A 121,410-nucleotide genomic window follows, 5' to 3' on the forward strand; every position below is an offset into this window, starting at 1 on the left:
ATAAAGCGTACCAGCGTACCAAATAAATATTGTGATAGCAAAATTATTCTGGAATTAATTTTATAGACTTTAATAGTCACGCAAAGAAATAGTAGGTAATTTAAAAATAAATTATAATTTTGGGATTAAAATATTGATATGTAACCCAATGTTTTACTAAAATTTTAGATTAGTATACATAGCAATGTGGTATTATGTATTAGGCATGGCTGATACTGGAAGTTCATGGGGTCAGATCCCGGTCAATACACGATTTATAATAATTCAGATTTAAAGTTAAGTATGTTTCATTGTTATAAGTTGTATGATCTGTCTTTATGTTCAAAGTTAGGTCATTTTTCATTATCGTTAAATCAACATATTTTTGTAGATTACGAAAATTTGTTTTGATTATGAATACACTGTTTTCATACAAATACATGGAGTGTAAATTCATTACTGCACAACAAGATTTCAAACGGCGCGAGAAAACTTTTGTCGAGATTGCCCGTTGTAAGACAAGGGAATTTGAATTTCGCGAGCGTTCTTCGGGCTGAGCCACTAGGATCGCTGCAGTCAGGTGTCACCAGCGTTTGTCTTGTTTAAAGGCCTGAATTTCCTACATTGTCCTACTACAATACATATTTGGTACTACTAACAACGACGAGTTCCTTTTGAAAAAACAAGGCCACTTACAAAAAAAATAAAGTATATTGTAAATTTACACTCGGAAGCAAAAACAAAAATACATACTTGCTCTCATTGCTATAATACTGCACTTCAAACCTGGGCTTAAGAGGGTTTTCAAAAAGCAAGCTGAATGATTTAGCTACACCATAAATCAATTATGCCAAAAACCAAAGTTACGCGACTTGCTCTCATAAAAGGTTATTTTTTTCTCAAAATAATTACAATGACACTTCAAAGATCTCCCACACCACGGACCAGCTAACAGTCAATGTTACAATACGTATCAAAGTCGAAGAAACGTGTACATAAAGCACTCTAAAAACACATTTGTTCCACTTAGTTCCTGGACACCGCCGTGCAAAAGTCAGCATTCACCCACCGGAACAGCAATATTCTATGTACAACATTTTAACAGTATAAACAATCTCTCATCATCAATTATTATTTTTTTTACAGTGTGGATAATGAGTGGATACGCACGAGGTGTCTGGCAGTCCGGGAATGCATGCTCGTACATTCGTAACATTATCGTAACATACACAAACCATTGCAGAGTAATATTTTCCAACACAAGTCGTCTTCCAGCCTCCCGCCTGAAATAAACCCAACCTTGCATTACCACAGACGCACAATGCACTTCAAGACATTCAAAAACGCAATCCTAGTTTCTGATTTTCACTATCTGTGCCGATTCGTAACATTTGATCTCGTTACGATGATGGGAACCAGAAATATAACATAACATTTCCAGTTCGTTCATATTAAAGGAGGATCAGATAGCAAGCAGGTGGAGCTGTGATATACCACAAGATTTAAAAAAAAGATTCGAAAGAATTTCTAAAATATTGAGTTTCCATTTGATTGTTTTCTCCATTAATCTACCGTTTTTTCTCCAAGGAAGGTCACTGTCTAGGTGATTTCGAGAGAAACCACCCCTAAAGGCAGAATTCAATTTACTCTTGATGAAATCTCGCCATTTCATTGTTGATGCCTTCTGCGTATCCATGGCAACGGCTCGTGCAACGACAGGGGCGTGCATGATGGAAAGTGCGAGTGTGTTGTGTCTGTACACTGCCACAGCGAAGCACGGGTGCTCTAGCTAGTTCAAACAGCCCAGGCCTCAGGGATATTACACTCCATGGCCCTGGTTTTAACTCATTTTTAAGAGTGGGTACAAAAGTTTAAATAAATACACTACAATAGCAGTAAATGTAAATAATACATTAAAAAAAGCTAAACCAATATCACAAGTCAGGTAAAAACTAGAGAAGATTTTCTTTTTTTTTCATTCCCCCTTTTTTAAAGTTTATGGGGGGAAAAGGGGGGGGGGGGGGGTCGATGCGTGCTCACCCGCCGGTCTTCATTATGACGTCTGCCAGGCGATGATGCCGACAATCACCGCCAACACGACGAGCAGACATGCCCCCAGGATGAACTTCTTCCTGCGGACCTTGTTCTGCAACGCAACACACATCCTCGCAGGGTTGCCACCCTGTCAAGACTATCATTCCCGACTCTTGCCGACCACGGCACACAACAAAGCACCTGAGGAAACCTGGCCGCTCACACAAAGTAATAACTACAGAACAAACTACAAGACACAAGTTAACATGAAAGGGATTCGGCAGCAGCAAATTGCTTTCTTAATGAGACTCAAACATCTTCATACCAAAATCGAAAAATGGCTTTTATTTAAGAGAAGAAAAAAAAAAACACAAAATACTACTGCTGTCTGGTTCTGATTTTTATTGGTGTGTTTGGTTCCAGTTCAGTTTTACATCAAAAACCTCATTTCACAGTTCCAGTTTCGGAAAAAAAAATAAAACCTAACTTTGGGCTGCACGAAATACGAACGAGGTTAACTGGTCATTATTTGGTTATTAAAAAACCTTAAGAAACATAGAAATTAGGATTACACTCTTTGCATTCGCCTACAACTTTATTTGTTTATAAGTAATTTAAAATCAACCTCAAACCTTAGAATAGATAGGCCAATGGTTGCTGGCATAAAAATCCTGACAGCAAAGATAAATTCTACCTTTTATCATCCATAATTCTTAGCACTCATTTATATATTATATTTTTCTTATAATTCAAATGCAGTATGTTCTTTATAACCGACAGTCAAAATTTACTTTATAACATAATATTTCACTTCCATAGTTTTTTTTACATGGTATTGGTAGGCCTGTGTGAATATCAGATTTTTTGTTGAATTGAAATAGGAATGATTTTTTTTTTAGGGGAAATAAGGTAAATTAAAAAAAATTTTACACTGATAACCCCTGAAGTACAAAAGGTGAATAATTTTCATCATACTCATCCTGTTACCATTCCCCAAGATATTGCACTTTTAACACATATATTATTTAAATAAATTAATAAAACTGTAAACTTAGTTTGTGAAACGAAACGTTTAAAGTGTGGAATGTTTGTAATCCGTTGTTAACATTTTTAATTTCTTGTAGCTTTATTTTATTTTGGACCGCCGTGACCTGGACTCTGATTCGAGGGGGTAGAGACGAAGGTACTCTCCGGGGATCGTCGTGGGAGCGCTAGACGCTTGTGCACCGGCACGGCGCGGCGCGGCGCACCTTGTAGTTGCTGGCCTGGCGCAGCTGGCTGGTGCCCTCGCCCACGAACACCTCCGTCTTCTCCACGCTCGCCTCGATGCTGTCCACCACCTCCCCCTGCTCGTGCACCATCGCGCCCAGCTCCTTGAAGATCTGGTTCACGTCGTAGATGTCGCTCTGCGGCACACACACGCGCCCTCACTCGCTGTCATATAGCTACTTGGAAACAAATGGACAAAAAAAATTGTTCAGTTAAAAAAAATTCGCAACTTTGACTTCAAGGAAACACTATCCGTTTAGAACATATAAAAGAGTGGTGTTGTTATTTTTAGGAAGAGGAAAAGATGGTCCTATGATCTTGATTATTCTAATACTAATATATGCAGCTAGCAATCCTTGAATGGTTCATGCACCGGGGAACAGTTGGAGATGAGAACTAACGCACACCCACAGAAGAAGAAGTCTACATCGGCCGATGAACCTGAACAGGTATCACGGACAACGCGACGACGACGGCACGGACGAACACGTTCCAAATCAAATACCAGACGGCACAAGAGATCCACGGAAGGAACTCTCGTCATGAAAAAAAAAAATTAACAACAGTCGACTGGACAAGTTTCAAAACTAAATATAAATGCCGACCAGAAATACCCGTGCAAAGTAAAAACATGCGACATCATAATATATTAATTTATTTCACATGAATTGTATCACTCTTATCAGAAGTATTAAGAAATGAATTTTTAATTTATTTCTTTAACAGCACAATGTTTTTCCTTGGTAGTTCAGGGGGACAACGGCATGGCCCTCATCGTAAGCAGTTCCTCGCGGAGAGGACGAGGGACGCACCTCCAGCTGGCGGATGGCCTGCTCCTGCTCCTCCAGCATCTGCAGGTTCAGCTCGTCGTCCAGCTGCGACTGGGCCTGCGCCGGGCCGCGGCTGTCCTGCAGCTCTATCAGCTGGTCGCTGAACCTCGGCCCTGCGCACAGCACCCCGCCCGCTCCGTCCCTGCCCGACACCCGACCCGCTCTTCCTTCGGCGCGACGAGACCAGCTTCAATGCAACCTTCACGTGACACATCCTTGTGAAACGTTTCAGAGAATAGCTACTCGGCCAGACAGACGTGAAGAGAGCGTTATGCTATCTACGTTGCTGGGCTCGTTTTCGTTTCTCCTCTTTGTGCGAGATTTCGTTACCCCGGCCCAAAAAAGAAATACAACCAATCAGGGGCGCAACAACTAAATTTCCAAAGGGAAGGGGGGGGGCAATATACCTTTTTAAAAAGAATCATCGATCCCCCCTATTGAAGCAGGGGGTCCGGGGATCCTCCTTCGGGAAAATTTGTGTATTTCAAGGTGGAAAATGGTGCTATTTAAGCAGTTTTATTATCTAAAAATTTATTACACAGCACTTTATTTGCCCCCGTTTGCCCCCACTTCAAGGTTTCAGAGAGGGGGGGGGGGGGGGGCAAAATACCTTTGCCCCCCCCCCCCCCCCCCCTGTTGCGCCCCTGCAACCGATACAGACAGACATGAACGAAATGATAAGACAAGAGAGTGTGCGCATGCGCTTGTTTCAGAAAATAGTTATAGGTGTCCTATACAGTCAGCTGTGAGTGCCTTGAATTTTATATTTGCCACCAGCGTGCTTTGCGTTCCTTGTTCAACCAGTGGCGTGGAGAGCGCTGTTGAGACAGTCCCTGCATTTCCCGCATAGGTAGCTCTACCTGTTATGAATTTCATATTTCTTTCCAAGATTTGGCATGTTCCAAATGGAAGAATTGTTTGAAGAAACGGTAACATGCACCGTTTTTCTGGTCCTGAGCAGTTATTATGAAGTGAGAAATAATCTTGTTCATTAATGTTTATTAATTTATTTATATTTTAATCAAATTTCTAATAATACAAAAAAAGGTTAGGATTCTTAAATACTTAAAAAAGAAATGGAAAGCCAAGCAACCTTGCACTGTGTTATTAAGAAATATACTTCATGCCGACTAACATTAATTAAATTTAATACATTAAAATTTAATTTTTTTTATTTAAGTAAAGTTCTTATAAAACTCTGAATTATTTCATAATTTTAGTTGCATTTCGGTACCTAATGGTATTTTTCGTTAATATTTCGGTTTCATCGCAATTCACCATGTAATCTAGTCCCTGACGATGACTAAATCAACGCTTGTACCGAAATATCTAATGCTGATGAATCTTCAGTTATGAATGAAAATAATTTCTCGTGTTTGTCGTACAGCGTCGACAAGGCGACAAACAAAGGGACATCCGTCTACTTGACAACGTCCCGCTTGCTCGACAAGCTTCAGGTTCAACACAAGACGGGCCGACAAGCGCCCGCACCTCGGGAGCCCGCGAAGGGGTCGTCCAGACCGGAGTTGGCGCGCACGCGCTGCATCTTCTCCTTCTCCTTCTGCGCGGCGCGGCGCTGCGTCGCCTGGAACGTGTTGAGCGCGGACGTGAACTCGTCCGCCAGCCGCTCCTTCTGCATCTTCCACTGCCTCTGCGGGCGAGCGACACTTCCTTTAACACCTGATACACCTGGACACCGTCGTTCATCAACTACTGCACCATTTCAAACAAATAACAAGTCATCACCATCGAGTTCGTTATAATTTACTGTAAAATTCCTAAACTTTATTCAAAACCTTTGACTGAAACAATTTTTGATGAAATGAACTATTACCGCAAAAACAGGGGTAAATATTTATAAAAAAAAATTAAAAACTTCATAGTAGGTATCAAATTTTTTGGAATTCATTTAAAACCATCTCAATACTATGTTAAACCTTGGTCCAAATTTTTATATGACCACATATCAGTGCAAAGGATGAACAATAGTGTCTGAAATTAAAAAAAAGTACATCTACCTTAGAAAGCATAATATGAGACGATATGAATAAACAAATTAATTTATTAATAAATGAGCAGATGGGCTCAAAACTCATCGAAATATAGGTCATTAAAGACAATGCGGGGTGATGAGATAAGAATTGATAATTGACGGTAACGGGTGGGGAAACCCATCAGCTCATGAACCCGGATGTGACCGTGCTGCTCATGAAACCCAGATATCCTCCTTCTTAGTGGAAGAGTGAACTGACCACTTTATCAACGCAGTCCTAGCATCAGACACGAAGCTGTCAAGCAAAGCACATCCGCGTTGGCGGCAGTCCTAGCATCAGACACGTACAAAGGTAGCACAGATCCGCGAGGACTGCTGCGTTGGCGTACCTGCTCGGAGCTGGAGGCGGGGGCCGGCAGGCTGGACAGGTCCTTGAGGTTGGCACTCGTGTCCTTGGCTAGCTGCTGTGTGTAGTGCTGTATCTGGTGGCTGCCAAACACAGTGCATCGTGAACCTCCAAACTGCTAGAGCAAATAACAAACGCACCCCTGAACACAGAGCACTCGGTTGTTCCACACGCCCACGATGGCACCGACACGGCAAGGCTGTTCGTAGACTCACGCGAGCTACAACTGGCCTGCGCACTTCCAAGGCAGCAGTATTTGTTTGCCATAATCTTTAGACATTAATGTTCAATAATAAACCAAACTGAGTGGTGCTGGACATTCGTAAATATCCCACATCAGCATGGCCGTGGAACGAGAAAAAATCATCAAAAGCACAAAAAAAAAATTGGTTGTCTGTAAAGTCGGTTTACGGACGACAGTTTAACGTGAGGTCATAACAAAACTGATGAAATGATTAATCCAGAAGAAAAGGAAATATCATATCCAGCCTGAGACAGCCGTAATAGATTTTTGCAATCAAACCATTTAGGCATTAAAAATATTATATTCTTTGAGGAAGAAATTTTTTTTTTAATTTTTCTATCTTTTGTATGATAAAATCTACCTCTGCATACTTTTATGAATAAAATTAAATCAATTTTATTGAATTATCACTATTTTGTATGGATACAAAGGAGTGAAATGAAATCTACAATTTAATTAATAAATTTACTTTTATTTGCATTCATTAATTAAAATATATTTATTACTTTTGAAGTGTCGTGCACGCCGTATTTATTTTTACAAGTACAAAAAAAATTCACAGTTGCCGAGTTTTGAACCGATAACTTTTGAATTGGAAGTCATTCACGCTAACCACACGACCACGAGACCATATTAAAACAATTGTTTCAGATGGTATAAATTAATAATATTCCACGCACGATATTTGTTTGAATTTCTTTTAATTAGCATATTCTCTGTTGGACTGAAAATATTTACACGCTCGTGGGCTTATAACTATAATACGGTGTGTGATTTAGTTGATCAAATAATAACTCATGACAAATAATTACCAATGTCAAACTAAAGTGTGAAAAGTATCATACCAGCAATAAATATTTAGTTACACAGCTAAAATAATACTCATACAACACTGTTTAAATATACTGATTTACACTAGTAATTAAAATAATACGTACTTGTAAGAACGCCATTTCCTTGCGAATATACTCCCGTGGCGTGGTGCACAACAATAACCTCGAACCCCGGACGAGTTCTCTGTACTGTCCGCAACATACCAGAGAGATGCCACGCATGCGTATTTTAGTGGGACATCCGTAGTGGGACAATTACGTGCGTGCAGCCAGCGTTCATCGATTTATTAGACGTCACGTCAAAAAAGAAAATGATTGACCAGCTAGAGGTAAAATACGGCTGTGTTTTAGTGATGTGTACTGCAACTTTATCTGTACGTCAGTCTCACACTAGTGTTGCGACAGTGCTGCGATTGGCTCACGACATCCACCGACGAGGTTGAAAACATTCTTCTAGGAATTTGAAGGGTCATATTTATACTCGCTCGGCATGCGTCCGTGCAGATGCAACCAGACTTTCGCACGTCACCATAGCGTGACTGCCGGAAACTGCGGACGATACTTCCTTGTCAAACGGCCGCCCAACTGGTGGATAGGGTGTAATTGCCAGACGAAGGATGAAACACTGTCCGTTGTGAACAGAAAAGCTATACGAGATCACGGCCGGTGACATTATGTGCCGGACACGGCAATGTCACGTCACCGGTGTGTGTAAATCTGCCTTCATTAATGTTTGTCTATTAGGGACACTGCTTCAACCGTGCTTTTCGGTAATCCATGATCTCCTTGTCAGTCACTGCCCTGGATGACTGGGAGTCTCCAACTATTTGTATTTGATCTACAACTATAAAGAGAAGTGCATCAAAAAAACAAAACGCTTGTCAGCAAAGGTTAGCTGGAAGTTAAAACTCCATTACTTCCATCAGAGTTGCTGTGTGTGTCGGGACCGGCAGACGCCCCGACTGAGCCGCTCCGTCGGGAGCCGTACTCACAGCTGGTTCCTGAGCTCCTGGGAGTCCTGTGGCGTGTCCAGCTGGTTCACCATCTTCTGCATCGACGACACTGCAAGCAACATTCCCGGCACTCGCCGCTGCCCTCGCATTGGCAACACTGGCCCAAGCCACCAGACAAGCGCCACAAGCATTCAAACAATGTTCAGTGAAAAAAGCAGGCCTTACAAAACAACTCAACACTAAAGTAACAGACAATGGATGGTAGATGGAGAAAAAAAAATTGATGAACAATGTTAGAGAAATTAATGAAAATTATAAAATTTCACACCGATAACCTCTTAAGTTTACAAAGTCAATTTTTTTCTTCATACCTATTCGGTTACCATTCCCCAAGATATCATACTTTTAACATGTAATATATATAAAAAAATTACAATAAATATTGATTCTGGAAATTTAGTTTGAGAAACAAACATTTAAAGGGTTGAATGTTTCAACACCATATTTTTTTTTATTTTTTTTTTATATATATATATTCTTGAATGGTATTTAATTTTTGAAACTTGAGACACAGATTCAGATTCAAGAGGTATATTCAAGGTACCTTTCAGGATTTGAATTCGAGAAAATTGGGATTCAACCCATCACTACTGTTTATTTAGGGACTCTTCCATAACTTTCCTGATCAGTCCTTCAGTTTCCTTCATTTTCCATGACTTTTGTGACCCGTCGACAAAGTGAAATACTTTACAGGTACCTACCATTTTGAGATATTTTCTGAATACTGGTGCCGACCGTTTGGGCCAGTTTCTGGAAGTCCTTCTCCCGGCCCGGACCGCCGTTGTGGTACGACGAGAAGCTGTAGTTGTTGTCCATGTTCGCTCGCGAGTCCTGTGGCTGCCTGCTGGGGAACTGCGGACATCAACAAACAGACCGTCATTTCTTTCCTTCGACGCTTTATTTCAATACGTGCGTCGAATCACACATACATCTCAGAGTTACTCTTAAAGGTTTGTGCAAAAAGTGAAAAGAAATAGGCCATAAGGTAAAAATGGGGATGGCTACTAAAATTATTTGAGCAGTAACAGAAATTGGTCCTGTCTAGTCAAGGGTGTATCTGCGTTGGTGAGGCGGGATGGTAATTGCTTCTAGCGTGATGTTTCCTCTGGACTGGCGCGCAGTAGTTATTTCGTCATGCACAGGACAACTATGAGATTACATGGCGGGGAAATGAAGATAAAGGTGTAATGCAAGTCCCTCAAGTGCTTTCCTGAATCTATACCAAGTGGTTTCATGGCAAAAAAATTATTCTGAAAACACAGTTTTAGCTATTTTCACTCTCCTAACAATACAGTTTAAAAATTAAAACAGAAACACAACTACTTAACTTCCCTCGGCTTATCATTTTCATGAACAGACCCAACTCTGATAGCGAGAGAAGTTATTTAACGGTGTGGTTTATTCTGAATCTCTGCTGCCAGATTGTTGATTCCGTAGAGAACTTCGTTTTACTAACCTAACAAGGTCCTGCCTTCACCTAAGGTGTTTTTGTATGCATGCTAACAGGGCATATAAAGAAAGGTCATCAAGCACAGATACTGGAAAAACCATATTAATTTCACAAACAGCTTTTTAGGAAACCTACAGACAAAATGTATACTTAAGTGATAACGGAAAGTACATCCGCCCGATATCAAAGCCAACTTATTAACGTAGATTTTGGTACGACCGGTAGAGTTTTATCGGTTTAAGTCATTCACGCTGTTGCTCTCGGATATCTAAATTATTACTAAAGCCGTGGCCTACAACTGCTTAATATTTCCTCACATACACATAAAACTCTAAAACAATCTACGCACTGACAGAAAAGCCCATTTGCAACAATTGACATTGAGACAGACGCATAGAAAATATTAAACCAAATATTGGTTCAATGATAATTTTTTTATTATTTCCTACTAGCTAAATCTACGAAACTAACTACATCTACAGCATTTATAAAACTGATAATTTTAAAATCCTTACCTCAGTATGGCTTAGCAGTACAATAACACTGTCACCTGATCTTGACAACTCATGATATCGATCCTATCACATTAGCCAGAGAACAGCTGTGGGAAAGAAAGAGCACTTCACTAAAGTATGCTCCTTCTCAAGTTGACAGACTAGCCAATAGATAGCAGTAAAAGGCTATTACAACTAAAATTACTTTAGGGCCGTATTCCAAAACACAAAAATAAGGGTTTAGGTGTTGAATATGCGATATATTTACACTAACCATATTCCAAGTACACGATAGGGCACGGCCAGTCTCTTATATTTAGGGCACTTGCCGATCTGATACCTTACAGGGGTTCAGTTAGGACACGTTTTGGAATATGATCCGAGAGTTAGGGTACGTCAGTTGCCCAACAAGGCAGTGCATATTCGCTTCCTTACTCAAACGTCTTGGAATACCGCCTTAAGTCTCCCTCTCTTACCCGGAACCCCCCCCCCCCCCTCTCCACAAACACTTGGTTTTAATTTCGGTTAGAAAAGGTGATATTTTTTCACAAGTGTATCTAATAATTTCAATTTATAAAGTAAAATAGGTTGTAGAATAAATCTCCGTCTACCGTATTATTATTCTACGTTGCCATAACATGACCTTTGAATGAGTAGACTGACCCCGATGCATCGAGCCCCCGATGATTGCCATAGACAATCCATCACTTTAATCTGTGTTGCATGTATGTGACTGTTGATTGGGAGAGTGCTTCGGTGTGGTTGTGGGAGTGAATGTAGATATTTTGAATGCGAGAAATAATTTAGTGAGCATGATGTTACGGTTCGCAGCATCAAAATGTTCGCGCGTGTCTTTGAAGTATTTAGGTAATTTAACCTTTACGTATCATTAAATATATTTTCTTAAAATATTTTACTTTAAATGTTGTTCCATTTACAATAATTTATTTTAATGCTTTTATTTATTTATTTATTTATTTATATTCTTGGGTTTGAAAGTCAGGAAAATCATTTTATATTTAATTTTTGGTTTTTGGTGTAATGAGGTTATGTTTAAGTGCACTTTGGACTGTTGGCTATAAGGTTCGGCCAGTGGTTTTTATTTCGCTGGATAATTAACCTGTCATGAAAAAATATAAATATTTTTTATCAAAAATTATTCATTGTTTGCCCCTCTCTCCCCCCTTCTCCATATTTTTTTATTAAAAAAAAATAAATCTTAAATGTACTTAATTCTGAAGTTTAAGGTTTTTCTGAAAAAAAATGAAAATACAAGATAATGGTCTGCGAGATGGACCATGGGTATGTGGAGGAGAAGGGCAAGAGGCCATCTAAGATAGTTAGGTAACTGGGGTGGGAAATGCTGCATGGAGAAGAAGAGTAGAGAGGTTTGTAGGACGTAACTGCAATAAAGAGATGAGGGAAGGGAGGCTGGAGAAAGAAGTGGGTACAGAGGAAGGAAAGATCGTAAGTTGGAAGCTACGGGTGGAGTGGTGATGCTGACGGAGGGAGTGGTAGCGGATGAGGGATGCAAGTGAGACATGCAAAGGACCTAAGGGAAATGCTGAAGTGAGAAGTAAGGGGAGCACTACTTGCCACTGATTGGAAAATTTTAAGTTCTAGGTAGTTCCTACCTGATCCATAAAATTGTTTTTGTCTAAGCTTCCCTCATCTCATTTTTAATCACAATTCTGTACCGTTCTGCTCCTTGGAGAGTAAGTAGAGCACAGATCAGAAGGCACTCCTGCTTATTTACAGCTTTTTATTCCTTATTTTCAATAATTAATTTTTTTTTAAAGTAACTAGAGGACATGTATGACCTTCCCTCTCTCTCGCTCTGTTCCTGTTCAAAAGTTTCTGTAAAAGAGCAGAGTCGCAGCTTTTCCGTAAAATAAAATTGGAAAATGCTCATTTTCATTATTTCAGATGACTCTTGACTATCCCCAGAAATGACGTTATGAAAGTCCCTATACGCCATGAATATCTCTTTAGCAAATCATGATACTATATATATTAATGCTGTCGTACATGAGTAGCTGCTTCTGGGGAAAAAAAAGGTGAAATCAACAAACTTGAAAGTTTGGTTAAGTTAGGTAAGCTATATTTATGATATGTAAAAGAATTTTAAAAGTATTTTATTTTTATAATTTTACTGCTACTAATGTAACTGACCTTACATAACCAATCCATCACTTTTTTTTATTATTACCCTTTTTCCCATAATCCTCTGTTATGTGTAGAATATTTCTACATAGCTGCTAAATTAAAACCGGAAGCATCATGTACCACAGGATCAATGTATGTACAGGATCATGCCATAAGAATCAAGTGAACAGGAAATTTTTTAATGCTTGGATGTGTTTTATGGATCATTTCACATCAACATAAAACACAGAAAGAAAAACTCAGTTGTGGTAAAAACACTCACTATTTGGGAGGTTCTTAAATAGCTTTCGCTCACGCTGCTTTTGACATACCTAGCGCTCTTCAATTTAATGACAAACATTCACGTCTGGATGCACTTTACTGCAAGGTAACAAAATAAGATTTAATCACAGTCGTAAACAGTTGTAGCGTAGTAAAATAACGTTAAAAATAACTTGTTATAATTATTATTATTGTTCACAAAAGCCTCAACTCTGCACTATTTGTGTTATGTACCTTCAGGAGGAGTTAACCATTTTACCAGGGCCGGATTCAGAGGTCTGGAGGCCTCGGGGCAACAGAGGAGCGGAGGCCCCCTGGCCCCAAATTATTTTACAAATAAAATGAACAATTTTTTTCAGTCGAGTTTCCCATAAATAATTTATTGTGAAATCAAGTAGATTCTCTTAGTATTTAAAAAACATACATAAATATAATCGGAGACAATAATTATATGAAATTAAATTTTAGTGTTAATGAACGGAACCTTCTGAGCATTTTTCGCAGAAAAAATCATTGATGATTTCGCTGAAATCCAATTCCCTGAGTAAATCGCTTTCAATGCTCAGGAGAGAAAGCTTCGATAAACGGTTTTGTCCCATCGTGGTTCGGAGCCTATTTTTTATAATTTTCATTTTTGTAAATGAGCGCTCTCCAGTGCAATTTGAAATCATCAAAACCAATTACATTCCCAATGCAATTTCAAGGTTTGGAAATGTAGCTCTGAAATTTTGAGCTGCGAGAATTTGGTAGTAAAATAGTTCCGGAGATTGGTCTTTTCCATAGTCCTTTTTGTATGAGTCTGTTTGTGGGGGCCCTCTGTTTGTGGAGGCCCCGGGGCTTTCGCCCCGGTTGCCCTCCCCTAAATCCGGCCCTGCATTTTATACATTGTGAGAACTCTAATTAGGAGTGTGTGACAGTCGTAGCTGATGTACGTCTCAGCACTCTTGTGCTTCATGTTCAGGTTCGGTGCAGAGAAGCACGCGACTGTACGCTACGACCTCCGCGGGATCGCAGCAGCACCTGCAATGCAAGAAGGTGGACAACGTGTGTGTCATCACCCTCGACTCTCCGGGATCTAAGGTACGTTAGCTTCTTGTTTGTAACATCTTTGAGTATCCCCTTTGACAGCGTCCAGGAGCGCCCGCAGGTGGGGAGATGGGATGTATTACCCTGCTCCCCAAAAAAAAAAAAAAAATTTGTATCATTGCCACCAGTATAAGGAAAGAATTTGAAAGCAAACAGCAGGCAAAGTGTTTCTATTCTCTCCCTTCCCCCCACCCCACAATAATTATCAAAATAAAATAAATGTTATTTTCTTCTTAATAGTTGGTATTCACTGAGCCTCATGGTGTTTTTTTTTAGCCCATACTTTGTTTATTTGAACAGGAGCCGCAGTGTAGCAGTCCTACACATTATCACCAGGTGTCTGTGGGCTACGACAGTCTCGTAGAGGTCATTAAAGAAACAACAAGAAACAATAGTCGTTTTGTATCATAGTGCCACCATGTAGAAACTACAATCACTATAAGTCAAACATATTGAATCCTAAGATTATCAGGTACAAGCATGTGCGATAAACAAACTAAAATAAAAAATAATCTTTTCCTGCAGTGCTTCTTTGAAATCCGAATTCATTACAAAAACAGAAATAATCTTGAAAGTTTCCTGTGGAATGTACAGAAATCACAGCACATTTGTTTACATCATCGACTAAGTGGCTCTCTTAAAATGCACCCTTTTTGTAATGGTTTGAGCTCATGAAGAACTTATTAAAATGAGTAACTGCATTAAGAAAACTGTATTTACTGTGTTCAGCTGTTCTCTAATGGAAGAGGTGTTTCATTATGTTGGGTATGCGTTGAATGTCGCTGCATGTTGGAACTGAGAGATGAATAAATCGTCGGCTTACTTCTAAAACCTCATAACTACATTTCAGTCAATTTTACAGGAGAACTTATGAGCTTTTGGAGCACGGTTTCTTACTGACAAAGATACGAGGTTTTTATAATTTGTGAATATAAAAGAGACTTAAGTAGAGTTGACTCACCAGGTTTTAACAGCATATGCACTGTGAAAAAAAAGGAAAAAAAAAAAAAAATACACCAAACACATCCGGAATATAAAAGTGGGAAAATCTGGACTTACGAGGTTTCAGAAGTAAGCAGACGAAATGAACCGGTCTTCAGACGTGTTGCCGTGGTGGTGTCTCGCGGAGGGTAGCACGGACGTGCGCGCGCCTGTGGCAGGTGAACACGCTGGACCGGGTGGTCATGGAGGAGATGCGCGCCGCGCTGCGCCAGGTGGAGGCGGACGCCAGCGTGCAGGCCGCCGTGCTCGTCTCGGGCAAGCCCGGCTGCTTCATCGCGGGCGCCGACGTCAACATGCTGCAGGCGTGCCGCACGGCGGAGGAGGTGGCGGCCGTGTCCCGCGCGGGCCAGGAGATCCTCGCCGGCGTCGAGGCCTCCAAGAAGCCGGTGGTGGCGGCCATCCAGGGCTCCTGCCTGGGCGGCGGGCTGGAGGTGGGTCCCCGCCCTCGCCACTCCACACGCCCGCTCCGACATGTGCTGGGGTTACTCTGTTGCCTACCCAGGGCTCCTGCCTGGAGGTGGGTCCCCGCCCTCGCCACTCCGCCGCCCGCCCGCTCCGACATTCCAGCATTCGCGATGCCTCACATTCAGGGCCGGCGCGTCCACACAGGCGAACCAGGCGACCGCCCAGGGCGCCAAGTAGCTGGGAGCGGCGCAGCACGACACATAACAGCTCGTATAATATGTTTAACAATTATTGAAACTATATGAAAATGGATTTTTGTAACAGTTTCGAATGTTTATATTGATATAAGTAATTATTTAAAAGTCCACGGTGACCTGTTTATGATTTGTAATAAGTAAAAAAGTAAAAAAAAAAGCCTGCTTACATTTGATTGTTGACAAAATCGTAGGCTTAGGTGATGTATTTTGAGGCAAGGAAAAATTTTTTTGGGGTGTCCGGCAGGGGGAGGGCATTAAGGTTTTTCGCCTAGGGCGCCAATTTACCTTGCACCGGCCCTGCTCACAATTTCTGTGTTTACTCTGTTGCAAGGCAAGGCCCCCCCTACCCGGGCACACACGCGGTGCGCAGAGCTTCAGGGAAAACAGCGCAATTTGAAAACTTGAGAAGATATCAGAGTGGGGGGCCTGTTCGCGAAAAGCATTTAAGAATCAACTTAGAGCCGATAAGCAGTTTTGTTTCCGGATTAAGTTTTTGAACTGTATTTTTTAGAAGGGTTAAAATGTTTGAAAGGCGTGTTTTCAGAGTAATTTTGAGCCATAAAACAACCGGTACAGATTCTTAAAAGACTTGAATTAAAACTTTATCTTCATTTCTCTGCCATATAATGCAATCGTTACCACTACACTATACACGACAAAAGAGCTGCGCTATTTCCGAGCGTTGTGCTTAGAGGTGATACCGCATTACAAACACCAGCAAGCATCATGCTTATCATCCCGCCTCACTGACACACACCCTTGACTAGGTAGGCCTCTTGAGATGCACCCTTTTAGTGAAAGTTTGAGCTAATGAAAAACTTATTAAAATGAGTAACTGCATTAAGAAAACTGTATTTAGTGTGTTCAGCTATTATTTAATGGATGGTATATGTTGAAAGTCACTGCTCATTGGAACTAAAAGATAAATAAATAAACAAACAAAAAATATTTTCCACTAATCACTCATAGTACTTTGGCTTATAGAAGTTAAGGCTAATAGTAACTTGGGTGAAATGTTGGTTTAGTTAGGTCAGTTTCAAGAATATCACTTAAAATTACAATTTAAAAAAAAATTTAAATGTTATCAACATAGCTAACCTAACTTAACCAGTCTTTCATGTTGATAATATCCTGATTACCTCCAGAAGCAGTGATATGGAACCTTTACTCCAGAAGCAGTGATAAAGAACCTTTACATGTAAAGAAACAACTTTTAATGTTTCAAGAAACAATGTGGTGTTTATTCTACATGCTTAGACCCCTTATTGTACATCCATCCCACCTAGCTTCAATAAGCCATCCTTCCACCAAGCCTGCGTGAAGCTTTGAGTAAGTGAATCAAACAAAGCTCTCTTTAATATTTAATTTCATTTGGCCAGGATATTTGCTCTTCGTTTAATTTTTAACTTCAAATGTGATGCAAAGGTGCGTCTGATGTGAAGCTTCAAGTTAGTTGCAAATCTTTAAAATATTGGGAGCCTAAAATTCACTTATGAAAATATTTTTTTTTATTTTTTTTTATTTTTGCTGTAATAGTCGTTACTTTTTAAAAAAAAATTAAGATCTGCCAATCAGTTTGTTTGTGTGAATGCTCAGTATTTAATATCATGGCATGTTAATTTCATAAAATTTATTGAATGAGGTTATCCGTAAGGCCCAATCGATTAATCACTTATCCAGTTCAAAATTTAGGAGTGTTAACCAATTTTTTTTTTTTTTACTTCAACCCTGTATTTTATGAAATAAGTGTAAATACAGGTTTGCAGAGAGCGACATTCCCGATTCGATGCGATGCGACTGCGAAAAATTTAAAAACGTTTGAAGTGAGGTTAGGTTGACAGCTACCGGGCTGTGGCAGGTGGCGCTGGCGTGCCACTACCGCGTGGCGGTGCGGGACCGCCGCACGGGCCTCGGCCTGCCCGAGGTGATGCTGGGGCTGCTGCCCGGGGGCGGGGGCACCCAGCGCCTGCCCCGCCTGGTGTCGCTGCCCGACGCGCTGGACCTGGCCCTCACCGGCCGCACCGTGCCGGCCGAGCGCGCCCGGCGCCTGGGGCTGGTGGACCTGCTGGTGGACCCGCTGGGGCCCGGCCTGGCCCCGCCCGGCGACAAGTGAGTCCGCTTCTACGCTGTGCACGCAGGGGCGGGGGACGAGCGGGACCAGACACCCCCCCCCCCTTCCCCCCCAGGGTTAAAGATATTTTAATATTAAATTCATAAAATGAAAAAAAATAAATATTTAGTATGATATTAAAAAAAATTCAATGACAATGTTGGAGTAAACTGACTCCATAAAACTGACTTTTATGAAGTTACGGCCAGTATTTTTAGATAGCCTAAAATCAGCAATATTGAACACATATTTTTCAACATTTTCCCGGAGGAGGACCCCCGGACCCCCCGCCTAGCTGGGGGGTATTCCATACCCCCCAGGCCCCCCCAGAGAGGCCCTAGCCTTCTGCCTGACCCCCCCCCCCTCCCCCCCCCCCTCCTCCGAGCAAAATCCAGGGCACGCCACTGTGTGCACGAGCACCTTCAGGGGGGTTTCGGGAGGAGGTGGGGGGAGATGAAACCTCTTTGTCTGCTGCTTGCTTTGAAATTCTTTCGTCTTGTTGGTGGGGATTATGTAATTTATTTTTTAGGATTTCCAACAATTAGGATGAAAAACAAGTTTTGGCCCCGGCCGTAACGTACTGACAAACTATTTCGAATTATTATCTTTGAAAAATTTGTGCAACGGGAGCGCATGACTTGATGTAAGCTTTTGGACACACGCCATTGCTATGCACCATATTCCCGTTGCGGAGTATTGTATGGTGTTTATATCCTGACAGCGGCAATTTTTTTTTGCTTAATTTGTGTTTTTTCGTAGTTTTCTTCTGCAGACGTAAATGTGCATAGCAATAATGGCGTATGTCCGAAAGCTTGCATCAAGTTATTTAAAATTAAATAAAAATTATATTCTTCGGTTCTTCCATTTTATTTTCTGAACCGTTTTAAATTCCATAACTTTTCTGTTTTTCCTATTTTTAAACTAACAGCAAAAAAAAAAATTTCTAGTGTAAAACAATTCATAGAAAAAATGAAAAATTCAGTTCCTGTGGTCAGCGAAAACATGAAAATCTGTAGGCATGCATGCATACAGCGTGGTCACCACATGCGCTAAAATTGAAACTTTATAATTTCATTATCCACAAAAATATATATTTAAAAATTTGCTTGAAATATGAAACTAAGCAATTAAGTACACAACGTAGGTTATCACTGGAGGACCAACATGAGGACAAGAAACTTGTGATGAACTGATGAGTTACAAAGAAGTGTAAAAAAATTATACAATCAGCATTATTTTAATTTACTGTATGAACATACTTTAGCTTTGAATGTGGCACGTGTTGCAGGATCTAACTTCGGTAATAAAAATAATAAAAGTTAAAAAATTGAACAGAAAAACCAAATAATTTTTATTTGGTCTTTAGGTTAAGTTCATGTCATTGTGATTATGTGATTAAATAGAAAAGTAGTGGCTCGAGATAAGATAATTTTTTTTTTACATCTAGAATACTAGTGCAATTGGGTGAATGGAAAAGGAAATATTATATTTTTTTAACAGTTCTACTGACATTTTTTTCGCTATCTCTGTCCTTCCTCGTGGTCATTTCCCAAACGGGCAAAACCCTTGCCGCAAAATGAAAACCGTCTGCAAAGCTGGTTCTGGGAGTGGTCAGCTGACAAAAAAAAAAATCATCCCTGGTTTTCTGTTCCCATCCCCATCATTGAGCACGCTACTTTGTTGTGTTAAACGGTTCATTTAGCTCTGGTCTCAACACCCTACAACTCTCCCTCCTCTTACAACTCCCCTCCTCCTTCAACTCCCCTCCACCTACAACTCCCCTCCACCTACAACTCCCCTCCACCTACAACTCCCCTCCACCTACAACCTGCTCTCTCCCCCTACAACTTGCTCTCTCCCTACAAACCCCTGCCCCTAGAACCCCCTTTTCTGCAACTCCCCACCCCAAACAACCCTCCTATAACTTTCCTTGCCTACCCCTTCTTCTACAATACTCCCTTCTGCTGCAACTCCCCTTCCCCCTACAACCCCACCCCTTACAACCCCCCTTCCCCCTACAAACCCCCCCTTCCCCCTACAACCCCCCTCCCTTACACCCCCCTTCCCCCTACAACCCCCTCCCTTACACCCCCTTCCCCCTACAACCCCCCCTTCCACCTACAAACCCACCCCCTTACAACTCCCCCTCCCCTTAAAAACATTACCCTCCTGCTACAACTCCCGCTCCCCCTACAACGCCGGGCTGACGGGCGACGGGCGGGTGTGTCGCCAGCACGCGGCGCTACCTGGAGGAGGTGGCCGTGCTGGTGGCGAAGCAGCTCGCCGCGGGCCAGCTGAAGGTGAACCGCGGCGCCAAGCCGGTCACCGCCTGGCTGCTGAGCAAGACCATGGAGATCGGCTGGGTGCGCAACAAGGTCTTCGAGAAGGCCCGGGCGCAGGTGCTGAAGACCACGGGCGGACTCTACCCGGCGCCTCTCAAGGCGAGTGTGCACGAGGGCCTTATTGCAAACACAGTGCTTCACCTCCAAGTTTGAGATGCAGAGTGTTCAATACGAATAATGTTGACATACATGGCATGTTACATGCAAGTGATTAAATTTTTTCTAACATTGAAACTACATTATATTATTTAGAATATACATATTAGTAATTATTTAATCTCCCCTACACTTTTCTAAACCAAGTTTCTCCGTGATAAGCAGGCAATTTGTCCGGTGTTGAGTTCTGTAGTATTGTATTTGATTTAACAGTTAACTACTGGCTGTGAAAACATTGGTCTTATGTACAGAGTGAAATTTGGTTGCATCTAACAACTTGTAAAATACATACATAATGCCTTTCAGCAAGATATTTCTGTAACAGACTGTTTTACCAAGCCTCGTGTGAGGATTTCCGTGGTAAGGAAAAGACAGGAAATTTTCTCAAAATTTATTGTTCTAATCAGAAATATCCCTGGATGCTCATCATGTCACAAAGAAGTGATGAGCGTGCCGGCGTGGAGGGACGAGCGTGCCGGCGTGGAGGGACGAGCGCGCCGGCCTGGAGGGACGAGCGCGCCGGCGTGGAGTGACGAGCGCGCCGGCGTGGGGTGACGAGCGCGCCGGCGTGGGGTGACGAGCGCGCCGGCGTGGGGTGACGAGCGCGCCGGCGTGGGGTGACGAGCGCGCCGGCGTGGGGTGACGAGCGTGCCGGCGTGGGGTGACGAGCGCGCCGGCGTGGAGGGACGAGCGCGCCGGCGTGGAGGGACGAGCGTGCCGGCGTGGAGGGACGAGCGCGCCGGCGTGGAGGGACGAGCGCGCCGGCGTGGAGTGACGAGCGCGCCGGCGTGGAGTGACGAGCGCGCCGGCGTGGAGGGACGAGCGCGCCGGCGTGGAGGGACGAGCGCGCCGGCGTGGGGTGACGAGCGTGCCGGCGTGGGGTGACGAGCGTGCCGGCGTTGGGTGACGAGCGTGCCGGCGTGGGGTGACGAGCGTGCCGGCATGGGGTGACGAGCGTGCCGGCGTGTTTCCCGCAGATCCTTGAGGTGATCCGCACGGGCGTGGAGAAGGGGGCCCGGGCAGGCTACGAGGCGGAGAGCCAAGCCTTCGGGGAGCTGGCCATGACGCCCGAGAGCCGGGGCCTCATGACGCTCTTCAAGGGCCAGACCGAGTGCAAGAAGAACCGCTTCGGCGAGCCCAACACACAAGTCAAGTAACTCTCGTTTGTTTACCTGCGGCTGGTAGCTTTAGATGGTTGGCAAAATATTTATTATTATTATTATTATTTAAAAAAATAAACACGAATACATAAAAACAAAAAGAGGTGAAAAAAATAAATTTTAAAATGTTACTTCCTTACATAAACAATTACAAGGACACAACAATTTGACAACACCTAACTACTAGGTAACAAAATGCACAACTTAACCAATTAATTTTTTTTTTATCTGGTCCTTTTAATTAATTGTAATTTAAACAAGAGATCGTAAAATTATTTTAACATCTTTATTAACTGATAAAGAAAAATAACTTACGTACTTGTTGAAATTTGTGATGATTCAGCATAAAATATAATTAGTTTTGGCTAGAAGGCCTGTGCGTATATCAATTTTTTTAGTTTGAATCGAATATGAATATCAAATTATTTGCGAATAAAAATGTCAAATTTGAACAGTAAGAATGGTAGTTAGAATCCCGCAAAATTTTTTTTTCCACGTCATTTAACAACTTCAGGAAAATTTGGCAAATATTATAAAGTAAAAGGTTGGTTAGGTTAAGTCAGCTACAATAATTATATTTAAAATGTTTATTAAAATATTTAAATTATGAAATAAAATATTCACATTTTAAATTATGCAGCTAACCTAAAACAACCAACTAACCTTTAATTTCAGTTCCTATTCGCCTTATTTTCCAGAACATGCTACTCTTATATGTGTTGATTCAGAAAATTTTAGAGATTAGCAAAATACAGTCAAATTCAATGTAATACATTTCACAAAAAAAAATGGTTTCTTTTTCTTTTTATTTTTTTAGTAAAAAAAATTACTGCATTACCAAATTAGTGATAAATGATCTTATATGTACATATTTAAAGTCTAGATATTCAGGGGTGTTTGTTTGTCCTTCTTTCGCGCAGCAACGGAGCAATGGATCGACAATGATTTTTTGCTTACAGATAGTTCACGGGCCGGAGAGTGACAAAATAGTTTCATAATGGTAAATCATAGGAGGTAGTTGACAGTCTCGCAGATTTGCGTCCCGGTTTCGCTGATGCGTAGCCTTGCACCGAGATTGTGGAATCAAAACGGACTTCATAATCAAAATTTTCAGTTTTTCGATTGTATATCGTACAGACTTGAAAATCAAAATTTTCCATTTTTCGATTGTATGTCATACAGACTTGAAAATCAAAATTTTCCTTTTTTGTATTGTTTGTCGTACAAACTTGAAAATCAAAATTTTCAGTTTTTCGATTGTATGTCGTACAGACTTGAATTCAAAATTTTCCTTTTTTCGATTGTATGTCGTACATACTTGAAAATCAAAATTTTTCCGTTTTTCGATTGTATGTCGTACAGACTTGAAAATCGAAATTTTCCTTTTTTTGATTGTATGTCGCACAGACTTGAAAGTCGGTACTGATGTTCCTTACATGGTGATGTGTGTAGCCCGGGCCACGGGTACTCCGACGCCCCGGCCCGACGTGCGTGACGGGTGGAGGGGGCGGGGGTGTTCCAGGAAGGTGGCGGTGGTGGGGGCGGGCCTGATGGGCGCCGGCATCGTGCAGGTGAGCATCGACAAGGGCTACGAGGTGCTGCTCAAGGACGTGAGCGCGGACGGCATCGCCCGCGGCCTGGAGCAGATCCACGCCGGCCTCGACACGGCCGTCAAGAGGAAGAAGCTCAGCGCGTAAGCCAGCTCCGTGAGGCCGATTCCCTTGGATACCAACATCCTAGCGTTTTCTCCACCTGAACTGGGATGAATAGCTGATTAAATTGTTTCTGGCTATTCTAGAAAGTTCTTCACGCAAAAAAAAACTAGAGGTGGGACGATACCACACTTTCAATACTCGATTCTGTATTGTTTTTTCAGTTCGATACTTCGATACTTTCGATACTCCAGGGAAAAATATTTTCCCATTAAGTAACAATTATTACAAATAACATAAATTAGTTTTAAACTATATAAATTCCCTCTTTATTACAAAAATACAAACTGCAAACAACTTTAAATACTTGAGTATAAAAAATAGAAGCGAAATACAAACTATCTTCAAGAGAGTTAGCCCTTTATTTTCCAGTACACTTTTTTTTACCGCGAACAAATGTAAATAAAAAGAAAATCAGAAATGTTTTCTTGTTTGTTTCATTTTACAAACATCTTAATGCAACAGAACAATTTTAAATAAAATATTAACGTGATAAACGTAAAAAACAAAACAATCCGATCGTAACAAAACAATAACAAACAGGTTTATTCAGTTCAAAGATTAATGAATGCACAATATATGAGATCCGTGCCTTGGTAAAGCGCGTGCACCATTTTCATAATCATTGCTAGTTTGCGCCACTAGTCTCGCTTGGTGCTGGCCATAGATGCTACTATCGAAGTGCACAGTCTTCTTGATACTATCCGTATCTATGGTGCGATAAAGTTATTTTTCTACTTTTGCAAAGGTAAACAATAAACTTTTTCAAAATAAAAGCATTAAAACGTAGTTTATCAGGAGGAATATAACAAAAAAATTTGTGAATTTTAGGACTTTTCCGCTTCGTAAAAACGTATGAAACGGGAAATTAATTATTTTATAAGTGTATGTTCCGGGAAAGTAAACCATTGTAAATATAGTACTTTCGGCAGGACCAAAATTAATCAGCGTGTGACACGGGAAAATGTATGAAACGCGAACGTATCATCGAGGTACTACTGTAGTTGAATTTTTTACAATGGCGACTCAAAACTTAATTCAATACAAATGAACAAGCATTCCGGTATCGAAAAAATGTATCGAACTTACAGTTTCGATACTCAATACTTTGCGATACCGTCAAGTATCGAAGGTATCAAGGTATCGAAGTATCGAAAATCCCATCACTAAAAAAAACCAATGAAATAACGTTTATTTAATCAATGTATCGCAGTTTAATTGTAACTGGGCATGACCAAAGCTCTAGGTTCCTGTAGGCATGGTCACCTTCGGCCGAAAAACACCAAGGCTTGAGATCAAAAAAAAAAATTCTAGTTTGAAATGTTTAAAACCAAACAGGCGTGACAACAAGCCGCCCCACATGAACTGCATTGAGCGACATCAGCTAAGCAGCGACTAACGTAACGCCGTAGAGTTGCGCTGTAGGCATATCCTTCAAAGAAACGCTAAAAGGCTTCTGTTGTGCCAGATGTCAAATCTCTGCTTGTCATGCTATTATTTGCCATCTATAATGTTAAATACTAATATTCCATTTTATAAGCATCACATTCTTTTTTTTTTGTAGCAAATTTTGCACCAGGAAGATAAAATTGCCACTTGTTATCTGCTATTTGGAACAATGGCCAAATATTCTAAAATTAAATTTTTGTCTGACTAGTTGTGTTGTAGTCACTGACTTGATGTTTATTAGCTGAGTTTTCACAGCTGCGTTAGGCTTACTAACGAGGGAGTGATGGAAAAACTTGGCTGGCCAGCACTGGAGGAATGAGAGAGACAGTGTGAAGTACCGTCTTGTGGCCTTGAAGGCTTTTAGAGCGAGGGCCAGTGGACAGAACAACGGAAGTTTTTTGTTTTAACTGTGCTGAAAGACAACTTAAATCATGTTAGTTTATTTTTCGATAAGTTGTAAAAGTATATTGAGCCAGTTGTTATTTTTCTGTAGGTCTACTTTTAGTTGAAATGGTCATACCTGTCTGCTAGTGAAAAGAGGGACAAAAAAAGGGTCAGAATCTTGGCACATAAACTTGTGTTTAAATTGGGACACTTCCTGCGGGCATTTTGGGCGGGTGAGCGGCAGCGCAAGGGGGGGGAAAACTGCCCTTTGTCGTGTTGCCTGCAATTTTCAAATATTTACCAGTTGTGCACACTTGTCATGTGGAGTTTGAAGCAAAGTTGAAAGACATGTGTATGTTGGTTGCCGGCAATATACCATTGCGTTTTACTGGGGAAAATATTAACAGTTATGCTTTCTCTAGTGCCAGCACCGGTACCAACATTGTATTTACGGTTCTCGGTGCCGGTTAATTTGCTTAAGAACCAGCCGAACCAAGAACCAGGGACTACCCATCCCTACTCCTAACATATTCATTAAAAACCAATGCAGGCTAGTTATTTAAGCACGTATTTAATCTCACAGTGTAATCCTAGTTTAATTTTTTTTCCCAAAATGAAAAACTTGCATAAGTGTTGCACCACATTTTATCAAACAAAAAAAAAAAAATCAGCATAAAGTCTGACCCATACACTGGTAAATATGATGTTAAGTGTTCATAGTTGTCTGAAGGTAAATTAGTTTAATTTACTACGTTTCTTCCCATACATATTTGTGTTCACGTCTTTATTCCTGAATGAAGTAGCTTGGCTTCTGGGTTGTAGCAGCGTCCTTGGCGAACAATTCACCGAAGTTTCGGTCGGCATTGCAGTCGCCATCATCAGGGAGCAGTTCAGTAGGTAACCGCTGCCGGATGATGGCGACTGCAATGCCGACCGGAACGTCGGTTGAATTGTTCGCCGAGGCCGCGGCTACGACCCAGAAGATCCCGGGTGCGGAGCGGGGAGGGCAAGGCGGCGGCCGCGGTGGGCGCAGGCTGGAGAGGGACCGCCACCTGGCGCGCCTGCACACGGGCCTGGACTACAGCGGGTTCCGGGACGCCGACCTGGTGGTGGAGGCGGTGTTCGAGGACCTCAACCTGAAGCACAAGGTGATCCAGGAGCTGGAGCGCGAGGTGCCGGAGCACTGCGTGGTGGCCAGCAACACCAGCGCGCTGCCCATCGCCCGCATCGCCTCCGCCAGCCGGCGCCCCGACAAGGTGCGCTCTCCCGCCCCCTTATCTCTGCCGAGCTCGGCTCCCGATGATACTGGTGCGCGTCCGGTTACCGAGCTGCTGTGTCTTCTTTACAGCCGCGACGTTGCTGGTGAATTGCGATGGAAACCTAAAATAACACCGAAAAGCATGCCTATACGCTATGCATCACAGAAATTTGAGTTAATGCACCGCAAAGAACTGAAAATAAATCGAAATAATGAAACTAAATCAGCATTTTCAGTCGAAACTTAACTCTAATGACAAATGCCTAATCTTTTAAATAATGAATTCAATTAAATAATTTATTTAGCATGATGTTTGTAGTACAATTTAATTTAAAAAAAAAAAAAAGGAAAAAGTTTACTGGGTCAATCTTGCAAGTGTTATTAATTTCTCGTTTTTACATTACAGCCTAGAACATTTTTCAAATTCAGAAATAACTTTCCAATTGATTTTTAGTGTTCCAAATAGTTGGACAAGACCTGGTTTATAAACTATGCATGAATGCAAAATGTTCAGTAACCACAATTTAGTGATTCGTTTTTTAAACTAAACAGTGCGCAGTAGCACAGTACAGGTATTCTACAACTTCTAACTTTTCTTGCATTTAGGCTTGCATTCCAGATGGCCATACTAAAAGGAAGTGTTCCAAAAACTTTTAAGACGCAGATGTTACTAAGTTCTTTTTAATGTGTAGGTATTTCATGTTCACACTTCTTATACTTTACACAGTGAAGTAAATATCATTTTTAAATTAAATTATTGAGTATTTATTTTGTTTTCACGATAATTATGACTTATCAAAAGAAGCCCGTGTTGGAATTTTGTTTTCTGCTGTTACAATTAGAAAGTTAATGGGTTGGTGACTTCTGGTGACTTGTGAGCTTTATAGGCCTGGGCAAACATTCGAATTTTCGAATACGAATAATGAACTGTTTGTATTCAGTTGGATTTGAGGTGTTGGTGTGGTTGGTTTGGGGCTATGAAGGGAGGGGTCGCCAAGACAAGTTCTCGCCCCGGGTGGAAACAAGTCTAGTTGCATTAAGAGTTTCTCGTAAACACACACCTCTGGGGGATATCTTGAGCAGTTCTGAAGGGCAGCACCTGTAACGGTGGAGCGCAGAGAGAGTGGGGGTGCAGAGAGCAGGGGGCGTAGCCAGAATTTCTTTTTGGGGTGTGTTTACTTACACCCTGCCCCCGTACCAGGGAGGGGTCCGGGGGCCCTCCCCAGGAAAAATATGATTTTAATGTGCAATTTGGTGCAATTTAAGCACTTTCGTTATTAAAATATTGGATTTGAATAACATAAATATGTGTCCCGACTTAATGATATTTTTAACAAGACACTGTTGAAAAACTCATTGCTGAATATTAAGGGTTATCGGATCTGAGTGCATTTGCAACAGCTAGACAAGTGTAAGTACACACACACAGATATATAATATTTGGGGGGGTGTTTGGACACCCAGAACACCCCCCCCTGGCCACGCCCCTGCAGAGAGGGATTGTGTCGCAGGTGATCGGCATGAGAGATGGTGTCGCAGGTGATCGGCATGAGAGATGGTGTCGCAGGTGATCGGCACGAGGGATTGTGTCGCAGGTGATCGGCATGAGAGAGTGTGTCGCAGGTGATCGGCACGAGGGATTGTGTCGCAGGTGATCGGCACGAGGGATTGTGTCGCAGGTGATCGGCACGAGGGATTGTGTCGCAGGTGATCGGCATGAGAGATGGTGTCGCAGGTGATCGGCACGAGGGATTGTGTCGCAGGTGGTCGGCACGAGGGATTGTGTCGCAGGTGATCGGCACGAGGGATTGTGTCGCAGGTGATCGGCACGAGGGATTGTGTCGCAGGTGATCGGCACGAGGGATTGTGTCGCAGGTGATCGGCATGAGAGATGGTGTCGCAAGTGATCGGCACGAGGGATTGTGTCGCAGGTGGTCGGCACGAGGGATTGTGTCGCAGGTGGTCGGCACGAGGGATTGTGTCGCAGGTGATCGGCATGAGAGATGTTGTCGCAGGTGATCGGCATGAGAGATGTTGTCGCAGGTGATCGGCATGAGAGATGTTGTCGCAGGTGATCGGCATGAGAGATGTTGTCGCAGGTGATCGGCATGAGAGATGTTGTCGCAGGTGATCGGCATGAGAGATGTTGTCGCAGGTGATCGGCATGAGAGATGGTGTCGCAGGTGATCGGCACGAGGGATTGTGTCGCAGGTGATCGGCACGAGGGATTGTGTCGCAGGTGGTCGGCACGAGGGATTGTGTCGCAGGTGGTCGGCACGAGGGATTGTGTCGCAGGTGATCGGCACGAGGGATTGTGTCGCAGGTGATCGGCACGAGGGATGTTGTCGCAGGTGATCGGCATGAGGGATGTTGTCGCAGGTGATCGGCATGAGAGATGTTGTCGCAGGTGATCGGCATGAGAGATGGTGTCGCAGGTGATCGGCACGAGGGATTGTGTCGCAGGTGATCGGCACGAGGGATTGTGTCGCAGGTGGTCGGCACGAGGGATTGTGTCGCAGGTGGTCGGCACGAGGGATTGTGTCGCAGGTGATCGGCACGAGGGATTGTGTCGCAGGTGGTCGGCACGAGGGATTGTGTCGCAGGTGGTCGGCACGAGGGATTGTGTCGCAGGTGGGATTGTGTCGCAGGTGGTCGGCACGAGGGATTGTGTCGCAGGTGATCGGCACGAGGGATGTTGTCGCAGGTGATCGGCATGAGGGATGTTGTCGCAGGTGATCGGCATGAGGGATGTTGTCGCAGGTGATCGGCATGAGAGATGGTGTCGCAGGTGATCGGCACGAGGGATTGTGTCGCAGGTGATCGGCATGCACTACTTCTCGCCGGTGGACAAGATGCAGCTGCTGGAGGTCATCACGACGGACAAGACCTCGAAGGAGACGGCGGCGGCGGCCGTGGCGCTGGGGCTGCGCCAGGGCAAGGTGGTGATCACCGTGGGGGACGGCCCCGGCTTCTACACCACGCGCATCCTGGCGGCCATGCAGTCCGAGGCCCTGCGCCTGATGCAGGTCGGCGTCCCGGCGATCCACAACGATTCAACATCACAGGACACATTTCAGATAGGAACCTTAAGAGGCCACTCCAGTGTTTCAGGGGCACTACGCAACCCGCGCTAACCTCGCAAGATTCAATGCTATTTTCATTTTGCTTATAACTAATTAACTAATACAGATTTAGAAATGATGCTTCCTTGGTATGTAAGACAACGATGCTCTTATCAAAGCCCCTTTCTTCATAAACGTACATAAATTATGGTTTTATACTAATCTTTACTAATATGCATAAAAGTATTGTCTAGGTTTGAACAATAATTTATGCACGTTTTTGAAAAAAAGGGGCTTTGATAAGAGCATCGTTGTCTTACATATCAAGAAAGCATCATTTCGAAATCTATGTTAGTTAACTAGTTATAAGCAAAATGAAAATAGCATTGAATCTTAAGAGGTTAACGCGGGTTGCGTAGTGCCCCTGAAACACTGGAGTGGCCTCTTAAAGGAACTAAAGTAAATTTTAAAAAATTCAACACTGATAAGGGGTCTTCCATTAATCACGTGATTTTTTATTTAGCAAAATTTTCAAACCTCCCCCCCCCCCCTCCCCCCTAGTGATTTGTGGTGAGGTTTTAGACTAACACCCCCCCCCCCCCCCCCCCCCATCTCTCACATGTATTTTTTTGGTACAAAATATATTTTTAAAATTTTCAGAATATTATCTTTAAATATAGGTATGATCTAATTTAGTTCTGGAAAAATTAAAGCACAGTGATAAAAATGTCCGGACGCACATTAAGGTTGCAGGTTATTCCTCACTGGCATAAAAAATAATAAAGGAAAGGCTAAATATGTGATTTACGCATGTATTCGGCGCCAAAATCGCAGACTTACTGGCGACCGGCAATGCCGAGCCGGGCGGTTCATGTTGCGGCGGGCGGGGATATTGTTGCCTGGCTACGGCGAGTCAAGGTCACGCGCCGCTTTTCGGTTTAGTAGAAATCACGCGAAAAAATTAATACGTGTGATATCTCTCTACTCACCCTCCCCCTTGTGATATTTCGTGATTTTTCCCAACCCCCTCCCCCCCGCCCTTTCGAGCCTCACGTGATTAATGGACGATCTCTAACGTCTGAAGTCAATATATTTTTCTTCATACCTATCCTGTTACTGTTCCTCAAGATATTGTACCTTTAACATGTAATTATACAATTAAAATTCCAATATGTATTGATTCTGAAAAATTAGTTCATGAATAAAACACATAAAGGGTAAAATGTTTCAACACCATGGTTAATATTTTTTTTATACATTATTTTATTTTGGACCCTTGAGACCTTGATTCGGTTTAGTGGGGGGGTGTATATGAGGTACTCTTTACGATTCGAATTCGAGATTTGGGTTTGAGAAAATTTGGATTTGACTCATTACTGTATGAAACAAAACAAAAAAAAACTCATGGGTGCATGCTTACCACGTGTGTTGGGCGTGCTTTTAAGGTAGAGTTATGTGAATTTATAAGAATGTGTGCAAGTATGCGAATGAGTAAGTTATTATTCGTGTGTGCAAGTATTCTTGTGTACCAATCAGCATTCATATTCAATTGCACTAAAATGGAATTGTGCTGTAATGGAAACGTGTTATCGAACGTATCACTCTTTCCACACTTTTCATTACCCTCAAACTACCCTACCAGCCAAAAATTAATTTTGCTTAAAAAAAACTGATCTATGTATCACTTGGGCCTGAATAACTTGGTCATGTTGAACACATGTCGAATCTTAAAACGACCGATCCAGCTTGCAGAACAATTGAAGTCGAGAATACCAAAACGCGTGGAAAAAATATTTGCCTTTTCCTGTAGCATAGGGCCGCTGACAGGTATTCCCTTGTTTCTCGTGATTTTAAACCACTGACCTAATGCTTGATCAACATTTTCTTGTCGCTATTTTCGAAGCCTCTTCGGTTTCAAAACATTTGAATTGAACAATTGTTTAATCCGGTTCTTGTTTTTTAAAATCATTGAGATTGTCGAATGACCCAAGCCAAATTCCTTTGCGAGAGAAGAGTTTGATTCTCCATTTTCTAATCTGCATATAATTGCACCTTTCTCCTCAATCGTAAATGGTTTACGGCGTTCAAATGACATTTTTTCCACAGGATATCACAAACAAAAATGTGTGACCTTCAAGTGTCAATTACTCACTGAGGTTCAAAACAAAAACGAGCCATGTTCCACTTCATCGGGAATTAACGAACATTGCCGAAGGTGTAAAGAATCATGTCGGTCATTATAACCGGAAATAATTTATTATAAATGGGTCACAATAAGCGACATGTCACTGTAAGCAAGTCATTATATCCGACTTATTTACAAAAAAATGCATATGAGAACCAAATTTCGTTGTGTTATTACGTCATAATAGGCGGAGTCATGATAAACTGATTCTACTGTATTTACATTAATTTTTTTATTTATTTAAAGTAGTAACAAGCTAATCAACAGTGTTTAGACCTTTATGGTGGGCATTACCTGCAAATATATAGGATCTCAACTCATTGGTACATTATATTTGCAGTGACAACCTTGTATTTATTTGTCTATAGTATGTGTCGTGCCCACCATAAAAGTCTGAAGGCTGTTGATTAGCTTGTTACTACTTTAAAATAAATAAAAGAATTAATATGAATAAAGAAAAATCCGTTTATTAAGACTCCGCCTATATTGACGAACCGCCTATTATGACGTAATAACTCAACGGAAATTTTTACGTTTCTTTGGCCAAGTATTTGTCGTCTGCCCCTTTTCGTGTCAGAACCGTTTCACAACAATTCGACCTTGAAATTTTGCCCCCGTCGCACCGGAAGATCACACTGCCGAGAACAAAGCCACGCACCCTGTGCTGAGTGGCTATGGCGTGGCGTGCGCAGGAGGGCGTGGGCCCCAAGGACCTGGACAAGCTGTCCAAGGGCTTCGGCTTCCCGGTGGGCGCGGCGACGCTGCTGGACGAGGTGGGCGTGGACGTGGCCGCCCACATCGGCGCGGACCTGGCCCAGGCGTTCGGCCCGCGCTTCGGCGGCGGAGACAACAGCATCCTCAAGGACTTCGTGCAGAGGGGCTTCCTCGGTGCGTGCATCCCCGTGGTCGTCTCCGTTTCTGGATTGACAGATGGGGGGGGAGATAGGAACGGATGTAAAATCAAAAGACACCATTTTGACGTGACAACGTCTAATAAATCGATGAACGCCGGCTGCACGCACGAAAAAATGTCCCGTTACGCACATTGTCCCGTTACGCTAATTGTACGCTTACGCCGCATCTATCCCTCTTCCACTTCGATTGGAACAACCATCGATTTGACTTTTTCGAGGCACATTAAACTTGAAACACTCCCATTCGTTTCCTTCTTTTCCTATCATCGTCCTATCCCTAACAGAATGACACAGATTGGAAGAAGTTAAATAGCAAACATGTATAAAAGTTATAGTTAAAAATAATCTCTTTGTTTAAAGTAATAAACATATTTGAATTAATGAGTGCAAATAAAAGTTAATTTATCAATTAAATTGTAGATTTCATTTCACTCCTTCTTTGTATCCATACAAAATAGTGATAATTCAATAAAAATGATTCAATTTTATTCATAAAAGTATGCAATCATTACATCAATGTTCTGTTATGACGTCACGTTGAACTATCGTCCGTAAACCAACCTTACAGACAACAAATTTTTTTTTCAGTTGTATCACGATTAGTTAATCCTGTGTAGATAGAGACAGGAAAAAATTTGCGAATTAATTTCGCGATGGGCTAAAATACAAATATTTTCACCTCGGTGCTGCCTCTGCCATTGGCTCCACAACTCGCCTGGATGACTCTGGGCCAGTGAGAAACGCCCCCGACCAAAGCTTTATACGAATCACAGGCTGCTACGTTGGGAAGTATCACAAGAAAACAGCCAATGAGTGGGTGACATTTGACAAGAGTGCACGTAGAACTATGGAGTCCATCCTGCAGGTCATTTAACCCGCAAATTTTTCCGGTCCCTATGTACAGAGTGCGCGCATGCGGCCAGACATCAGTGTCGATGGCTCGCTGATTGCAAGCAGCACAGAGGGTGTGCACTTTGTCTTGTGCTGAGTAATAGTCCACAGGTAAAGGTGTTTTGCTTCAACTGTATTAGGTTTGCGATCTTGTTAGGGGTGATCTTAAGGTTATCAAGCATTATAAACGTTCAGTGCTTTGAAAAACAGTGCATGATGGCTTCTACAAGTATAGTAAGACAACCCATTAAATGGAAGGTGTCATCATTTAAAAAAAAAAATGTAAATAATTTCGGAAGTTGAGTGGTCGGATCACTCGCCTCTTGCCAAGGATATCCGGGTTCAATTCCCGACGGATTAGACCCGGGAAGGAAAGAGCAGGAGTACTTGCTTACTCCTATTTTGCCCCCAGAAATTCATTTCTTGGATGCTCCATCCTCATATCGTTACCCTCGTCTCTAGGGACCTTGATGTTCACGAGACGTGAAGCCATAGTTTAATTATTAATTTTGTTCTGTTAGTACTGTTTTTATCCAAATATAATGCTATGATTTTTTTACCAAAACTGCAAAAACTGAAATTGGGGATCCTATTATAATTGCAAACTTGTATCTTGCCGGTTGAATAATGTAAAGTAACAGTGATTGGAACAGCTTAGTTGAAAAATTACACACACTGCCTGTAAACTTCTTTGTTTATGCCACTTTAGTCTTATTCCTTGTTTACGTCCACCTGTTTCTTTCGGGGTATGGAAGTCGGCAGACGACAGATGGACGAGAAAACATTTAAGAATGTGTGAAGGAGAGGGGGAGAGAGTATTGTAGTTTGTCTTTTTCCTTCTGCTTCTCTTCTGATACTGTGTTAGCTTTTCCCCCCCCCCCCTTTTCTACATCCTCCCAAGCAACTACTGTACATCCACAGTATTCATGCTTCCTGACTGTCGAACTACAGTAGAACCCCGATTTAACGAAGTGCTATGGTTACCGAAAATGTTTACTCTAAATCGATGTTTCGTTAAATCCGATTTACCGATTTTCAATGACCCCCGCACTCATAATCGCGTCCCTACGTTTCCATATCGTAGACAGGGTCGACGCTGATATCTTGTGCTGCCGTGCTATCTCAGACTTCGTCAACTTTGCATCTTCAACGTATTTTAATCTCGCTCGTACGACCCCCGGTTCGTACGTACACCTCGGTCGTACATACAGATTTTCAGAAACCGTGAAAACTGAGGCATAAAATAAAAGTTTAAAAATATGTAAAGTGTAAGAAATACGTTAAAGTGTATTAAAATACAGTCGCAACCTGCAGCGTTTATAACAAATACGAGCTACATACACATTGCGTCACAGTAAAAAATCAAAAATTAAAAAATTGGCTGCAAATTGATGGAAAATTTCCGTTAATAGCGCGCCGTACGCGAAGAAAGGTCATTGTACTCGGTCAGCTGCTATTACGGCGCGGCGTAGCCGCCGGCTGGCTCTCTTTGTTCGCTGAGCTGCGCAGCACTTATAAAAAACGTATTCCAAAAACTAAACACCGCGCACAAAGCTCTTACTGAGAATAATAAAGCTGTAGCAAACCGTATGTATTCGGTACTGAGTAACGGGTGCGCTATCTAGTAACGAGTAACGAAACGTTACACACGGCTGCATCTCGTTACTCGCATTTATTGTATGTTTTACGCATGCGCGCGCATATTCAATGAATTTGCGTTACAAAGAACGATGTTTGTTTATTAAGTAAAGTATAATTTGGAAATTCGTCGTCAAAGTTTTTTACTGTTTATTAAAAGTATTGTGTGTGTAGACAAAGTTTGAGATTGGAACAGAAACAACGTAAGAAAGTATTGTTTACAAATTAGAAATATGTTTTTATTATCGCGTATTTTCACGTTTTTTTTTGTTCTTATCTTAAAAGACAGTATAAAAAAGCCGCTTTAATGAGATTTAATTGTTTCTTGGTTAACAAAAACTTTTAATTATCAAATATTGTTCATTGTTTATATTCTATTTATTATTATTTACGCGATGTCATACTGTACGCGTACGCAATACGACTCGATTCGTTGCTGCAACATAACATAGCATGTTATGCGGTATCAGAAGTAACGAGTAATGTAACGTGATACGATAGTAACGAGTACTAATTGTTATAGTAACGAATACATACGGGGACGCTTTTTTTCGTTACTTTTACACCTCTAGAGAATAATGATAATAGCGTATTGGTGTGACGTGGTCACAAGTTGAAAAAACCTGGAGGATGGGAAAGGGAATATTTGGAAACGTGTGATTATTGGCTGGCACTGTTACTATGCGGGCGTATTTGGAAGATAACGTGGTGAGTCAAGCCAGGTATGGAGAAGGTGGAGGGGGATGCGGACAAAGAAACCCTTCATGACGTCATGTGTCGCGGACAGTCTATCTATCCAGGCGCGCGCAATGACACGCACCTACGCAATTCAGTTACAGCGCCCGCAGTTTTTAAGCAATTTGAACAATTTTTTTAATTTTTTTCGTATTTGGACAGATGATGCAAAGACACATATTAATATATAGTACCTCCATTCTATTACTGACACCACCAAGTGTAATTTTTAATAAGATTCCATTACTATTTACTTCCATTTTTTGGAAATCTATATTATTATTTTAATAAATTGGTGTTTTTTGATGGTTCCTGAAAACCTTTACGTTAAATCGCTGTTTTCGTTAAATCCGTGTTCGCAAAATCGGGGTTCTACTGTACTTGAACCGTAACCCTCAAAATATTGTTTTCTAACTGCCACTCGCTATTTCAAAAACGTGCCGTGGTAAAACACTACTGCTGAAAGTGGCACCAGAAAAGTTCAATGTAGATTAACTAGTTTATATAAATAAATTTATTTCTGTGTGTTTTGATTATTCCCGTATTTTTCATAACCTCATAATCAAAAAACTTGGGGGTGGCGTTATTTCCAGGTAAACACAGTACAGTGTGTGGTTGCTGGATGCCGCAGCAGTTTCTTGCCCTGTGTTGTGTTGTGTTGTGTTGTGTTGTGTTGTGTTGTGCTGTGCTGTGCTGTGCTGTGCTGTGTTGTATTGTTGGACTGGGTGCGGCAGGGCGCAAGTCGGGCAAGGGCTGCTACGTGTACGAGAAGGGCTCCAAGAACAGGGACGTGAACGACGCGGTGCTGGACCTCATGAAGAAGTACTCGCTGGAGCCCAAGGGCTTCCAGGACACTGAGGACATGCGGATGCGGCTGGTGTCGCGCTTCGTCAACGAGGCCGTGCTGTGCCTGCAGGAGGGCATCTTGGCCAGCCCCGTGAGTGCCTCCCTCCCTCCCTCCCTCCCTTCAGTACATTAGGGATCGTCCATTAATCACGTGAGGCCTGAAAAGTGGGGGGGGGGGGGGAAATCACGAAATATCACAATGGGGAAGGGGGGATGTAAAGTGATATCACGTGTGTTTATTTTTTCGCCCGATTTCTACCAAACCGAAAAGCGACGCGTGACCTTGACTCGTCGCAGACCAGGCGGCGACATCCCCGCCCCGCCGCAACGTGAACCGCCCGGCTCGGCATTTCCGGTCGCCGGTGAGACTGCGATTTTGGCGCCGAATACGTGCGTGAATCAAATACAAGCCACTCCTTTATTATTTTTATGCCAGTGAGAATAAACCTGTGACCTTAATGTGTGTCTGGACATTTTTATCACTGTGCTTAATTTTCCAGAATTAAATTAGATTATGCCTATATTTAAGGATAATATTCTGAAATTTTTAAAAATAATTTGTACCAAAAAAATACACATGATTTATTTTTTGGGGGGGGGGGGGGGAGGAGGAGTCTAAAACCTCACCACAAATCACTATGTGAGAGGGGGGGTTAAAAATTGGCTAAAAAAAAACATCACGTGATTAATGGACGACCCCTAACCTCCTTTCCTTGCTACTGTGAGTCCCCAATTTATGTCCTGCATTGCCGTTCATTTTGAAATGCTGACTTCTTTTCATTTATAGTTGTCAGATACTATTTAGAATGTCGTTTTTACAGTTTCCATAAATAATGTATCTTGTGTGTGCCATTTTCTGCATAGTTTTCAATGATTTCAAAATGAAAAACTTTTCTCTTTTCTAGTAAACATTCACATCTTTACTATCCACGGTAATGCTCGCCAGTGAAAATTCATTAAAACATAGAATTAACAGTTTGGTTTTTTCATGATTTCCTAGAAACATCCACACAGACATTGAGAAAAAATGCTTACCGAATCCAAAGCAATTTTTTTATTTTACAATCTCTAAATATGTGGTCTAGCCTCTCAATGGCCTCACAAACAAGGCTTGGTGTCAGTTATGTACAGGGTTGGCTGATGTTTTTAAATAGAATATCTTAATAAATGAAAGTTCTAATTCTGCTCTAATGACAACAATAGTTTGCTCATTATTTTTTCTTATGATTAACGGGAACAAATAATCATATACTAATCAATATCATATCATTTAAATTATCATAATAATTTGCAAATTATACCCAGCTAGATACTCCCATAAAATTAGTAAACTGTAGTCAAAAGTATATAAAAAGGGGAAATAAATAAATTTAATCAAAAATATTCCTTTTTTGTGTGAAATCCCTGACTGTACTGTAAATTACCATTCTGTGGGAAACACCTGTTGTATGTAGAATCCTCCTCCTGTGGGGAAATACCCTTTCTGTGGTTAAGTCCCAGTCAGATGTGCAGATTTGCCGGACTTCAGTTCTTCGATGTTATAACTTTTCTGGTTCAACGTGAGAGCAGGATGTCGTAGAGCTTTCATTTGAACATGCTGAGAACCGAAATAATTAATGTAATTTAAAAAACCTGGTTTGAAACCAGATTGTTTAAAAAAAAAAATTAAAAAAAAATCCCCGACCTTGGTTCTGTGTGACGTGTGATGTGAGACGTGAGACAGCGACCCGGGGGGTGGTGGGGATTGCAGCTGGAAGGTGACGTGGGCGCCGTGTTCGGCCTGGGGTTCCCGCCCTTCACGGGCGGTCCCTTCCGCTGGGTGGACGTGTTCGGGGCACGCCGCCTCGTGGGCAAGATGGAGGCGTACCAGGGGGCGTACGGGGAGCCCTTCCAGCCGTGCGAGCTGCTGCGCGCCCACGCCGGCGACCCATCCAAGAGGTTCTACCCCCAGTAGCGACGGGGCTTCGCCCTGGCCCCAACTCTCCAAGCATCGCAGCGCCAGTCTTGTCGTCCGTCGCGAGGCTGCAGTTCCACACACAACTGAAACCTGTTCATGTAGCTTCATGATTTTATGTTCTACTATCATTTTTTTATTTACATATTGTACAAACAACAAATACAGTTTTAATGCCAGTATCATGTTGGCAAGCCACTGTAATGTTGCACGTTTGTGAAAGCTGACACATCAAATAATATTTTTTTTTTTTTTTTTTTTTTTTTTTTACACAAGCAAAGAAATAATTCCGGTTGTAAATTATCGATTTGCATTTGATCCATCCACCAGCTGTTAAAGTGGTAGGTATTTTGCGACATTCACCCTAGAATGTAGCGCAATATCTGGCAACACTGGTTGTTCGCCGGATCAGGGAAAATCCTCGGCTCTAACTTTCTGTACTTTTTTTTTTTAACTCCTATTGCTTACCATCATAATACGTATTTGTATGAATTCAGTTTTTTTTGCACCAAATTTCATGTCCCAGCAAGTAGCACCGTCACTCAGAAGTGGAAATATTGCTGCATGCACAGAATACCGATTTTTCCCCAATTATTTTAGTTGAATTTTCGGAAATGTGTCACTTTAAAAATAAAATATTTGTTACAATGACGTGGTCTGTTGGAACACCATATGTGTACAAGCACTTGAATCATTATTTACGCTACGAGATTGTGACATTTTTTTTCATTTCCAGTGACGAATACATTCATTGGTTCACAACCTTTACTATCTTTGTTTTTGTGTATAACTCTTTGTTGTTAAGCATGCACAATAAATTAACTTTATTGTCCCAGTCTTCACGATGCAGGCTTGAATTCAGGTACATACATTCTTGTCGTATTGTTTGCAGAGGGTTGCGATTACTGGTGTCCCAGGCGTGTACTGTAAAATATTTATATAGGCATATTTATATGTTAAGAGAATTTCATGTCATCCTCAGAGCAAAGACTGTATTTTTTTATTCCACGAGTGCTAAGTGTGGTTTCTACTGAACTGTTGTTACAGCATTTTGTACATATGAAATAAAAGTTTTTCTCTTTTAATAATATTTGCTTACGTGTGTGTGTTATTTTCCTTTTAATTTTGTATTTTTGACAATTTCGAGAAAATATAAATTAGCTGTGCATGTACATATATTTGTTCGTTTCAAATTTTGAATAACTTTTTTTCATACTTGTATGTGATTGCCAAGTACAATTGCTTTTTTTTTTTTCCCCAAGATCCTATCTGTCGCGAAATTAAAAACCACAGTGTAAATCAAAACTGTGTTATTTGTCACGTTTATCAACATGTGCTTTTGTCGTAGCATGGTACCAACTTTCCAATACCCTCGTCACAGAAAACGACCGCCTGTGCTTTCAGCCAATTCTCTTCACTGTTCTGTAACCTGCTGTCTGGGCCAAACTAGAATCCTATTCATTTTATAACATAAAAAATATTCTGATTTTAATATTGCTAATTCATCTTTATGTTACGATTTTTGTACTTTTCACATACATAATATATTAGCAATGCTGTAATAAAAATTAAGGTTATTTGTTGGCTAAAGAACGTTCATTGAAAGATGGTTTTTTTTTTTTTTTTCCGGTACCCCTTTTTTCTGTAGGGGTGTTTTAACCTCCAGCCCCTGTCCTCTAGGTAGTCCCTGGCCACCACTGCGGGGAGCAGCCGCAGCAACGAGGTGGCTCCGTGGGGACGTCTGCGGGAACCCGGCTCTTGTGTTCGGAGCCTCCGGCATCCCCAACGTCGCCAGTACACCCATACTCCCGTAGTCGGGAAAGGTAGAAGGAAACGACTGGGGTTGAAAAACAGAACTCACAATTCAGGTTATGAATGGCTGAGCTAATGTGCAGCTACAATGCCATCTTCCAACAATAACATATTTTTATTTGGAGTCTTACCTTGCACTTGCCTTCGGTCTGAAATGATGGTATTTTCTGTGTGTGTCCTTAACTGATGGAAATTTAGGGCAACAGTGGAAAAAGAAAAAAAACATAATATACTTAAAATAAACGCATGTAATCTGAAATATGAGAACATGAAAAATGACTAACATACTTAAACACAAGAGAAAAAATATCCAAAGAGGTAGTTCATATAAGTACACTCCAACAGTAACTGAAAAGCACACTGGAGACTGCTGGTCCCGTACACAGCGCCTGCCTGCACGCCAGGTGGTGCTTGAAGAAGTGTAAAGGAGGGGGAATTAAGGCCCCTCTCCCACACCGGTCAAACAAAAAACCTGCTTAGGTTCAGAGAGAGCTCCGAAAGAGAAATGTTATTTTAGTTAAAACTATTGGTGTTAAATCTGTGAAAAAATATATTGGAGCCAGTTGCAGATACAGGACCATTTTCTGGGGGTGTGGAGGGAAGGGCAGAATTTTGAAAAATATATACATGTGTATTAAAAAAAAACATTGACACTGTGAGCAGCTTTTACACAATAACATACTGTCCTCACTGATATTACGCAAATATTTTCAAATTTGTTGGGGGAAAAGGTGTATGCACAACGCCTTTTCAAAATGCCTGAATTTAAAATTAAATAAAATTCTTTTACATTAGCCTGTGCAGTAACGTAGGCGCTGCCATGCAATGACAGTAAAGATACTTGATGCAATTTTCAAATTTTTTTCTCGTTTTTAAGGCAATTATTTTTGTTTCATCGCAACTTTTAATCCAAGTTTTTTTTTCAACTCGAAAACAAAAGTTAAACGAATGCAAGTATTCGGGCGACTTGAAAAAAACTTTGGTCATAGTAGGCTTCCCCACTTTTGTAAGCACAGAGCGGCATAGCCCTCACAAAGGTGTTTCGCTTGTGCACTAACATACCCTATTGTTCCCTAACCCTGCTTAAATAATTATAATAAGTTTGTCCACTTGCGACTATCGCGCAGGTTTTTTCCAACACACTCTCTGTCACGGTTGGTTTTCCTGTGTCCAAAGTGTGTCTTACCCAGGACCACAACTACAGCTGTGGCACCAGATAACCCTGCTACAACGGCGATGCATGCAGGGCTTGCCCTGAAACGCAACCATACACCAACCGAACTTGGCTACTAACATGCATTAAGGCATGCAAGAGGGCCACAGAACTGAGAAGGACTCGCATTGGAGTAGAAAATATGGGGGCTCGCCAGGAGAAAAGTGACTTGAACAACAACTATTAAAAAATGTTATTGTTACCAGTATGTCTCTCACACTCTGGAAAGAAACTACACCGAATCAAATATCGTAATACGACAATATGGGAAACCCTGGTCAATTATTATTAGGCGAAACGCGAGGCAATTTACTGAACTTTTAAACTATTTTCACTCCACGTCGCTAGAGTCCATTACTCTTGCGCATTAAAAACACACAATAAAAATTGTAGTTACACTCCATGCCGCTAGGTTCACTGACATCACTTATCACGCGTATTTATTACAAGTTTCATATATTGCTTCCATTTAAATATTTTAACTATGAGTTCCATCCGGTTTCCTTCAAGGTCATTAGATACCAGGTCGTCTCAACAGAAGAAAAACGAGTTTGGTCGTTCGGGTGTTTCCGTGATATGACGTATCCGCTAGACCTTCAAAGTAAACAAAACTGTGAAATTGCGTGCTTGTTTTGATTTTGTTTTCGTGCTGTGGTTTAGTAATGTAAAAATGCCTGCTGTTGAGAAGAAATTGGTTGCTTCATTTGTAAGAATAAGGACTTTTTAAAGATTAAATCATCTCAATCGACAGCTAAGTAAAAAACGTGTTGGAAGAAGCAGCAACAAAGTGTGCAAGAAAAGGAAAAAAATTGTAACATAAATAGTAGGCTTATAGATTTTTTGAAGGAAGTGTCATTTAATTTAGATTTAGCAAAAAAAAAAAATTGTGGGGTGTGTTTGGAGTGATAGTAATCTTTTGTATTTCATATGAAATAATTTACTTGTAAATTGCAGTCATGGATAATTTCAGAATGTGTGTTTGCTACAGAATTGTTTAACAAAAACTTATGACTTCGCAAGATAAAACTTCTAAAACTGTTTGACAGGACTAAATGTTATTGGATGTATTATGTTTGTAGGAAAACAATAAGGCTCCTGATATTGCTCATCGTTTATTGAATAAAAGCATGTTTGATGTGAACCACACCTAATGAACTTCATTTTCTGGTTTAATGAATTTGTCATTGCTTTGTTTATCTTTAAATAGCAAACATTCCATAGCTTGTCAGATCACTCATTCTTTCATTGTATTGTTTTCTTTCTCTGGTTTTTCACTAAATTGAAACTAAATAAATAACTCTGGTCATATTGCAAAGAGTTGTCCCTTGTTACATTCACAAGTAATTGTCTATGTTTTTATTATATTTACATATTTGTGCATTTTATAATTTTTAATATGTTTTGTGGTCATAATTGGGTCACAGTGATTTAATGCAGTTTAACAAAAAAAAACCTGAACCTAACCACAGTTGTTTTCAACATGAATAGAAAATATGTAGCATATCAAACTAAGTAATTCAGATGCATGGAAAAGTTACAAATGTGTTTGTATACTTATGTAACAAGCAAGTGCACCCATGTGATATTTTGAGGGGGGGGGGGGGGGAAGTGAGATCTGGAGGTATATGGTGTTTTAAATATTTTGGAAGACAAATGGTGATTTGTAAGTAGGTACATATATTTAAAATCTTCTACGTGAAAATATTTCAGTGTTGGACGACTTATACGTAACTACATTTTTGTCTTTCTCTATCAAGGGGGGGGGGGGGGGGGTGCTTTGCCCCAGGTATGGGTGCCCATGGTAACAAGTAATAATCTAGTGATGTAAAATATGTCTTGTTAGCTCCAAATGAAGTATTTAGGGAGTCATGCTTAGTTTTACCTCAATTTATAACCCGTATTTGTCTACCACACACCAAAATTTATACTAAGCATCATCATCCACTGTTTCCAGCCTGTGGCTGGGTCAGCCAAGTGGGTCTTGTGACTTTGTCCATTTAACAATCACATTAAAGTGTGATGATATTGAAAGCCATGCAGTTTATATTTTATTCGTACAAATATATAGTAATGTATGTGTGTGTGTATGTATATATATACACACACACATACATATGCCATATAAATTTCAGAGATAAAGAAAATATGGTATTAATTTTCATGGCTAGCTGCCACACTAATTCTTTTTATCCAGGATTTTGTGCGAAATGACTTTTATAAAAAAAAACTAATGGCAACAGTATAATAAATAAATTTAACATTTAATAGAGGTGGTATTAACCAACATGTAAATAATGTTATATCATTTACATAAATATCTTGGTAACAAAATTTATTTATGTACATATTTCATTAAGGAGACTTAACGCTAAACCATTTGAAACTTCGCAAATATGTAAAATTACAGAAAAAAATATTAAATTACTTTTTATGTAAATTAATGTAATAAATGATCAGCTACAAGTTGAAAAAACAATTCCTACACATTTGCATTGAAAAAAGCAATTAAAGCAAAATAGTAATGAGATAATGCCTGTAGTAAAAAATAAAGTTTTGTGTATTTTTTGTCAGCTTTTTATTTAGCTTTCAAATATGTGTTCATTATAAAACATACTTGAAGTGCCTATTTATGTTGATGAAATATTTAGAGAAAAAAATCATGTCAATTGATGTAGTTTGTATGACAGAACATAGTGACTAATTGTATTTGTTTTATAGCTTCTTACTCACCACAATTTATAATAGGCATAAGTAAATGTAGATTATTATGAATTACCTATATATTTTGTTAAATACTGAATTTTGATGTAATGAAATATGTTCTGGGATCAGATTTGGAGTGTTGAAATATTTCTGATGAATTATTTGAGAAAAATTACCTTGTTACTGTTTCTAGCAGTAAAGAATTATGATGAGAGTATACAGACTGCATCTAATAAAATGAAAACAATTTAAGATATGGAGAAATGTGTTATGTGCATGAAAAATAATGAAAATCTGTTAAATTAATGGTGACTTCGAAATGCAAATCATCAATGTAATCACGAGTACATTTAGTAATAAATTTAATAGTCACAAAAATAAATATTGCAAGTTTTAAAAGATGTTACACTCCTAGGATACAAACACTTACCTACAATGAAATATTTTTCACAGTAAATTATTATGTTTATTTGGCTCAGTGGTTTGTACGTAGTTATGGATTACAAGTTTCCAGGTTTAAATCCTGTCACTTAAGAATTATTTTAAGTAGGTACATAAATTTTTACTACATTTTAACACACTAGAGTTATAGTGGATTATATTATTGATGGTTATTTGTTCACATAATTGTTGTAATTACTATTAGCTTGGTCATTTTTCACTAGGTGGTCTTACAACATTTATATATTTTTTACTTGTAACAAAAAATTAATCTTGCAAACACAATCAAGGAGATTAATTACGAACATGTAAATAAAAATTTATATTGATACAAATTAAGTGTATATGTTTGTTTGCATGCTGTTTTTTTTTATATACAAATGTACAATTTTATTCTACACAAATAAAGTTTTGCACATTTAACCTTTGAAACTAGAGGAATGTTACTGTCTACACATTTAAAAAACCTGCCTCTTTTTCTACCTCTTACAGCAGAAGTTTGGCATTTTGTGGTGAAATTTTTTGTAACTAACAGTTCAAAATATGATTACTACTGTGAACATCTGATCACAAAATAAAAAAAACTATTCTCATGCTCCATCTTCTACCAGTAGTTTAATTTTCTGACAAATTAAAAAAAAATATATTTTTTTATTCTAGTTACTCTCGTTCAAAAAAAAATTATGTTTGTCTAAACTGCAAATGATGTTTATGTGATACTGTTTCTCATTAACGGCTTAGTACAATTTTACGTTCCAATGTTAAGAGATGAAATAAAATTACCCAGCGATGTATCATGTAATAAAGACTTTGAACAATGGTCTGTGATATTTGTGTTTTAAGCCACATATTTGCGGACCACTTGTTGGAAAGTATCACAAGGTAGGAATAAAGTGTTTCAGTGTTTTAGGCATGTTTTCTTCCAGAAGAAGTGTTCAGGTAAATCAGAAACTGAGTATGCCTTACTGCCTGCACTATGGTGCGTAAGTAGTGGCCGTAGTGGGAAAGGAGCATATTTAGGAATACCAGCTTGGAAACATGTACCTGCCAAGAATGCCAAAATACCAAAATATTTTTATCATGGTAAATGATCTGGGAGTTTGTTTTGCAATTTTAATTTGAGATTTTATATCAAAATTTAATAGTATATGTGGTAATTTTGGAGACTATTAGTTTTTGGTAAATAAGTTGAGTAAGGATTAAAATGAAAGAATTTAAGCAGGGAAATACATATCTTTTAAAGAATTAATTACTTTAAAAAAATAATTGTGTTATTATTGTACACTAATAAATCTTTCACTTAGAGCTACCATTTTCAGAATTACAGATCCTAGTTAACCTAGCAAACCTTTCACATAGTGATCATTTACCATGTTACTCAGGAGTTACCATTCTTAAGAATTACAGCTGATGTAAATGGACATGGTTAATAGTAGGCCAGACAGCTTTAGAGTGCAGTTTAATTTTTTTTACTTAAATTAATAATTATAAATGACAGGTCTGTAATAAAATTTTCTATGCAAAATTACTAGCTCACTTAATATTAAATTAATGGTAGGAAGAGGGAGTGGTGACATGGAGTACGTACCACAGGGGAGTGCCATGGGGCCCTTGCTTTTCATGATGAAAGATGTCTGGGAAAGCATGATGAGTAGATTAAAAAAAAAAAAAAAGTGGACGGTGAAGAAGGGAGTAGGGGTCTGGGGTTAACTGCTATGACACTAAAGGAGAGAAATAAAAGTCAATAAAAAGGCATCTTCCATGCTGGTGATAACCAGATATGGAATACGCCACAGGAATTTGGGACTCGTACCTAGCGATGGACATTTAAGAGTTATAAAGGTACAATGCAATGTAGTGAGATAAGTGACAAATATCGGAGGAGAAACGATGACGGAAGAAGGAAGATGCATAGACCATCAGTGATGATGATGGAGCTTGTATGGGACACACTGTAAAGGAGGAGAAAGAAAGAATGGTGAAATAGGTTAAGGTAAGTAAAGGGAGGGGATTTTGGAAAGCTCAGAGATAGGTAAAGGGCAGAGGGATCACATGTGGAAGATCCACAAGTTAGAATGCAATGGATTAGACAAAATCATATTACTGCACACAAATATGAAATTTGGTAGTTAAAGGGCCATTAAATATTCTTAGAATATTTTTTGGAGGATAGTCATTACCATAAAACTTGTTACATTGTATGATATTTAATACACTTACAAAGTTTGTTTACTACTGCAAATGAACATAACATGTTGACACTTAAACATCTAGCAAGGAAGCTAAATGTAATATTGAATATAATTACTTATCAATGGTAACAAGCATAAACAAACTAGCATTAAATAACACAATGTTGTGAATATTGCAAGAACAGCACGCATCACAATGTTTACCAACAACACCAGTTTAGATTTTAAAATACACATTTGAGCCTAATTTACGATTAAATAACTGACAACATAACAAAGATTAAATATATTACTAGCGGCAACACGTGATACATTTAACCTATACATAAATTACATCAGTCTATGTGAATCGGAAAATTTAAGAAAGTGCCATTTAGACACGTGATTAATTTGAATTCCCGCGGCAATATGGTCTAGCATGTACGTCAGACGCGATTGACCAATAACAGTAAAATAGCGGGATGAGACGACCTGGTATCTAATGACCTTGGGTTTCCTTCCTTTGTAAGATGAAAACAAGGACGACACTGTCTGACGCTGTTGTCGGCGGGCGCTTTCCGCTATCTTGGCACGCGGTGGGTAGTATGGAGAAGACTGGCGCCCGGGCTTTAATTAACTCAGCGAGGTACGATTTCGACTCCATAAAACGATGAATATACAGGTAGAGTGCTGAAAAATTCAGAGAAATAGCAAATTTTACATTCGTTTGATGAATCACAATCAATAAGGTACCTAGAAAAGTGAATAAAAAATTAACAATATTTATAGAAACACAAATAACTCACTCTTTTGTCACATATTCTCATTTAAATGCCTGAAAACATATCTTAAAACACCCTTAATAAATCATAACAGCTTAAGAAACATTGTACCTACTTTTACTTCATTCGAAGGTAAACTATTTGTCTTTTTCTTCACATAGACCAAAATATTTCATCATGGTGTGCAGTATTTCAAATTGGGTCTATATTTGCTCAATAAATATAAATTAACATATAGAAAAAATATGTTCTTTCTATAACACGATTTCCCTTATTTGTTAAAAGAACATTAATGGATTTTGATTGAGATTAGGAAAGACTACAGATAATGCATTAGCCATCAGAAGTAAATCCATTTATTTATATTTGTATCAGCTGTTTTAACCTACTCTTATACGACTGCGGTTAATTAAGCTAATCGTAAGAAAATTAAATCAAAATACCTATGGTTAGTATTTTTTTATATAAGAAGTTCAAAAATAGTTTTTATCAATGCGAATGTAATTATATAAGTTGAAAGTTTTCTCCAATTTATCCTCTAATAAAGATATGGGTATTATATTTGTTAATAAAAAAGCCGCCATATTGGTACGTGTAGTACATTGAAGTCCCCTTATAATTTTGATTCTACTCCACCCTCCTTTTAGAATTGAACCTTATGCCAACCTGAAAGTTAAAACACTGTAGCATCGTCTGTGTTTCGTGATTGGGTGAATTTCTTCCAGGTGGGTGTCCACTGTTACATCACCAATCACAGTTGTCCAGTGCGGAAGCAAACGCGTGTTGAGTGGCTATGGGCAGACAAGGCAACGACTTCTATCGCAAACGGCCACCATTCATATGGTTTGGGTATACCTTGTTGCAGTCTAGTAGGCCTTTAGATTTTTTTTTTTCGGGAAAAAGTTCCTGTCTCTACGCGGCATCAGCATTGGTTTCGATTGGTGGCAACTGTTGGTGACCCTGAAGACTTGAAGAAATGGCGTCTGCATGTTTACTATCAAACGTCATATTCGGGTCTTTGTGAAAGCTCCATATGTTTTTAGTATTTTATGAATGTTGATTTAGACTTTCATAAATTCTTTTAATCACTAACCTAATTTTATCTTTGTTTCAGTTTCTCTATCTTACTTCCTTTGTTATTTTAGCATCTTTAAAGGGCTGGGGTCATGTGTAAATAGATTACATTGTGAGATTACCGGGCTGTTTTTGATAAGGGACTGAGGCGTGGTTGCCTTGTTCTTGAACATGTTTTTATGGTAAGTTTTTGCAATTTTTTGTAAATCTATTTTTTTTTTTTTTTCGAAATCAGCGACTCTTAAAATTAAATTTTTATTTTACATTTCTTGCACTTCAATATTTATTGAGTATCTGGAAGAATTTTTTTTAGCAACTGTACAGATATATGCTAATCACCTGATACTCACTATACAATGAGGGTAGAATCAGAAATATTCTCCGACTTGTGGGTTTCAACTTTGAATCACTGTCATTCCTAAGTCTCCCAAAAAAACAGATCATTACTATGTATCAATGAATATATTTGATATGAATGCAGTTAATGGATTTGTAGTATCAAAAGCTGGCTCTTATGGACAGAAAATAAATTAATGAAAGAGTTTGTAAAGTTTAGGATATAAATCAGATATTTTGCAGTGTATGGAGAATTGTAAATATTCCAAGAACATGTACATTTTTCTAGACATAACTTTATCAACTTTTTGGTTTGACAGTTGAATATTTGCCGTCATATTTGAGAAAATTTGGTAAGTGTTTGGCTAGCCTAGTTCTTTGGTAAATAACATTAATTTGATTAATTAAATTTAGGTAACAGAATAAATTTGTTTGGATTTACATATATAATAGAAACAAACTAAGAGGTAAGTACAAACACAGATATGTATACGTGTACTTGAAACCGTATATACATGGTCCATGACTGTGCGTGCCGTTGCAGGGTGTCCATGTTCTGGAAAGTCAGGGAAGTTGAAATTGGTCAGGCAAAGTCAGGGAATTTACTTTGCAGCAAGAAAAAAATTTATATGGAAATTCCTCAGTGATAGAGTAATTTTAGGTGTAAATGTCATGCTCCGGTATGCCGTCACCCAGACTATGAAACACATTATTTTTCCAGATGGTCTTTAAGTGTAGAGTCACACGCACTGTAAACTGGTGTAATCAAGGTTCTGTTTGAACTAGTGCAGATCTAGGGATGGTGGAGACTGAATCGTCTTTATTTTATTTTTTCGGAAAACTTCAAATTATTTTAAAAACCTTGCCAGGGGAACTCCCTTGCATGTTCGCGTGGCACCGTGCGTGCAGGTGAGCGGGCCACGGGAGTCATGTCGAAGCTGGTCCTGAACGGCGACCCCGACGCGCGGGAGACGGGCCGCGCCAAGCCGTGCAGCGCCCCCTGCGTGAGGTTCGTGCTGCGCAGCGTGGCGCTCATCCTGCTGTACTTCTCGCTGTCCGTCGGCCTCACCTTCTACCAGCGGCTCTTCCTCAAGGTGCGTGCGCTCCGTCGGCTCGCGTTGGCAACGTCGGTAGGGAACATGTAAGGTCATCAGTGGCGTAGCCAGGATTTGTGTAGGGGGGTGTTAAGAAGCATGCCCCCCCCCCCCCCCCGTATTAAAGCGGGGGGTCCGGGGTCCTCCCCCAGGAAAATTTGGATTTTAAGGTGTAAAATAGTGCTATTTTAGCAGTTTTCGGTACTTAAATTTAAATATTGTAATGGTAAATTTTTTTATTAATTTTTAATATGAAATTTGTTTGAGTGATGAACAAGAAATTTAAATAAACATTTGTAGCTAAGGGGGGGGGGGGGTGTTTGAACCCCTAACCCCCCCCCCCTCCCGGCTACGCCCCTGCAAGTCATACATATGTATGAACATGCATTGCTTTTTTCATAAATTTAAAAAAAAAAAAATCAATATTATTACTTCCGTAAAACACGTACAGTAGGTAGCACATGTCTAGTAAAATTACTGTGTAATCCACTTAATAAAACTCTATAACACTGGCTGACTGAAAGACATGGCACAGCTTAAACCGTTGGGTCTGGAAAGCGTGAAATTTTGCATAGGAGTTCCTCGTATAACGTAGGTAAGCACTAACGAGAGCGTGTTGAAAATTCATACCCTAAGGGAGTGAAAGTTCGTTTGGGATCTTGTCATTTTTGCAGTTAGAAATTTATGGAATTTGTTATTTAGGCTCCTGTTTATAAATAAAAGTCAGTTGCATTAGCATTTTTGGTGATTCATCAGGAATGAGGATCAAATACTTTCCCATCAGGCAAACTGCTAGTGTATTTTCACAATAATGGTAAGATTAAGTAGGTATATTCATAACTTTTGAAATAACGTGTAATAGGCACTGTATCATAAGATGTAAAGTCAACTGAACAACAGTTCTGTTTCTCTATTTCCTACCACATGGAGTTCCTCTTCCGTGCACCGTTCACGTTCTCACGGCCGTGCTTGGCGACGCAACATTGTCTGTGCGACGCGTCAGCATCCGCGATCATCCTGCAACCAAGTTTTCTTTTCATCAGCAAATGTCATGCACGTATTTAAAATTGTGTGTAGCTCTCTGTTTTAAATTTAGATTTCTACTCCCAAATTTTTAATATACCTAGCAACTTACATCATAAATAAATAATAATAAATTATGGGTCCAATGCTGTCGCTGTAACTAGGTAACTGAAAATTTGGTTTTTATTTTGTGATAGAAGGTTTAAGATCCTTACTAATATTATAAATGCGAATGTGAGTTTGTTTGTATGTTTGTATGTTTTTTACTCAATCACGCAAAAACGGTTAAATGGATTTGAATGAAATTTGGCCTACAGCTAGCTCCTAACCTGGATTAACACATGAGTGTCATTTCTCTATGTCTGCCATATTATCATACACATAGTAAGGTCTGGCAAATTAATATTCTTCTCCTTGGTGAGACGCGTCCGCTTAGTGGCAGCAGACAAGGCTTTGTGCATGCCCAGTACGGTTTGCAAATTTCAGGCCACGTGAATATATTATTTTAATTGATTAATTAATTAAATTTATTTAATTTGTTATTCACAGTTTGTATCTCACCTTTAAACTAAAAATGTGTGTTTTATTGTCTTCCTTTGAACTTTTAAAGTAAATATAATTATTGATAATAGTAAATGGTTGTGGTATAAAATTCAGATAAACTGCTCGGGTTAGATGTATTCCAGAGATAATTCTGGACAGTAGAGGCTTATCTGTAAGAATTGAACCAACAGAATTATTTTTTGTGCGTTAACTATTGAACATTGTTATTTTCTCGAAGTACATTTGTGATGTTGCAAATGGTTTTCTACCTCTTGATAGTAATAAAGGTGATGAAGAAAAGGGTCTTTAAAAACTCCTTAGTTTTTGATTGCTCAAGAGGGTACGAACTATGGAGTCACCTGTTGTGTGTGGTTGAAATGAGTTTGGATATTATTTGTTTTTTAGTTCAAAGTATTTTATTTGTTTTACGAGATTATTGGATGAGACAGGAAGAAATGTTTCATTGGACAAGGGAAACAGGAAAAACTCAGGGATATTTTCTAGAGGCGGTAACCCTGACACTTTCAAGCCAGCCTTTGTTTAGGAAAGAAATTGTTGTGTGGACCTCCACAAGTTGTTTTATGACTTAATGGTTCATTGACATTTTTAAAGAAGAAAGAACTGTTTATAATGACATCACAAATGTATGTCCGAAGGATCATGTTGACAGACAGCCTGACTTCACGTTTTTACCTTCCCATCGCCATATTCGCCCGGGGCCTCGCGGAAGTGTTTGCTCGACCCCGTGTGTGTGACGGCGGTCAGTAAGTAAGAACGGAGTCTCCGTCCATCCCATGTAAAAGAAGTCATTTGAAACTTGTTTTCCCGATGCAGCCGATGTTTTCGGGCGTCAGACCAACACGGCGCGGACCGTTACCGGGGGGGGGAAACAGTGGCTTCGCGGCCGTGCAGGCGGGGCAGAGCAGGTGCCCCGGGAGCGGTGGCGCCGACACGCTCGCGTTGCAGGACTTCCACTTCCCGCTGTCGGTGGTGCTGGTGCACCTGGTGCTGAAGCTGCTGCTGGCGTGGCTGTACCGCGTGGCGTGGGCCTGCTACTCGGGCCAGAGCCGCGTGGCCCTCTCCTGGGACAACTTCCTGGCCCGGCTGGGCCCCGCGGGCGTCGCCAGCGGCCTGGACGTCGCCTTCTCCAACTGGGGGCTGGAGCTCAACCAGATATCCCTGTGAGCGCATACTGCGTTGCTTCTCTCCCAGGGGTGCCCACAAGGGGGGGGGGGGGGTGGTTAAAAGACGAGAAAAATGTATATATTATTTACATAATTATAGCTTCTAATGTGAAAATACGTTTTCCGGTGCTTTGATAATCAAAAGGGATCTTGTAAATCAAATCGGCGACCCCGCACTTTCCTCATCAAAAGCAGTTATCTGTTGGTTCAGGATGGAAGTGTTACCTGATATGACCAAAATTATTATTAGAAAATCAGTTTAAATTAATGCAAAATGTGATAAAATATAATACTAAAAAAGGAATAATATTATAAAATAATTGAGTAAATCATTGATAAAATGGCATAAAAAATTTCGGGGGGGGGGGGGGGGGGGGGCCGTCGGTTCAAACTAGCAATGGCCTACGTATGATTTTTCTAACCGAAAGTCAATGAATGAGTATGAATTGAGGTTGTGCTGTTCTAATCAAGGGTGAATATAATTATTTTTTTTTTTGCTGAGTAGAGGAAAAGATTATTTAACCTTCAACTTATTTTGCTTACAGGCTGTGGTTTGTACACTTCACAATAATAACAATAAATAATATATACAGCCAAATGAACAAATTCCAACAACCTAGATAAATATGATTATCTCCTTGGCCTTCAAAAGGTATGAAAAGTCATGTGCTACCTTTCAAAAGTAGTAATTATTATCAGGCTTGAAGTAAATATAAACAAATATATTTTTTATAAATAGTAATGCTTTACTTTCATTTCTATATTAAATATAACCACGTCTTGTCCATAAACATTTAATGTCATATGAATACGTATATCGTCGCTTAGCTAACAATAGTGCCTAATTAACATTTCAGTAACTGTATATGAGGGTCAAAAAACTGCTCTTTTTCAAATAAGTATAGTATGTATGTAATTAATGTAATGCTATTTTATTTTAAAACAACATTTAAAATACTTTTATTTTTCTTTTGCTATAAAGCAAGGGTAATTAACTACACTCCTACACTGCAAGCATGGGACCTACTGCAGTTAGTAATTCTGCTTTGTGTATTTAAGCTGTTCCATTTCTGTGCTCTGGTGCTGCTATCTCTAGGATTTTTGCCGTAAAAAAATAGTATCAGTGAATGCAAAAGTCAGCTAGAATGTGTTGGAACCAAAAAGTCAATTTCGTTAGAAATGTGAGTTAAGGCGGTATCGTTTGCCAAGCGACGATGTGAGATTTGTGTCAAGTATTATTTGTTTGTATGGTCTGCCCTTGTTTTTTCAATGCCTTTATGTATGTACTTCTGTATTTGTCTTGTGCCTTGTGCCTTTGTCTGTTGTAGTCCCTGCAGGTATGTAGCGCCTGTCCGAGAGTGGTGCCTACACATCATGTTGTTAGTTGCCCGACTGTTCATGGGCATTTTACAAACATTCAAGAAATAGAATTTTAAAAAAAATATAAAAAATAGAATGGGGTCTGGAGTGATTATAAGGAAACCAGATATATTATACTATGAATAGTATTTCGCAACAAATAAATAATATGTCAGCCCTGTGTCATTTAATATGAAACCTTGATTTCAGTGCATCTTGGATATTCAAAAAAAGATTTTATAAGTAAACTATAAGTGAGATCAAACAATGATTTAAGTGATATGTCAGCCCTGTGCTATTTAATGTGAAACCTTGAATTTACTACAGCTTAATATTTTTATGTCAGATTTTCTAGTGCACAACAAAATATTATAAACGAACTTTGTAACGAATCACCTCTAATGCCAATAACTTGGAACATTTTTTTTTTATGTTTGTTTGTTCCAGGTACACCATGACAAAATCCACGTCTGTGATCTTCATTCTTGGATTCTCCATTCTCTTCAAGCTAGAGAAAAAGGTAGTATCTTCAGGACTTTCGCCTCTATCAAATCATATTGAGTGATTTTTAAAAATTGACACAATGCATAAGTAGTTAATGATCAAAACTCTGAATATTAAATGCACAACTTTGTAGAAATAATCTATGAACCAAGTTGATAAGAAAGAAAAAAATAGGGTATGTCTCGTTTGATCACGGACATGTCATTTACTCATGTTATGTTAACAATAATGGTGAATACTTAAAATACATGATTCTTTACAATTATTTTTTTTTTGCTCAGGGACTAATAAAAAAACTTAAGTTGTATTCTGAAGTACAGTTTCAATTTTCAATCAATGCTTATTTGTGGAAATAAGTGGCCTTTAAAAATAATATTATTGTTTTAAATGATAAAATTTGATCTTTTCTTTTTATCAATTCCTAAACTGTATTACGATTAAGTTAATGACTTCAAAATTTTGAATTTAAAGATGAGCTAGATATGGATATTCAGTTAAACCTCAGTAGAAACCTTGATATTACAAAACTTTCATCAATAGAAAGTGTTTTCTGTGCATAGGTTTTACATATAAGTTATAGTGATAATTAATACAAAAGTATGGTTATTGTGTGATGTAAAGTTAGTTTTGTTCCAAGGGTTAACAATGACATGTAATAAAGAATGGTTGATACAAATATCTCAGAATAATGTAAAGAAACAATGTGAAGTTTCATCTGAAATAATACTGATGCCATAGTTTTTGGTTCATTTTAAGTTGGGGAAAAATCTGAGAAATTTTATTTTTCCAAAAAAATATGGTAGTGAGTTTTCTTGTATGTAGAAGTTTCTAAAACTTTGCTTTATTCTTATGTCTTGAATCCTTTTAAGTATGTTACAGTAGAAAATATTCTTTTGAGCGACAGGTGTAGCCTTCCTGAGATTGTATTTTACAATCCCCGAAAAAATATTTGGTGCAGTATAAAAATGTGTGCATTTAGATTTAGAAATTATATAAAAATTTTGATTGAATTCTGTAACAAACCTTAGTATTAAAAGGTGACCATATTATGGTCCCATGAATATTGAACTGCATGGCCATAAAACGTGGTGTCCACGCGCGGCGTGGAACCTGCGATGTGTGCGATGGTGTTGCTCGTGACGCCTCGACGCCCGCCTGTTGCAGTCGTGGTCCCTGGTGCTGATTGTCCTGATGATCGCCGCGGGGCTGTTCCTGTTCACGTACAAGGCCACGCAGTTCGACACCGTGGGGTTCATCCTGGTCCTGATGGCGTCGCTCATGAGGTACGTCGAGCCGTGCCGGGCACTCTCACGCGCGTGTCTGTCCGCCGTGCCGAGCAGGGCTGAGCACTCTCACGCGCGTGTATTTTTAAATTGTTGTAAAATTAATTTTTATTGATGTGTTCTAGTTTTATATGGATATGTCTTATTTGTTGATGTACTCGACGGTGTGCGTGTCGCAGCGGCGTGCGGTGGACCCTGGCCCAGCTCGTCATGCAGAAGTCGAAGCTGGGACTGCACAACCCCCTCGACATGATCTTCTTCGTGCAGCCGTGGATGATCGTGGGCGTGCTGCCCTTCGCCGTGGCGTTCGAAGGTTGGTAGCTCGTGTCGGCAGGGAGGCCCGGGCTGCAGACGTTTATTTTTCTAAACTTTTACCTGCTGGATCTAGAGATGAGGTTTTATGGTTTTATTTCCAGACCAATTTTGTTTTAAAAACGGGAGATTTCGGTGTTATTGGTATTTATTTTTTATGAACTCTGGTTATTAAAAAAGATAACGTATTACTGAACAAATGTGACACCTAAATGTTCCATGGTACTAATTTCTCCCAAACAGTGCTGTTTTACATGATGTTTTTTTAATAAGCATGTCTAACTATTCAGAACGAATATAGTATTTTTGTGTTTGAAAAATGTACTAACATCGTAATGTAATGTCAGTTGCAAGATCAAAACAAAGTAAACTTTTTAAATTTTTTTTTCTTCATTAAATGTGGTACAAACTTCATGCTAAATAGATTACTTAAATTGTGTTTGATATTTAAAAGATTATGTTTTCGTCATTAGACTATGTTTTGATTAATAATGCTGATTTGTTTCATGATTTTAATTACATTTCTGTGTTATATGGTGTATTTATATGCTTTCTAGTGTTATTGCGGTTTTATCATCATTTCACCACAAAATATTTTCCCTAGCCATGACTTAAGGCCTAACAAACTTTTCAATAAAATTTTAACTTGTTAAAAATATTTTTTTCATATAAAGTTGAACTGTATGGTTCCATTAGCATGGTTGCATTGCTGAGTCCAAACACTGGTATGACATGTTGAAGAGCGAGAGACTGTCCGTGCTGGATGAAGTCTCCAGCGACGCTGCAACATGATCGTCTGTGATCAAGGCTGCTCGAACATACGCTCAATCTGCTGTGTCGAGAGAAAAAAAACAATTTGACTATTTGCTAAAATATGACACATCTAACACACAACACAAATTTTCAAACTTTTTAAAAAAAAAAAAATTTACAGTGAGTTTTTGTTTGGTGTTCTCGACTCGGAAGTTACGAGTTATTGGCACGTTAGTGGTACGTTACTGTCCGTCTTTACATCGTCACTGAAGATGGAAAACTCTCTTATGTGAAAAATGTTTGGTTTCTGGAGGTTGAGAAGACAGTATCCAAAATATATCTTTTTGCATTAAAGATTCAAAATTTTGCGTTAGTTGGCAGTCTTCCAATTTTTTAGTTACTGTATCTGGTGCATGTACGTACAATTGTCCATAAAATAATGTCCCAGTTATCAATTTCAATAGTATCAACCGTGAGCGTTGTAGAGGTTTTGGTTCAACCAAAGAGTAACTCAAACAGTCTTAGATAAGCGCATGCACGAGTAGGCCTACTGCTTTGTTGTTTTCTCGCTTGCAGCGCCACCTGCACAAAGTGTGGTGGGGGAACCAGTGGAGGAGGGGACGGCAGGGGAGGTAGAAATGAAGCAGCACACTTGCACACTTGCATACTGGCATACTTGCATACTTGGACACTCGCACACTGGCATACTTGCATACTTGGACACTCGCACACTGGCATACTTGCATACTTGGACACTCGCACACTGGCATACTTGCATACTTGGACACTCGCACACTGGCATACTTGCATACTTAGACACTCGCACACTGGCACACTTGCACACTCGCACACTTGCATGTATACATGTTTGTCTGACGTGCGACCTGGGCCAGAGAAGTGTCGGAAGTGCCGGAAGTGCGACGCGCTCGTCTGAGCTGCGTGCCCGCCGGGTGGTCGCAGGGCGCAGCGTGGTGGACAACCTGTTCCTGTACCGCGCGGAGAGCTCGTCGCTGGCCGCGCACATCGTGCTGACGACGGTGGGCGGGGCGCTGCTGGCCTTCGCCATGGAGGTGTCGGAGTTCCTGGTGGTGGGGCAGACCTCCAGCCTCACGCTGTCCATCGCCTGCGTCTTCAAGGTGCTGCCTTCAAGCCTGCCGTCGTCACTTTCAATACTTATGATGTTGCCGTTTGTCGATTTTTGAATGAACGTAAAATAGTGTCTATTGGCAATATTATTACAAGCTTTTATTCAACTTCACATGTTTGTTTGTTATTCTGTTTAACTCTAATCTTGCAAGTTGAATTCAAACCACTTCCGCTTGAACCAGAGAGCTGAAATTTTACATGCTTGTTCAGGTTTTTGATACATAAAGATTATGCCATTTATAATTTTGGCCGCCACGCCATCTTGAAAATCAGTTATTATTATCCAAACAAATCTGGAAAAAATTTACTTCATTATATTTTGATGAAATTTTAAATATAAAAACACATAGAGTCCTAGTTTAAAACATAGTTTATTGCTAGAGACCCGTGAATTTCGCGGATTCATTTCGTGTTATGCTAAAATTCAAATAATTATACCTTAGTGCTGCTTCTGTCATTGGTTCTCTGTTAATCTGGAGGACTGAGGGCCAATTAGAGACCCTCCCTCATAGAAATGTCGAATCACAGGCCACCCAGTCGAGACGACTCACAAGTCAGCAGCCAATGAACAGTTGGCATTTGCCCGAGTGTGTAGAGGATATTGGAGTCTTTCCTGGAGGTCATTGAACCTGCGAAATTCACGGTTCTCTATTTATTGCACACTTAACGTGTCTAATATTTGTAAAAAGTGAACTCGGCAGTTGGAGCCTTCGTCTCAGGGATCAGAGCCTTGCCCAAACAGTTCCAAAGTTCTCCGAATTTTACCTATGGCTCGTGGGGACATAACCATATTGCAAGAATTTATATATATTTTATGGTCATATTGTATTTTAATAAATAACGCTATTTTACTTCCTAGTACATTTTAAAAAGCTTCATTTTCTAAAAACTTTTTTTTTTAATTAAAATTTATTGCAGTTATAGTCATTCTGAAAGAAATAAAAATTCCATGCTAAAAAAACTATTATTATCTCAGAAGAATCTATTTGTCGTAGTTGGTCACTATTATGTGTTTCGCTTAAACACAACCAAAATTTGTAATATTAATATATATTTATATAAACACATGTTGACAAAAACTAATAAAACAAAAATGGCATCTTTCAGTTACAGTTCCATAGAAGTAAAAATTGAATATTGTAAGATGATGATCTTGAACAAATACAGGAAAATTAATTTCCAAAATTCCACTCTATATTCTCTTTTAAGAGATAATTTTTTGAAGTGAAACTTCTTTGAATGTGATGAGAGTAAAATTTCAAGGCTGAATTTTAATGCAACGTTTTCATGAAACATTGTGAATAGTTTCTGATTAGAAAAAAACAGATAATAGGTACTTGGCCAAAGCGATATAAAGAGAGCACTATGCTATATAAGTTGCTGGGCTTGTTTTCATTCTCCTGTTTGGACAATGATTTGTCCCCCACCCAAAAAAAATATATAACCGAGACAGATATATGAACAAAAGAATAAGACAAAATGTGCGCATGCGCTTGTTTCAGAAAATAGTTACAGGTATCCTGTACAGTCAGCTGTGAATGCCAAGAATTTCATATTTGCTGCCAGCGTGCTCACATTCCACCTTATTCAACCAGCAGAGTAGAGAGCGCTGTTGAGACAGTCAGATTTTTGGCATGTTCCAAATTGTATAATTGTTTGAAGAAACAGTAACATGCACCGTTTTTCTTTATGGTGTATTTCATTTTCATTGTTTATTAATCATTCTTTTTTTTTCTCTCTCTCTCTCTTGTTCTCTCTCATTCACTCTCGTTCTCTCTCTTTCTCTCTGTCGTTTTACCCCTTACAATATACTTAATGAGTCGAGGTTTCTTTCTCTATCTCTTTCTCTCTTGTTGTCTCAATCTCTCTCTCTTTCTATCTGTCGTTTTATCCCTTACAATATACTATACTTAACGAGTCGAGGTTTGACTCCCCAAAGATGTTTCAGTTCCATCACTTGTGCAAGCTTGTACGAGCCCTCCTGTGTCTCGAAGCGAGAGCGGCGAGCGTCGACGTGACGGGGCGTGTCCGGGGTGTCGGCAGGAGGCGGTGACGGTGGTGCTGGCCGTGGAGTGGACGGGCGACCGCCTGAGCCCCGTCAACGTGCTGGGCCTGCTGGTGTGCCTGGGAGGCATCCTGGTGCACGCGCGCCAGAAGGTGGTTCACGCGCGGGAGGCGGCGCGGCCCGGCGCGGTGATGCGCGGCTCCGGCTCCGAGCTGAAGGCCCCGCTGCTCAGCGAGGAGGGGGGCCCGCCCTCGGAGCCCAGCGACGCGGACAGCGACGGGGACAGCTCGGCCGTGCTGCTCAGCGTGCTGCAGCACTGGGACAACGTGCGGTAGTCCCTCCCTCCCGACCTCCCGACCTCCCGGCACCACCATCCAAACTGAACAGCGATCTTTTGTTTTTAACACGTTCGTGATAACATAAATTTTTTGGGAAAAATATTTCGAGACTAGCCGACGGTTAAAACACTGCACCAACTGCCCGCCTGCGTTCCGCGATTGGGGATGCTAGAACGCCACGAACCAGTAAGTCGTCACTGCGGAAGCAAAAAACGCAGACGGCCAGCGATCAAATCGAAAGGATCAGCTTGCGTGTCCGGAACCTTGTTGCAGTCAGAAGGGCGGTTCGGATTTCTCCACAAAAATTGCTGCTCCTACCTAAAGGTCGTGTTTTTTTTTTTTTTTTTTTTTTTTACAAATACTTGTTTGTGCTTTCATGCAACCGGAATAATTTTTTTCATTTTTAATGGTTATCATTGTTAAAAAAACAAAATTATGAAGGAGGGATGCTTTTAAATTTTAAGAAAAAAATTTTTGCAGTTAAGTCAATTGTTTGCAGTTTGTCCCATTATCTTACTTCAGCCATTCCGCTGTTCCCTTTGCTCTTGTTTAAATAAAGTCCTTTTGTGCATACATATTTTATTGTACAATCATGTATTTTAAGATAAATGTGAATAGTTACACAATGTGATTTGCAACAGGTTTACTTCTCTTAGATTACAATGAAATATTTGTTATTTCGTTGAGTATTTGCTGGAAAGCTATGTGTTTGTATCCGCGTCAAGTTTGAAGAAATAATCTCAGACTTGGTGGTCTACGTTGCATTCGACATTGATAAAGTTACATTTAATTAATTTAGATGTCTGTAGATGCATTATGTTACCAGGGTTAGTTAGTCTCTGAAACATTTTTCTCATGCAGTTGCAACACTCTCACGAACTCAAAAAGAGTTGCAATAGACAGGAAAGACCAAATTTGTATATTCTCATCTGCGTCGACAATGCGCAGGAGTAGATAGATACACACAAATGTTGCAATTGCTGTACTTAACGTAATAAACCAATTAGTAATTGAATCTGTGGATGGTAAAGTTGTGTTGGTGCGCCTCTAGCAATCAGTATTTTAAAACTGAAGTTGAATGCTTGCATGGAACTTTTTCTACAAACACTTAAAAAAGGAATGATAATGCTGGTTTCCTTTTGGAATTTTTAAATGTGACGATACCAGTATTTTTTGACACTCAATACTTCACCGTTGTTTAAGAAAAGAATTACATGAAATGTAATGTCTCGCAATTGGCAATAGTGATGATAAATTTCACTAGTTATTTTTATTGTGAGTGCAAACTCCCTAAACAAACTGTGACACTAAAATAATTTGCTGAAATTTTTTTTTGTACATGAAAGTGTAGGTATTTGTTGTGTACATTCTCGAAACAATTTCTTTGACGGTAGTTGAATACTGAGGTGTTGGTATCAGTGCTTGCCTGTAGTTGTATATGTGTGTACAAAATGCCACACCACTTGTGACCATGTTATTTTCCAAAACACCAGTTTCGGTGGAAAAGAGTTTTATATTAATATTTGGAATTGTGTTTATGTTGTTTGAATTATGTTTAAATTGCTAATTTATTGTTATGTAAATATAAATGTTTACATGGCTGTTTTAATAGAAGTAGGTCTTTGCGAATCCAGTTTGAATGCAAATATCAAATTTAAGTAGTAAGAGAAGGAAAATTTTTTCATCCAATTTTTTTTTTTGTGACAGTTTAAAAACCTTTAGGGGTGTTCGAAGTTCACTTTTCTAGGGTCGAAGTAGAAGTTCAATTCTGAATCTTCAAACTTCCGAAGTCCAAAGTAAAAGTTATAACTTTTCACAAGAATAATTGTAGTTTTTTCTCAGTCTGATAGCTGTAATTTAATAAAAAAAGTTTTTAAACAAACATCTTTATATTAGTACACAATGGTTAAGTAAAAATGTATGTAACTGGATTATTTTGATTAAAATGTTAAGAGTATTTACAAGAAATCAAACACAAGAGGTTGATATTTCTAACTGGAAGGTGCTGATTATTTACAGTTTAGTTTAAGATGTAGGCATACTTCTGGAGTCATCCCTGGCATATCAGAAATTTCTTACTGAATTTACTACCAGTGAAATATTAAAGAAATGTTTTGAAATCAGTTTTACAAACATTTTTAAGAGTTCTGATAATATATAGAACATTGTGTCTGAATTATTAGGTACCTGATTAAAATAGTGCCTTTTAATATTAAATTATTTTGAAGAATAAACATAACTCGCATGAGAGAGTTTTCAGAACCTTTTTGTAAGTTTTGCAGATAAAAAGTTTTTTTTTATCTTCACTTCTGTCAAAGAATAAATATATTACATTCGCTGGAGTACTTTGAGACGGTTTGCTTGTAGTACTGGCAATAGGATAGCCTTCCTCATGGTCACGCTTGTGGTAACCGATATCACGTCCGTTAATTCTAGTTATTCACATGAACATAATCAGATTAATACTGCGGGAAGTATGGATCAATATTTCACTTATCAGGTGCAAAACTATCAATGCCATGTCTCGTGTACAATGTATGTACATATGACAAAAAAAACTCCTGTCATCCCGTGAGTTTCGATGCTGAACAAATATTGTGTTTGAACTGTTCATTGGTGCAAACAGAAATTCTGTGACATTGTTTACTTGCCAAAAACCAACATCAGCGGCAGAAATATGTACGTTAATACGTCAAAAAAACACATTTTAAAGGATTTAGCATAATGTTTCATTGTGCAAAGAAACAACAAGGGAACAGGAAATAGCAGAGTTGTTAAAGCTAAACCGGTGGATAAACTGTAATCCAATTGTTTTTTTTTTTTTTTCAAAGTTGAAAACAAGCAAACAATAAGCAGTTTGCAACCACTGAAATAAAAAAAAAAACATTTGTAAGAAAAACTAAGTTAGTTTACCTTCAATTTTGTGTTTGATTTGTTGTAAATATTCTAAATAAACTGTTATGAAATACAGTTTTATGGACATTCTGTATTATGAAAATGATGAAAAAAAGGTTTTTGCTTCTTAATGAATTTCACAATGGAGAATATAATTATAAGTATTTGTATTAAAATTTGTAAATATATATATATTTTTTTTATTTGTTGTAACGTGCCCACTGACAGACATGTCTTTTACCGTGGGCATGACACATGGATAATTACAAGGTTGTCACCCGTTGAAGCGGGAAAGCTGCACACGGCCACACATCATCTGAACAAAAGATAGTGCGTGGAGTCGCTCCGTGTGGAAGAAGTGAAACTTCGTAATGTGGAAATGAAAATAGGAATGGGTAGAAATTGATTTTTAGTGAAATCATATTGTATCAAATCAAACTAAAATAAATCATGAAATCATTCAACGATAAAAGCCGCTTACTTAATCAAGCGGACGGGTTCGCCCCAAGGAGAAAATTGACGCGGCGAGACCTCGTGGACATAGAGAAATGACACACACTCACTATTTATGTGTCTATGAAACACACATTCACTCTCTTCTCTGTCTGTTTCTATTCCCCCTCCCCAGGAGCGTTAAACGTTTAACGCAACCTTGTTGGAAGTCGCATTAGAAGTTTCACTTAAAAAAAAAACGGATATTCGCACAGACCTAGCAGATAGCTCATCATCCCGGGGACGCAGTATGGGACGTGCAGAGATGTTAGCGTCCCGAGAGCTCTTATTCACTAGTCCGTGTCACTAGATGCTTAAAGGAGTGCCGTTCAAGCTACAGAATCGAGTGTTCGCAGTTTGCAACTAAAAGGCTAACTATAGTACAAAGTAGACACCTGCGAGTACTCGAAATTCGAGTTTCGAGTCGAGTTTTTTAGTAATACTCGAACTCGAGCTCGTGGCTTTTCAACAACTCGAAATTCGAGCGAGCTTTTCTTGCACTGTAGCTATAAAAAAAAAAGACTCTCATTATATCGGAATAAAAGTCTTACAACACTATTATCCTTTACTTTATAATGTAACATGATCGACCGTTTACATGAACACATCATTTTTACGTACCCGGGATTTACGAATTTCCGTGATTAATTTTTTTTACTTCTTTAATTTTCCGCATAGCATTAATGTATCACTTTCCTGCTTTATGCGGAAGTATTTCCCGCTTTATGCGGAAACATTTCCCGCATTTTACTGTAAAAAGCGTTTAAATTGTCCGGGGTCTCATCATTTACGCCATTAAATGTGTGATATAAAGTCCCGTTTAAAATTTTTATGAAAGTTCCTGCCAGTTATGGCGCACGTAAATATAAATATGAAGAAAAGACAAATGAACAACAACTTACGAAGAAATATGGATGATGTACCATAACTACAGTACAATTCCAATAGTTATCTTAAGATAATTACCATAAAAAGAACAAGATTCTTTGTAGATACCATAACTACTGCAGAAGCATGATAGTTACCACATTTGCACTATAGTTACCGTAATAACCGAGATGTGTATTTACCGTGATGGTAATGTATTTATTTAGGACATATTAAAATTAAAGAACATTATTGAAAAAAAAAAGATGTTAAATCTTGATTTGTACGGTTGGCACATGTTGCTAAGAAATAATGTGATCTGAAAGAATGCAGTACTACTACGAAAAGTGAAAGGGGTACTCGTGGATTTTTAGGTTATGGCAGTCTCTTTCGTTTTTCAGTAATATCGGCCGAAAATTAACAAGAGTATTGGAAGTTGGCAGAAATGCCGATTCAACTAAATATTGGCAAAATCGGCTTCTTCAGTACAGCTCTACATTTGATGATATGAGTAAACATATTTCAGACTACAGGACATTGAAAAAGACTTTAATTTCCATGTAGGTTTATTGTGCGTAAGTTTTTTTTGCATGTGTAAATTGAATTAAGTAAAATGCTTCTATTTTTATTACTTTAAATTGATTAAACTTAATGACAAGTTACAGATATTTGACACTAATTTTGAGGTTAAACAATTTGGTAAATATGTAGAGTAACGGTATATGCGAAAAAAAAAATGCTAAAAATCCGAAAATACTTTTATTCTATGCTCTTTCACTTCCTCTTTTCAAATCAACCGGCGGAGATAAGAAATTCCAAATACTTTAGGAGATATCCAATTTTTTAATTTTGAACATGTAGAGTAGCAGTATTTGCGAAAAAAAAATTCTAAAAATCCGAAATTACTTTTATTATATGCTATTTCACTTCCTCTTTTCATTAAAACCGGCGGAGATAAGAAATTCCAAATACTTTAGGAGATATAGAATTTTTTAATTTTGCAATACAACACCTGTACAACCATTAGACTGACGCCATTTTTGTTAATTTGCCGTGTGTTCGTGAATGCGTAATAAATAAAATTGTCGATTAGGTCAGGTCAGTTACATTATTAATACTTTCAAACTAAGCAGACATAAAAAATAATGTGAATTAATTTCAATGGTTCTTTAGTTTTAAAGTATTTATAATGTAACTGACCTGACCTAACAAACCCGGACAAATGATGAACATTAACAACTCACGTAAAATATTTTTGTTACTTATTACTTGCGCAACAATATCCAAATAAATAAGACTTTAAAATTAGAAACGTTAAAAACCCACCTAAGTTGGAGGCGGGTACATTTCCTTTGCCATTAGAAGGAAATGATGTAGTCGTTCACCTACGTTGCGATACCTCCGACGGAACATTAATAAATAAATAAATAATCACGTATTGGTTCATTTGAATACTGGCCAATCACGGAACTGTCACGTGACAAAATTGTCCAATAAGAAACATAATAGATACTCGTAAACCAGAAACAATGTTGATCGCCGCATGAATACCCAGGTATTGTGATGAAAATTAAAAAATTCAATATTCCTAAAGTATTTGGAATTTCTTATCTCCGCCGGTTGATTTGAAAAGAGGAAGTGAAAGAGCATAGAATAAAAGTATTTTCGGAATTTTAGCATTTTTTTCCCGCTTATACCGCGACTCTACATATTTACCAAGAATTTTACTAAAGCATTCCAGCCACACAGGTTGCCAGCGAGAGACGCTTCTCTTCTGCTGTAAACACCATCTCTAATCGTAGAGCTAATTTAACTCCTGAACGTGCAGAACAAATTATTTTTCTGCATGATAGATTGAAGAACAGAATTTAATACTCTATGACAATCTCTCTCAGAATTTTTGTGCCGAAAAGTGGAAATGTTGAAACAATGTGAATGTACTTTTCAAACAACATGATTTTTGGTGCTCAGTTAGTTGAAGCTCAGTAAGGACTCCAGAAAAATTGACAAGGATGAAATTATTCCAAAGATATGTTACATTTACACAAACATATACGTACTTGTAAACTGTGGTTATGTTAGTTGGATGATATCAGTTACTAATGAACCAATGGAAACAGGTTAGATTCAATGGAAAACATGTTTTTTTTTCCTAGCAGTGCAAATTATAAAAGCACTCTGTAAATAGTTACCCAAAATTAATAAGCCCACTTCATTTTAATACTTTATTCAAACATTATACCTACTAAGTTTAAGGTAAAAATAATTTCCCAAAAGTGTAACTGTATCACAAAAGCTCAAGCTTCGAGAACTTTCAAGTAGGCTCGCTCGAGCTTGGCTCAAAGTAAAATTCTTAGGCTCGCAGACCTTTAATGTAGGTCTATCTATTTAGTAGGCTAACAATGATAATGGTTTCTTTTTTTATTTCCATATTTTTCTCAAAAGTTCTCACATTTTATTACTTCATCACAGTAAATTTATGTGCAATAAACTTAAAAAAAAAACTCGAACTCGACTCGATACTCGCGAGTATTTTAGCAAACTCGCTCGAGCTCGACTTGAAGTGAAAATCTTCTGCTCGCAGACGCCTAGTACAAAGTGTAGCTCGAAATGTGGCACATTTAGGGGAAGAATGTGTATTATTTGTTGTGTAACATCTTTGAATATTTAAAGAGAATGTTTTAATTTAGTGATTTAGAAGTAGCTTTTATCTTCATTACATGTGCAAGTTTTTTTTTTAGATAGTTTTAATATGGTTATGGTAATAATTCAAGTACATGCAACCTGACAGATAGATAACCTCAGGTCTGCATGTTTATAACCATAACACAAGCTGTAGTTTTTCAATGTTTTTCTTTTGTGCCTGAGTTTGTGAATATTTACACCTGCTTTCATATATTATTGTTCCTAGCTTAATTTAATGAAATAATGGTGATAAAAAAAATCATTGTGATATATTTATATGCATTGTAAACAACTTGTGCATTTTCATGTGTTTTTATTCATGACATTCTAAACAAAGGAGAAAATGTCACGTATACGTATACCAGATACACATTCCTGTAGTGAACGTGTTGTGAAATGTTTTAACATCACAATTTTACTACTGTTTGTACTGAATACTGCATTTACGTTCATGGAAATACTAAATGTCGTACCTGTGTCTGTACGAATGCCACACAGAAAGGTTTCAGCATTGTTCAGTTCCAAATAATGGTGGGCATTTACCTAATTAGAAAAATACTTGGTTTGTGAAGTTGATTTTATGGTTTTTCTTTGGTATTGTTTTATGGGTAGAAACATGATTTTACGGTGAATTGCAGTGAAACCAAAGTAACACCGACACCTCATAACAATGAAATGCAAGTTAGCACACCTTACAATACCAAAACCATGAAACCAACTAAAACCGTGAAAAAATAAGCATTTTAACAGAATGTAAATTGCAACACACAAAATAAAATTGTATAAAAAAAATTACTGAATGGATATAAAACAATTTTACTTAAACATATCTCTTGCTAACTTACTTTTACATTTTTGACATATTTTTCAAACTTACCAAAAATACTTGCCCAATAATTTTTCATTTTTGAGTTACTCTGTTCCACACGTTCTTATTGCGAATTATTTTATTGTATAATGCATCATGTATCATTGTGAAAAGGGCAATTGTTTTGTGAAATAAGTTTTAAGAAACATTAGTGTTATGCTTAAATAATACACTATCTTTATGAATTTATAAACACAAATAATAACAATGACACCAAACACCTACCATTTTTTTAAATTGGCCTTACAATAAAACCATAGATGGGAAACAACTTCACGTTCCCACACTACGTAAACTGTTCACACCAGAGCTTGAAGAGCGTAAATAAGCATACCTTGCTGTTCACTACTGTGAAGCTAGTCCCAGGTGTTTTAGCGACGCACATTCAGTATTTCCGTGTACCTGCAGTGTTTTATATTTTAGAAGCTGTGATGTGGCGTATGTACCTGTTGTGTGTTCATCTGAACCAAATAAATATGACGTACTAGTTGCATGCGAGGTGTTGTTTATTGACGTGTGTGTCGTCACCTCTGTGTCGACACTGCCCGGTAGTTCACTCGGCCACTTACACCTCGTTCCATCTCTTGCATGTATTGTAATGTTACTGACGTAAGAGTTTTAACCACTTCAAGGATAATGTGAATATCTCGCTTATCGGTAATTGTTCCGCCTATCCGCCATGTTGGAAAGCGAACAGCCAATCGTGCAGCAGTCTGGTGCTTGTCGGTGGCTGGATGAGAATCGGATGTCACACGTAACACAGAATTGCGCTAAGTTTCAGTGACGAATCTCTCACAGTGGACCTGGCGGGGGGTAAAGTTAGTGGGCGCCACCGTGTCTAGGGGACACGGATCCGGCGGAGGCCGTCCTGAAGGCGTGACGTCGCCTGTGCGGGCGACCTTGCGCTCTGATGGGACTACTAGGACCTGGCCCGCTGTAGCAGTCAAGACCGAGACAAATACTTTAAGAATCTACGAGTCCCAACTCAGTTAAAACACTGTATGCATACTTACCAAGTATGTATGTTTAAAGCTAATTATGGACTACTGGCACGTTGGCATCTAGCAATGTGTTGGTGATGTACACAAGTGCTTGTTTAATTTCCGTGCCGCTCCGCCTGTGTTCAGTCGCACTGACAACGCTGTGATGGTGTGTGTGATACCGGGCGTGTTAAGTTTTATAATCTGTTGTTGCTTGATGACTTGCTATTATTTAAAAACAGCAAAAAAATTCAAATTGTAAGTTGCAATATGCATGAATTTGTTTCATTCACTTAATATTACAATGATTAAATTTGAATGAAAAAGAAATGAGATAAAGTTAAAATTATTTCATACTACACATTCCCAACTTACAAAGTTCCTGCTGTACACACACGAATGAAGCTGTAGTAAAATGTGTGGAAAACATTTTTTTTTTTTTTGCTACTGAATTATCTAGTGTATGAAGAACAAAACTTTTACTCTGCACAGGAAATTAAATCCATTACATGTAGTAATAAAAATTAAAAATTTATATTTCATATTTATTTCCAGGAGCCTGAACATTGTTCATCCTCCCTATCCAATAGTTCGCCCGCCGAATCAGGGCTCCTACGTCATCTGTGGCAGCCAATCAGGTGGCCCGCCAAGCACGGCTACAACCCTGACCACGCGGCAGGTTGTGACAGCGAGTGTGCCCAAAAGATAGTTATTCCTGCCAATATAATAAAAAATTTGAAAACAGAGGGGAAAGTGGTTCTATTCCTCTCTCCCGCCTGGGCGAGGACTACCAGTGGAGTCCGGCTGCGTGCATGGACATCAGCGATAGTCGAAGCTGAACCTTAACGACGCGCTGGTAAGAGTCTAGGCTGCTTGTGAGATTCACTCCCCGAGACGTCAGAGGGGTCTCTGCCTTGTCGCAGCGCCCAGGACCTCGTTGTTAAACCCAGGAGGCACGGCAGTCTTGTTCTGCCCATGTTTAAAAACAGTGGAAGACTGCAGGGCTGAGAACATAATTGTTGATTTAAGTTAAAACAAACTGGCTGGCATCCCTAAATGTGTACAGCATTATTTTATAGCAAACTAATTGGTAATCCACTTAACTTATGACTCCTGGTAGAATGAGAATGAAATGGCTTAGTTATCTGCTCTGGTTTTAGCAAGTGCTGCCATCTATTGAGCGCTAATGGAACTAACAGCCACCTCTTTCTTGATCATAACTCCCTGGTAGAACAGGGGAAAAAATGGCTGAATTAGTGGCTCGGTTTTTAGCAAGTGCTGCCATCTATTGAGCACTATTGCAACTAACAACTACCTCTTCCTTGGTCATAACTCCCTGGTAGAACAGGGGAAAAAATGGCTGAATAAGTGGCTCGGTTTTTAGCAGGTGCTGCCATCTATTGAGCACTATTGCAACTAACAACTACCTCTTCCTTGGTCATAACTCCCTGGTAGAACAGGGGAAAAAATGGCTGAATTAGTGGCTCGGTTTTTAGCAGGTGCTGCCATCTATTGAGCACTATTGGAACTAACAGCCACCTCTTCCTTGGTCATAACTCCCTGGTAGAACAGGGGAAAAAATGGCTGAATTAGTGGCTCGGTTTTTAGCAAGTGCTGCCATCTATTGAGCACTATTGCAACTAACAACTACCTCTTCCTTGGTCATAACTCCCTGGTAGAACAGGGGAAAAAATGGCTGAATTAGTGGCTCGGTTTTTAGCAGGTGCTGCCATCTATTGAGCACTATTGGAACTAACAACCACCTCTTCCTTGGTCATAACTCCCTGGTAGAATGAGGCGAAAATGGCGGACATTCAATTCTGTCTCTCTCTGGCAGAAGCTTCTGTCTCTCTCAGGATAGTGCTGCCATCTATTGAGCACTATTGCAACTAACAGCCACCTCTTACATGCTCATAACTCCCTGGTAGAACAGGGGAAAAAATGGCTGAATTAGTGGCTCGGTTTTTAGCAAGTGCTGCCATCTATTGAGCACAATGTAACTAACATTACCTATTCCTTTATTCAGACTCCCTGGTACAATGAAAATGAAATGGCTGAATGCTTATTTTTTATTGCATGTGCTGGCATTTAATTCTGAGTCTGTTGAAATAATGTTTTCTCTCGCTTGTTTCCGACTCCACACAAGGGCTTTAGACACAATCCTTGGACTCATCGGAAACCAAATGTATTCGGGTCGTTCAGGAGTATCCGTGAAACAATGTATTTGCTATGTAAACGATCAGTCCAGCTCCCAGTTCGACAGCAATTTGGTCTGAATTGAAGATTTCCCCACACATGAGCCGTCTTGGTGACGCTGTTGCTGTTGGATGTATCTTTTTATCATAGAATATGGAAGAAACTGCATGCTCTGTTGCAGTTGCTCTTTTAGTTTGAGAAAGGAAAATAAACACTGAGTATAACAAAATAGTCTGCCACTACACTCAGCTGACGGACAAATGGACAGTTTGGACTGGCGAGACGCTATCCACCGTCCTCGCTCACACACGACAGCTACAACTGTCTCGCAACTTAAATCATTGGCTTAAAGGTTTGGAAGATGTTTCGAAATAAAAGTATTTTTATAATTGCTGGTTCCACGAAGTTCTTTGTTAGTCATGTCATACATGCAATTATTCAGTTTCTGTTATCCCCGTGGATAATTTTCTGGAGTAGGCACTTGTTTAGAAATAATATTAAAACAAAATTCTGCTTAAAATTGTATTTTTGAATTTCTTTCTCAATACTTGATTATGTTGTAAAATAACATATCAAATAGTTTATGAAGTTGGAACAATTGCTTTGGTTAGGTTAGGTACAATTAAAAAGTTCTAAAATCATTTTAATAGTAAGATCTAAAATTCTTCTAATAGTTAGATTTTGTTAGATTCATTTAAAATACTGCAAATTAAAGTGAGTGGTTACACTGAAAATACCAACTGTAAAATGATGTCAAGAATTGGGTACGTTTGTGGCTTTTCAAATATTAAATGATGTTTTTTGGGATGAATAGTACTCCAAAAACCATTTTTAAAATATTTCTTTCATACAGAAGTCACTTTCCTAGGAAATTACATTAGCATGACAATATGTAACAATGAAAAAGACCATTCTTAAGTAGTGGTACTTTCCATAAAAAATAATAATAATTTAATTTTCTTAGTGACATGTTTACTAAATCTTTAATGAGTGGTGAGGTAGGCTACTACTGAAATACTGAAAAATTGTGAATATGTTTGGTCTGGTTAACAACATTTAAAATACTTTAGAATAGTACAGACATTTATTTAGGCTAGTTACATTAAAACTACATTTGAAATTATTTGAATGCTGGTTAGAAATGTCCCTCACCTAATCTAACACATCCACCCACTGATACATGTGCCATGGTGCCTGCACTATGCACTCCAACAGAAGATAACTTACACAATCTAGCAAATATAATTACGTATACATATATTTAGATTAAAAAAAAAACTTGTAATATCATAAACATAATGCTACACAGTAAAATAACAGAATTCATTTTAGATGCCAGTTATTTGTTAGTTTGTATTTGTTCCAAAAAGCCTAGATCATACACAATTGCCATTACATTATGAAAATAATATTTATAAAAAATGTGGTTTTGGGGGTTCTCACTGTTTTTCATTCCCGCCAAAAGCAGAATTTTTAGAAATTGAAACTTTCTTCTCCATTTCACGTCAATCCATGCCATTCTGCAAGACTCACCCATCAACCACTGGGTTTGTTTGGTAGGTGGGTGTCTGTATTCTATCATTGGCCTGTCCCGTGGCAGACGCATTCCTTACCCTTAGCATGTCCTAACACCCCCTACGTTGAAATTAGAGTTACAAAATACTTTCTTTCCCATGCTTTACATAACTTTCTCTATAAATGACAAAAACTTCAATATGGACAATAGGTACTTTGTTAGCATTAGGTCCCCACAGAACACAATTAATTTATAACAACTTTGTGTACAAGTGCGTAATATTTTTCAAAACAACAGTCTTAAATTGTGCTAATCATTCTGTTCTTCTTCCAGGAGCTGAAGAAAGACGCAGTCCCCACGCTGCAGCGGACGATTTCAGTGATCTTGAAACATGAACAGCAACCTTGAAACTTGAGCAGCATGCACATTTCTTTGGCAGCAAAGCATGAAAGAAAACAAACTGTAGAATGCTTACTACAACGATGCCAGACATAGACAAATGTTAACTGTATTACCTAATTTAAAATTCACTGATGTACCATCTCATTTTGTCTGGTGTCACATTTGGAGTGTTATTTTTTTTTTTTTTGTAAACTAGCATTGTTTCTGTCCTTAGTATTAAATAACATGATGAGTACGTACAAAATGCTCCTACTAAGATGAAAACTTTCTGGGACTTGACATAATATGATATAAGGTCCTACTGACAAAAAAATAAAACTGATTAATTAATGATTTTTAAATTGCTCATGTAATCACTAAAATAAGACATTGCAAAGACTGCTAATGACTACTATTTTTAAATTTTGACATCAATAAATGTGTTTATAGCAGTTATTTGTGGCTATTATCATATGGATGATTTTCCATAATCTCTAAACAATGGTGTTAGCATTGATTCTTCTATAACAATAGCATTATGGTTTGGCTTGGTAGATTTTTGATAGTTTTTAATTTTTTATGGGGTTTAAAGTTGAAAGTTTAAACTTTTCTTGATTTTTCCTGTCGGTTACAGAACAGGATCTACGTATGAACTAAGTTTTGAGTTTCTAGCTCATCTGGAAGTGGGTTAGAATTTGTACAGAAGAGTGAGTCAGTGAGTGAGTTGCACGTATACTGTTTAGACTCAACTGATTCAGGGTTGAATAAGTTTTCGAATCCGTTCATAGGACTCTCCCTGAGCAAGCTTCTTGCAGCCACTCCACCTGACTGTCACAATAGTTGCACATCATTATTTTACTTCCTTCATCAAAAATAAAAAATCCATTACTTTTAATTCCTTCACATTTTCATGTAATATTAGAAATTTAAGCATGTTGAAATAACCAACAATCATTACTCATATTACCTTAGTTATACATATGTATCTATTTGTGTCACAATAGAATTTATCAAAGTTTTTTAATAAACTGACATAACTTACTCATTTACAATTTAATCGTAGAAATTAATCCTGTTTACATGATACAAATTTTTCCAGCTATGGATAAACTACTTTATGCAGTAAAGGGTTGGGATAGGAATCCGACATCACCATCTTGGTTCCAAATGTCTCCAAGTCATAGATTTTCTTTAAATTATGAGTTACAAATTATGAATCACACATAATATTCCCTCTTATAAAGCACTTTACACTAGGTTTGTTGTGTCTTCACAGAAAATGCTAATTACAGAAATATTACTTACGGTTTTGATCATAGAGAATTTGATTTTTTTTTCTATTGTAATTCCGAACTGTTTGAGATGTTGCACATCTAAGATGTTGGTAGACATGTTATTTATAGTTTTCTGAAGGTAACCTTACTGTAACTAAACAACAATTCCCACTTTTATATAGTTTTGTAAAAATAAATTTGATTTTGCAAAAAAAAAAAAAAAAAAAAAAAATGAATAAAAATTGCATATAGTTGCACCTATGCTTTTTATACATTGCGATTATCATTACTAACAGTGCCACAAAACATCACTCTTAAAACTGTCGAAACTTGCAAGACGTTAGATGTGGCACAAAATTTATATTGCTCCGACGAAACCGTTGGAAATTATATAAAGAATAGAGGAAAAAATTGAGAAAATGCATCAAAATTACATTGGTAAAGGAAAAACGTTCTCTGAAATTATTGTACTCTTTTAACTTTTCCATATTTTCGTGAAGTTTCCAACGTGATTGTCCGAGCTTGTTGGTTTGCCCCAGGGTCGTCAGTTGTAGAAGGGGTTGTAGGTGACCCAGTGGGCGCGGGTCTGGGTGCGCGCCGACTGGTGCGACGTGAACAGCGACTTGAACACGGCCGTGGCGTGGGGGTCGCCCGCCACGCTGTACGAGCCCTTGGTGCGCTTGAACTGGGGGTCCACCAGGCCCTGGTCGGCGGGCCGCTTGGCCGGGGCGTCCCCCGGGCCCCCCGGGCCGCCTGCAACACGCACCAGTCCCACTTGCTCCCAGCCACACAACAACCAACGTTTAAATACGTAATTATGTTGAATGAGAGATGCAGCGACACTCTGAAACTCGAGTCGAGCGAGTAACTTCAGATCGACTCGGCTTGAAAGTCAAGTTCACTGTGCTCGACCAGATAAGACTATAAAGTTTCTTTTTATATTCCATACAAGAGAAACATACAATCATTTAGCAAATATTTTACTGTGGAACTTTGCATTTACTGTTCCCTGCCATTTATGCAGTTTTAATGAAGTATGGTGCATTTTACACACGTACAATACCCGTAAAATTATATATATATGCTGTTTTTTTAAGTTTCAAAACACTTGAAACTGACTCCATTTTGGAATGAAATACAAGCGGTATGCCATATATTTGTTAACACGGCAAACTTCATTAAAAAAATATTTTAATGTTGCCCATGTGTTTGTTTTTTCTTCCTACTACTGTCAATCTAGTGTCAATCTTTGACACAAACAAAGCAAAATCAAAAATGATAAGACTTGTAGTTGTATGTTTTTCTTAGGTAGGTATACAAAATGTTCATACACAAGGCTATAATGCAACTTGCATTTAGTTAATGCAATTATTATAAAATGAGTGATGTGACATTTGAAAATATCTACATATTGTCATATTTCAAGTGAAATAAATTGTTTGTTAATTAGAAAATTGCAGAAAAAATTATACTGCCATTCCCCTTGGTGTTGGTTGTTTTCACTTTTTGTTTTAGTAATTTTATTGTTTACGCACAGTTTCGAGTGCTTAGCGTAGATACCAAATGTGACTGGACAAAACACCACGCAACAGCAATCGGTCAGGCAGTTTGGTAGTTATAACGGGAAGTACAGTAATTACAATAAAAATATGTACCCACATAATATGATTTCCTGGCCCATTTGGTCAAATGTTTCGGTCTCACCATCTTCTCAATAAGATATACATTTTTTTTTCCATGTAAGATATTGCCATATACATCTTTTCCCATATAAATGATGTGGACAAGTTGAAATCTATTATTTTGTCTGAATATTACCACCTTATTTAATTAACAGAAATACAAAGTTGTCAGATGTGTGAACATTTATCTGTTCGTCTGCGTTTCCGTGGTGCACCACTAATAAAAATTGAGCCCGCGCTAGTTGGCATCATTCATGTTTGATGCACGCACACATTCGAATATCAATATCGATAGCTTGCCGATTGCATTTGATAGCCCGCACTCTTCTGTGGTTAGTGTGCACTACGACGATAGTTATGCATTAGTCCCGGGATGCGTTCGGGTCATGGTTTTGGTTTTTCTACTTAAAACGAACAAAATATGTATTTTCTGCACGCTTTTGTGAACCAAACTTTTTTAATTAAATGTACTTTCCATAAATAGATTTTTGTTTTTACAAATAACTTTACCTCGACAAAAATGCTTTTTTTTCACGTAAGTCGCACTTCTACTTTAAAAACTTGATTTTAGTAAAAAAATGTGCGACGATTATGCCGAAAAACACACATTACATTTTCAGTAAACGAGCAAGAAAATACTTTACTGACGATCGCTACAGCAGCACAACTCGAGGGCGACGTGATGCGGACACGGGGCATGAGACTCACTGGGCTTCCCGCCGGGCCGGGACGAGGAGGCGCCGGCCAATGAGGGCGGGGCGTCGCTGGCGGGCGTCGTCGCTGCTGCTTCCTTGGCGCTGCCCTCCGCCCGCCTGGCCTTCTTGTGGGCGCGCGCCCGCTCGCGCCGCGCCTCTGCGTTGGCCTCCATCCGCCCGAGGTCCTCGCCGGCGGCGTTCAGCACAACCACGTCCTCCGCTGTGAACGCCTGCTGGCACTGCGCAACACGACTCTAAGTGAACTCATAGTACACCCATGTTTTTTTATTCGTTTTGACAATTTTTTTATAATGCACATATTTAGCACGTGTATGTAGTTTGTACCACATTTTATGCAAAAAAAAAAATTGAAAAAAGTTTACTTTGTTTGGATCTTGCGAATGACATTGGTGACTCATTTTTACATTACGATTTTAGTACATTTTTCTAACACAAAAATACTCAACAGTTTTATTCTGAATAGTTACAACATGCTTATTTAAAAAAAAATTGATTTTTGATATTTTAAAAGATTATGTTTTCGTCATTAGAGTATGTTTTGATTGAAAATACAGTAAAACCTTTTTGTTGCGACCACCTCTCTATTACAACCCGATGCTTTTTCTACTCAAATATTCCTTATTTAATGGTTTTTTTTTTTTTTTTTTTAGCTTGAAGTAAAGTAAAATTTCCATGTAATACCTAGCAGGTACTTAAAGCATGAAATCATGTGGTATACAGTTTTGAAATAACTGTTAGTGTATAGCCTTTATTTTAAAACTTTATTTTTAGTACAGCAATATTTTATCAAATTAATAAAAATAAGATTTTCTCAAAAAACATTGAAACCTGTAGTTTTTCAGGGTTTTGGAAAAAAACATAATTTTTATCGATTGAATGAATGATATACTAAAAATAAAGAACATCAAGAAGGCTACATACAAACTGTTTATTCCTAACTGTGTACATGCTGGGAATCGCATGGAAATTTTACTTCAAACTAAAAAAACCATTAGATAAGGAATATTTTAGTAGAAAAAAACATTTTATGAACAATTGAATATGGGTGTACTTGAAGTTATTATAATCATGTACCGAAACATGAGATATAAGAAGCAAAAATAATATAGAATACCTTCCTCTAAACAGGAAATGAAACGAAAATATTACAAGTAAAATGGATAATTCAGTGCATGATAAATGTTATTTAGTTTCAATGAAATTATTGAACCTATAATGTGAGGATAGTATTTCTTGCACAACATATAAACACAGCAGCATGCATGCACAAACCCGCACGGAGACGGACACTCACGTTGTGGCACGCCTCCGTCTTCACAGCCCTGAGCGCCCGCTCCGACACCACACAGCCGCAGCCCCAGGCGAACACGAACTTGAACTTGCCGTTCATCTCGAGGCCGATGACGGGGCAGATGTAGGGGGCCGTCTGGTGGTCCACGTAGCCGTCGCCCTTCTCCGGGCCGGCCTGGTAGGCGGGGTTGGGCGTCAGCCTCAGATCCCTCACGTCCTGCAACCCACCCTCGCGCTGCTTCACCCGCTGCAGCTCCCTCTGCTGGTTTCACATACATGTGCATACCAATCACTAAATATGTGATTATTCTGAATAAGCCAAAACAAGTTTTAACATACGTACGCTAACAATGCCTCTCATTAAAATAACCACGCTACCTACTGACACCTGTGGGATTTGTTGTTTTTGCAGTCAGATAGTTTCAGAGGTAAGACTCTGTCCCACTCACCCCGGTCCGTTATTTAATTTTCTAGTCATTACTACAATTCAATACTTTTTCTCGTAGATTCATTATGAATGCTCTCTTGTACTTAATGTTACGTCACAACTTTTGTCACCAAATAATTTTCCAAGTGTTCTAACAACGACAAAAAAGTCACTGAACGTTCAAAATTAAGATAACGTGCGAAGCCTTTTTACACTGCTCAAATAACTAATATCCAGGGACAAAATTGGTGGCCCAAAGAGCTACTGTGATGAATTACAGAAACAACCCTTAAATAATAATAATGATTAGAAACCAAAATTACCAACATGGCTAGTGAAACTCAGCCTTGATAATTTTAGTTAGCTATTGCTATGTGAGTGACTGCTAGACCCTGGCTAAAGAATAGCATGTGTGTTCTTGTCTGCAGCTGTCTCCCACTCGCTCCAGACAGAGCGAAGCCGTGATCTACGACAAGGGTCTAACTGTAGTAGTACCGGTATGTACATTTCCAGGAGAGCTTTTTATTTAAATATAAACATTTTCCTTTAAATTTGAAACCACTTGTACACTGAAAGGTTTTTCATCCGACATTCTATGGATCTGCACGTTCTCATGGTTGCTGCAAGCTTGGAATTTCAAAAACTCCCCGACTTTTCCCAGTCCTGCAGCAACCATGGTTCTGTGATCTGGAACCAATCAAGCGCCTCATTCTGCCACCAAGGTCACATGACCGGCTGCCGGCGTTCGTTCATTTCAGGACAGTGTTCTACCGTCTAGCAGGCAACATTTCTGTCATGATTTTCAGAACAACAGATTTGAAACACAGACACGCGATATCACAAATTTTTTTTTTGTACAGCAACGGGTCTTTTATAGACCAGCTTATAACATGTTTTAAATACCAATGTACTTGCATGAATGCAATGGTGTTCACTGGTGCTGACCTTGAGGCTGCGGATGTGGCGCGCTGCCTCGGGGGCGACCGTGCGGTCCAGGATGGCCTCGATGACGGCATCCTTGTTGTAGAGTCGGCCTAGCCCGCACGCCACCACGGGCTGGCGCAGTGGCTCCTGCGAGATGGCGCAGTGCTGCCACCTGAACGACAGCTCCGCGTCCTTGTCTTTCTGGAACAGCCGCGCGGGCCACGTCCTACAGTGCCTGGGATCCCCTCAGGACTGGGCCGGCCACACAGGCACACGCCACTTTTAACTGAACACTATTCAGTTTCAGGCCCAATACGTTTCTCGCAAGTTATACTGCAGAAACCTTGCTTCACCACACTATTCCACACAAGATTCACATAGAACAGAAAACGAAAAGGTGACATCAAAATTTTGTGGTTTTTTTTAGAATGTAAGGGGGAAAAAATTTGGAAGACATGGTTTTCACAAGCTACACACGTCCCTACATTTTTACTCCGAAGGGATTGCTTCGTAATTCCTACTAGTTTGTAAAAAAAAAAAAAAATTATTAGATATTACATTGCAATACCTGTGCTTTTACGCTGCGCCGCCATTCATTGTTTACCTGCGATAAATAGGAATGTATGTTTCCACATACCTGAGATGTTCCTGAATTAACCCTTAAAGAAGGTTTCTTAATTCGTACTGGTTTCTGAACAAATGACAGTTTACAGCATACATTACAATACCTATGTATGTATTCAAGCAATCGCAGAAGGCAGTCTTTTTTTTTAATTATTTTTATTTTTATTTTTAGTCAATGTAGATGTTGTTATAATAATGAAGTATGTTTAACTAATGACTGTATTGCAGTTGTAAGGAATTTTTAATGCTTATATTTCATGTCTGTTGTTTTACTGTATTCTGTGTCTGATATGGCCGGTGGTACAAGTATCCTAGATCCTGAAGGCTTGATCCTGTGGTACATGACGCGTGCTGTTTTAGATCAGTACGTTGGAAGATCCTGCACAGGAACGAAATTGAGAAATAACAAATAATTATGATTTAATAGGTCGAAAAAGAATCCTTTTTATTCGACTTACGATCATATTTCATTATTACGTAACAAAAATATTTTTTTTTATGTACAGGATCTTCCGACATACTGAATTACAACAGCAAGCACCTTGTACCACTGAATAAAGCCAAAAGGATCATGTCATCAGGATCAAGCCTTCAGGATCCAGGGATAAAGAATTGGCATATATTTTATCCTCCATATTTGGATACAGTTGTGCTAAACAAAGAGATACACGATCGCAGATAAACAATGAATGGCGGTGGCAGTGTGAAAACACAGGTATTGTAATGTAAGCTTTAAACTGTTATTTTTCACGAACCAGAAGGATTAAGAAACCATCCCTTCAGGGTAAATTTAGGGACGTGTGTAGTATGTGAAAACCATGTTATCTGAATAAAAATCTTAATTTTCTTTCCGTTCTGAAAAGCTGCAATGTCCGATAATTCGATAATTACCCATCTGTCACGTGCGTGCAGAGGTTCAGAAAACTCTACACTAAAGTGGCATACAGTTTAACAGGTGAAATATGGTTATTCAACTAAACTGTTTCCAATGGCAAGATCCAAGTTTGAGTTTATAATGCGACCCTTGCTTTCAGTTTTAACAGTTTTGGTAAAAATCATTGTCTTATATTCAGGTAAATACGCTACTTGAAATAATAAAGTTAAACAGAATCAATGACTAGAATGAGAACTCACAATAGGTACCTTTTTCATAACTTATTTTCATTTTTTTAGAAGAGCACCATTCTAGAAAACTACCATGATATTTTTAAAACTTCAAAATAACTTTGTTAGATTTTTAATTCATAGGTTCTACTATTATCAGGATTCACCCACATAAAATATTTCTCATGATATCACAATTTGCTAAAGTTAACTACAAAATAAATATATTTCAATTCATTTAACTTACTAAAGAACAGCTTCACAACTACTAATAGTGGGAGTGGTTACACCTGCAACTGGGCTTTCACCCGTGACAAGTAGTCAGGAACAAGTGCTTCTCCCTTTGTCCTCCACTCTCTCTTCCACCCTATGTACTACCCCGCAAACATCATTTACTTTAGACTGTACCATCTAAAATAAACAAACTATTAAGAACACTAAAAGAGTACGTAATTTTCTTATAGATTATACAAGGGTTATTTATTGAGTGATAGTGCCTAAAAAAAATTGCATGAGAAATGTGTAAAGACAATTGACCAAATAAGTAACTTATTTATTAGTTTCACAGCTGCATTTCTCCAACTTACTTGCTCAGGTTTCTTCTTCTTGCGAACTAACTCATCTCTTTTTGGTATCGTACCACCATCGCAACCCATCTCTGAATCCTATTTAAGAATAGTAAACAATTTTTAACACTAAATATTGCTAAAAGCAAAACACGGCCATATTGCTAGTGATGTAGTGATGGCTTCAATCGATTTAAAACTATCGACTAAATCGATAGTACCAAATTATCGTGTCACGACAAATTTGAGAATAAATCTATTAAATAAATCTTAATAGTCGAATTTAAATGTTCCAAACCAAATTCTATGTTTTGTTTGATAATTTTAAGTTGAATAGTAATTGGAGCAGTTTTCAGTCCTTCAGACATATTCAATTTTCACCAATAACTCTATGTTCCAGTGACTGAAAAGTTTTTCGACTGAACTATCGAAAAATATTTCGATAGTATGGTACGAATAATTGATTGATCGATAGTAGAAAGTTTTCTGAAAACAAAAGAAAAACAAAAAACAATAGGTACCAACTGTTTCACAAGAAAATATCTGATAAAATTATAAATTTTTAAATACTTATAAATATATGAAATAAAAATTGCAAAAGGTTATAAATCAAAGCAAAATAGAAAAACATTAGACTGAAACAAGGAATAGATGTATTAAACTTATGCATTTTAAGAATTGTGTATTTGACACTAAAGAATTGTTTTTCCAAGTGTAAAATATTCTGACTTAGAAAACTAAAAAAAATTATTTACTGTGAGTATATTGATTATTATAGAATACAATTATCTAACATCAAATAACACTTACCAAATTATTTAATTAAATACATTAATTTTTACTGACAAATCCTTAGACAGTTATGCATCGCATTATATTTTGCCTCAGTAGGGCGTATGCGACGAGGAGCACGTGTTAGAAAATAACCAAAGCAATGTATTGTAGTGTGAAGAACGCATTTCTCTACTAACACCCCCCCACTCCCCTCCAAAAAAAAACCCCGCGTGCTACTAGGTAATTTCGTAGAAAAAATAACTCTAAAAAACATTGTTTTTTTTGTACACGCGATATTAGACTTTTTTTTCGGTTAAAACTCTGTAAATAGTGACATGATAACAAATATTTCTTATTAATTAATATAATTATTGTTTTTAATTTTTTTTATAAAACTAAAAAAAAACCGCTTGAATTGAGTTTACAATCGATTTTTTCGATACTTTTTTTTTTACTTCATTTGTCATTTAAGGATCACACAGCCAGAAAACAAGTGTTTACGGTCTTTCATTTATGTGGACGTTCTAAGCACGTGTCGTTCGTAGCAATGGCTAAATGTTCGATTATGAAACAGGTATAGAAGGTTTGACACACAAAGGGTCGATAAAAGACGTTTGTGATAATATTATATGTAGATAAAAACAATAATTTTAACGTAAATATCATTACCGGTACATCCTTTACTGTCAAATCTTTGGTGCATGTTAGTCTCGGCCTGTTTCCCGTGCCGAGACGTCACCTCAAATGGCTTAACCGGTGGATTCAAATTGTCGTACAGAATAATGCCAAATCCATACACATAACGGGGCTAAATTTCCTTAAATTTTGGGGAAAGTTTCAATTAAAGGAAAAAATGTGGACTATAAATTTGTTTTGACAACTTTTTTTTAATTATTTTTTTCTACAAAATCTGTTAGGGGGCTTAACAGCCTGGGACCAATTTCCCACTTTGTCCAATTTAAAAATATACAAAACTTACTAAAGGTATTTAATTTTTTTTAAAATAAAACTTCCTTTTTATTGATATTGGTACAAATAATGAATAAATATAAATGAAAATTCAGACAAAAAAAAATTGTGCATGAAATTTCAGAACTTTTGAAGAACTAATCTACAATAATTTTTATTCTATCTAATTACTGTAGTATTTCATGAAACAACACACACTCAAAAAGAATATTTCATTTAAAACATCAATAACTATAAAGTTTTTTTTTTTAATTCAGTTATATAATGGCCAAAATTAAATGTGTGTGTGTATAGCAAACAAAGTGATGATTTGAACTTTATCATCAAAACTTAATTATTTTTTTCCAGTAATAGTCCTTTCTGCCTGATTCAATGATGCACAATGTTTCAAGTGCAGAATGAGTCACAGCCTCTATCGCGGCACGCCTTGTGACCAGCTGCCGCTCTGACACGACTGCTCTGCTTGCAGATAGAAAGGGCGGACGACAGGATACAGGCGTGCTTCTACCAGGTGGACACGCTGGAGCGTCGACTGAGGTCCCAGGATCTGACCGACGAAGCTCGGTAAGACGCCCGTGGCACACCTTCAGGAGTACAGTTCCTCCAGTTGGAGATAGTACATGTTCACCACTAACACAGGAGGTTACATTTATTTGGAATTTTCACAGATCCTATAAAAAATATTAAATTTACTATAATAATCTTCAGTATAGCTTTGCACTAATAACCCAAAGAATTTTAGAAAAAAAAAATTTAAAAAAAATGCTTTTTGTACTATTAAATAATAAATTCATAAAAAAATACTAAGGGAAAGAAAAAACTACCAATATAAATGATTTCCTTGGAAATCACTCATTATCTTGTTTAGATGGGACAGAGATAATACAAGGGTTTTTTTTTTTTTTTTTTTTGAAAAATCTTAATTGTAGCATCAACATATTAAAATTCCATGTTAATAGGGTGAACAATATTTGTGACTTTAAAAGAGCGGACACAAAAAAATATCAGTTTTCAACCAAGTTGTCTATTTCAGGAGTAGAGGAGACACTATGTACATACTCTGCCTTTTGAATTCTGTTCCATTTCCATACTATATAATTGCATTAGCTTATTGGTAATTTTAATAACCGCGGGCGAGAAAGGAATTATACTTATTTCGGAAAATCCTTTTTTGAACCAAATGGGTGGCGAGATCCCTCACAGGGGTCAAACCTGGATGTTGCGTTGCAACAGGTAAACGCCCAGCCAGGGGCGTATCTGTGCTGGCGAGGTGGGATAAGGCTGATGCTGGATGGTGCTTCCAGCGCAAGGCTATGGACTGGCACGCAGTCTAATCACTGTACATGGGGCAACTATGAATTGAGTTTTAACCATAACATTATATGGCAGAGAAATTAAGATAAAACATGTAACAAGTCCCTTGAGAGCTTGAAGGATCTCTTAACAGATGTTTCATGTCTAAAAATACAGTTTAAAAACGAACAACAGAAACAGAACTACTCATCCGCCCTCAGGGTATTCTTAAATGCTTTTCGTAAACCAATCCGACTCGGATGTCTCGAGCAGTTTTATGATCTCTTGCACACTGTATCCATCTTCATTCAGAGGTGACTATCACACAGCACAAACATGAACTTGCAACAACAGGATACAAACTGAACAAGTAGCTTGTTTATTACTCAACTCATACATTCTTGCAGTTACAATGTTCTATCTTAGTTGCTTCAAAATTAAAACAACCTTCGTAAGTAATGCCATATGTCACTTCATGTTTGCAAAATATAAAAACTGTATTATAATCAAATCATTATCTAATGAACATACACACAAAATGCTTGCTTCGAAGAAAAATCGAAACCAACTAGGAGTGCTCATACTGGACAAAATTCTCGCATTTGCAGGAATGTTGGAAATGTTAAATCTGCAGTGTCAAGTGAGTTTACTATAAATTTGTACCAATGATGTATTCCTAGCTTGATAGTCATAATTCTGGACACACACAAGCTAGTGATGATTGTGCCATTAGTAAAAAAAAAAAAAAAGGGTTTCCCAAAACTCTGAAAAAAAAATTCCAAATTGAATTTTTTAACAATTTAAATGTTTCAATGAATTAAACAAAGTTTAAAAATACAGTAATTATCAATGAAACGTAAATTACAGCATGACATTTAAATTTTGCGCACCTCTACTTGTAGGACAAGTACACTTGTGTTTGTTAAACAATGTAAAAGCGGCAATCGTGAAGACTAGAAATCACAGGTTTTAAGAAATGTGTGTGGATATTCTATATATTTTTTATTGGGTGTAGCTTATATATATTGAGTTAGCTCCACTGGAACATATTACTGTATTTCCCTGCAGAATGGGTCATAAAAATCCAACATCTTCACCGGGGTCACATCGTATACTTGTCTGTAGTAGGGTTCCGTGCATACAAGTGAAGTCTTCGTTCTGTGTCTCAGATTATTAGTGCATAAGAAATATGGCACTGGTGTTGAACCTGTTCTATTTTTGTTTGCTCTCTCTGCTACTTTATTACCGTAGGATGGAGTGAGGCAGCATTCTTGTGCCAACTTTCCTCCCCCCCCCCTCCTTTTATTACTACCGTATTGGTCCGAATATAAGGCGACCATTTTTACATAAACGAGAGATGCAAAAATTGGAAGTCGCCTTATTTTCGCACCCAAGACGTCAGAACCGCAAACATTAGTTCCAAGCTGAAAGCTACAGTAGAAACATTGTTTAACAAAACGTTCACAATTTTTTATATTAACTAAAACTTTGTTACCTCACACGGGGAAAAACCATAAATCCACCTAATATTGCAGTAATTGACAATTGTTTGAAGTTGAAAATTAAAATATTTGTTCTTGAGTAAAAACGTGAATGTTGAAGCATCTCAAAATGGCAACCTTTTATTTCACAATTCATATTTGTACTTTGTGTACAATCGCGTGTTAACATTTACGGTAATTTTTCTTCAGATTTTTAACGGAAATATTTGTACTAAAACATCACAGTTATTTTCAGAACGATTGTTTACGTTTACAAACATTTCGGATGTAATGTTTGGAAATTCACGGCTGCCAACTGTCTTTCCACAATATTTCTTTGTTGTAAAACGAACATTGCCGAACACGCACGAAGACGCCATATTAATAGGAATTTGGTACGTTGCTTCAAAAGCTATTTTAATAATCCACTCTTTATTTATGTAAAAACCTTTCATAATTATAATAGATTATTCTTTCAAATTCATAGAACAGACTCTCTCTGTCAGAGAGTAATATGGACAAATATACGCGGTCACGTAACCGAAGTTATTCATGGCCGTATGCTTCATCATGTCAGCTAGCCACTTGTTTTGTTCCGGCAAGATGCATTCTTTGTTTGCTTTTTTTACGTTTAACACACTACTAAATAGTAATACGCCTTGTTCTGTGGTAATATGTAGCTTAAGTCAAACGGAAAGTTAAATGCTGTATTTTAAGAGGGATTAATAGCCATTGTAAAAATTTTAAATTCGTAGATACAGTAAACTGTGAAAAATGAACAATCACACATTGGTGGAACGGCGGGGAACGAGCCCTAGACAAATAAACAGCTCTGAAGATGACAATTATGCAGCTTCATTAGAGTAAACATACGAAAAGATTTCTAGTGTAATACTTAAAAATGTAAATATTTTCTAATTGTTTTCTTTTGACTTTTAGGGTAGGCCATTCAAACTTATTTTAAATAAGTAATGTGATAAATATAAATTAATTGTTATACATAAATGCAAAAACAATTTATCAACACAAAATGTATGTCTAATGAATTTTCACATTAATTTATACCAAAAATTATTTTTACATTTGTTTGGCCTCCTGAAACTGCAGGTCGCCTTATATTCGGGGTCGCCTTATATTCGGGCCAATACCTTACGATTCTCCTACCAACAAAAAGACAAAGAAGAAGACTACTATGTTTTATACCAGTGCATCCCTTCCCAGCTTTTCTAAACCACCACATGGGCATTATTTACACTCATGACCAATATCATATTAGATTATTATTTTTACCAAAACTAGAATAACGACCACACTAATTTTTTTTTTAAACTAAAAATGGGCATAAAATGTGCAACCCATGCACAGGTATATACGGTAGCTTATTTTATTAATAGTAAACTAATTATTATAAATAAAAATGACTTCCCTGAGATTTTAGCTTGTGGATTTATTAAAAAAAAAAAGTTTAAATGTGTTGAATTAACTAGATAACTTGAAAATGCCTTCCTCGTAGAACCCTACTAAAACAGAGCACAGAAACAACAGGACTGCCCTGTGCTTGCAGGGAGGCCGTGCAGCGCGAGCTGGCGGCCGTGAGGGGCACGCTGGCGCGGCACGAGGCCACGCTGCGCACCCTGCACAGGGAGAACGGCAAGACCTTCATGATAACAGCGATACTCGTCTTCTTCGCGTTCCTGGCGTACGGCGTCTACGTCATGTGGACCAGGGGTTGAAACATTCCAGCCGCTCGCACCGGCGACAAGAGGTTATCCCAACTTGTTATTTTTGTAAGAAAAAAAAAAAGTTTGTAAAAGAACTGTTAAATCATTATTTTCCTATGCAAGTATAAATTGTCAAAAGTAGTTCATGTGTTCTTATTCTCATGTATAAAAGACACTTGCGTCGCGCGCACACAGACGACAGCACGTGGCTCGTCGGCGCGGCGTCGGCCGTGAGGACTCTCAGCGCCGGCCTCTGCCGCGGCCGCGTCCCCGCCCGCGAGCTCTTCCGCGCCCGCGCCCCCGGCTCGCTCCTGCACACGGACAAACACACGCACGGCCGTCACCACACGGCAACGCTCTCCGCTCGAGGGTTCATCGGTGCTTACTGCTAGGGGGCGAGAGAGCTCACTCTTCATTTTCATTTTCAACTCAATTGTTCCAGTACAGAAATGTCTTTAGGTTTACGTTTGTGGATATAATTTATTTAAAACATTAAATATTTAAAAATTAAACAGATATATCGCACTGTCAAAGCAATACGGCCACATGTCAAAAGTAAAAGCTTTTCAGGATAGCATTTTAAAAGTTTAAACAATGTTGTTTAATATTTAACCCTTATATAAGATAAAAGTTGACCCAATTATAATATAATATATTTGGGTCAACTTTTATCTTATATAAGGGTAAATATTAAATAACATTTTTGTAAACCTTTAAATTGCTCTCCTGAAAAGTTACAACTTTTGAGATGTGGCCGTATTGCTTTGACAGTGCGATATGTCCAAACAATTTATATACGATATTTAATGTTTAACTGTCCAAACAGTATTTCTGAAATAAAATAATTATTCCAAACTTGCATGCCAGAGGCATGTTTTATTTCAGAACAATAAAAAAAAAGTTTCATGAATTATTTTTACAATGTACTAGAAAGAAGACTTAGTTTGGTTACAATATTAAAAGGTGTTTCAAAATTTATCTCTAGCGTGACTAAATAATCAACATGGTGTTGCGCCGTGTGTCACGTGACAGCGCTACACGGCATATCGATAACAACACACCAGACAGAATAAAGCTAATATGAGCTCCACAACCGTGTATTCTCTTCCAAAAGTCACGAAACACTCGAGCACACAGACATTCCACACACGCTGAAACATATTTAAACATAGCACCATGTTTGCTAAATCTTAATACCAACTGTAAAACAGCCAAAGGGCTTTATGTGGCCGTGAGTAAATAAATAAACAAATTTTGGACTGCTGCATTTTTGTTTATAAAACACTACTATACAATTTATAAGTAGTTATTGCCATTTTTTTTTAAATATATACCTGACATGATTGGGTGTTGTCATTTCTGAAATGGAGCAAATCGTTGCTGGTGCCAGAAAATAAAGGAATTAAGGAAGAAATGGGTAAATAGAGCAAATCGTTGCTAGAGCCAGAAAATAAAGGAAGAAATGGGTAGCACAGTAGTTTTTTTAAAGCATCCATGGGAGGGGGAGGGGGAAGACGCACCTCGCGCGGCCTCCTTCTTGCGGGCCTTGGCCTTGGGCGTGTCGTCGATGAGCAGCGTCTCCAAGGGCAGCGAGTCAGGCAGGATGTAGTAGCGGATGTTGTTGCCGCGGATGCTCAGCGACTCCAGCTGGATGGGCTCGCGGTTCTTGATGGTCATCTTCACCGCCTTCAGGTGCGTGTTCATCGCCACGTCGACACCTGCACACAGACACAGACACCGACACCTCACAGGCTTCCCGGTCGTAGCGGCGTCCAAGGCGGATAATTCACCGAAGTTACGGTCGACATCGCAGTCGCCATCATCAGCGTTACTTCACCTATTTATATTTTTGGTATTACACTAGGTGTCTGATAATACCCGTTGAACCAATTCAAGGACTATTTCAGGACACTATAATAAAATTTTCTAAAAAAGGTTTTTACATCAGAGGGTATTTTTCATTAATAATAAGCATAATTAAAGATAATACAAAACTGATAAAACTATTCCAAGGAACATGCTGGTTATTATGTAAAAAAAAGCTAAAATATTTTCAGAGTTAATTTACACGTGATTCACGTGGACAGTCTCCATCCAGGTATGTTTAATGTGCGACTACAGTGAGGCGATGTGAGGTGATGAATCGAAAGCAAGTTAGCAAAAGGCTACCTGAAATTAAAGTTGTGTGACTTTTAACACCATTGCTTCAATGTCACGACCCGTGCACACCGATACGTCTCGTTGGAAACAATGTTGGTAGGGACGGACACTCCAGGACACAGGTGGCCTCCCAGCATTGGCTCAGAGTGATTTAAAAATAAAACAACATAAAACCAAAATAAGGATGGACTGGGGAGTTAAACTCGTAACAACATCGCACGGCAGACACTGACGCGAGCAAGACTGCTGGTCTCTGCAGTGCACAACGCTGACTTCAGATCAGTATGAGATCAGTCATCTGTACGACCCCTGTGATGGCTGTTTGTTACTGCATGTCACAGCCCGTCCACACAAATCTATAACATTTCCATGACTAATAGTTCACATTATTAAAAACAATTTTTTTCCCCTAATAATTTCATTATTTTGCTATTTCCTAAAAAAAAAGAAGTAAAAAAATCAAGCTTCTACCACCCCCAGCTGGCTTAGTTCTCAGTCCATTGTATATAGTGTGTATGACTATGCATAACACCAATATCTGAAAAAAGAAATGCTTTCACAGTCTAGACGAGGCAGAATAGAGCAGGACATTTTCCACAAAAATTACTATCAATGAAGAATTTCCAGTATTTTTCTTGGATTTACAACTTCCCTGACTTCCATAGTATGGATGCCCCAGAACAGGCAGCTCCACAGAAGCAAACAACACTTGACAAAAAAAATTGAGGAAGAAACTCGTAATTATGTGGCAATAAAATATAGAATCAATGGCACTTCGTAAGTCCAAGGATTCAATGCAGTGAGCATTTACTATTTTTGACTACATTCTGCATAGCCGGAATCATAATTTGGCGCATCTGGTACCTGTAGTGCCAGTTTTCTCAGCCAGGGAGCTGTTGAAGGACTCAGTCTGAAAGGTGGCATCACTGGTAAACGAGTGTGGTTTCTCTGGCAGTTCTGTGTATGTTCTGTCTTTAGTGGACTCATGACACGAAAAATGGATTTTTTTTTCTTACCAATAACAGTTCCCGAGAATCAACTTTTTTTTTTCGATTCACAAGTGCACTAGACACACACACAGACCTGCCAAGACATACCACTCATCGTTTTCGGGTGACACCACTTGGCAGACTGGCAACAGCTACCTGTGGCCTATTTCATAAAACTACAAGTCTACAAGTTACTAGTTACAAGTTACAAGGGAATTTCTTACAAGTGTGAATCTGAAGTGTTTCACAAAGAAAGTTGCTTGACTTGTAGAAGTTGGTGCACTTGTAACACATACCTACAAGTTTATGAGTCAGTTGTTTATTGTTCGTGTTTTGATTATGTAACGAATTTGTAGGTTATAATTGCGAAGTGTATGCTGATAAAAATGAGTTCACGGCAAATGCAGATGCACGACAAAATATGTGTGCTCAAAAAAATTAATGAACATAAAAACATTTTGTTTGGAGCATTTTCGGACAAACTGACGAAAAAAGATAAGCTGTTAGCTTGGACTGATATAATGACATTTGCTCAGTCACTAGGAGTTGTGCCCCACAAATGTTATGATACATCTGTGTACTGTTGCTTTGGAAATACCATGCATATCTCCAACTGCATGGTACTGTCCGCCATTTCCCAACCAATGTAGAGAGACAAATATTTGTTACCTTGCAGATAACGATTAATTTCTTCGTGTAGGGTGATCCAATAGATGACCTATATCTTGCACTAGCTCCTCCAGTTTAACAGCACTCATGCGGAACCTTTCGTTATACTCAAGTACTGTGCAAGTCCCATGTTCACTCTCTCTCTAAAATTGCGTGGTCGCCTCATAACCTCAATATCTATATCATCTTCATAAGAATCGGTAAATATAATAATATCCATTGTATTCTAAGATGTTATAATATCATTCTATACACAAGCATATACTTATTAATGATTAACAACTAATATAACTGACTTACACAATATTCTACTTATGTATTGACACTAGTAGCAATTTCTCACAAGTTACATAAGCTTGCAAGCTACAAGTTTATTTATGAAACAAAAACATTTATTTACTTGTAAAATTAACTTGTAACTTGTAGCATTTCACTTGTAACTACAAGTAATCACTTGTAGCTTTATGAAACAATATTATCAAAGTTTTTACAAGTTACTAGCAAAGTTACTTGTAACTTGTAGACTTGTAGTTTTATGAAATAGGCCACTGGTGGCGAAAACTGGTGCTACAAGTATATGATGCTCAACATTACTATTACAGTCTTTATTTTTGACCCCCTTCCCATATATTAAAATATGTACCTACCGCAATAAATTACAATTTTATATTTGGTATTTTAAAGATTAGAAAACCAGCTGAAAACAAATGCCTGAGAGTCTGCCAGTACCACCACCACCACCATCAGCGGAGTTCCTGCGTACCTATGATGGTCCCGTGGACTTGCGTGCCATTCTTCAGCTCAATGGTGACAGTCTCATGACTCAGCTTCATCAAGAACCTGCAACACACGTCTGCTCCTGGAAGAACAACATCCCGGGCCACAACCACCAACACGACAACAACTGTCCCGACAGTTCCGCGAAGGTACAAGGATCAGGAGCGTTCAGGAAGATGGATTGCATCTTCAAAATGAACCACAGACTGAGTAAATAAAACATTTAATAGGTATCGTCTTAGAGTAGCAACAAAAAATTTTTAAACCAGTTTTTTTAAAAAAAAAACCAAACAACTTGGCTTTTTTGGATTGAACATAATAAAAAAATATGGTCAAAACAAAAACCTGGTTCAGGATTGGTGTGAACTAAGGGGTGATACGTGAATAAGCACTTTAATTTTGAACTACATTACCACCTATCTCCCGTTATGTGGTGTCGTATTTGTTATACAAAGGATTCAATGGTGTGATGTATTTATCATTGAGTGTTATTCTACGCATTTATATACCTAACATGAAAAATATTTCCCTACACATTTGGAACACACTAAGAAAATTAACCTTGCTATTTATGGAGACCAATGCTTTGGAATACACAATTTCAAATAACACGAACATTTTTTGGAACGCATTAATCGTGCTAAGTAAGAGATTGGTGTATTTTGGTTCTCAGCATGTTCAAATGAAAGCCATACAAAACCCCGATTTTTGCCACTCATGTTGAATCAGAAAAGTTATATCATCAAAGAACTTAACTCCAGAAAATTGCACATCAGCCTGGGACTTAACCACAGAAGGGTATTTCCCCACAGGAGGAGTTTTCTCCAAAGACACTTAAGTAAATCAAGTTAAATTATGTTCAAAGTAAAAATAATTCTTGGGAATAAAGAAGAACTGGAAAGCAGTCCTGACATAACTAAATTAAAAAATATGGGTAATTTATTTTACTAATTAATTTACTTTTATCAATACACTTTCGAGTTACCTACCTAAAAATAAAACTGTTTTCTTTTATTGTTAATTTTAGTTCATGTTAGATTCTTGTAAATAATGCAGTGGTGCAAATATTTCTATTAGTGCCTCGGCTGTCAGGAATACAATCTTTGGGATCTGATTTCAGCTGTTATAATGTTACATACTTGCCATTATCATGTCCACACAAATCAGTAATAATTTTCCCTGACTTTTCATGATTAAAATTTAAAAAATAATTAGCCAATTTGGCAATTTTCTGAAATAAAATTGAAGAAAATCCTGGCTCAACAATTCTCGTAGCAGCCATAGTTAAAACAGGACCTTGCATATGCCATTTTATAATCAGTAAAACTATGCACCAACTCACCATCCACACTCAGGGTGAATGCAAAATGGAGCATTTTCCCCTCAAATTACCATGACTTTTCAGGATTTCCAGTAAAGTCACAGCCAACTTCCCTGACTTTCCCATGATTTACCCTGACTTAACAGAATGTGAACACCCTGATTATTAAAGTCTGCCACAAAATGTTTTTTTCACCTCATTTACACAACTATATCTTCAAACCAGTAAGTTAAGTTAAAACCTTACTTTATATTTCATATCACACCCAGTCAATAAATTTTGGGTAAATATGTAGTTGGGCGGTATTTGCGAAAAAAAAATGTTAAAAATCCGAAAATACCTTTATTTTATGCTCTTCAACGTCCTCTTTTCATTAAAAGTGGCGGAGGTAAGAAATTCCAAATACTTTAGGAGATATCGAATTTTTAAATTTCATCATATGTAGTTGAGCGGTATTTGTGAAAAAAAATGTTAAAAATCCGAAAATACCTTTATTATATGCTCTTCAACTTCCTCTTTTCATTAAAAGCGGCGGAGATAAGAAATTCCAAATACTTTAGGAGATATCGAATTTTTAAATTTCATCACAATACCAGTGCCGTGATGTGGCGGTTAAGGGGCCCGCCTCGTCAGGGGTGTATGTGTGTTAGTGAGGCAGGGTGATAAGCGCGACGCTCGCTGGTGCTTCCAGCGCGGTATCGCCTCTAAGCGCAAGGCTCTGAACTGGCGCGCATTCGTCTCGTCGTCACAGGATAACTGTGAAATTTGAGCGGTGACCGTAACATTATATGGCGGAGAAATGAAGATAAAGGTGTTATGCAAGCCCCTTAAGTGCTTTCAAGAATCTGTACTGATTGTTTTATGCCTAAAAATTACTCTGAAAACACGCGTTTTAGGCATTTTAACGCTTCTAAAAATACAGTTTAAAAACTTAATCCGAAATTAAAAGTACTTTTCGGTCCTCAGCGAACTCTTAAATGCTATTCGTAAATAGGCCCCACTCGGATATCTTGAGTAGTTTTGAAATCGCGTTGTTTTTCCTGAAGCTCTGCACACTGTATGTGTGCCCAGGTAGGCGGGCCCCTTAACATAGTTTCTTGTTTACGTACGAGGTACGAGTATCTACTTTTTTTATTGGATAATGATGTCGCGTGATTGTTCGTGATAGGCCAGAATTCAAATGAACCAATACGTGATTATTTAGTTCATTTATTGTTTAAAACTATGTTTTATCAACACCTCCAATTTAGGTGAGTTTTTAACGTTTCTAATTTTAAAGTCTTATTTGTGTTTTTGATATTGTTGCGCAAGTAATAAGTAACAAAAAAAAAATTACGTGAGTTGTTACTGTGCATCCTTTGTTACGGGTTTGTTAGGTAAGGTCAGTTACATTTTAAATAATTTAAAACTAAAGAATAATTAAAATTAATTCACATTATTTTTAATATCCGCTTAGTTTGAAAGTATTAATAATGTAACTGACCTGACCTAATCAACCATTTTATTAATTACGCATTGACGATTCACGTATTCACGAACACACGCCAAATAAAAAAATGGCGTCGCTCGAATGATTCCACAGGTCTTGTATTGCAAAATCTAAAAATTCGATATCTCCTAAAGTATTTGGAATTTCTTATCTCCGCCGCTTTTAATGAAAAGAGGACGTTGAAGAGCATAAAATAAAGGTATTTTCGGATTTTTAACATTTTTTTTCGCAAATACCGCCCAACTGCATATTTACCAAATTTTGTTTACAGTGTACAGTTAAACACTTTTAAGTCTGATAAAAATCAATGCTATTCTCACGAAATGTGCTACATAATTCGCAATGAGGTTCTTTCATGGCAGCATGACATGACCAACATAAACCAGGAACCTCAAAGAACACTTCATAAGTAAAACAACATGATGCTGGTTGCTGGTAAAAGGCATTGATACGCCATATTCAGGCTCAAGGTCATGCAGAATCAGCAAACATTCATACATTTCTAAAAGAATACCAAGAGTGGATGTACAAAAGTCAAATGTTAGCCACTATAAACAAATCAACAAGAAGCTCTTTTTAGTTTTCAAGAATATATTCACTTAAAAAAGAAAACTAATTAATGTGGGAACTAAAAATCCCTGCATTTTAGAAAACTCTCAGCTATGCTATATTCCAAAATATCTCTGGAGAATGTCAGGATATAGTTGCAGCTAGTATCGAGTGCTGATCAGATACCTCTCTCAAGGAAAACAGTCTTGGCTATGCTATTAAAGCTCAACACACATTTACATCACTGTAATTACTTTACAGGTAATGTTTGCAACAATTTTATTCCACAAATAAACATAAAAATATGATTAAATTGATATATTTAACCAAACCATTAAAATAGTTATTTTTACTAAACTACTTGTAATCAGGGGCGTAACCGGGGGGGGGAGGGGGGGAAATTAGGGGTTCAACCCCCCCCCCCCCCCCCACCCCAACCAGCACCAAATCTTCATTTAAATTTCATTTTCACCACTCAAACAAATTTCATATTAAAAATTAATAAAATTCTTACCATTACAATATTTAAATTTAAGTACCGAAAACTGCTAAAATAGCACTATTTTACACCTTAAATTCCAAAAATTTTCAGGGGGAGGACCCCCTGACCATCCACTTTAATACCGGGGGGCCATGCTTCTTAACACCCCCCATACACAAATCCTGGTTACGCCACTGCTTGTAATATACAAATTCTGTTTTACAGTCATTAGGAAGATTTTTAGAATACCAAAAAAAAAATTCATTTCCCAATTTTTGTTTGCCTTTGTATCGAAATACCAAATATTCACAATATCTACTACAAAATTAAAATAAACCAAATCCAACTAAGTAAAATTTCAAACAAAAAATTAAATTACATATATTTCTCTAAAAATTCAATCGAAAGTCATGCACAGCGTTTAAACACACAAAAAAAATTTAAAATAACTTCATACAGGCTACAGTGTACTTTTTATTGAGACCAGCCTATCAACTATGTGAGATACTCAAACTAAAACACTTAAACACAAATTAAATTAAAATTTAAAGACATAATTAACCAAAAAAACAAATATTAAACAGATAAAACTATATATGTATTTAAATTTATGGCACACGAACGTGCAGAGCATGGCGGCTAAAGCGGCTGCACCTTAAAACAATTGATGTATTTGAACAATCAATATTATTTTAATGAAATTTATAAGCAATAAACGCATTCTTGACAAAAAAGGGCATGTTAGTTTTAACTACTTATAAAAAGGTAAGGCAAAATACAAATCCATACATCACAGCATCACACACAAAAACCGCATTTTTGCATTTTTATCTTAAGTAATAAAATTGGTTGTTAAACAACTAGAACACTTGTTACAACAAAAATAAAAACAAGACAACCGTACCTTACTAATTTCATTGTAAATACAATTCATATACAAATTACAAAAATAACGAAAATACAGCCAAACAAAAATCGAAGCTGTTATTCTTTTTTTTTTTGTAACTTTTTATTCGGCAAAATAAATCATAGAAAAAGAAACCATTGGTATACAAAACTTAAAATGTACTAAAAGTATTCAGAGTATTGTAAGAGGAAAAAATTTAAAAATAAATATTTCTGAATTACATATAATAGATAGTTTTTATTTAAAAGAAAAATCTCACTGACCGCATCATTATATTTAAAAAATAATCAATTGTTTTTAAGATCAAGAGCAAAGTAAGAGGATAGTAAATTAGACTTGTACTCAAGAGAGGAAGAATTCACATACAAAATGGCAATAATTTTTAAATCTTGAATTATTTATTTCAAAGGATTTTATATGTTTCCTTATATTATTAATGATCTCGTGGATCTTAAAACCATGTGTGTCACACAACATGAAGTTCTCCTCTTTTCTTGTGACAGGAAAACATAAACATTCAAACTCCATGTATTTTCTCAAACTGTATAATGTGCCAATTATCCCTATTATTAAACAATCAAAAAACCTTATTTTTAATGCATAATTAATAGTAAAAGTGTGTTAATAAGACAAATCATTATATTGATTTGATTTAAACTTGAAATTTGGCTTTCATATTGTCACACCCCACACCCTTTTTCACAATATACATCATTTAAGGTACCTTGCATCTATCTTCCCCAACATTCCTTCATCCAACCCCTTCCACTCCTTCCAGTGATCTCATTGGAAAGATATGCCTTCCACTTTCCATTGGCCACCATAACCTCTGGAGCTTCCAACAATGATCTGCCCCTAATAATCTTGTCTGTGTTCCCTAATTCACTGCTACCACCAGGCCCTTCTCAATTTATCACATTACAAAGCCTTACTAAACTTTCTACCCTTATCCATCCTTGTAATGTTTCCCTCGCCAACTTTATTTCTTAGATGGAGCATGCATTTCCCCTTCTTGCCCTTACCTTGCTCCCAACATACAGATCACACATTCACTGCTTTATACTATACATTCTCCAGGCATATTAACTCAATCACTAAGTATGGAACACATATAACAGTCGCATACTCTATCACTAGCCTGAACAATGTGGTATATACATTTTTCCCACCCTCCTTCCTGATCACTGTAGGGTTCTGCAACCCCAGCAACCCCCTCCCTGTACACCCCATCCACCTAACCTATATTTCCCATCAAAGGTTATTTTTCAATTTCACTTCACCACCACCCCCCTACAGGACCAATCAAATACCGGCCGAGAACTTATACTCTTCTGGTTCCTTAAAATACTGGCATATCCAGCTATACTCTGACATACCACCCTTTGTTGCCACGACCTACGCTTCAACACACTACGAACCGACCTATTAGCCCATTCTCTTCTGTTTATTGTTCTAGCCTTAGATGATCCCCCAGCAAGTATACCCCTTTCCAAACCACCTCATAGACCATGCAAGAAGCAAACAATTTAAATTAATTAATTTTCTTTCCAGGATAATTAAAAACATATTTTTATTTTTAAAGCTATTTAAAATTTAAATCCATTTGTTCTCCCTGTAGTAAGGATCAAAACAAACATAGTATTCTGATGCAAGCAATTTGAGCAGTGTTGGTACAAATAAAACTTTTAAAAATTTACTTCCTAACCAAAGATCTTTGTTGACTCACACACCAAGTGGAATACTTTTAGTTTGAATCTTTGAATATATATTTAAGTAAGGGATTTTTCTGTAAATCAATGAAAACTCTACATTGCAAAGTTGGTTGGTTCAGAAATTTCTAATCTAATATTTAAAAATATAAAGTCTAGCGTATAGCTGTAAAAAAATTACGCAAGTCAAAATAATTATTATAATAACATGATAATGTTTACCACTATTAGATAATATTATGTGATGGGTACATTTGATAAGAAAAAAAATATATCAAGAGATGAATTGCGAATAATAAAGAGATAAAGCTCATAATAATAAAAAAATGACATTAAAGTTACAAAATCTACATGGTGTAAAAGACCAGGCGTTTAATTCACAAACGCAAGACATATTGATTTTTCATTATTGCTATATCGTTTACGAATATTTGTCTTTTAATCCCAAAATAGCTAACTTCACCACATCTGTTTAAGATTTAAAAACCTGTTTGAAAACACTTAAGTTTATTTAATAACGAATAGTATATTCACTATCATTTAATTAAGTTCACGATAAATATTTTAAAATTAACTTTAAATGAACAAATTTGGGTGTTTAACTTTCATACAAGTTGTTTAGTACACACCAAAATGGTCGCACAATAGTGGTAACTATTGACACACAAAATTAAAACAAGAGACACAAAAAACTTCAATTTCTTAAGCATGTATAAATTGTTAAATAAGGTTTTTGAAAATGATTAAATTGAGTTTTTAACTAAATATAGAATATTTTAAAGGTAAGTAAACTTGTGCTTCCAAAAATAGCCTATCATCGAATCTTCAACCAGTGTGTATGCAACGAACATGCCCATGCATGTAGTGCGACGAGAAAAATGATTCTGAAGTCGATAGATGGATAGACCCCAAGGTTGATTAATCGATATACATCGTCGTGGCTATCGAACCGTGTTAAATGTGTTCTTCCACTATCGTAAGTTCTTAAAACAATATTATTAATTTAGTAAATCACTGGTGTTAACCGAAATAACCGTATAACTTGTCACCAAATCCTAAACGAATATTATTCGCTTTGCAATCATATCTAAAACTCAGCCCTAATCGTGCTAGCGCTCTGCAGACTTCGCGCGGGAAACGTGGCCTCTAAGGCCTGTTCCGCAATGCCACGGAAACGAAACAGACGGAAACGGAGACGAAAACGGAGTATTGTTCCGTTCCGTCCGTATGTTTCTCGTTCTCCAATACACGGACCCGAAAGAAATCTCGGCCAATAAGAAAGAGCGAGCGTGACTTAACTGAAAACTACGAGTATCAAGTGAACTACCTGTTGAATCGAAATGTATGGTTGTTAACTTGGTAATGTAGTAAGTCGATTTTTTTTTTTTTTGCGTTGTGGGGGTGGTAAAGTAGTCCTCCGTCTTGTCATATATTGCAGGTATATCTCTAACCATGAAAATTAAAAATTCATCAAAATTCGGCATGATGAAACCCACGTGCACAATTCAAATTTCAAAACATATCTTGTTTTGTTGTTCACGCATAAAAAAAAGCAGTCAAGAAATACGGAAACAAACATTAGTCAAAACTAATATCTTAATTAACATGAACGCGCAACTGTAGCTTGACAACTGCAGTGAATAAATAACGTGCTCCTATTGGTCTAACGGAGTAACGTAAACAGGAGACTTCAGCACTGCTGAGCAGGTCCGTACGGGTCCGTCTCCGTTTCCGCGTCATTGTAGAACAGGCCTAATAGCCCCGAGCTGCCGGTGCAAAATCAGACAAAATACGAATGCTCCTTCATTTGCCTGTCAACCTATACACCGACAGTTCTTCCACAATAATTAAGCGAGTAGATCTTAATACCATTACATTAAACTATATAATATAGTTTAAAAAAATCAATCATACTAATAATAAAAAAAATTGGTTGTCTGTTAAATGTCGGTTTACAAAGCGGACCTTGAGTCCAAGTGCCCAAACCGATCACACTAGACTCTTTCTACTCTGGCCAACTCTTCATCCAGACCATCCTCTGTCTCCTGTACTTTCCTACATTTAATGCATGCAAACTTGCATCCCGCATGAAAGTGCCCAGGGTTTTCCCTGTGTCTATGCAGGTTTTACCTGGGCCCAACTCAACTAGTAGTTTAGACTAGAGATAAGTGTGAGGGGAGTTAGTCATGGCAACAATCGCTGCCATGGCTGGCCAATCCCCTCCTTGCACATGATGCATGCGACCCTCTCCCTGTATGGCTAATCCCAGAATGACTAGGCGTGTAGGCTTCGGCCTGAGACGCACCTAGGTCCCTCCCTAACCCGGACCCCTCCCAAACACACTTAGTTTTTAGTTAGGTTAGAAAAAAAAATCGCAAAATCAGTTGAGACTCAGACGGCACCGGGTTGGGATCCGTACAGGCACTACTGTGTCTACAGCATTTTGCCACCTCTGACTGTGGTATTAATAGCATATATTTTTCTTCAATTCTTTTGCATCGGCCCGATGGCTTGCCCCCTTTCAGTGTTTTTTTTATAGAGCCCACCACTTAACTAAGTCTCGTTTCATATAAAGTGCTGACGAGATTTTATTTGTTTAACTTTCGTAGTCGACAGGCCGTGCTCGCGGTAGGATTATTAATCGTGAACTTTGCTGACTGCACTGAGTGATGTCTGGACCAAATGCACAAACTTTCTCAAAATTGCTAACTCTACATGAGGATCTGTGGTGGGCCCTGTATTATTCACATGAGAAATGTGCTTGTGGTGGCTCCCTGCCCATGCTTCACTCCAGAACTGTCCCTTGCTCGTGAAACACAGACTTTGATCAAAAACTGTACCTAACTGTCCGTGTAATGTGATGTGCTGCCGACGTCCGCAGTTCGTGGTCTCCGGTGCATTCTTTTCACAGACGGCCAGTTTTGTGGTAACATGTTACGCTGTGCCTAACATTCAGCATTTATGCACCCAATTTGTGTTCACCGTGTTTTATGTCACAGATGCGATGTCTCAGTGAAATTGTTCCTCTCGTGCCATGCTTCGCTGACTTCCTCATGACAAAACTAAATGGGACTGTCGCTTCACAACCCTAATCAAGAACGCCATGCATATGCAACCATAAGTACATTGACACATGAATTTGCACTGACCATGTTCAGAGCTGGTTGCTGAAGCAGCACCTGTCGACCTGCTGCTGAAATGATGATTAAATGACATTGGTTGCTGTAAGCCAACTTGCAGTTATGCCTGCGTGCTGGTTCACACAGTGTTCGAGACTACTTTATAAGGGCAGGAAATAGCCATGTAGCAGGCGGGTAGCAGTAGAAATACTCCCGGATGTTGTAGCCACCAGGGACACTATGCTAAATGATGCTATAGTCCGTTACCAAATCAAATGCTTGGCATACTGTTAAGATTGTCTTTATTGAACACAGGCACTCTTACATGTGTTGCTCATTATAAGGCCGGTTACTTCAAGAGTCGAAGCTCAACACGACATACTTGTTATGGTCACGTTAACGTGACTCCACGGAGTAACGTGTTAATCGGTAAATGTTTATTTACAGGCTCTCTAGCCTTCGTCAACAAATTGATAGGACAGACACATGATAACTGCTGTAATATTTCACAAATCACTTCCAAACTGATACATAATCATGGGAAATCTTGGTCGAGTTTGTTAATGGACAACATCAGACTAAAGGAGTAGAAATGGGGAAGGGTTTTTTTTGGAAAACAGAAAAATTGCTATAGCTCCCATAATATGATGAATATCACATCTGTTTGAACGTATTATAATCTGTAAGGGTAGTTCCAAAAACTTTTGCCTAAAATACATTTTTAATATGACCACCCATAACTGCAAGGGGTGGAAAAAAAGAGGGTTGGAGGACAAAAAAATTCATACCTCCCTTCGTAGGCACATTATCAAATCTGTTCATATTATTTGTAAATGGTATAATTTTTATCTAAAACATTTGTCTAACACAATTTTTTATCAAACGAACTCACTGTAGAAACTGGATTAAAAAGAGGGGGTAAAATTCTAAAAAAAAAATCATCATGAATTCCATACAATGTACACTATTAAATCCATTCTAATTATAGAATTTGTAGAACCATAAAATATTATCTAAAATTTTTGTCTGAAATAATTTTTTATATGACCGACTATTACTGCAAAAGGTGGGAAATAATAGGGGTTGAAGGACCAAGAATATTAGTAATTACAATATTAAAACCATTCAAATTGTTTGTAAATCTTATAATTTTTACCTAAAACGTGTGTCTGAAATTTTTTTTCATAATACAAACTATTATTGAAAGGGTTAGACGTTAGAGTAAGAAAATGAACAAAACTTCACTAACTTACCATGTATGCTATCAAGTCCATTCATATTTTTGTTTCACTTTATAAATATTGTCTAAAACTTTTGTTAATATAAATTATATCCAACCAACCATTACACAAGGGGTATAAATAACAAGGTTTGAAAGTATACTGTCAAATCAGTTATAATTTAATGTATGAATCCTAAACTTTAGCTGAAACAATTAGTATTGATGAAACAAATTATTACCATAAAAACAGTAATATAATTTTAAAAAAATACTTTCTTAGCATCAATTCCGTTAGAATTTATTTTAAACCTTGGTGCAAAGCAAATTTTTATTCAACCACATTATTAGTGCAAAGGATGAAAAATAGTTTTGGAAGGTCAAAAAAATTGAATTATTACCTTAGTTGCATAATATGTAATTCGTTCTAAGCTATTCAATTTGGATGCATTGAGATAAAAACATTCATAATATTTTTGCTGCAGGGAAAATTAAAAAATGTTTAACCAATCATTTTGTAATATGTACTGGAGAACATAAATATGTTATGTACATTACGTTCTTAAAATGTTCCTGAATTTTAAAGAAATACCCAAAACATCTCAAGAATAAAAAGGTGCTTAGAAATCTACCCACGGCTGTAGGTTGTGCCGAAAGGGATTTTGTTTTATTTTTTTTATTGCTCACAATATTAAACATGTTTAAACAGTAAAATTACATCATTGTGTGAGGTTTTGAATAAAATCACAAACCACGCTCTACAATAAATACAATTTAAAACTGTAACATTTAAAACAAATCATGTTTAAATGTATTTAATTACTGTAATTAAAAGTTTAATATTTCGAGAAGTAAAAAAATGTAAAAACAAACGGTACTAGTGGGTATCGAACCAGAGCTAGCAGAGTGCCAAGCCATGCATTTAACCACAGAGCCATGCCCCTGACTTGACAATATTTTTAAACATATTCCTGAAACATTTCCACTTGACTAACAAATTTGGAAAAATTTTAAGGCATTTCAGGCATTTACCAAGAACCCAAACAAATGAAAAGATAGTAATCTGGGAAATGACAGAATTAGGATTAATATCATACTTTAGCACAAAGTTAATGCTGGGTTGAACTTCTTCACAGACCACCGAGAGCTTCACTGTACCGACGAGACAGGCCAAGGCACAGGATAGGAAGTTGCCAGACCTGTCTATATGACTGTGTATTTGTCTTTACGTTTTTACAATTTGATGCACACAACTTTAGTGAAGATTACATTAGTATTAGTCGAATGAATACAAACCTATATAGAAAAAAAATTTAAAAGCTTTATTTCTTTTAGTTGTTTTAGTAATCATCCATTCATCGGAAATGTTTAAAACTTGCACACAAACTTCTCTGAACACTTTAATTGAATGTAAAATTAGATTTCGTACACATCTCTCCCAAGATAACAGATTCTGACTATTTTGCAAAGGGATTTTTAATCCATGACAGGAACTCAAGCATTTTGTAAAAATACACAAAAAAAAAAGTAACTAGGTTCATAGTGGCTGCATCAAAAAATATTATATTTATATTGGTTTTCTGTGGCAGAAATGCAATTGTCTTTGGCTATAATGTCTCTCTGACCCTGTAAGGTCCTTGCTCTGCAAGGGAAAAGGGTAAGGGGGTACCCCCCCCCCCCCCCCCCGGCCCAGACACCAGGGAGGGCCTGGTTGAGTTTCGACATTACTTCTTAATGCATGAGTTTATCCTGATAGTTGTAATAATTGCAAGAGTATCACTTATGGAATTCATTGGAAACCTCGCAAGCAACACAGTACCTGCTAATGACATACGCCGTATTTACCTGTGGAGTTGCCCCCTGCGAATGGGTCGCACCTTTAATTTTGGTCACAACAAAATTGAACATTTTCAACCGTAAGGGTCGCCCTCGAATAAGGTTCGCACTGTATACCTGTCTTCAGTAAGAGTTCCATGGACCCAAGTGAAGAGTCTGTGTTTCATGTCTCAGCTTATTGGCACGTAAGAAATACAGCAATGGTATTGACAATCGGGTATTCCTTTTTTTACTACGGGAGGCGCGGGTGCGAAGCATGCCACTCCCCCTCCCCCCCCCTCCACCCGTGCCCCATACTCACGACTCCTAACAAGGCAGAAGACTGCGACTTTTATACCTTTTTTAGCCTTCTGTCCATGGTATTTTCTACCCATCCCTTTGCTGCGGGCAGAGAAGAGGCGGCGGGCTACTCTAGCACGAACGTCACCGCGGGGCTGGAGACATGTATGACTGCAGTTTGGAAGCGTGGGAATGTTTGGGCAGAGTTGCACATCTCGAGAGTCGACCGGGCGGGCGTGAAACAACTGCGCTGCTCACGGAGCTGCACACCACTTCTGAGATATTTCATTTATTTGTCAAATTACACTTACTCCTGGAGATAAATTTAATAAAAACCAACATATTTTAGTTATTTACGTACATATTACACCACACAGTGCAATACATAATAATATTTTTTTTAAACCAAAAGTGAAAAACTCACATGAAGCTAGCATTCCTTTTTTCAAACTAAAAATCAGCATCAAATGTGCGAGCCATGGGAGGGTAACCTCGGTACAGCCAATATTTAATTATTTTATAAATAGAGGAATATAGAAAACTGTACAGGAGGGGCTACCACCGGCAGGAACACATCTTCATGTAACAAGTCCAGTACACTGGGGAGTGTCTCAGACTCGGGTGGAGAGAGACTCTATACTTTGTACTCGATGAAGCGACGCAAACGATAAGAGTGAAACTGAACATGTAGTGGTGATTTTTTTTTTTGATTTGCGACGCACTACTACACAGTTTACAATAATCCCTCCATTTCCCGCATGAACTGCATGTACGCATCGTCTTTGGTCTGCTGGACGGCCGGTCCGCTTTTCGTCGCGTTCTCCAGCTTCGAGTCTGCAACAGAAGGCAAATCCCAGACCTTACATATACACAGCACAGATGGCACACATTCACACAACGCTTGTGAGCGTCTGTCTCGCCGTGAGATTACTTCACACATGCCTGTGGTGGGGTCACAGACCGTCATCAGGCATGTTGCGCAAACTATTGCTTGTTTGGATGTTGCCATGGACAAACATTCAAATTCCCGAGGTATGTACCCTTAAAATAAAAGTTGTGATGTTATTTACTCTCATGATTTTACAGCTGCACTTTTACGTAAAATAATGTGTATTAAATTGGCCTGATATAGATACTTTCAGAAATATTAAAATAAATTGTAGCAAGTTTTCGGTGTTTACAAGTGAGTCCATAAGAGATGCATCATAAAACAGATTAAATTAATTTTTTTTCTGATCAATGCACTTTGGTACAATTTTGTCCAGAAATAATGACATTCCTTGAATTTCAAACATTAAACAATTACTTTTTTTATGATTTTAATTATGATTTAGTTGAATGATACTTAATTCCATGTAATAATTTGCATTTCGGTGTTGTGCTGAGCTTCGACATGCTTCTCAGTGTTTTTCTTGTTTATCACAATTCACCATATAATCTATAATCATGTCCCTACACACGACACATTGATGTTCCATTAACTCATCATATGCTCATCATAACTTCAAAATCGTGTAGTTGGTTGGTTAAGTTAGGTTAGCCAACCTTATATGCTGTAAACTAGTGTGGATGGTTGGTTGGGCTGCAATGACACTTTGTTACAACTGAAGTAAAGGTCAGAAAACAAAATGCAAGTTAGGGATCATCCATTAATCACGTGAGGCTCAAAAGGGTGGGGGGGGGGGGGGGGGGTTTCGGGAAAAATCATTAAATATCACAAGGGGGGAGGGGGGTGTAGAGATATCACGTGTATTTATTTTTTCGCCCGATTTCTACTAAACCGAAAAGCGATGCGTGACCTTGACTCGCCGTAGCCAGGCAACAATATCCCCGCCGGCCGCAACGTGAACCACCCGGCTCGGTATTGCCAGTCGCCAGTAAGACTGTGATTTTGGCGCCGAATACATGCGTAAATCACATATAAGCCTTTCCTTTATTATTTTTATGCCAGTAAGAATAAACCTGCAACCTCAATGTGTGTCTGGATATTTTTATCACTGTGCTTAATTTTCCAGAATTAAATTATATTATACCTATATTTAAAGATAATATTCTGAAATTTTTAAAAATATTTTGTACCAAAAAAATACACGTGATTTATTGGGAGAGGGGAAGGGGGGGGGGGGGTGTTGTCTGAAACCTCACCACAAATCACTAGGGGGGAGGGGGGTTAAAAAATTGGCTAAAAAAACATCACGTGATTAATGAACGACCCGTTAGCAAAAGGCACCGTTACTGCTTTATTAGAAATTTTTCTCGACTTCTGCGACCAGTCGCGTCTGTGACTTTCCGGAGCGTCGCTCGACAGCGGGGCGCGAGACACGTCTCGGGCGCGACAGAACAGAGCCCGGCGAGGCTCCACTCACCTGGCATGCCGGCGCTCTTCAAGTCTTTCTTCCTCTTGCCGTCCTCGCGCTTCACCCGGAGCGCCGTCGGCAGGAAGCGCGTCACGTCCGCGCTCAGGTTCCTGCAACACACGCACACGCACGTCAGCGCGCCCATCTCCGAGCAACGACACGGTGACATCGGTCCTCAGTGCACTCGCTGTTCATACACAGGGTCGTTGCATCGACTCCAGTGGGAAAAGAGAAATTTCTGCCCCAATATCGGATGTTTTAAAAAAACAAACAGCCCAGATCATGGCAAGGTTGCACTGCAATTACCATTTTACACTTTGTCTTCAGTAATGGTGTTTTTAGTGCTAGACGGCCATCTCGAGTTGGCTTGATGTTTGCATGAAAACACAAAGCTCTCCCAACATTGAGAAATGTCATGAGTGTAGGATAGCAAGCAGCGCATGTTGTAACACGGGGCTCACCTGATTTGCGGCTTGGCCTCGATGGTGGCCCCCTGGCTCTTGGGGGCGTCTGGCGCGCCGTCGCCCCGCCTGATGAGCTGCGGCGCGGCCGACAGCACGTTGGGGGCGGCGGGGGCGGGGGCCAGCGGGGGCAGCCCGGGGAGCGCCAGGCCGGTCGGCAGGCGGGGCGGAGGCCCCAGCGGGCGCAGCAGGCGCGGTGGCATGCCTGTCCCGACACCGCACTCTCTCCAGTACCCACACACACACCAAACTCACTAACAAATAACATATCCCAAAGCATTTTTGGTTTACGCCACTAAAATTTGGTGAAATTTTTTTGACAATCTTTGACAATCAATGTTGGTTTGACATTCACGCAAGATCGCGGTTTGCTCTTTTAAAATAGCTGCGTAAAAAAAAACCGAAATTCAAGCCATGTCGAGCGAGTAGCTTCATTTCAAACGTAGAGTTCATTGTAGTTGAACAGGCTAGAAGCTAGATTAAAGTAGGTTCACAGTCTCGATACCTATTTGACATGTGCACAAACCCTATATCACATGAATATTATGTAAACTTAGTTTCTCCATACGTGGTACTTACTTTCTTACTACACCAGATTCCTTAAAGTATGGTATATTTTAGATAATTAAAATGCTCGCAAAATGTATATACCACTATTCATATTTTCCAACTGCCAGAAATAAATGCCATTCTAGAATAAAAAGGCCCAGCAGTATACCATAGTTATGAACAGAAAATAAATTTTTAGAAGTAAATATTGTAATAATGTCACCCAATTACATTTTTCCCCATGACATTATTAATTGATAGTATCGACGATCATCACAAACCAAGCAAAATTAAAAGAGATACCTCTTTACTTGGGTCTTTGTATGTTTGATTTGCTATTCAAAATGTTGGAGGGCCTAATTTTTATTCATACTCTTAGTGATGAGTCAAAACCCAATTTTCTTTAATCCAAAACTTAAGAGTGTACCTCAAATCCCCACTCCACCAGAATCTGAATATAGGTTTCAAGAGTCAAAAATAAAATAATGTACAAGATATAAAAATTTTAACAAATATCAAATGCTTCTTTATTGCACTTGTTTGTCTGGGATTGTTAGCTACTTTTTAAATTGCTAATTCCTAATTATTTTACAGTAATTTAAATGTCACTAACCTACGCCAAAAACCCAATTTACAATATCAGATTATATTTATACGTAACATAACCATTTGATAAAATGATAAACTACTTTAATTATCGCAATGCCATCTTGCAAAATGATTTAAAAACATGCCAGGAAATTAGGAAAAAAAAACATCTTTTCAAAGTTTTTCCACCAACGAAACAAGGCAGTTAATTTGTATTTTGCTTACTTCTCAGCAGCAGCATTTCTCCAGAAATACTAAAATATTTAATATATATTTAAATAAAGCAAAAAAAAAAACTATTTAATATATACCCTGATAAAATTTATTTTGTAAATTTATTCCATTAAGTACCAATAATGAACTATTTTTAAAAATAACCAAAATTTTATCTTTACTGCGTAGTAAATTTCGGCAAGCATTATGATATTGGCCCTTCACCTAAAGAAGAGCATGAGCACGCACCTGGGGGCGGGCCGGGCGGCAGCCTGATGGCCAGGCGGGGCGGCAGGCCGGGGGGCGGGCCAGGGGGCAGGGTGGGGCGGCCCGGGGGCGGGCCCGGCGGCAGGCGCACGCCCAGCGGGGGCGGCGGCCGGAACACCAGGGCGGGCGGCACCTCCGCGGCGGCCTGCTTGGGGGCGGGCGGGGGCAGCGCCAGGTCCGTGGGGCCGGTGCCCGGGGGCTGCAGGCCCTCGTCGCTGTCCTCCTTGCCCCCGTCCAGCTGGGAGAGTCGCGAACTGAGGTCGGCCGCGCGCTCCTGCTCCCGCTTGCGCTGCACCTCCTCCATCTGCGCCCACGTACGCCCTCCGCTCTCCTTCATCCACCTCACGCAAGACATCCGCTCTCCTTCATTCACATCACGCACGCCCTCCGCTCTCCTTCATCCACCTCACGCACGCCCCCCGCACTCCTTCATCCACCTCACGCACGCCCCCCGCACTCCTTCATCCACCACACGCACGCCCTCCGCTCTCCTTCATCCACCTCACGCACGCCCTCCGCTCTCCTTCATCCACCTCACGCACGCCCTCCGCTCTCTCTCATCGACCTCACGCCCTCCGCACTCCTTCATCCACCTCACGCACGCCCTCCGCTCTCCTTCATCCACCTCACACACGCCCCCCGCACTCCTTCATCCACCACACGCACGCCCTCCGCTCTCCTTCATCCACCTCACGCACGCCCTCCGCTCTCCTTCATCCACCTCACGCACGCCCTCCGCACTCCTTCATCCACCTCACGCACGCCCTCCGCTCTCCTTCATCCACCTCACGCACGCCCTCCGCTCTCCTTCATCCACCTCACGCACGCCCTCCGCACTCCTTCATCCACCTCACGCACGCCCTCCGCTCTCCTTCATCCACCTCACGCACGCCCCTCGCACTCCTTCATCCACCACACGCACGCCCTCCGCTCTCCTTCATCCACCTCACGCACGCCCTCCGCACTCCTTCATCCACCTCACGCACGCCCTCCGCTCTCCTTCATCCACCTCACGCACGCCCTCCGCTCTCTCTCATCGACCTCACGCGGCACACTTCCAACAACCATCTGTAGGTGTGCAACCTACAAGTCGTGAGTTAATATACTCTTCTTAACAGACCTCTGTTAAATTGTGGGGGTTCCTTCCCTTGCACATTAAAATACAAACATGAATTGCAATTGCTTTGGTGTGTTGTTACAGTAGTATCATTATTTATTTCTTATAATTTACTTAATCTCTTGTGAACAAATATTTACATATTTCTCAAGCAATTTCTTTTACTGGTTGTGCCTGGATTAAATCCTGACTCAGCAAATATAATATGTTTCCACTCATTGCTAGACAATTAATGGGAGACGGGATGTCGGTACAAGTGCTGCTCCAGCGTCTAGTGAACACGTGAAGCAACTGTGCTACCTAGGGGCCGGGTGACTTGTTTGCGGTCAGATCATGGTAAAGTGGGGCGGATAAAGTCACATTGGACGAAACAGGTCAGATCGTGGTAAAGTGGGGCGGATAAAGTCACATTGGACGAAACAAAGGACACCATTAATTAGGCCACAGTGCATCTTTGGTGTGACTGGATCTGGGGTTAACCTAAAACAGAGAACCGAGAACTGATTTCCCGGTACATACCGGAAAATGACCGAGAAACTGGGGAAAAAAAGTATGAGCGACAAACCACAATTAAATAGTTAGCAAATGTGCCTTGGGGACGGGCGCTCACCTCCTTCATGAACTGGTCGATGTCCTGGCCCGCCATCGCCAGCATCTTCTGCTGCAGGCTGGTGGGCTTGGGCGTGGGCGCCGCCCCTTCCTCCTCGTCCTCCTCCCCTGCTCCCTCCTCGTCGTCCTCGAACCTGATGGTGCGCGGCCGCTGCTTGCCGTCCGGCTCGGCGGGGCCCTCTGTGCACGGTCCCAACCCGTCACTCTCACCTAACACCTGGGTCCACCGTCCCGCACTTCATGCGTGTAGCACATCTCAGCTGTACACCGGTTCCCCGGGAACACAGAGGGCTGCACCGGCAGTCGATGGCATGTTCGGATTACAGCACACTCGCTCTTATACTCTCGGCTGTTTCAAATACTTGCATCACTTGCAACTTTTTTTTCCCATCCCTTCGGCCTTCAAAGCACCTACCACCAACGATGGCTGTAGTTTCGCCATGGAATGTTACATTCATGGAGGAATCCCACACACAAAAAAAAAAACAATTGCACAGTTGCATCTTAAAAGCCTGTTCGAAATAGACACGTGGAGATAGTGCCCGTTCGCTGTGTGCGGGGTAGGGAGGAAGAGAGAACCATGAACACCACCACATGGCCTCACGCACTTACAGAAGCCATATATACCGTATACGAACACGCTGGTTCCAGCGGAATGCAGGCCCAGCAAGTCACGTCACTCGCCTGCCTGACGAACACAATGGAGCCATTCACAGTGCTTTACACGCACTGCTCACATATTTTAACTAAACAATTTAAACTTACTCGTAAATTACTTGTTGAAAACCAACAGGAGAGTTATTTACACACATAATAACGACACGCTGCAATTATATTTTTTTTTTAAATCCAAAATTATAAAATCACGTAAGAATCAAACTACACTTTTTTTTAAACTAAAAATCTGCATAAAATATGTGACCCATAAGCGGGTTAATATGGTATATTTATGTGTATATATCTTTCTATAGCTCTCTAAATATATCCCCCTATATATCTCTATCTTTCTCCTATATATACCTCTCTCTCTCTCTATATATATATATATATATATATATATATATATATATATATATAAACACACACACACTCTCACAAACACACGCTCACACACAGACAAACACCCCACCCCCCCCCCCCCCCCCCCCCTTCCCCTTGTATATGACACTCTATAGCAACAAAAATATGTATTACCAATCTATGTTTTTACCTATTAATATTTTCATCTACCTTTGTCACAGCTCCCAGGTGTAACATAGGTAGTATATAAAAACATGCAACGGGTGAAGAGCTCACCGTCTTGCTCCATGGGCTCGTCCTCTGCGTCGCTGAGCTCGGGCGGGGGCCCCGGCGGCACCCCGGGGGAGCTCCTGGGCTGCGCGGGCGCCGCGTAGGCCGAGGTCTTCTTGAGGATGGGCGGGGGCAGCAGGGGGTGCGGGATGAGCGGCACGGGCAGGTCCGCGGGCAGCGGGATCTGCGACGGCAGGTTCAGGAAGGACATGGCGTCCGTGGGCAGCTGCAGCGTGGGCAGCGGGATGTCGTCCACTTGCACCTGCTGGGCGTGGCGCACCGACTCTGCGTAGCTCACCAGCGCCGTGCGCCGCTTCTCGTAGTCCAGCTCCAGGCGCTTCAGCTCGGCCCACTTGTCGGGGTCGTCCTTGTCCTGCCGACCCAGGATCGCGCCTCACCTCTCGCCCTGCTCCCCACGCCTCCCACGCCTCCGCGGGCCAGCTCAGCTCAAGTTAACACAGTTCAACGAGGATTACCGGAGGGAAGATGAACAACTCGACGGTTATTTACGAGTTTTGAAAATTGCTGCACAAATGACAAAAAAATCCAGTTTCTGGAATTATTATTTTGTATTGTCGTCTTGCAGGAAGACACCGTTTCAACACAACACAGAATTTTCAAGGAGAAATAAGAAAATATAAGTCATATTAAATGAGAAAAACAGTTTATCATTACAGCAACGTCATATAACTTGTCATAAATAAGTTACAGATATATATATTTAAGCAGAAGTGGAAACATAATTAAATTTCGGTAAAGGGAGGTATGGGGGAGGGAAACACTTTGCCTGCTGTTGTTTTCAAATTATTTCCTTTCGTTGGTGGAAATTGTAGATATTTTTAGATTATTTAGGATTTGGTGGCGAGATGCGAGGTGTTTTATATGTATAACCCCTCATCATTCCTCCATATACGGCCTTGCATTCAAGTACGGAAACCACCACAGTGATGAGTTCTTGCTCATGTGTGTTACAGAATGAAGATGTATTACAATACGGTTCCCGACACGGTTCAACGCGGCTAACGAAACTACTGTTGTTACTTACATACATACACATGACACGTTCCAGCGTCTCTTTGAGCTTCTTGCGCTTGTCTTTGAGTACTTTCTCGTTGAGCGGCGGTGGCTGTAGCACGTTGTACTCTGCCGACAAACACAACACGGAGGTACACTCAAGCCCACTGCAACCTTGCTTCTACACACTAAAAAAAGGTCAGATCAGACACAGGTGTCCGGAGAACTATGTAGGAACATGTTTAGAGGGGTGGCACTCTTGTAACCACAGACTCAGCAGGCATCGTCGTGCTGCTCTTGGGGAAGTCAGGAGCGCAACACCACAGCCCCTGGACCACCCAGGTCCCTTAGCTAAAGGCTCTCTGACTGAAGTATGTGACATCTTGACCTTACAATTTCAACTAATAGAGACACGATTATATGGTGGATTGCGATAAAACTCAAATAACACCGAAAAACATTGCAATGCAACATATCACATCAAAATGGAAGTAACACACCATAAAGCACTGAAATGCAACTTAAATCATAAAATTAATCATTTTTTTTGGTATAACTTTGCATGAATACAAAATATTAGATTTTAATTTATAAAATCTAATAAATGTAATATTGTCGGCATAAAGTTTGTACTTTCTGCAATAGACTACTAAATGTTATATTGTTATGCACTTCAACTGTCAACAGGAAATAAAACGGCCTACACTGTTTTTAACACATTCTATACTGCATTTGGCTTGAGAAAACATGCAGACAGCAAGAACAGATTTTGACATGTTAATGTTGTTGTGTAATTGTGACCCTACACTACTAACTCTGTCGTGCTGAAACGATATTCGAAGCCTAATCTGATTCGTCATGTCGTGTCGTGTTGGCGGTGGGATGGTGGGAGCACGCACCCATCTGGTCGATCTTCTCCATCTCCGCGATGAGCTGCAGGGGGTCCTTGCCCTTGAGCACGGCCGCGCGCACCATCTGCCGCTGCTTCTTGTTCTTCTTGAGCTCCTTCTTGCGCGCCTCCTTCCCTGCGGCACATTGCACAAGCACTCGGTGCGCTCACACTGGACTAGGACCGTTTACTAGGACAGGTGAACAAACACAAACGATAAGGCAATGGAACGTCTTGGAATGTGTAGGTGTCAAATCAGGAGAAGAGCGAGAGGAAAATAGGGTGAACGCTTGCCGAATTGCAGCAGTCTTAAAATCTAATAAGTAGGTACACATTTGTTTGCTTTATTTTTATACAATAAATATAGTCGTACCTATTTACATGAAGTTCCGTAGAAATATGAAAAAATAAAAAGTTAAGAAACTCTATATTTCACTTTTTATTAGTTTTGCTGCTCTTATTACTCAGTCGATCAAACTTACTGACATTATAAAAATATTTCTATATTACTATTGCACCAAAAAGAACGGGAACTTGATACAGTTGACGTTAATACAGAGATGATATACCTCTAACACTTAGGTAGACGCAAATCATAACCTAGATCATAAGTCTAAACTAACCTAGTGTTCCTGAATGTTGTAGAGTAATCAAGCAAGACGTTTTCAATTCTTATTGTGGATTTGAAAATGTTATAACAAACAATACTTAATCACTACATTTCATATGCTTCCTACATCACAATAATATGTAACTTAGGCTGCACATTCAAGGCTAGAACTTACTTGCTTGATCTGTCGGATTCATGTATTTGCCACTTTTAGTGGTATTTATTGACCGACGCCCCATCTTGCAGTAGTTATAATTTATAAAATATTACAAGTAATCTAAGTGGTTATGATTATAAACACTTTGTGTACTTTTTGTAATCTACAGCATAATATTGTTGACATTTACTCGCGCATTTCAAAACAAACTCATAAACACCTCAGGATAACACCTTCACACCGGCTTTCAAAACGTTGACATTTTTTTTTATACAAAAGCGCTTGCTTTGGAAAAACTGTGAACTAAAGAAATTTAGCTTCAATCCTTGGTTTCAATGCTTAACTTCAAGGAAATTTTATAAAATCATAAGGTATTCCATTATCTATGGAAGTTATAATTAGCCATTTTGCAAGGAGCCATTGGTTAAAACGTTTTGAATTTTATATTAGAAACATTACATTTTCCAAATTTGTAAAGATTCAATCTAAAAAAAATAAATATCACACAAATTTCTTCTTCAGTATCTGTATGAGATATTTACATGCCAAAAAAATAAACATTAAAAGAAATTTAAAATTAGATTTAATTTTTTAATTTATTTTAAGCTGTTTTACTTCACCACAAATTACTTGTGTTCCTCTTACTTACGGTAGCAAAGAATAAATTATCTTTAAGTTCGTTATAAATTCAATTAATAGCACTGGACATTATATGTTATTTTTTTTCCTATTAAGTTAAGTTTGTAAACAAATATAATTCGTAAAATTTTAAAAATATTTTAATTACTTAATCGTGTGTGTTATTATTTTTCAAAATAGTTTTTTAAAGCACATAAAATGTTTTTTTTTTTGTTACATTAAATCATATAACTAGAATTATTAAAAATTAAAATGTCTTAACGCTGGGTTCAATTGACCTTTGATTTTCTAGCTTAGGTTAAATTATGAAATAATATTTTCAATAAATATGTAGCTCATGTTTCGTAGTAATTAAATATTTTATAGATTAATAAGATAATTCACTTATAAAAATGTCGATCATATTGTATTATTCTTTATGGAATAAATAGAAAGGGTCCTTGCAATACTGTTGAATAAATGTCTAACCCGGAATTAGGAATTAAAAACAGTTAGTCATTAATGTTACCTACTGGTTTGTTTCAAATTAATTGAAAAATAAATAAAGAGAGCCACATTAAAATGTGTAAATAATTATAAATATGACTTTTAACACGACGAAAAACTAAAAAATTTCATTAAAAATTAGAATATGGACTTTTTTATTTCATAATAACATAATAGTATATTTAAAAACTTTTCTTCTTAAAAATTATATATATGCTACATTCGTTTTGTTGCAGAGCTTGCTCTCTTGAGACTGCAATTGACTGACAATGCCCAGTGAATTCTCAAGGGGTGTTTAGGCCTTATAATTGGAGATAGCAGTGACTTATTGCAAATGAAAAAAGTTAATTCTTAAGAGGGATTTTTTTAAATACACAATGGGTTAGCACTATACATTGACACCAACCGTTAGAACTTATCTAGTCCGCCGCAATAGCACATCGCCACCTCGCTAGAGCATGTATGACCCGAACGCAATACAGGGCAGGGCAGTGCAGGGAAGAGCGAGTGTAATGATTAGAGCTCGAGCCACCACCAAAGTATCGATCATAGACTAAGGTTGTATCGATTGTTGCCCGAATAGCAATCGACTAATGTTGTTACCGTTACTTTGCTAATCTTCAATACTGTTCAAAATTAAACTAGGCATTTATTTGAAAATATTACCATTTCAACTAATTATGTAATAACTAATGAACACTATCTCTCTTAGCGCGATTAGGCTGAGAGCATGGCAGGCAATACTGTTTTGCAAAGGCACTTTAACACGGAAAAGGAGCTGGAAGCTGCATGGAATCCACATCCTCGGCAGTTGACCATCACCCTTGAATCAGACTTTGCGCGTATCGTACCGTGGGACCCACTAACCTTTATTCTCTGAATTCACCACTCCAATAGTGTAATTTTCAAATCCTTCAACATCTGGCTCCGTGGGCAGTCTGCAAGGCCGGCCTGAACACACCGGTCGCGTAACTTATGTGTGTGTGTGCCCTCGTATAGGACACAATATATTTTACATAATTTTTTGCATTTTTGTCTTGGTTTGCATCGCGACCCAGACTTCAACCATTTGCTCTTAGTCCACACAGAACCGCTGTTATGCAAAATTCAGTATCGAATCTTATCTAATTATATGGTCCAAAGACTTTCAGGGCCCACATTTAGTTCCGCCCACATGGAGTAGTTCCTAGCTTACAGTGTTATGCCACAGCAATTTTTTGCTTAATACATAATACTAGTAGCCCACAAGTCGAGTGGTCGTTTCGTATATCATTAGTGTTCAGGGTTTATTTGGTAGCTGTGTGTCACTTCAAGTGTATTTTGCAATTGTCTCATTAGTTGTGCCCTTATGGTTTGCTGTAATATTTATACCAATGCTGTCTTTTTGTAAAATTTTGCTGTTGACTAGAACTGCCTTAATTTAAATACAAGTGCGTCTAAATTATGTTCAGGAAATACACTTTAATCACAGAAGTTATATGGACTTACAGTATTGTACTCAGTTTATCATAATTATAAATAGTTGGTATTAAATATTAAATAATTAATTTTGTTTCAGCAATGCTATCAACACTTAGATAAGTTACATGTATTTTAAAAGTATTTATTAACTCACTTTTGTATTCTGTTCGGTACAAATTTTGCAATCAATTTTGAACCAACTCTCGATGGGCTAGAGACTTGAAACTCTGAACACAGTTCTGAACTAGATTCAGTGTGATATTAACTTTCTTTTTCATTTAACATTTTATTTGCTTGGTTTTGTTTAGAAAAGCCCCTGGATTCATGGCATTAGGCTATGAGCAGAACCGTAGTGTTGCAGGATGCATAATGAAGAAATCGCAGGCGGTGCCTAATTCATGCATACAGGGCTAGGAGAAATGTCCACCACACTGTCATATAGTCCACAATTTCAAATTTTCATTACACACTGTATGGGATTAGGTTCCTAAAAGATGTTCCGCAAGTCCATTGTGCAAGTGGAACTCAGAAACACATGATGATTCTGAGTGAACAGCTATATCCACCAATGATCAGTAAACTTCTTTTTGATATATGATCCTTAATGCACATTGCATAGGCTTACATTACCTTTCTAGTGACATATGGAAAAAAATTTTCCTTTGACAACAAATATTGCACCAAATCATCTGCCAAACAAAATCTTTGAGGCGCATCATGTAATTGAACATTACAGTTTGCAAACAAGTAGGTATCAGGGATATTTAACAAGAAGGTATAAATAAAAAAATTTGGTTTGTATATTCACAATTATTGACAAGTAATTATTTGAAGGAGTTTGGGTTCCGCCAAAAAAAAGTCAATCATAGGGTTCCCTAGTCAAAAAATTGGGAACTGTTGACCTAATATATTCTAAAAATTAAATAAATTACAAAATAGGTATTTCACACACAAGGCTAAAATGCAGAAAATAAAAACTAAATAAAAATTATTTACTAAGCACTTTTAAAATGGGTTAGTAAGTATAAAATAAATTCTCAAAGTCCTGTTACAACCCCATACAGATTGTCCTGAAAATTTTTTATTGTTAATTTTTAACACCTATGAATTAACTAGTAAGATTTAAAACGAAAAAGTGGGGCACATACGATTGATAACAGTAACGAGTGTAAGGAGTAGCTGTTGAGAAAACGTACACAAAAGTTCATATCATTTGCAGTGCAATAAAATTATTTTAAGTATTTCAAGTTATACATAATTTATTAAAGCAACCATCTTATGAAATTTCTTGGTAAACCTTAAATCACCCTGGAAAATAAACATGTAAATAGGTTTTTGCTAATAGTGGTCTCCCTGTTAAATAACTAGCCTGTGTTGGTTTTTAATAAATATGATGGTTCAAGTAAGCATAGTTGGTGCAAGCGCCGGCGAGGAGGAGGCTGGCTGCCGCGCTGGTGTTCCGTGTTCCGCGCGGGACGGGTGTGTGGTGTTGATGGTTCTCCCGGCATTGTGAACGTGCTCTACATTTGGGAAGGGTCCTGGTAATTTCGCAGTGATAATTATTTAAAGGTAATATTTATGTTTCTGTCTGCCATAAAAACTGTGAAACCCTTCCCCCCCCCCCCCAACCCACCAATTACACAAAATTGGTGCATTGTCAAACACACTTTAAAATGGCGTGGTAAAATCCTGCTTGAAATTTAAAAAAAAAGAAGTGGAAACTAAACAAGCTAAGAGGATGATAGAGGTTGGATTTCCTTTATTTCTTTTAAATGATTGAAGAACAGGCAAATTATTGTAAAAAAGACACAGAAATTGTCAATTTTTATAATGGAAAATCCAAGAATTTTTTTCTTACAGACGCAAGGACAGACACTCTGTAATGTAGATGTAATGGTAATATTCCCACTGGTCGGAAGACGACGTTTGCAGGGATGGTACGCACAATGTAGGGTTGGCCGGAGGACATCGTAACACATGTTCGTCCACCGCTGAAGATCGCTGCAGGTCAAAGTAGAAGGGAGGGGGTGGTGAGAATGCTGAGCAAACAGTCTTATGAAGGGAGAAGAAAGTCCTACAGCCATCGTAAAACCTAAAGCATTTTCTGAACTTCTAAAGTAACTGACATTCAAATTTAAATGACTCTTCCAATGTCAAGCAAGATACAATGTAAGAACTGTTGGCATTTCCACTCAACTGGTACTTGTATTCAGGGGCGTAGCCGGGGGAGGGGGGGGGGTTTAGGGGTTCAACCCCCCCCCCCCCCTCCAAATCTTTAATTAATTTCTTATTCATCACTCAAACAAATTTCATATTAAAATTAATAAAATTTTTACCATTACAATATTTAAATTTAAGAGCCGAAAACTGCTAAAATAGCACTATTTTACACCTTAATATGGGAGGGGGGGGAGAGAGAGAGAGAGAGAGAGAGAGAGAGAGAGAGAGGCGTGTATGCCTAGCTACTACAACTGCGTTTGACACAGCTAACACATCACAGTTACTTATATTTGAGTAATAAAAGATTAATATTTTCTCAAATTTGATATTACGGTGTAGTGTATGTTAAGGGTAAAGCATATTAAATGGTTAAAACTACCGGTACTAGCTCTCTTTGTGGTAGATCATGTTCTTCGGCCACTCAAGACTTCTGAGTAGATCGGTGGATGGTCGCAGGAACTTGTAGAAAGGGACGCTGTAAGAGAGTTCTAATCAACTACGACTGCCGTAGGCTACGATTCAGTGACTGGATCGGAGATAAAAAATGGTCCTGAAAACGTGGTACAAGGAAAGTTCTCACCACGAGATGGCAGGAATCAGATGTAGAAGTCGCGATGCTGGAAGCACTCCCGAAACGCCTCGTATGTCGTGTTAAGGCGT

At 38.8% G+C, this 121,410-nt stretch overlaps 6 protein-coding genes across 8 annotated transcripts; 2 read left to right on the forward strand and 4 right to left on the reverse strand.

The window, feature by feature from the left end:
- Positions 1–1,144: 1,144 nt before the first annotated feature.
- LOC134540556 (syntaxin-12) lies at positions 1,145–10,654 on the reverse strand. Of its 2 annotated transcripts, none has more exons than XM_063383372.1 (9): positions 10,567–10,654; positions 9,303–9,453; positions 8,581–8,650; positions 6,495–6,594; positions 5,604–5,763; positions 4,095–4,225; positions 3,264–3,419; positions 2,020–2,125; positions 1,145–1,262 (listed from the first exon to the last, which is right to left on the reverse strand). In XM_063383372.1, the coding sequence occupies exons 2-8, from the start codon at positions 9,415–9,417 to the stop codon at positions 2,033–2,035; spliced, it is 825 nt and encodes a 274-aa protein (XP_063239442.1). In that variant the 5' UTR covers positions 9,418–9,453; positions 10,567–10,654; the 3' UTR covers positions 1,145–1,262; positions 2,020–2,032. The 2 variants fall into 2 exon arrangements, with proteins under 2 accessions (XP_063239442.1, XP_063239443.1); XM_063383373.1 differs by lacking the exon at positions 10,567–10,654 and adding an exon at positions 10,202–10,512.
- Positions 10,655–11,245: 591 nt separating this feature from the next.
- LOC134540537 (trifunctional enzyme subunit alpha, mitochondrial) lies at positions 11,246–39,606 on the forward strand. Its single transcript, XM_063383343.1, has 12 exons — positions 11,246–11,412; positions 13,934–14,052; positions 15,219–15,491; positions 17,581–17,831; positions 20,066–20,273; positions 21,308–21,483; positions 23,013–23,183; positions 26,069–26,291; positions 29,110–29,319; positions 32,233–32,428; positions 36,453–36,655; positions 38,315–39,606. The coding sequence occupies exons 1-12, from the start codon at positions 11,358–11,360 to the stop codon at positions 38,516–38,518; spliced, it is 2,289 nt and encodes a 762-aa protein (XP_063239413.1). The 5' UTR covers positions 11,246–11,357; the 3' UTR covers positions 38,519–39,606.
- Positions 39,607–48,394: 8,788 nt separating this feature from the next.
- On the forward strand, positions 48,395–68,894 carry LOC134540945 (solute carrier family 35 member C2). The gene is made up of 8 exons (XM_063384031.1): positions 48,395–48,896; positions 49,960–50,144; positions 52,677–52,891; positions 54,701–54,773; positions 55,922–56,040; positions 56,220–56,353; positions 58,066–58,241; positions 60,295–68,894. The coding sequence occupies exons 2-8, from the start codon at positions 49,980–49,982 to the stop codon at positions 60,589–60,591; spliced, it is 1,179 nt and encodes a 392-aa protein (XP_063240101.1). The 5' UTR covers positions 48,395–48,896; positions 49,960–49,979; the 3' UTR covers positions 60,592–68,894.
- Positions 68,895–72,642: 3,748 nt separating this feature from the next.
- On the reverse strand, positions 72,643–82,273 carry LOC134540946 (replication termination factor 2). 2 transcript variants are annotated; one of them, XM_063384032.1, is made up of 5 exons: positions 82,103–82,273; positions 79,779–79,988; positions 78,441–78,653; positions 77,139–77,364; positions 72,643–75,501 (listed from the first exon to the last, which is right to left on the reverse strand). In XM_063384032.1, exons 1-5 carry the CDS (start codon positions 82,169–82,171, stop codon positions 75,293–75,295), a joined length of 927 nt encoding a protein of 308 aa, XP_063240102.1. In that variant the 5' UTR covers positions 82,172–82,273; the 3' UTR covers positions 72,643–75,292. The 2 variants fall into 2 exon arrangements, with proteins under 2 accessions (XP_063240102.1, XP_063240103.1); XM_063384033.1 differs by having other exon boundaries at positions 79,809–79,988; positions 82,103–82,271.
- A 3,200-nt stretch (positions 82,274–85,473) lies between these two features.
- On the reverse strand, positions 85,474–97,772 carry LOC134540564 (small nuclear ribonucleoprotein Sm D1). Its single transcript, XM_063383381.1, has 4 exons — positions 97,659–97,772; positions 92,901–92,977; positions 89,840–90,037; positions 85,474–88,630 (listed from the first exon to the last, which is right to left on the reverse strand). The coding sequence occupies exons 1-4, from the start codon at positions 97,670–97,672 to the stop codon at positions 88,560–88,562; spliced, it is 360 nt and encodes a 119-aa protein (XP_063239451.1). The 5' UTR covers positions 97,673–97,772; the 3' UTR covers positions 85,474–88,559.
- A 5,002-nt stretch (positions 97,773–102,774) lies between these two features.
- LOC134540705 (WW domain-binding protein 11) lies at positions 102,775–116,235 on the reverse strand. The gene is made up of 9 exons (XM_063383586.1): positions 115,963–116,235; positions 115,188–115,313; positions 114,320–114,417; positions 113,281–113,647; positions 111,986–112,164; positions 110,241–110,562; positions 108,642–108,846; positions 108,190–108,290; positions 102,775–106,657 (listed from the first exon to the last, which is right to left on the reverse strand). The coding sequence occupies exons 1-9, from the start codon at positions 116,024–116,026 to the stop codon at positions 106,557–106,559; spliced, it is 1,563 nt and encodes a 520-aa protein (XP_063239656.1). The 5' UTR covers positions 116,027–116,235; the 3' UTR covers positions 102,775–106,556.
- Positions 116,236–121,410: the final 5,175 nt, after the last annotated feature.

Source organism: Bacillus rossius, chromosome 17 (assembly GCF_032445375.1).
Source record: "Bacillus rossius redtenbacheri isolate Brsri chromosome 17, Brsri_v3, whole genome shotgun sequence".
Classification (NCBI taxonomy): Eukaryota; Metazoa; Arthropoda; class Insecta; order Phasmatodea; family Bacillidae; genus Bacillus; species Bacillus rossius.

Bases quoted from the DNA above. Each gene is read 5' to 3' on its own strand.
- LOC134540564 (XM_063383381.1), bottom strand. The intron at 90,038-92,900 runs GTACGCAGGAAC...GTCTGTGTGCAG, and splicing joins AGTCCACGGGACCATCATAG to GTGTCGACGTGGCGATGAAC. The intron at 88,631-89,839 runs GTGCGTCTTCCC...GTCCGTGTGCAG, and splicing joins CAAGAAGGAGGCCGCGCGAG to GAGCGAGCCGGGGGCGCGGG.
- LOC134540946 (XM_063384032.1), bottom strand. From the start codon at position 82,171: ATGGGTTGCGATGGTGGTACGATACCAAAAAGAGATGAGTTAGTTCGC. The intron at 78,654-79,778 runs GCAAGTACATTG...GGTGGGTTGCAG, and splicing joins GTGAACACCATTGCATTCAT to GACGTGAGGGATCTGAGGCT. The intron at 75,502-77,138 runs GTGAGTCTCATG...TGCGTGTTGCAG, and splicing joins CCGGCCCGGCGGGAAGCCCA to GCGGCCCGGGGGGCCCGGGG.
- LOC134540705 (XM_063383586.1), bottom strand. From the start codon at position 116,026: ATGGGGCGTCGGTCAATAAATACCACTAAAAGTGGCAAATACATGAAT. The intron at 114,418-115,187 runs GTGCGTGCTCCC...GTTTGTCGGCAG, and splicing joins GGAGAAGATCGACCAGATGG to AGTACAACGTGCTACAGCCA. The intron at 108,847-110,240 runs GTGCGTGCTCAT...GTGTCGGGACAG, and splicing joins GCCGCCCGGCCCGCCCCCAG to GCATGCCACCGCGCCTGCTG.
- LOC134540537 (XM_063383343.1), top strand. From the start codon at position 11,358: ATGATGTTACGGTTCGCAGCATCAAAATGTTCGCGCGTGTCTTTGAAG. The intron at 29,320-32,232 runs GTCGGCGTCCCG...TGGCGTGCGCAG, and splicing joins AGGCCCTGCGCCTGATGCAG to GAGGGCGTGGGCCCCAAGGA. The intron at 36,656-38,314 runs GTGAGTGCCTCC...TGGGGATTGCAG, and splicing joins AGGGCATCTTGGCCAGCCCC to CTGGAAGGTGACGTGGGCGC.
- LOC134540945 (XM_063384031.1), top strand. From the start codon at position 49,980: ATGTCGAAGCTGGTCCTGAACGGCGACCCCGACGCGCGGGAGACGGGC. The intron at 52,892-54,700 runs GTGAGCGCATAC...TGTTTGTTCCAG, and splicing joins GAGCTCAACCAGATATCCCT to GTACACCATGACAAAATCCA. The intron at 54,774-55,921 runs GTAGTATCTTCA...CGCCTGTTGCAG, and splicing joins TCTTCAAGCTAGAGAAAAAG to TCGTGGTCCCTGGTGCTGAT.
- LOC134540556 (XM_063383372.1), bottom strand. From the start codon at position 9,417: ATGGACAACAACTACAGCTTCTCGTCGTACCACAACGGCGGTCCGGGC. The intron at 3,420-4,094 runs GTGCGTCCCTCG...TGTGTGCCGCAG, and splicing joins AGGCCATCCGCCAGCTGGAG to AGCGACATCTACGACGTGAA. The intron at 2,126-3,263 runs GTGCGCCGCGCC...GTTGCGTTGCAG, and splicing joins GCCAGGCCAGCAACTACAAG to AACAAGGTCCGCAGGAAGAA.